Source organism: Myotis yumanensis, unplaced genomic scaffold (genome assembly GCF_028538775.1).
Source record: "Myotis yumanensis isolate MYYU_CA2020_CCGP unplaced genomic scaffold, mMyoYum1.0.hap1 SCAF_2, whole genome shotgun sequence".
Lineage (NCBI taxonomy): Eukaryota > Metazoa > Chordata > Mammalia > Chiroptera > Vespertilionidae > Myotis > Myotis yumanensis.
The window spans coordinates 87,943,297-88,087,475 of NW_027223753.1; the positions used below are offsets into that span (position 1 = coordinate 87,943,297).

Below are 144,179 nucleotides of genomic sequence, written 5' to 3' on the forward strand. Positions count from 1 at the left end.
AAAACTGAATATTCAGCGTCCCAGCAACTGTTTTAATAAAGTGGTAAGGATATGTCATGACAAGCATATTTATTGCTTGTTGATAAACTATATCCAGGGACAATTTCTACTTTTGAACTGTACTTTTAGCATAAACTACTACATTTTCCCAAGGCCAAACATCAAAATTGCTTTTTTGTCAATAATGATAATTATCTGGTTCTAGTTTCTGGATTTCACGCTGCTGGATTTAGAACATCATCCTATAATAAGGTAGCAATTTATTTGACAGTTTCTATATTTTGCATCCTTTAATCTACAAACTAATGGTGGATATTACCCTCCATAAATTGAACTGATTTGGAAATGGTGTGGAACACTCAGTCAGGTTTAATGGCTAGACCCAAACGGAGTTCCATTTCTCAGGTATTTCTTGGACACACTTTAATGCAGTACCCCAGATAAGTCTTTTTTGAGATCATTAAAAGTATCAAAGACAAGTACACGATCTCACTTATATATAGAATCCAATGAACAAAATAAATTGACAAACAAAATAGGTCCAGAGGCATGGATGCATGGCACAGACTGACAGATCTCACAGGGAAGCTAGGGGTGGTGAAAGCCGGGGGTGGGGCAGGAACTGGGTGGAGAGGAGCAATTGGGGGAAAATGGGGGACATTTGTAATACTCTCAACAATAGATTTTTTAAATGTCAACTTGATTAAACCAAGAGGTGTCAATGGAAGATTTTATAATAACTTTTATATATAATGAAATCCTATAACACAGCTCAGAAAATAAATATTAATCAATGTTAACCAAATGGCTCTGCAATATAAGCAGCAAAAAATCATGTCTAGGTTTACCCCATACTCCTAGACAAGGTCATATAGTTCCTTCCTGGTAGAACTACTCTCTGAAAAAGATGGCGAGCTCTATCATTGCCAATAGGTATGTAGCTCTAGCGAAGCTCTAGTTCCAGGAAGTACATGAGAGCACTAGTTGAGGAGAGAATCTTAAAAATGCCTGGCGGCACCGGCACCATGAAAGCTGCTAATGGGTCAGGCTATGTTGAGTTCAGGTGACAACCTTAGGAACACCACTTGCCTCCAAGACCTTTAAGGCCTTGAGGAGCAACCCAACAGACCACTGGGATTTTTAGCTTTTTTAATTGAAAACTTCTGTTTGTTCCATGGTGAACGGGTGAAGAAAAAGATCAGAAGCAAGGTAAAGAAAAAAAGGATAAAAGAGGAGGAAAGGAAAAACTAAAGGGGGAGACCCATTATTTTCAGTACTAAATTATATATAAGTTAATAGAATTTATTCATTTTACAGTGTTGCTTCATTTAATCTGCACATCACCTTCATAGGGTATTGATATAACCTTCATGTTATGAATAAGGAAATTGAAAGCCAAAGAGATTAAAAAAAAAACAAAACACAAAAAAACTTGCCAGATGTCACATAGCTCATAAGAGTCAATATGGGCTTTTTATAAGTTTGTGGGTTTTTACATACAGTGCCCTTACTATGTGCCCTACCCACTCTATATGACCAGGTATTTGTTTGCTTTTTGCCCCACAGATTTTCTGTGTGAGTAGGATAGCAATTATCTTCTGGGAGGTATATCTGTTTAGATTAGTGCTCTAGAAAAGTTGAATTGTCAGCAAATGAGTTTCAGAAATGCAGTACCCATTGGAGTGGCTATTGTTTGAGCAGTTCTAAATATCTAAACCTAATTTTTAATCTTTTTTGTTTAGCAAGGTCTGACACTCTCTGCCCATATCCTTCAACTCAAATTTCCCTAGCTTAGCCTTGCTGGTGATATACTAAATGGCTCACCAAAAAAAGTCATATCCTCGTCCAAGATATTTATTACTTCTTTAAAGTATGCCCTAATCATTATGCATCTCCTCTTCTAAGCTTCTAGCATAACTTTCTCACACTCGTGTTAATACAATTTATTCACTTTTACTAAAGATGGGATCCATAAGCTAAACAATGAAGAAAAATAAAGAAAGCAAAGAATAAAAGAAGGAAGGGAGGGGAAAAAAGAGAAAATAAGTAAAAGAGAAGAGAAAGAAACTAAGAAAAGATAAAGGAAGAGACAAAGGATAAAAGAAGCAAGAAGAGGGAGAAAGGGAGGAAGACAGGATGGAGGGAAGGAGTAGAGAAAGGAGAAAAGCAGGGGTAGGAGAGGAGGTGGCGGGTGAAAGGGAACTCAAATCTCCTGAATGATATTAGATTGTTTTCCCACCTATAAATCTTTTTATTTTTTAATCACAGAATTTTTAGAAATTGAATTTTAAATATCAAATCTAATTATTTACTAGACACAAGTAGAAAATTCATCAAAATCATAAAATTAGTGATAGATTTGAGACTACTCTTTTCATTATCCCCATTATAGCCATAATATAGGCTGTTTTCTCAGAAATAAATTGAATATATTTAACATATATCCAAGGTTTGTGTTCAGATGTTTTGCTTAACTTCTTAAGCATAATAAAATGCATTACTTAATAAGGTTGCTTAAGAAACTATATTGTTTTATTCAGCAGTATCAGTAGAACTTCTGGTGATACTCTAAAAAAATAGAACTACTTCAAGTTTAATCAGCGGGAATATCTTTTTGTGGAAGTAAAACTTTTGTCCCTGGAATTCTGAGTGAACTTACAGACACAGAAAGCCAATTCCTTAAGACTCACAGGTGTTTACTGGGACGCCTGTAGAAGACCTTCAGGATTCCCTTTGTTTTCCTAAATTCTAAAATGCAATAGAAAATAAGAACTATGGTGATTATATACTTAAAGTGAGCAAAGTGACATCATGTAATACTTTAAATTATTTGATGCTTTTTAGAAATAGTATTTATATAAACTATTTCTAGGACTAGAATGGAGAGAAAATCAGATTATTGCAAGATGCATGACCTTAAAATGAAAAGTGAATGATAGTTGTAGAGTCTGTTCATGTTTCATGCTTACTTTATAATTAAGATAAACTTCAAACAGAAGCTTTAGAACAACACACACACACACACACACACACACACACACCCCTACCCGTGACATAAACTACTGCATTCCACTGTCATAAAAAATGTAAAGCTTAGTTGTCCCAAGGGCAAGTAGAATGAGCTTCTCAGCTACTCATCTGGGTTTCAGTATGGCATCTTGACAAGTGGATAATCTTCAGTACACAAAACAACTCCACAAGTAAAAACCAGTTCAAAGACACCCTTTGCAGAAAATCAGTTCTTTATTTTGACACAACATTATTTAAGCCCTGGATTAGAATCCCTAAATTTGTGAAAGATATTCCAGTAAACTGTTTCTACTCTTTTTTCCTGGGATTTCTTTCTTTAGGTGCTCTAATTAAATTAATTACATTTTTAAAATATCTGTCATGATTTTGAAATGTTACTGTTTTTCTTTCTTGCAATATTAAACAACATAATCATATTTTAAAGGTAATAGGAATGTATGAATATTGATTGAACAGAAAAGATGTTGCTACTGTGCCCATGTTTAACTATTTTTAGTAAAATATTTAAATAGCTCCAACTGAAGTCATAGTAGCACATCAAAGATGATTATAGCTTTGTTGGGCTATTATAGACTGTCTTTCATCACACTGAATTCAATTTTTGTTCAGTTTTCTTCCTGCTCAATATGTCTTTCTATTCTGCTTAAAATACAGATCTATTTTTTTCATTTATATGTAATTTTAGCTTTCTTAATTGATCTAAAATATTGCTTACTTCAAAATTGAAGTGTTTTTATTCTTTAAAATATTTTATTCATGTGTATATGATTTTGTATTTTCTAATGTGTCAGAATGATACATAATAAAGAAACTAATATTAATGCCAGGTGACCATTTTTTTAAATTTAATGTGTCAAGTAGTAAAATTAATTATAACTATAATTAGTAGTTAGGAGATATACAAAACAAAAATATCTAAAATATGACATCAAAAACATAAAGCATAGCAAGGGAGAGTAAAAATGTAGTGATTTTAGAATACATTAAACTTAAAAACCTATCAGCTTAAAAAAATATATATATATATACCATATATTAAAACACAGTTTATATATAAAACTCAAATTATATATATATATATATATATATATATATATATATATATATATATAATATATATATATATCATGGTAAACCAAAAACCTATAAAATATACACAAAAGATAAAGAAAAAGGAACACAAACATAACACTAAAGAAAACCTGCAAACCACAAGGAAAGAGACCAAAAGAAGAAAAGAACAGAGAAGAACTACAAAAAAATAAAATAAAACAACAATTAACAAGTGTATAACTACATGTCTATCAATAATTATTTTAAATGTAAAAGAATTAACTCTGCAATCAAAAAACATAGAATTAGCTGAATGGATAAAAGCCAACCCATTATATGCGCTGCCTACAAGAAACTAACTCACTTCAGAACAAAAGACACACACAAAGTGAAAGTGAAGGAATGCAAAAAGATATTCCATGCAAATAAAAATGAAAAGAAAGTCTGGGTACCAATACTCATTACAAACAATATAGACTTTAAGACAAAGACTGTAAAAAGAGACAAGAAAAGCATCCATATTTACACACCCAAAATAGGCGTTCCTAAGTATATAAAGCAAATATTAAGGACATAAAGGGAAAAACTGAGATTATTATAATAGTAGGGAACTTTAATATCCTACTTATATTAATGGATAGATCAGTAAAAAAAAAAAAAAAAGCAGTAAGAAAACATTAGTCTTAAATGGCACATTAAAGAAGATTACCTTAATAGATATAATAGATCATTCCATCCCCAAAACTGCAGAATACATGTATTTTTCAAAGGAACATAGAACATTCTCTAGGATAGATCACATCTTAGGCCACAAAACACACCTCAGTAAATTCAAGATTGAATTCTTATCAAGTATATCTTCTGTCCACAACAGTCTAAAACAAGAAATCAATTACAAGAAAACTGGAAAAACACAAACACGTGGAGAATACAGTAAATAATATGCTACTAAACAACCAATGGTCAACTATTAAAGAGAAAAATTGAAAGATATCTTAAGACAAATGAAAATAGAAACATAGCTCTTTAAAATCTATGGGATGCAACAAAAACAGGTATCAGATAATATTCACATAAATACAGGCCTTCTTAAGAAACAAGAAAAATCCCAAATAAACAATCTATACCTAAAAGAACTACAAAAAGAAAAATAAACAAAATCCAAAATGAATAAAAGAAAGGAAATATTAAAGATCAGAGCAGAAATAAATAAAACGAAGACTAAAAAAACAATTTTTAAAAATCAGTGAAACTAAGAGTTGATTATTTGAAGAGAAAAATAAAATTAATAAACCTTTAGTCAAACACGTCAATGCGGGGGGAAAAAGAGAGACCCAAATTAAAAAATCAGAAATGAAAAAGATGTTATAAATAGCACCACAGAAATACAGAGGGCAATAAAAGAATATTATAAATACCAATATGCCAACCAATTGGTCCACCTAGAAAAAATGTATAAATTTCTGGAAACATAACTTTCCAAGACTAAATTGGGAAGAAATAGAAAATCTACGCAGATCAATTACTAACAATGAAATTGAATCAGCAATCAAAAAATTGCAACAAATAAAAGTCCAGGGCCAGACAGCTTCACAGGGAATCCTTCTAAAAATAGTTTACCCTGATAATAAAAACAGCATTGCCCTGATAACAAAAACAGGCAAAAACACAACAACTAAAAAAGAGAAAATTACAGGCCAACATCCCTGATAAAAATATCTGTAAATATTCTCAACAAAATATTAGCAAACCAAATTCAACAGCACATGAAAGGATCATACACTATAATAAAATGGATGTATTCCAGGGATAAAAGGATGGTTTAATATACATACTAGTAAGTCCATCAACATGCTACACCACACTAATAAAACTAAAAATCATGACCTTCTCAATAAATGCAGAAAATTTTTTGACAAGATTCAATATCCATTTATGATAAAAACTCTCAACAAAGTGGCTAAAGAGGGAACATACCTCAGCATAATAAAGGCTATAAACTACAAACCCATTGCTAACATTATACTCAATGGTGGAAAGCTGAAAATTTTTCCTCTAAAATACACGAATGGCCCAACCATTCTGTGTGGCTCAGTGTTTGAGCATTGACCTCTGAACCAGGAGGTCAGGGTTTGACTCCTGGTCAGGGCACATGCAGGAGTTGCTGGCTTAATCACCAGTAGAGGGCTTGCAGGAGGCAGCCAATCAATGATTCTCATCATTGATGTTTCCCTCCCTCCCTTCCTCTCTGAAATCAATAAAAATATATTAAAATATAAAATAAAAGACAAGGATGCCTCCCTCACCACTTTTATTCAGCATAGTATAGAAAAGAAATAAAAAGCATCCAAGATGAAAAGGAAGAAATAAATTGTCACTATATCCAGATGACGTGATACTATATAGAGAAAATCCTAAAGATGCCAACAAAAATCTACAAAAACTAATAAATAGCTCAGCTGGCCTGGCTCAATGTTTGAGCATCAACCTATGAACCAGGAGATCACATTCAATTCCCAGTCAGGTCATACGCCTGGATTGCAGACTCACTCCCCAGTAGGGGGCGTGCAGGAGGCAGCCAATCAATGATTCTATTTCATCATTAATGCTTCTATCTCACTCTCCCTCTCTTTTCCTCTCTGAAATCAATAAAAAAAATATATTTTTTAAAACACTAATAAATAAATTCAGTAAAGTTTCATGATACAAAATGAATTTACAGAAATCTTTTGCATTTTTGTACAGTAATAATCAACTATCAGAGAGAGACATTGAGAAAATAATTCCATTTATAATTGCATCAAAAAGAATAAGTTAATCAAAAAGGTGGAAGATCTGTACTCTGAATACTATAAGACATTGATAAAAGAAATTGAGGATGGCACAAATAAATGAAAGGGCATACTGTGTTTGTGGATTGGAAGAATTAATGTTCTTAAAATGCCCATTTACTACCCAAAGCAACCTATAGATTCAATACAATCCCTATCAAAATACCAATGACATTTTTCACAGAATTAGAACAAATAATTCTAAAATTTATATAGAACCAGTAAAGACTCTGAACACCCAAAGAAATCTTGAGAAAGGGCAAAATGGGAGGTATCACTTTCCCTGGTTTCAAATCATGTACAAATCATATACAAAAATAAACTCAAAATGGATTAAAAACTTAAACCATAAAAATCATAAGAGAAAACATAAGCAGTAGACTCCTTGATATTAGTCTCCATAATATTTTTGGATATGTTTAACACAGGCAATGACAACAAAAGTAAAAATAAATAAATGAGAGTACATCAAACTAAAAATTTTTTACAGTGAAGAAAACCATCAATAAAATGAAAGCCAACTTACTTAATGAGAAAAGATATTTGCCAATCATATAGCTGGTAAGAAATTAACATACAAATTATATTTTTTTAAAAAAACTCATGCAACTCAACATAAAGAAAAACAATCCAATTAAAAAATGGACAGAGGACCTCAATAGTCATTTCTCCAGATAAGGCAGAAAGATGAACAACAGACATGAAAAGACCCTCAACATCACTAATCATCAGAGAAATGCAAATCAAAACTGCAGTAAAATACCACCTCACCCTGTCAAAAGCAAGGAGGTAGAGAAAAGGGGATCCTCATACATTGTTGGTGAGAATGTAAAGCCACTATGAAAAACAGTATGGAGATTACAAAAAAATAAAAATAGAACTAACATATGATCCAGCAATTCTACTTCTGAGTATTTATTCAAAGAAACTTAATTGGAAAAGATATGTGCACCCCTAAGTTCATTGCAATATGATTTACAATAGTCAAGATATGCAAGCAATCTAGGTGTTGATCAATTCTAGTAGACGCTTGAATATAGAAGTTGTGGTACAGGAATACTCGTGCACTGTTGTTTGATTTGAAAATTGGTGTATCCACTACGGAAAACAGTATGAACGTTCATCAAAAAATTAAAAATAGAACTATGTTATGAACCAGCAACACCACTTCTGGGTGTATACTTGAAGAAATCCAAAACACTAATTCAAAAAGATTTATGCAGCCCTATGTTTATTGCAGCATTATTTACAATAGCCAAGATATGGAAGCAACCCAAGTGCCCATCAATAGACAATTGAATAAAGATAGGGTACATATATGTAATAGAATATTATTCAGAGAAAGACAAATGCCATATGATTTCACGTCTATGTGGAATCTTAAAAACAAAAAACAAGGAAACAATGAATAAACAAAACAAAACAGAGAGCAAACCGATGGTTGTCAGAGGGGATGTGGATGGTGAGATGGGTGAGAAAGGTGAAGGGAAATAAAAGGTATGAACTTTCAGTTATCAAATAAGTAAGTCATGAGGGATACAGTTAATAATATCATAACTTTGTATGGTTACAGATGGTTACTAGACTTATCATAGTGATCATATCATAAGGTATATAAAGTCAAACCACAATATTGTACACTTGAAACTAATATAATGTGTGTGTGTCAATTATACTTTAATAAAAATTAAAACAGAAATTAAAAAAAAATATTTTAAAGAGCTGTCAACTTTTCTTGGCCTAGCTAACTCTTTGCTCAGATGTTGAAACTTAGCTCAGGAGTCAACTCCTACAGGAAGCTCCCCATATACCCCAAGTGCAAGCTGTTTCCTTTCTATTTGTCCCCATAAGATCTTCAAACCTAACATATTGCCTAGTACATAGTCAGCATTCAATAAATGTTTGCTGTTGAACTGTTTATTAATAATCCTAAAATTGGTACCTGAGGTAACATTTATTTTCTAGGTAACCAGTAATGTGCTAAGCAACTGTTGTGAATAATTTTCTTTTATCCAGAGGGCCTCGATATGAGTTTTCCAGACCAACAACAGGTCAACATTGCCTGAGATCTTGATAGAAATGTAAATTCTTGGGTCCTACCTCAGATCTAATAAATCAGGAACTCTGGGGCTGGGTCCCTGTAGTCTGTGTTTTAATAAGCCTTCCGGGTGATTCTGATGCCTGCTAAAGTTTTAGAAATACTTCTCTAAGTAGAAATGTGTGTTTTGTTACATAAAAAGAATTGTTTTCTAAAAATAAATCATGTTAAATGAAAAATGTCCCCTCTAAAAGAATAAAAACAATCCCGATGGTCTTCTAATTTTAGTCTGCAGGCTCCTTTCTATGAGAAGAGAGAAAAATGGCTGTTAACTGGTACTGCTGCTTGTTTTCACTGTAGTTTGTTAATGAAAGTTATTGGGTTGTGTGCCCACCACCCAAAGTCAAGTCTTTCATCACTATATATTTGACTCCCTTTGCCCTTTACTATTTAATTAAAAAATAAAAATGAGTTATTGGAACAAACTTGTAAATCATTATACAGTAAGAACTTGTTTAAATTAGTGTTTCTAAAATCCATTATAAATTTGTTGTCCATATAAATAGTCAAAACGGTGTCATGACACAATTATATACTTGGTACTTGGTACAAATCCTAAATTTACTGACACTGTCACAAGCAATTTAGCAGTCAGCACTGCAATCCCTAAGTGGTGTTGCACAGTATAAGCATTAAAATATCACAATTGTTTTCTATTTTTGCTAATGGTGACTACAAACCTACATTGCTACATTTTCCTCCTAAACAGTATGAGAAGCTTTAGAAGACCAAATTGTCAACTTCATATCATTAGTTATGAATAAACTTCTTTGAAAAGGGATTGGGTGTGAAGAATTATGTATTGGTGTATAGCAAACCATCCTAAAACTTTTTAGCTTAAAGCAAGACTAATATAATAAATAAAATAAAAGCATTTATTTTTGCTCACAAATCAGCCAATTTGAGTAGGGCTCAGAATGCCTGACTTTTCTCTGCTCCACACAATGAAAGCTTGGAAATTGCACGAGGGCTGATGTACATACTTCCAAGGAGGCTCCTCTCATGGCTGGTAAATTGCTGTTAACTCTCAACTCGTTCAGCCAGGGGCCTCTATTCCTTTTCATATAGATCCCTCCGCAAGGCTGCTTGGGTTTCCACATGGCTTTGCAGTTGTGGTCCAAGAGCAAGGATTCCAAGGGACAGGAAGCAAAGCTAATTATCTGCCAAAGTCTTGGTCAGAAAACCACCACCTCTTCATTTTCACTATGTACTGCTAGTCAGGAAGTCACAGAACCTACCTAGATTCAAGGGAAGGACACAGACCCCCACTTCTTGATGGGAGGAATCTCGAAGAATTTGTGGCTATCTTCAGCATGCCACGAATTATTTATTCACTTAAATATAGTATAGGTTTTGAGCTAATTATATTTCAAAACTTCTTTGGATTTATGTTTTTTCTTTCAGGTTCTTTATAAAAGTTGTCCTACTTTGAAGTTAAATCAGAGTGAAAAGAAGAAAAAATAGATAAACTATATGCAAGAATAAAAAGTATGGAGAAAAAATTCAATACCAGTACCACCTACTAGGTCCATAACTGAATTAACAGTAAATAACAAATTCACAGCGAGTCACCAGGAAAATTTATTCCTGTAAGGTCTAACTGAATACGATGTATCATGAGGCAAGCAGTTCTAATTCTTAGCATTCTGTTGTCTTACTGAAAGTGTGTGGATGTCTAAACACAGCTAATCTCAACTCAAAATAAAGAGGGAAATGTGTACCCTCTTTGCCTAAATTTCTATACTTACTCTATACTAGATGTTTATTTTTTATTAAATCATCCAGAAAAAAATTTTTCTTAATTCTCTACTCCACATAATCTTTGGAGTACGAAATAGTTTAGGGAAACATTTTAGATGAACTCTAAGTGTTACCACATATACTAGATGTAGGGTAAGAACAGGACAGTAAAAGAGCAATTTAAGGGGCTGATTCCTTCTTCACTTAGAAAAAATCAAAACATATGAAGATAAGAAATATTTGAGATAAAAACATACCATCCTATGTTGTCATGGGCTTGCAATTAATTGTGTAGAGCAATTAAGAAATATTCTTAAATCAGAGGCAAAAGTTTACACGCCAAACATAAGGTGGGCTTTCCAGTTGTTTTGTTACTGATTTGCAAATCCATTGGTAATGCCTTGACTTAACATAGAGATTGGCCATGAGGTGGCAAATCATTCATTAAATTTCATAAACAAACAAAGTCTAAGAGAAGTCAGCAATTTCTAGGAGTAAATAAATGAAAAGAAAATGCACTACTGATACATCCATAATTTTACAAGGTAGTACTTAAGAGATATGCATTATTTTAAACTATTACATTGTTGAGTGGTAATTAATTTGAAGTAAAGAAACGTTTATTGGAGTCATGGTACATATGCTTCAGATGTAGTCAGCTGCTTCCCTCTTCTGGCCAAAGGTAAAGTTTGATTTTTATACTGAATCTGAGCAGGATTGTCTTCATACTCAGCTCTAAAATGAGGTCTTTTACAATGAAAGTTTGCTATACTTTCAATCACTAAGATAAAAGCAATATAATTCAGAAATCATACGTTAAAATATCTAGGAATTCTTTTGTAGGAAAGTCCACTGAGCTTTTCATTTGTAAGATTTTCTGTAGTGTATACATGATTTAAACATTTGCCAGTCTTCAGGCTAAGAAAAAAGGGGTTTCATTGTACTGAGGTCACTGGGGGTTAATATATTTTGATTGTCAACTAAAATTATTCATAGATAGTGGAATGAGCACTGGTGATTCTTACAGGGAAGAATGAGAAATTACAAAGATAAACTCCAGAGATTTCTACCATAGGTTATAGAATGAAATGCAATTTCTCTTCATGATCTTGCTAACACTTGCAAGTATTATGAAAAAAAGGCTACAAGATTAAATTATGAGATTTATTAGCTCAAAAATATTTTTCTTATTAGGAATAATTTAAATCTCCCTGTACATCTGTCTATTCTGGACAAAAATATTTTACTGAACATTTCAAGAGAAAATAAACTTTCACAAAAAGGTTTTTATAAAGTGTTCTTTGCCTAATGTATGTAATTATAAATCTGTATGCAAAATATCCATCTTTGTTGATAAATGCCATTCAATATTTCATTCTAAGGAATAAAGCCTAGGATAATAAATTCTATTAAAATTAAGATTTGTGGACATGTGCTGTGAAATATTAAACATAAAAAGCAATTAAAGGAACTAAACTTACTGATTTGAGAATATATGAATACAAATAATAACTGAAATTAAAATGCCTCTGTTTCATATTTACTTTTTAAAAATTAAGTTAAAAACTCTCAGAATGAGCAAATGAATTATTAAAAATCAAGAAAGATGAACTTGCACTAGTATTCAAGGAATACTTGGTAAATAATAATTTTGTCTTCTTCATTTTGACAATCATATTCATTTATTTTTAAACTAGAGGCCTGTTGCACGAAGAGACCCTGGGACCCAGGCCTTCGCTCTGGCTGGGATCCAGCTGGAGCCACCCCGGAGCCGTCAGGCTTCGCTGGTCTGCAGGCCCCGGGGCCGTGAGGCCTCGCTGCTCTGCTGATCCCAGGGCCGTGAGGCCTGGCTGCTCTGGCTGCTCTGCCTGGCACCAGGGCCATGTGGTCTTGCCGCTCCACCAATCCCGGGGCCATGAGGCCTCGCTGCTCCGCCTGGCGCTGGGGCTGTGATGCCTCACTGCTCCACCAATCCCGGGGCCGTGAGTCCTGGCTGCTCTGGCTGCTCTGCCTGGCGCCAGGGCCATGTGGTCTCACTGCTCCACCAATCCCGGGGCTGTGAGGCCTCGCTGCTCCACCTGGCGCCAGGGTGTGAGGCCTCGCTGCTCTGGCCCCAGGCCGTCAGATTTCGCTCCACCGGTTTTGCATATCTTGCTGATTAGCCTATGGGAGGCATAGCGAAGGTACAGTCAATTACCATGTTTGTCTATTATTAGGTAACATTAAAGGATATTTGTGATTGTGGGCATGATGTTCTTACTCCTGACTTTAATGGAATGGCCATTAATAATAATTAATGATAGTAATTTCTGATTTGAGACATTCTTTATAATATTAAGAAAGAATTTATGCAAGTTACTAGGATTTTTTATGAATAAGTAGTTTTTCACATTTACCTGTTGACAGATGAAATTATATAAACAGATGTCCAATTATTAACCACCCCTGAATTCCAGGAATAAACCCTTAGTCACATGTCATTGTTGGTTTTAGTGCTAGTATGTACTTATATTTTATTTAGCATTTTTATCTCTATAAAGAAGTTTAACCTATATTTTTTCTTTGTGAAATTTTTGTCAAGTGGCAAGATTTTGCTAACTTTATAATAGAAATAGAGATGTTTCCTATATTTTCGTATCCTCCAGAACATTTCTTAACAGATGGAAATAATGTTTCCTCAAAGAATTTTTTAAGTTGCCTATGTAGTCAACCTTAACTTAGTGTCCTTTTTAAATGTAATTATTTTTTTAAAAAAATTTTAAACATTTTTATTGTTGAAAGTATTTAATGTAACTCTTTAAATTTAAAAAAATCTTAAAATCTTATTAATCATTCAAAAGTTTCCTCTCTTTTTCTTTACTCAGTAAATACTATATTTCCTTGACGATCATTTGATTTATTAAAACATTTTACTAATACACATAAAACATTTTAGACCTCTCCATGAGAGATGCTCTTGGAAACCTACCCAATCTCTATTGTTTCCTCTCCTTTACTAATATTTAATCTCCCAGCCTCCTTTGCAATTAGCTGTGCAAAATATCCCCAGTCAATGAAAAGACAGTAGGTAAGTTATTTACTTTCACTTTCTCCCTTCTTCATTCTTGGACTGCAGGTGCAACCCCTGGCAGTGTACCAGCAATCTTGTGACCGTGAGGGTGATAGCCACAGAGAAAGAATAGGAAAATAGGAAGTTATAACTAATCCTGGTGCTTTTTTTTCTTTCAGTATTATTAAATATAATTGACATGCAGTGCTGTATAAGTTTATGGTGTACAAAATAATCACTCTATATTGAAAAGCAATTACCACAATAAGTTCAGTTAGCATCCTTCATCTCATATAGACTTTTAAAGAAGAAAAAAAATTTTTTTAATATATTTTATTAATTTTTTACAGAGAGAAGGGAGAGAGATAGTTAGAAACATTGATCAGCTGCCTCCTGCACTCCCCCAACTGGGGATGTGCCCGCAACCAAGGTACATGCCCTTGACTGGAATCGAACCGGGGACCCTTCAGTCTGCAGGCCAACACTCTATCCACTGAGCCAAACAGGTCAGAGCAAGAAAAAAAACTTTGTTTTACTTTGTGATGAGAACTTTCCTCTTAGCAACTTTTAGTATATAATATAGAGCATTATATTTATCCTCTTGTGGCTTACAACCAGAGTACTTATTTATCTCAACAAGGTGTTTGTACCTTTTGACTACCTTCATCCAATTTCCACACTCTTATCCCCCACCTCTGGTAACCACAAATCTTATCTCCTTTTTAATAAGTGACATCATACAGTATTTGTCTTTCTTATCTGACTTCACTTAGCATAATGTCCTCAGGTCCATTCATGTTGTCAGAAATGGCAGGATTTCCTTTTTATGGCTGAGTAATATTCCATTGCATACAGTGTATATATACCATGAAGTCCTGGTGCTTGATGGTAGTGTTGAGTTGTCATTCTAGCTCTGTACTGCTTACTTCTAAAAGTCTTGGATAAATTAAAAATGATTCTTACTTATTTAAGCCAATATACTAAACATAATTATTTGCATCAAAACTTTCCTAAATGGTACACTCTCTTCCTGTAGCTCAGAACTTTTGTGCAGTATGTATACTATGCCTCACATTGCTGTAAGCAATTTATGTTTATCACATAAACTCTTACACTCTCCTGTGAAGTAGGCAACGCTACTATTCTAATAAAGTGAAAGAAGGAATAGAGATAGCTACTAGTTCACAGTGATAAAATTTAAGTGCAGGAAATGTTCAAATCCCAAAGTCTTAACAATTTTGTAGATAAAACAGTCAGCACAATATTGGTCCAGAGTAAGTACTCAAAAAATGAAGTTGTTGGAGATGTTGTTGGTAATCATTATTATTAGATGTACTAGAGGCCCAGTGCACAAATTGGTGCACAGGTGGGGTCCGGCTGGCCCATCCCGATTGGAGCCAATAGGGCCAGGCCAGCCGGGGGGAGGGGATGTGAAAGGTTGGTCAGCTGGCCCCAACCCCTGGTATGACTCCTGGTCAAACTCCCAGTCAAGGGGACAATTTGCATTTTAGCCTTTTATTATATAGGACTAGAGGCCCAACGCACAAAGATTCATGCAAGATAATCTAATATTCATGCAGATAATATCCCCTCATTTTTACTGGCTGCCGGCACTGGTTTCCCTCTGGCACCCAGGACCCGAGCCTTTGCTCTGGCTGCCGCCTCCCACCTTCGCTCTGGGCCGGCCACCGCCATCTTTTTCGCATTAATTTGCATATTTCCTCCTTATTGGCTGTAGGCGCTGCCATCTTTGTCATGAAGTGAGGGTCAATGTGCATATTCCATCTTAATTAGATAGGATACTTACACAAATTTACATATTCTGGTTTTCCTGTTAGCCTTGCTAGAGGTTTATCTTGTAATTGGATAGTTTAGAAAAGTTGTTTTTGGAATATTTTTATCAATTCAACTTTTTCTATTTTGTAATTAATAATTTTTCCCATCACATTTTAAATTCCTGCTATGTCTTTTAAGTTATTTTTGTGTCTTTATCTGGTTTCAAATTTATCTTAAATATATTATACTAGAGGCCCGGTGCACAAAAATTTGTGCTCTGGGGGAGAGGGGGTCCCTCAGCCCTGCCTGTGCCCTCTCGCAGTCTGGGACCCCTCAGGAGATAATGACCTGCTGGCTTAGGCCTGCTCCTGGGTGGCAGAGGGCAGGCCCAATTCCTAGGTGCAGCCCCTGGTCAGGCTCAGAGCAGGGCCGATTGGGGAGTTGGGGCGCCGCCCCCTGTCATGCACAGAGCAGGGCGGATGGGGAGGTTGCGATGCCACCCCTAGTCACGCTCAGGGTAGGGCCGATTGGGGGGTTGGGGCACCGCCCTCTGTCACACTCAAGGCAGGGTCGATAGGGAAGTTGCGGCGCCACCCCCTGCCACGCACAGAGCAGGGCCGATCAGGGGGTTGGGGCACTGCCCCCGTCACACACAGAGCAGGGCCCATCAGGGGTTTTGGGAGCTCCCCCCTGTCATGCACAGAGCAGGGCCGATCAGGGGGTTGGGGAGCTGCCCCCTGTCACACACAGAGTAGGGCCAATAGGGGAGCTGGGGCACCGCCCCCTGTCACATACAGAGCAGGGCCCGTGGGGGGGGGGGGGTAGTTGAGGTGCCACACCCTGTCACACTCAGGGCAGGGCCGATGGGGAGGTATGGCTCTACCCCGTCTCACATAGAGCAGGGCCCGTGGGGGGGTTGGGGCGCCGCCACTGTCACACACAGAGCCGCAGGGCAATCGGGGCTGGGGAGCCGCCCTCTATCACCCACAGAGCAGAGCTGATCAGGGGGTTGGGGCGCCGCCCCCTGTCACTCACAGAGCCGCAGGGCAATCAGGGCATTTGGGCGCTGCCTCCTGTCACGCTGATCCCGGTGCCAGGAGGCCTCGAGGCTCCACTGATCCCGCCAGGCAGGGTCACAGATCCGGGTCCCAGACCGCAGACAGCCTTGCCTGCTGCCGCCCGCCTTCAGTATGCAAATTAGCTGCCATCTTGTTGCTTCAGGGTGGGGGTCCCCACTGGGGTGCCTGGCCAGTCTGGGTGAGGGGCTGAGGGCCGTTTTCAGGCTGGCGGGCGACTGGAGCTCCAAACCTCTCCTTTTTTTCTTTTTTTTTTTCTGGCCTTTATTTACCTTCTATGGCTGTCACTGGAGCTGAGAGCCAGCTTTCTCTCTGAGGCTCGGCTGAAAGCAGGTTTCTGGCCTTTGTTTTCTGTATTCGAAACAATGTTGCGACTCCAGCTCTGAGATCCCGGCTGACTGACAGGAGGTTTCTGGGGTTTTGTTTATCTTCTGTAAATGTTACTATGTTTCCAACTGAAGCTCAGAGGCTTGTTTCCAACTGAAGCTCAGGGAACGTTGGAGTCCACAGCAAGCAAGCCTCCTGTTAGCTTCCAGCTGCATGGCTGCCGGCCGCCATCTTGGCTGACAGTTAATTTGCATAAGGATATGCTGATTAGCCAATGGGAAGGGTAGCGGTCATACGCCAATTACCATGTTTCTCTTTTATTAGTGTAGATAATGAATCTAGTAAGAAAATTACATTTTCTTCTAAAACTATAGTTTAGATATCAGTGTTGACATTAAATTATCATTTTTTTCTTTTAGACTTAATATGTAACTAGAATTAAAATAAAGTTGATTTTTAAATAATCAAGTTGAAGTGTTTCATGGAATTAAATCTTTGTTACTAATTTTTATTTTAACCATTATCATAAAATATTTATTCTTTTGATAATCTACTAGTATTAAGATATTTTTCTCTGGTCTTATCAATTTTTATGAATTCTCAAAGGGCATAAAAAGAAGTACATTTACTTTTGTTGGCTATAGAGTTCCTTATGTATCTATTAAATTAAATTTAATAATATTCCCTTGATACTTGATATATTCACTTGACCACAGAGACTTGGAGAAGTAGTTAAAATCTGACTAAAAATGTTTCCATCATTCACTCCTAATATTTTAATAGTTTTACTTTGTATATTTTGATCATAGATTATTCAGTACATTAAAATAAATATTATTTTTACCATCATTGTGAATTGTTTTGGCCTTTGTCTGATTTTAATGTTTCAACCTTGATTTCTTTTTTGTTTTATTTTGTTTCATTTTCCTGATTCAATTTGAGTCTTTGTATGTTTTCAATGCATTCATTTTTGTTGTGGTAAATATTACATTTTGTCTTACTTTTGTCTTCTGGTTCTGTTTTCCATTTTTATGCTTCTTTTGCTCTTTATTTGCTATTTTATTTTCTACTTAGAAAGTATCTGCCTGCTATTTCTTTGAAAATATTTTTTGTAATTTTTAATTCAGCTAGTTATTATATTTGAGATTTTAAAAAACATTTTAGCTTATGTTTCTCTAAATGTCAGAGCTAGAAGTGATTTTAAAAAATCTCTTTGAGTCTTCCTATTTGAAAAGTCTTCTTTCCACTTCTTGCAATTGTTATAAGTCCAGGTTTTCATTACAACAATATCCCTTTTGATACTTACATATATCTTTTAAAAATAAATTTTACACCTTTCACTAGCTTACATTTTTTATAATATTAAATAGCTTTAAATACACTGACTATTTTTATATTATGATTATCCCACTGATTTCTTAAATTTTATCATGTACTTAATGACCATCTGTACATCTTCTTTGGAGAAATGTTAAACAGCTAAAACCTTTGCACATTGTTTAATTGGATTACATTTTTGTTATTGTTATTAAAGTTCTTCATATATTTTGTGTACTAAACCCTTATCAAATATATGATTTACAAATATTTTCTGCTATTCTTCAGATTGTCTTTTCTCTTTCTTGATGTATTTAAAATAAGTTCATAAAATTCCTCAGTCAAATATGAGCAAACAAAATGCAGCAGCATTTAAAGAAGATTACATACCATGACCAAATAGAATTTCTCCTAAAAATGCAAGGTTGGTTAAACATATGAAAATCAATCATTGTGATATACTATTTTCACAGAATAAAGGGGAAAGAGAACTTTATCATCTCAATAAATGCATAAAAAGTATTTGACAAAATGCAATGTCTTCTCATGGTTAAAAAAACACTCAACAGATTACGAATAGAAGGAAATTTGTGGATTACTCATTGCTAGTGTACACAATTGCAAGTGATACTTGTATATTGAACTGTATCCTGCAGGTTGTTAATCTCACTTACTATATCTAATAGTTTTCCATGGATTTTTTTATAATTTTCTATATTTTTTATCATGTCATCTGGGAATAAAAATAATTTTACTTCTTCCTTTCCCATCTGGATATCTTATATTTCTTTTTCTTGACATATTTCTTTGGCTAATATTTTCAATACAATGTTGAGTAGAAGTAGTGAGACTGAACATCCTTGTTTTGTTCCTGATATAAGGGGAAAACTTCTTAGTCTTTGGCTATTAAGTATAATGTTAGCTCTGGAGTTTTTGTAGATACATTTTATCTTGTTATAAAAAGACAGATAATCCAATATAGTATATTGTTTTGACTTTTTTTTATATGTTGAGCCAACCATGCATAATTTCCATTTAGTCGTGATATATAATCCTTTCTATATGCTCATATTTTATTGAGGAGTTGTCTGAATTATTTCAAACACATCAAGGTTGTGTATAGTGTCTAAGTCATAGTGACCAAAGATTTGGTTCACATCCTGAACCTGTCACTTAAATACTGTGAAACCTTTGATCTCATTTTCTCTACGCCTGACTTCTCTCATCTGTAAAGTGGGAGCAATAACAGTACATGTAGCATAGAGATGTCATAAGAAAAAACAAATTACATTTCAAAGCATTTAAATAAGGTTCAGAATATGATTAATGATAAATACCACATTATTGCTCTTTTCCTACCTAAAAGCCAATAGAATTTGTTTTATCATAGTGGTGTAACATTTTGACCTATTCTGTTGACAAGTATGGCTCCTTATACTAATTTTGCCTATAACATCACACATATTTTTAAATTGCACACACACACATTGCATACACATGCTTTTCTCTAGCTAAATAGTCATTGTTTATCATATTTCTCTTTGTTTCTTTATTATATTTGTGTTACTCTCTTTCAACAATTCAAAGATTAAAATGCTGCTTTCACATCTACGTCCTCCACAGATAATCTCTCCTCATTTTTACTGCTGCATTCTGAGAAAGGTCTTATATGTATTCAATTATCTGCTATTGCATATCTACAGGATCATTGTTGTGCTTGCCTGACTCTAATATTATTTTTAAACTGTTCTTATATATTTAGTTCTGTACAAACTCTTTATTAGCTTTTTCATTAGCTTTTTATTGCGTTTTATTCTCAACCTAGCCTCATCTTATTCTTGCAATTCCTGATTCTTCCTTAGTAAAATTCTTTATTGTAAAATACTTTTATTTGCTTAGTTCCATGTTATTTTCTCAACAAAAGTAAAGTATAAGAAACAATTATTTACATTTTACTGATGAAAAATTAAGTAATTGAAGTTGGTCACTAATCTAAGGCAAGAACCTTCATCTTTTCAACTTTTAAATAAAAGTATTTTTTCACTTGAGCTTTCCAGGTGTTGGACTCCTTTAAAACTTCCTTTAGAGTCCCAGCAATATAACATTTAGTGTAATTAAACTGTTGAGAGAACGACTATAGTACTATTTTACTAATAGGCCTGAAAGGAGAACTATAACAATGCCCAAGAATATGGGAGAGTTCAACATTCTTTTCAAAATAACTGATTCGTAGTAATAAGGAAAATCAACAAAGATATTAAAAAGTTTATCAGCACTGTCAATAAACTTGACATAAGTGACATCCGCACCAAAATTGTTGAATATACATTCTTTCCAAGTGTACTTCGAAAATTTATCAAGATGGTTCATATTTTAGGTCATAAAGCAGGTCACAAATAATTATTAAAATCATACAAAAAATGTTATCTCATCATAGTAGAATTAAAAATATAAACCAGTACACAAAAGACATCTAGAAATATTTGGAAAGTAAATTACATAATTATAAATAACTCATGATCCAAAGAAGAAATCATATGGGAAAACCTTGAGATATTTTTTGACTAAATTAGCATAGAAAACACAACACATCAAAATGTATCTGCAACAAAACATAACTTGCAGGGAAGTTCAAAGCATTAAATACTTATAAAAGAATAAAAATCTCAAAATAATAATTTAAGATTCTACTTTTAAAATTTAGAAAAGGAAAACAAAAGGAAAAATTAAAATAAAATTAAACAGAACCAAATAAATAGTAAATTTTGAAAAAACAGAAATAAGACGGACATAACAACAGGTCCTACAGACATTAAAACAGTAATTAAATATTATGAATAAGTCTATGCTACAAAATTTCACAACTAAAATGCTGTGGAAAATTCCTTTAAAAATGCAAACTACCAAAGCTTCCTCAAGAATAAATAACAGGAATCTTCCTATCTATAATAATAAAAGTGTAATATGCTAATTAGACTAGATGTCCTTCCAGATGACCTTCCAGACAAAGCTGTGGCAGCAGGGGCTGAGGCAGAGGCAGTTCGGGGCAATCAGGCAGGCAGGCGAGTGGTTAGGGGCAATGAGGTAGGCAGAGTGGTTAGGGGTGATCAGGCAGGCAGGAGGGCGAGCAGTTAGGAGCTAGCAGTCCCAGATTGCGAAAGGGTGCAGGCAGGCTTAGGGACCCCCCCCCCCCCAGTGTACAAATTTCATGCACCGGGCCTCTGGTCCTATATAATAAAAGCCTAATATGCTAAGTGTCCAGTCATCTGGTTGTCCATTCAACCCATCCTATATAATAAAGAGGTAATATGCAAATTGACCATCACTCCAACACACAAGATGACTGCCCCCATGTGGTCAAAGATGGCCACCTCCATGTGAACACAAGATTGCCGGCAGGGGAGGGCAATTGGGGTGACCAGGCCTTCAGGGGAGGGCAGTTAGGGGTGACCAGCCAGCAGAGGAGGACAGTGGGGGGCAACCAGGCCTGCAGGGGAGGGCAGCTGGGGGGGACAAGGCCTACATGGGAGGGCAGTTGGGGGGGACCAGGCCTGCAGGGGAGGGCAGTTGGGGGGGACCAGGCTAGCAGGGGAGGGCAGTTAGGGGCAATCGGGCTGGCAGGAGAGCAGTTAGGCATCAATCAGGTTGGCAGGGGAGTGGTTAGGGGGTGATCAGGCTGGCAGGCAGGTGAGCGGTTGGGAGCCTGCAGTCCTGGATTATAAGAGGGATGTCCAACTGCCCGTTTAGGCCCGATCCTGGTGGGATCCCAGATTGAAGAGGGTGCAGGCTGGGCTGAGGGACACGGACACCCCCCAGTGCAGGAATTTTGTGCACTGGGCCTCTAGTCAAAGCATAATATGCTAATGATATGCTAAGGCTGCTCAACTGCTCGCTATGATGTGCAATGACCACCAAGGGGCAGACACTTCGACTGGTAAGTTAGCTTGCTGCTGGCCAACCTCCTGTGTCCTTCCCTAGCCTTGATCGTGCACCAGTTGGGTTCATCAGCCTGGTCTGTGCCCTCTCACAATCCAGGACCACTCAGGGATATTGGAGAGCCGATTTCAGTCCAATTCCGCAGGCCAGGCAGAGGGACTCCACTGGTGCACGAATTTATGCACCAGGCCTCTAGTAGACTATAAAGTAAAACACATTACCAGAGATAAAAAGGTTGATAAATATTTTTAGTGTACCAATTCACCAGGAAGATATAATAAGTATGAATACTAATAGTGTAACCTCTATATATGTAAAGTTAAAGTTGTCAACTCCTCAGTGATAGTGAGAGATTTTAAGATAACTGTCTATAAAATCAGTGAAGGTATAGAAGATATGATTGTACAATAGCAACCTTAAGCTAATGGCTACCTAGGACTGTACTCCAAAGCTGGACATTCTTTGCAGGTCATACATGCAATGGAACACTGTGACCAGGTGTTAGGCCACAAAGCTAGTTTCCACAAATCTTAAAGAATTTGTATCATAGCAAAGTCCTGATGACAATAAAATTATATTAATATTTGGTACTAAAAAGAACTAAGGAAACAACACTTGTTTGGAAATTATAATACTCTTCTAAACAATTTATATGTCAAAGAAAAATTCATAATAAAATTAGAAAATATTTAAGATTTAAAAATGGAAAAATCTACAATAAAAACTTATGGGGTGTAGTTACTAAAGCATTAATTAGTGGAAAATTTATGGCATTAAACACTACAATATGAAAAGGACTACAGAATAAGCCCAAGTTATGTAGAAAGCACATGATTAATGATACAGAAAATATACTATAGAAGAGATAAAAGTTGGTTCTTCATAAAAACTCATAAACAAACCATTAGCAAGAATAGTCATGATAAAAGATTTTTTAAATTCTATTAAGAATAAAAAAAAGGAATGTAACTTTAGAAACTGCATAAGTGAAACAGATAATAAAATAATATTATGAATAATTTTATGCCAGGTAGTGTGAAAATTAGCTGAAATGGGTAGATTTTTTAAAATCACAATTTACCAACTAAAAAAGAAAAATATATATGAATAGTCTTATTACCATTAAGGAAAATAATGTATATTTAAAACACTTCCCACAAATAAAACACCAGACCCTGGTGGCTTCTACCAAATAGTCAAAGAAAAAGCAAATTTAATACCGCACAAACTCATTCACATTCACACGCATAAAAAAAAAGTTACTGGTTGATTAAAAGTCAGTGTGAAAGACAGCAGCATGAAAACTTTTAAAAGATAATATAGGAAAGTATCTTTATTACCTGCAGTATTAAATATTTCTTAAATAAGACACAAAAAGTACAATATACAAGAAAAAATATTGATAATTTTGGCTATACTAAATTTGAAAGTGTCTGATGATTAAAAGTTACCATAGAGTACAGATATAAGCTCCAAGCTAGGAGAAGATATTTGTAAAACATACAACTAGAAAGAGCTTATGTTGAGAATATACAAAGAACTCCTATAAATCAAGAAGAAAAGGACAACACAATATAAAAGATTTGGACAGGTATTTTAAAGATGTTTGTTTGCTAAAAAAATGTTTAACCTCATTAGTAATCTGAGAAATAAAAATGAACCATAATACAATATTGTTTTATACCCCTGGATTGAAGAATAATCTGTTAAATTCAGACAACATAATGTTGGCAGAATGTAAAGCAACAAAAACTCCCACATCCTATTGAAAGGCATGTAAATTGGTACAGCCACTGTGGCAAACAGTTTGACATTACCTAAAAGTTTGGACATGTGCCCACCCAGTGATTCAGCAATTCAACTAGTCAGTATATACTTGAGAAAAACTCTTGCATGTACATACCAGAATTTGTATACAAGCATAGTCATAGCAGCATTACTCATACAATAACTTAAAAACCTAAAATGAGTATAAATATCAATCAAGACTATTATGAAAAAATAATTTTATATTCATACAATGCAATATTATGCAGCAGTGAAAATAAATTAACTACAGCTATTTACATCAACATAGAAGAATATCAAAAACATAACATTGAACAAACTAAACAAGTTAGGTAAAATTATATACAATTTGTTTTCATTATATAATTGTCATAAACAATTAGAACAAATAATATATATTTTCACAAAAATAGGAAAACTATATGGAAAAAGCCAGGGAAAAATGTACATGAAAACCTTGTTCTTGTTACCATTAGGAGAAAAGGAGAGGTTGGGAGAAGAATAAAATCAATGAGGATCATAACAAGAATATCAGGGCACTATTTTCATTCTTGACCTGGAAAATAGATTCACGATGGTTCTCTTCATTATTATTCTTTACACTATGAATTAATTTGTATGTATTTTTGTGTATATTGTAAATTTAACAATAAAGTAAGAAGTTCCAGAAACAAAGAAACAGCAAACAGACCATCTAATCTCAGAGGGAAGGCAGGGGAGAGGGGAGGGGGGTAAGAGATCAACCAAAGGACTTGTATGCATGCATATCAGCATAACCAATGGACACAGACACTGGGGTGGTGGGGGTTTGTCCTAGGGGGTGGGAGTGGCCAGGGAGGTGTCAATCAGGGAAAAAAGAAACATATGTAATATGTTAAACAATTAAGAAAGAAGAAGAAGAAGGAGGAGGAGGAGGAGGAGGAGGAGGAGAAGAAGAAGAAGAAGAAGAAGAAGAAGAAGAAGAAGAAGAAGAAGAAGAAGAAGAAGAAGAAGAAAAGTAAAGAGCCAAGAAGAGAAAACACATTTTGAGTAAGAAAAAAGAGTCTTGCCCAATCAGACATTAAACCTTTTATAAAATTACTAGAGGCCCAATGCACGAAATTCATGCAAGAGTAGACCTTCCTTCCCCTGGCTGCCGGCACTGGCTTCCCTCTGGTACCCAGGATCCAGGCTTCCCTCACAGCCCTGGCTTTGTTCTGAAGGTCGTCTGGTAGGACGCCCAGTCTAATTAGCATATTACTCTTTTATTATTGTAGATAGCATTAAATGGTGTAAGAACAGGATAGGAATAGACAAATAAACCAAAGGAACAGGTTTACCTAGGAATAAAGCAGAGCCTAGGAACACTCTTGCGTATGGGTGGGAATTTGTTACATGTTAGAGGAGCATTACAAGTTCTGGGGAAAGGATTCACTAATTGGAGGTGAGACGATAACTATAGAATAATAATGGTTATTCTTACTCTGAATAACCTATGTTATGTCCTGCAGAGCAGGAAGATGAGCGGGTGCCACTTTCTAACCCCTCCTCAAGTACATTAGAGGGAAAGTCCAGGGCAGGTTCTCTGGAACTTACCTCACTTGTCAGTAAAATGGGGATGATACAATGGTAGCACTTGCCTTATAGCCCCGTTAAGATTAAATATTAGCATAATCCATTTCAAGTGGTAATTTGAAGATGTCTAATGATTAAAAGCTACCATAGAGTAAAGCTATCAGCTCAATAAATGGCTAGTTTCCAAAAATTTCTAATTTTAAGTTTCTGAAGTTAAAGAATTAATGTGATGAAGGGGAGAGAAGGTCTTTTAGATGTGTTTTCTGTTCTTGGCTTCTTACTTTTGTGTTAACATTTTTTATTGTTAAATTTACAATGCACACAAAAATACATAAAAATTAATTTATAGTGTAAAGAATAATAATGAAAAGAGCCATCATGAATCTATTTTCCAGGTCAATAAATGGCTAGCATTAGTCATTTGCATGAAGGCTCAATAAATGGCTAGTTTCCAAAATTTTCTAACTTTAAGTTTCTGAAGTTAAAGAATTAACGTGATGAAGAGAAAAACGGGTTTTTGAAAATCATTGTTACTTTTCTATCTCACTCAACAGACTTTGAATTGCTTGAGAGTAGCAATTATGCTTTTTCAAGTTCATATATTCAGTACGTAACAGAACTTGCCATATAATGGATGCTTAATAAATATATGTGTTGCATTGATTCGAATTAAGAAAGGAAGGGAAGTAACATTGCTATAAAAAGGGAGAGAGTCAATGTGGCTGCCAGAAAATGCCACAGCTTTCACCACTGTGTGGAGAAAAACAAAGCAGTGTTTTAAAGGCCAAATTTAATGGATTCCCAAGGTTATGCTACTGTGAAATTATTCTCTGTGAAACAGGAATTAGAATCAGTCAATCCAAAATGTAAAATAGCATGGAAGATAAGGTGATAAAACATAGAATACTTTAAATGAATAGTCCAATGAGCCAAACACCAGGGAGAACTTAAATCAGAATGTAACTTTATATGAGCAGAGCAAGGAGCAACTACCAATACCGACAAGTAAATTGGACAAAAAAAAAGAGCAGTACAGCAATTATGTGGTAATATGCTATCTCATAGCAAACCTAATCACCAAAGAAATACCTGTAGACTAATGCACCAACACAATTCCTTTGTGGGATATTTAGAGATATATATTTGTAATTAAAATAATTCAAATCACCAGAAAGCAAAATGGATGAAAAAAATGTATATTGTCCATCTTCAAAGAATAATTTTTGTGTTAAATTATTCATGTTATAGGAGACTAAAGATCATGACTGCTTAATTCTTTAGGTTAATAGTCACTGGTTTGAGGTTTCATCAACATAAAATGGACATAGAAGAAACATATGACTTAATTGCTATCATTATTTCTAAAAATACTGAAGAAAACATATTTTGTTTTGAAATCTAAATCAGTAATATTGTTTCAGGTGGCATTAAAACGTTTCATAATTTTTCATTAAAAATGTGTTGTAATTATACTACATATAACATTTTATAGCAAATTTTTTGAAATACTTTGTCTTCCTTTATAAATATATAGCTAAGAGGTTTAAATGGCAGGAGAATTATAAGGAAATACTCTTTATCCTCTAAAAAAGTACATTTTCAATTTCATAACCAAGAAGTGAATGCAAAAAGCTCTGTTCCTCTTTGCTTTTTTTTATCATTCCAGCAATGATTGACTGTATATCAAAAGTAGATCTTCCAAGCTATTACATTTCACCATCTGGTTAACCTTATCAGTAAAGCACTAGAAAATAAACCTCCCACATTAGAATTTCATCCACTCTGAAGAGTTATCTTGATCATAAAGACTTGCCCCAAACTGAGATAAATTATTATGGAGACCAGAACTGGGGCTACCTTAACTGTGCGATTGAATTCAGCTAGAACTGCACCCATCACAAACCCTAATGTGTGATGCCACTGGGAGTGGGGCCTGTGCATAACAGATGATGCCAGTCATTCAGCTCATGTTTACCCAACACAGCATAATCATCTACCACGTATCCAGATACAATGACATTTAGAATTTTCGTTTTTTTAACAGTGATTATGCTTGACCCACGGGGCATCTCAATGCTCTATCACACCTTTTATACACTTCTCCAATGTTTCTGGACCAAATCAGATTTCATGCAAAAAGTATCATGATCCTAAAATTACGATGAAACTGATTCCCCATAAGTAACAGCAAAAACTCATAAAAATGGTAGGATTGAACTCAGAGTTAAGATGAGTACCCAAATCATTATCTACACTACAGTTCTAGGAAATACATGTTTCGACCTGAAGAATTTTTTTAAATGGTCCCAGCTTTTACTGGAATTAAATGGAAGCTAGCACCTGAGATTCCTTTTTCATCCTTGCCCCATAAGTGTAGGAAAGAAGGGGGATGTACAAGTGAGAAGTGGCACAAAGAAATTATTTGTGATCTAAAACATTCTGGAATTAATACACAAGAAGGAAAGGTGCAAATGTGCTAAATACTCGTGTTGTTTACTTTGGTGAATGTAATTATTGTGGGTGTGGTTATAATTTTTCATAATTCAAAAACTACCTTACCATTTCTCCACCCACAATAAAAAATTACTTGGTGTTTGCCCATAAGAGTATTCCATGGAACTCCTATCACAGTTTTTCCTGTCATTCCCATAGAATGCCAAGAACTTCCAAAGTGCATTACCATGCAAATGTCTTGGGTGACTTTACTACACATTTATATTGCAAGGTAATCAATAAATTATTATTTCAATATTTATTGGAATCTCAGAATAAAAAGGAAGATAGATTACGCAAATTCATCTTCTGTGATTAATGGATGTTCCAGCAGAAGGCATACACTGATGGAGTAGGTCAGTATGCAGACTATATTACTGAATATTTCAGCCCGGGTTATAAATATAGTATCTGTTTCTCTTAGGGACTGTCACACTGAGTGCAGTATAAAAGGCAATAAATTTCAACAGATTAATTAACTCTTTGGTTACTGGGGCTGTGTGTCACCTATCCTGGCACCTAATAAAAATTCCTTTAATGCCAAGACATAAAGAAGGGCCTCTTTGGAAATGAGTTATTAACAGCATTTCGTGAATAGATGGAGAAATTGTAGCCGAGCCATTTAAGTGTCATAAAGTGCAGCAAAGGCTGCTGGAGGCCTCTGAGGGACGCCAGGCAATACCATAACAATCAAATCTGAGATGGAAGAGGGATTGAGCTGTCCACTCAGAATTTTTATATTGTCAAAGAGCAGCGAGGAAATAATGTGATCAAGAAGTGAATTAACCTTGTGTGTGAAAGAAAGGGGATGATCTGATGGAAAAGGCAGTAAAGTAAAAATCACTCCATAATGCCTGCATTGCAGGCGAGTCATGAGGGGCTCCTAATGTCTGCAGGCTGTCAGAGGACGGACGCAGACCTCTAAGCACCATAAACCCATTACCTGCATTAGCCTGTAATTGGAATACATTTATTCATGCTTTCGTAGTTCTTCAGGGCCGGCATCTTGTATACCCACAGAGCATTAATTCCTATACGTGTTCTATCTTTGCGGACTCCTGCAAACAGCTAGATCGTCTTGGCGGGAATTAACATTCAGCAAGGAAAGAGGAAAGTATTCTGTGTGTGGTACAAGATTCATATCTACCTTCCATTTCATACTATGTTTTAATTTAGTACCTTGACTGCTTGTCCTCAAATATTTCTGGCTGCCTTCTGATAAATATCTAGCTCTCATAATTTTATGTTTCAGGACAAGAGTTCCAGCAAGCAGAAAATAATAAACATCAAATACTAACCAATTGTTTTTTACTAATGTTCAGAAAGCTATCATCCAAAATGTAAATTTCACTGTGTTACTTCAGGCTTCATCTCAATATATAACAGTTTTTATAAAGTTCTACACATAACCCAAGACATATGTAGAAATAATAATAAAATTTAAATCAATAATTTTTTCCTGAAGGCAGCACCTTTAGCCTAGGTTACGTAGTAGAACCCAAACCAGCAAATACTATAACGTAGGTACCTGGTACACAGATTACCTACCATGTACGAGGCACTGCTCTAAATGCTTTGCCTATGTTAACTTGGGTCACCTTGATGACAACCCTATGAGGTGAGTAGTTGTATTACTAACTTCATTTTATAAATTAGGGAAGTGGAGGTTATGTAAATTCCTCAAGGTCACACAGCTAATTTGAAACCCCAACAATCTAAGAGTCTGGATTTTTAACCACTTCGCAAAACTGTCTCACCAAAAAGTGGACATCCTTTGTATATTCCAATAAATAATTAATTCTAAAATTACATTTGGATGTGCATAAATGTGTGTGTTGTTCTTGGGAATTCTACACCTTCATCTTCGTTTCTTCATCTACACCTCCTACTTCGTTTCTCCTGCATTATCAATCATTTCCTTTTTTAAGGGAAAGTTCCCATTAGCATATAGTTGTGCTTCAGGCTTTAGTGTCTTCTGGCTTTAGCCTCATTCTGCTTGACCCAACCTAGCCTGGTAGCTATCCTTGCCTCTTCATGGCAAACTTCTCTAGGGAGCTGTGTTTGCTGTCTTTACTTGCTCACCTCACTCTTCAGCCTCTTGTGATTCAGCCTCCTTCTGCACCACTCCACAGAACAGCCGTGCCAAACCCAGAGGCCACTTTCATGTCTTCATTTTGATCAACCTTTTGGCAAACAAGACACAATTAACCATTCCTTCCTTCTTAAAAACACCGCCTTTATGGCTTCCAGGACAGCACTCTGCCCTCCCTCCTACCCCTACCTACCTGGGTTTTCCTTGGCTGGCTCTCTTGTACCAGCTCTGAGATGCTGAGGTTCTTCAGAATGTGGCGCCAGCCTCATTTTGCTGCCTCTCCCCCATGGCCACATAGTCAAATCAGTACTCCACATATCCAAACCATCTCTTTGCTATGTTTACATTTTCATTTCCTCTTTTTACTCCAGATGTAAATGTCCAACTGTTCCCTGACTTCTTGATTTTGTCTTATAGACATCTTAGATTTAATACATACGAAATGGAACTTTTAATCTTCCCATACCACACACACACACACAGAAAACAAACAAATAAACAAACAAGGGATACCTACATTTCCATATGCTTAAGCCAGAAATGTAGGTATCCTATCCAAAGTCCCTGCTCTTTCCATCTCATTTGCCAGATATTGGTGTAAGGACAATATGTTACCCAGTTCTGGCCACCAAGAGTGAGGGAAAGATTTTCAGTATCTAAAAAGATGCCGAGGAGGAAATGCCAATTGTATTCAATATCAAGTTATAAGAAAACAATGAGTTTTTACCAATACTCTATTCCAACTCCCTCATATACAAATCTGTTAATTAAGCACATATAGTCATTGAATATCCCCTATACAGCAAGCACTGTATCAGACGGTGAGGATTAAACATATGACATGGTCATTGGTTTCTAAGAGCTCACAGCCCAGTAAAAGAGTAGGGTGGTGGGGAGAAGCACAAAACTGCAAACACACTGTGATTACTGTGCTAATAGAAGCAAACAGAAGTGAGTATAAGAGTTGCAGTGCCTCAAGAGGGAGAACTGTTAATCTACTTACCAAACAGGAGAATGGTGAAGGATTTTTAAGATGCTACTTCTCACAGTCATAGAACTTGAGAGTGGCAGAACCTTGGTTCAAATTCAGATCTTTAGATTTCTAGGTAGTATTTATTTTGCTACACTGTCCCCTCACAATTTGATCAAAGATCATCAATATGTGCTCGCTTCGGCAGCACATATACTAAAATTGGAACGATACAAAGAATATTAGCATGGCCCCTGCGCAAGAATGACACGCAAATTCGTGAAGCATTCCATATTTTAAATAAATAAATAAATAAATAAATAAAAAGATCATCAATACTATAGCTATTGTATATATGTACAGGAATGAGATTTACTTTCAAGCATGCCTTGCTAAAAATTGCTTACTTCACAGAATGAATAAAGGCCTTTTAAACAGCTCTACCAAAAGCATTCAACACTCATGAACATGCACAGTATGATATACATATGCATGTATATGTAGTTTAACATAGAAGTTAATAGATATGCGCAGCTAGTGATAAGTGTTATCTCAAAACAAGTCCAATTCACTTTATTTACAATCACTTTGGTGCTGAAAAGCTTATAAACTAACCAACTGTCAGACTATGTTGTTACAAAACTCTTATCCCAGCAGGGTACTTAGATTGGAAGCAAGAATGAATGTTTTCATTATTGCCATCTCTCTTATTTAACAGAATGTGTTTCAGAGGGATCACTTTGCTTAAAGCAGGTAATTCAATACAAAACTGAGTTGGCTACTTAAATTGTCCAAATAGCCTATCCTCTCCAAATGTGTGCAAAGCAATAAAAACCTCCCATGTTACTTGTGATAAGAGGTAAAGTACTCCAGCATGCCAAATGTCAATTCCCAACAGATAGCCAAAGAAAAAATTTAGCATTGTAATAGATAATCCTTACTCTTTCCAGTAACTGAAAATACTGAGGGAATACATTGCTTTTAAATGGATAGCAACACTCTACTCAGTCTTAGAACCAATAGCAATAATAATGGATAATAATTAGTGAATAATGCCACCCACACCACATTAATGAGAAGATGCAGCTTGTGTACAACTTTTGGTATTTTCAAAGCTCTTATCAAGAATGATTGTTAATATAAGAGGAAAATGCCATTTATAAAAAACAGAGTGGCCTTTAAGATCCTGGGCCCATTATTTTTTAAAGTGATGTGCAGGACGTCTCCCCAGAGTCAGGTATTCACAGAGGTTATGCTCAGCAGCACACCCTTAGAAATAGAGCTGGTAGCTAATGTTTAAGTGTATTGTGACACCAGATATGCTCATTCCCCAGTCCCTCTGCTCTTTATGCTTCCACAGATGTGAATGGAACTTCTGCTTTCTAATAAGCCTGAAAATACCATTTTATTCCATTACTTTGAACAAACATAAGACAAAAAATGGGAGGAAAAAAGGTAAGAAAGAACACCGTCTTCTTTATCAAAGCATGTTAAAACAGAATAAACCAAATGCTACAATTTTTCTCCAAGCTATGTTGGTCTTCAGCCTCCCCCCGCCCCTCCTGATTAATCTAATAGAATATTGCTACAAGATATCTTAAGTAATTTTCTTTTTCCATGTTACCTCTATCACAGATCATTTTAAATGTAAATGAATAAAAAATAGCCATTCTATTTCTAGAAGAATTTACTTTGCTGTTAAGACCTAAGTGACATTAAAATAATCACATACAGCCCAGCTGGCATGGCTCAGCGATTGAGCATCAAACCAGAAACCAAGAGGTCACCGGTTCGATTCTGGTCAGGGCATATGCCCAGGTTGCAGGCTCAGTCCTTAGCAGGGGTTATGCAGGAGGCAGCTGATTGATGATTCTCTCTCATCATTGATGTTTCTATCTCTCCTTCCCTCTTCCTTCCTCTCTAAAATCAATAAAAAAAAATTTTTCAACAATAATTATTTTTTCCCTTTATTTTTATTTTTAAAACAATAATTATTATGATAATCATATACAATATAAACAAAAGAATCCTATATAATAAAAGGGTAATATGCAAATTGACCTTAACTGCAGAACGACTGGGAATGGCTGGTCACTATGACACACACTGACCACCAGGGGGCAGATGCTTAATGCAGGAGCTGTCCCCTGGTGGCCAGTGCGCTCCCACAGGGGGAGCTCTGCTCAGCCACAAGCCAGGCTGATGGCTGCCAGCACAGTGGTGGTGGCGGGAGCCTCTCCTGCCTCCTCAGCAGCACTAAGGATGTCCGACTGCAGTTTAGGTCTGCTCCCTGCTGGTGAGTGGACATCCCCCAAGGGCTGCCGGGCTGCCAGAGGGATGTCTGACTGCCAGCTTGGGCCCGATCCCTCAGGGAGCGGGCCTAAGGCAGCAGGTGGACATCCTCTGAGGTGTCCCAGACTTCAAGAGGGCATAGGCTGGGCTGAGGGACCCCCCCCCCCCAGTGCACAAATTTTTGTGCACCGGGCCTACTATATGCTTCCACATGTGTGTGTGTAAAACTTTTGGCCCAATCCCTGGCCTGCGGGGATTGGGCCAAAACTGGCAATCCAACATCCCCTGAGAGGTCCCAGATTGCAAAAGGGTGCAGGCCAGGTTAAGGGACCCCACCGGCACATGAATCCATGCACCGGGCCTCTAGTATGTAAATAAAATATATCATGATAACTTTCATACAATAAAGAAAACTATGGGGACTCAGCCATTACTAACACCAGTGACTCAAAAAAAGTGACCTAATACTTTTCTAGGGTTATTAATTATCATTATAGTTTTTTAGACTGCTTTTATGGCTCCTGGACTGTGAGTGGGCGCAGGCCAGGCTGAGGGACCTCCCCACCCCAAGTGCACAAATTTCGTGCACTGGGCCTCTAGTAGTAAAATAAAACAAGCAAATCGATTTTTTTAGTGGGCAAAATATTTGAGCAGATACTGATAGCCAGCAAGGAAGCAAGCTCTTCAGTCCAAAAACTGCAAGGAACTGGATTCTGCTAGCAACTTGAATGAGCTTGAAGAAAGATCCCAAGCTTCAGACAATAGTCCTTGCCAACATTTTGATTTCAGCCTTGAAAAATCCTGAGCAGAAATCCCAGCCAACCCAAACCTAGACATCTGATCTACAAAACTGTGAGCTGACACAAGGGTCTTGTTTCAAGCTGTTAAGTGTACAGTAATTTGTTTAGCTGTAATAGAGAACTAATATATATGGTAAAGCTATGATGAAAGAAGTATTGTAGAAATGTTAATATTCATCTCACAACAAGTTGTACAATGGGTTAAGTCAGGATTAGCAGATGTTGTTGGTGTCTTGGCTTCCCCATTCTAGTACGCAACCATAGCCCTGAGGGGGAAAAGCAGCCCCTGATAGCTGGGAGCTGCCCTGGCATTATCTACCTGGCCATGGTGTCCTGTTGAACATAAACAATTTCATGGAACACCACCTCAGACAAGACCACTCATGACCAGGATAGATCAGGACAAAAACAAGACCACTCAGTAATTGTGTCTGAAGTAAGACAGAAACAAGAACATTGTCGAAACTCCAAAAAATGGCCAAACATGCCCCTGTCTAGCTAATGGGAGTGACAGCTACTTCCTTACCAATTACAAGTTTATCTTCTCTTTGTTCCTCCTTCCTTATGAAGATAATAACCAGTCAGAGAGAACTGTTTCCTGGCAACAGACACATTTCTGTTGGATTTCTGGGAGAAGTGCCCACTTCCTGGAACCCTCCCCCAAATCACCTGACTGATGGCCCAAATTCTATAAGTCCTTTCTAATACTCCCTTTCTGAGATGCCTCCCAGGTCCCACCTAATATGCATTCTCCCTCATTGCAATAGTCAGTAGCAGAGTGTTTTCATCCTCAAGCACGTTACTGCTGGCCCTTGCTTGGAGAACACTGACAGTATCTTACTTACTCCCTGCTGAGTGCTTTCTCTTGGCTTTGCCTGTTGGCATGGGGAGGACTGAAGTGACCACTGAGGCGTTACAGACCTAAAGAAAAGTCCTCATCCAATAGGAAGGAGTTGGAAGAAAGTATCCAAGTTTCCTCACTTCTTGAGGAAAATAACTTGGAGCTGTGTATTATACTGTCCCTCAGCAGTCCCCAGCGGGAAGGAGGCTCAGTTGACCGAAGTGGTAACCTGCTTGATATCACAGCCTTTATTGGTTTCCTTCCCTCCGACAGCTCGCTCCCACTTCCCTACCAGTATTTCCAGGATCCACCTTGCAAACAAACAACTTTTATGCAAACCCTTGTCTTGGAACTGCTTCTGGGGAAACACAGCCTAACACAGTGGTAAGATTGGTGTCCAGATGTCCAGTCAAGGGCAAGTGTACTGTAGTAACAGAATAATGCCCCTTCCCCAGCATACTCATGTCCTAATCTTTGTGACCTGTGAATAAATTATGTCACATGGCAAAGGGGAATTAAGGTTGCAGATAGCATTAAGGCTGCTAATTAACTGACCTTAAAACGGGGAGATTATTCTGCATTATCTGGGTGGACTCAATGCAATCACAAGGAGGTAGAAGAGTCAGTGTCTGCGTGATCTGTCAGTGTGAGACAACTGACCTCTGCTGGCTTAGATGGTGGCAGGAGACCGTAACACCAGGAATGTGGGTAACCTCTAGCACAGGGGTGGGAACGTCCAGCCTGTGGGCCATATGAGGCCGGAGCAATCATTTGATCTGCCCTGCCAAGGCATCAGGGGTGAGTTAATTGTTTGACCAAAGACAGCAGGCTAATTTTTAAGGTGATAATTTTGTATGGCTCATGAATTATGTTATAAATATCCAACTAGCCCTTGGCAGAAAAGAGGTTTCCCACCCTGCTCTGGATGCTGGAAAAGACAAGAATATAAATTCTCCCCTATAGTCTCCAGGAAGAAATTCAGCCCTTTGACAGTTTGAATTTAGTCCAATGAGACTCATTTTGAACCTCCAGAGAAAAACCAAAAAAAAATTGTCTTTTAAGCCACTAAGTCTGTGGTAACATGTTACAACAACAACAGGAAGCTAATCCAGCCACCTGTACACAAGATGGACCCAACTGTACTAACAGTAAGTACAAGAGGAAGAAATAGAAGTAACAGATAATGAGAGTTTGATTGACAAAAATAAAGTGAGGGGAAATACTGTTTAGTGAAAGAAACTGAGGTCAGGTTTAGGATAATCTCAAGGTTATATTACTACATCCATGTCTAGTGAGCAACTTGAAATATGAAACTAAAGCATAGGTGGGTGGAGAACTGTACAGGAATAAACATAGAAAACATAATATGTGGCCTAAAGTTGAATGTATGCAAAAGATCAGGGATACAAAGATTGAAATATGTTTATTCTGAGGCCAGAGTAGGTCAAGAACAAGTGAGGAAGGAGAACTGAAGGTACAGTATTATAGAAGTCAGTTTCAAAATGAAGCTGGTTGCAGCCATGAAATAAAGAACAGCCTTCAGAAAAGGTTATGTAGGTTGAACAGTTAGTACCATATACCCTTCAAGAATTGCACTACCATAGAGGACAGTAGGAGGAAGACGTTTACCTTGAGCAAAACAGGAGTTACTCAATGTTCCACTCACTTGCACCTACAGCCCTGGTAGCAGTCTCAATTACTACCCAACCCCAAGCTGGCCACAGATTTTAGCCTCCTTTAAATTCACCTGAAATAATTCACCTGCACAAAGGCATTAATGAGCAATGCAGATTTACCAAAGCTTCTCAGGAATCTGGAGTGGTAGAATTGCAACTTAGATACTTAATGGATAACTAATTAACTCCAATGAGATACCTGTGTTGTCCCTACAGCCTCTTCTAAGCCAACCTAACCTAATCATTCTCTTTTCTCTCTCCTTCCTCCATGCAGCTTTGATCCCTGCTCCTGGATTTTCTGTATTACTTTAAACTCCATTCCCCTCCAAATGTGCCATCAAAATTCATCAAAATGCTCTAGAACTGCACTGTCTAATGAGCTAGGCAATAGTGCCACGTGCTTTTGGGTACCTGCAATGTGGCTCCTCAGAACTGAATAGCACTGGAAGTTACCATTCACACTGGATTTTTAAAACTTTATGTAAAATAAATTGTAATTTATTATAATTAATATAATTATTTATATTATATAATATAAATTTATATATATAAATCTTTAATATAATTAATAAAGGTCAATGGTATTTCTAAAATAAAAAATAAATAAATAAATTGTAAAATAGCTCATTAATAACTTTTTTATTGCATTTTGACATGATAATCTTTTGTCTATATTGAGTTAAATAAAATATATGACTAAAATTCATTTTACTTGTTCCATTTCACCTTCTTAATGTAGCTAGCAGGAATTTTTAAACTGCATATGTAGTGTACATTATATTCCTATTGACAGCATAGTTCTAAGAAGTGAAAGGAACTTCGTGTTAAGAAGACTAATACTGAGTAGCATTCCACTGTATACATGCACCACATTCTTTATCCAGTCATCTATTGAAGGACACTTCAGTTGTTTCCATGTGTTGGCCACCGTGAATAATGCTGCAATGAACATAGGGGTGTTTATATCTTTGTGAATAAATGTTTTCAAATTTTGGGGGTAGATAGCCATAAGAAAAAAATTAAATACTGCCATTTGCGACAAAAGGAGACCAATACTCCATAGAAAGCATTTTAGTAATAATTTTCCAAGAGACTTACCAAATTCCTTCTTACAAACAAACAAACAAAAAGATTCTCAAAGAGATTCTCAAACCAGATGCTAAATGGCTTAAATACTTCTCCCTGTCATTACAAATGCTACCTCTTTTGTAGAATTTTCCGGACACAAATTATAGTGCTGGGAAAGAAAGAGAGTGGGGGCTGGTGTCCAAGTGGCCCAGCTCTGTGAATCTCTGTGCATTTGGGAGAGAGCAGAGCAGAGACTGTAGCCTGGAAGTCAACCAGTCTACAAGGGAGTTGAATCTATAGCCACAGCCCCATTAGCACTGTCTACCGCTCCCATCACATCCTGTAGCTAATTATCTTATCATTAACACCAATCACATTATAATTACTTGTGTAAATAATTGTCTCCACCACAAGAGTGTGAGCTTGGTGAGGGCAAGATCCATATCTGCCTTATTCATTGACATCTCCTCAGTGCCCAGTAGCAGGTATAGCAAGTGAAAATTGAATTAATTAGATTTTCTGTTCACTTCATCCTAACCCACATATCTACCAATGAACTGCCTAACTTGAAAATGCTGTCTAAGTTATTTTTTATGACAGAAATAGAAAGAGGCAGCTGGTGATAATAATATGTAAATGAAATGAATGAAGTGTAATGATAGTAAATCATATTAATAAAAATAATAGCTAACATTTACCGAAGGCTCATCAGATGATAAGCATTGTGCTAACCATTTAATCCTTTTTCACTGAACCATCACAACAACCAGCCAGTTCAGTACTGTTATCATCCCCATTTTACACACAGGGAGGCTGAGACTTAGAAGATTGAAGTAATTTGCTCAAAGACATCCAACAAGGAAGTAGTGGTGTAAGGATTTAAATTTAGTCTTACTCTAGAACCTAACTCTTATTACTATGAAAGATGATTGCCCAGGACATAAGAATGTGAGAAACATGGAAAAGGCATCCAAAAGTGTCCGCCTACTGGAAGGCAGGAGCATTTATGCATAGGTGCCCATCCCCCACTGGTGGATCACTGCCTGGAGATGTTCACTTCTCCAAACCATCTAAGCAGCAGCTGTGTGTGCGCGCGCACGCGCGCACGCGCGCGCGCGTGTGTGTGTGTGTGCGCGCGCAAGTACATGCATGTGTATGAGAGATGGGGTGCAATGAGCTCTTCAGGCTTCTGCAGCATCACTAAAGCAGAAAACAAAAACACATAATGCAAGCTTGAGACAATACACTGCAGCAGGAAGTGACTGGGTGAGATTGAGAAGATTCAGTCTCTAAAGAGGATTTAATATCCAAGGTTTAATAGAATAAGCTAGAGATCTGACTGCTGCCACCTGTCCTGAGGCTGTAGTTGATAGCTACCTTCTCATTCATCCACCATCCATTATATATTTATCCCACCCTTGGTCAGCACTACAACTGATTGATAGCCTATTGGGGTGACTAAGACAATGGCCTTGTTAGGCCATTGTTGCTGCAAATGCCTTTTCACCAATTCGAGCATGGAAACACCAAGAGACACTCCAGTGAATCCACTAGCTTTGTAGACATACATTCCCCTTGTCCCCACTAGGTGGAGCAGCATTCATAATACTCAGGGTCTACTATGAAGCAGGTCCTGCTAAGTACCCAGGTTTCTTCTCCATCTTCTTGGCCACTAGTGTGAGGCATCTAAATGATCAAGTGGTACATATATTCATTGACTTCTATTATAGTCCATAGTAGAAGAGTTTTTTCCAAGATTTTCTCTAATTAGTAGAGAAATGAGAAGCACAAATTCTGCAATTGAGTCACTGGGAAGCATTGTGAGAGAGATCAATATTATTTCCACTTCTTGGCTCCCAAATTCATGTATTCTAGTTATTGGAAGCACAAGACCATATCTGTCAGCCTAGGTTTCTTTGCCTATAAATATTCAGACAATGACCTCTCAACCCTATTGGTGTATTGCTCCTGAGGAGACTTAATGTTCCCTAGACCATGCCATTGTCCTATTAGGCCAGCTGCCTCCAGATGATGCAATGTATAGTAGGACCAGTAGATCCCATGATCATGTGTCCATTGTCACACATCCTTTACCATAAAGTGGGTCTCAGTCAGAGGCAATATGTCAAAAAGTAAGTATTTGGAAGTTTATCAGACTGAAGTGCTGGCAGAGGCATTATGAACAGGACAGAGTCATATCAAGAGTGGTGTCAATTACACAAAGACAAATCACTGCTCTCTCCAGGAAAAAAAAGGGCTTTTATGTAATCAAGCAAGTGGCTTGCTCCTCCTTTTTTTGGATTTACCATCAATCTTTGCTGCTGACAGGCTGGAATTCTAAGAGGCAGTAGTTGCACCAGCTTTAGTAAGCAGGAGCGTTAGCTGCTTGGCCAGGCATATGCCCCTCCTTAACCTCATGGTTTTTCCATATAAGAGCATATCAGGCAAGCACTGAAGCTGCTGAGAACAAAGGCTAACACACATTGGACAAGTCATCCTGTCTACTTGCTTACTGAGTGCCTCCCCTGCAGTAGGGCTTTACATAGGGCATAAAATGAGACACAAAGATTCAGGACCTTGTGCCCACTCCTTAGGTATATCCACATGCCTCTTCCCCAGAACTCCTTGTATCCAATCTGCCAATTTTATACCTACTTGTCCCCTGACCAAAGATAGACACTATTCAGGAAGGAGAGGTGAGGCCATTTCTCAGTCTATACTAAGTGAATATCAAGTGTCCACAGTTCTGTGCACTGGGGGCATTTCTCCCTAATGTCTTTTTAGAACCACCCCTGAATGGGGCAGCAGTAGAGCAGTAATTCATTTTCAGCGCACACCAAGGTATTCAACAACTGATCTTTGAATAAAGGTCCATGTTGTAGTGGTTGTTGTTTTCTCTTTCATTAATTAGTCACAGGGAAGGCCCTCCTGAGGCCATAGGTGTGACCTGAGGGAGAGGCATTGGTGCAATACAAGTAGGTAATATGAGAGTCTAGCCCACTCTCTCACCTAATCTATTTTGCCGTCTAAACTTGCTCAGGCCTAGTCCTTAATGCACCATTTTCCTCTTACAGCAGATTGCTGCTGCACCTGTCTGTCTTTGTGACTCAATGGATCTGAATTTCACAACAGCTAGATCATGATGAGCACCTGCAATTTCATAACCACTGGATGTCCAATGGTCAGCACCCAGTCTCTAGTAGACCCCAGAAGCATCACAGGAGCTTAAAGTTGAGCAGTTCTCAGCTACAAAAAGTGGAAGCCGGTCTTCTAATCTGCCAGTATTCACTGTAATTCTTCTATTGGGGTGTCCAGAGTTCCATTCAACAATATCCACCACAGATTCCTCGACCCATTGAATCTACTGGGTCACACAAATCCAGTGGCAGAGTAAGCTGACAATCCAGTACAGCCTAAATCTTGCTCTGGGCCCCACTGTGCTGAAAGTTAAGTCACCTAATGAATGGAATGAAGCAGTGTGGTATATGTGGCTCCGAAATTAAGGGCCATCAAGTGCTGGATCTCTCTTTTTTGCAATAGGAGCTACAAAGTGCAGTAGCTTTTCCTTCACTAAAGGATGTAACCAATGCTTCTGTGCCCACATGACATCCTTTCAGTAAATCTATGATTTAAGCCATAGTCTGGAGAACTGTTTTGTGGACACTCTGATCCACTTTTTACTGATAGTGTTTCAGCTCAAGCAGGCACTGCAAGTCTTTCTGCTTCCTGTCTTATGGTCTTCTTTGATACTACAGATGTCCTTTAGAAAGTACATTCAGGAAGTTTGAGTAACAGGCGCTGTGGAGAAATGTTTCAAACTCTAGTCCTTCAGGCTTTCAGTTCCTGAGGGTTTTACATAGGGCATATGTAATGAGCAGCTTCCTCCATATGAACCCTAATATGCCTTTGGGTTTTCTCTCTCTCCCTCTCCTTTTTGTTTACCTTCTGCTTCCTGGATGACTTTCCAAACAAACTACCTGCACACAACTTCTTGCCTCAAATTCTCATTTCAGGTAAAACCAAAAGAGGATGCCACAGACTCTCTCAAATCATTAGATGCCCCTAACTTTAGCAGGTTCTAAATCCTTATAGGTTTTATCTCTCCCTCTGTGGCACATGGGTATCTTTCTAGAGTATCCAGAACTTGTCTCTTTTTCTCTAGGTCAAATTAGTATGATGTCAATAATACAGAGGAGTTCATGACAAGAAAGAGTCCTACAGGACTCAATGTTAAAAGAGTAGGAAGATTGTCCTAGCCCTAGGAAAAAGACAGTGAATGCCTACTGAAGTCATTTTCACAAAGGATAAAATTGTTCTGCTTTTGTTCTGCTTTACCAAACATTTGCCAGCTCAACAACTACATAACATGTATGAAATGCTATTTTTATCTATTTTAGTAAAAATACAACAACTGGCACAATCACAGCTGCTATTGGAGCCACAACTTGTACAAAGTCTACCAACATACACCATTTTCCACCTAATTTTCCCAAGGGCTAAAAAGGTGAATTGAATGAGTATTTGATGGAGGTCATCATCTGTACATTTTTAAAGTCTTTGCTGGTAGTGCAATCTGCGTTTCTTCCTAGGATGCAAATGCTTCCAATGTACAGTCTTGGCCCAGGGAAAAGAGATGATTTCAGGAACTTCAACTTGGCCCTTCCTACCATAAGCACTTTTATCACAGATGAGAGAGGGCTCTATGAGTTGCTAAGCATGTCAATACCAATTATACCTCAGGGAATCCATAGACCTATTGGACATGTTATGAAACAGATTTGGGGCAGAACTCCTTTTATCACCTGGCCTCCATTTTGAATGCTTCATATCATTCAATATCCATTTAGTCCTTGTATCAAACAGCCCTTGAATCTGGTAATTCATGTTGCATACTAGTATGCTTGTCCATGGGTAAATGGCTTTTGGTACCTTAGGGGATATATTGGGAACTCATTGTAGATAACTCATGGTGGCATTGCAAGATTCTTCCTCAAAGGTCAGGGTATGAGGTTACTTTTGTTAAGGCAATTAGTGTCAGCCTTCTGCTCACTAGTTCTTTTGTTTGCTTTCATGGTTATTCAAGGCAAACAATATTCTTAAGATACACATCTGTCTCACCCTTAGGAACACTTTGATTATAAGCCTGTGAACCAAGGCAACATGGTTGCCACTCTGGCTTTGCTGTTATTTTGGTAATTACATCCACCTTGCTTCTATTGGCCAAATGACGTCACTGGGCTTCTGCTCCTCTAGAATTATATCACCCATGTTGTCCCTATTGGTTATTAGGGATCCTACATCCATGCATCTTCTACTTTAGCCTTGTTTTACAGAGGACACTAAGCTTCTCAGAGATGCCAACATCCTTCTCACCAGTGTATTCTGTGTTGCCTTATTGAAGGCAGCAGTGTCCACCAAGCCTTCCCAGGGAACATGGGCAGGTGTTGGGTTCTTTGTTCTCACATAACAAATTCATTCTAAAAGCACCATCTCCCTGGGGCTTCTGATTCCTTCTTCAATATTATCAAGGTCATTTCACTATCCCTGCTTCATTTACGGTAGGCTTTCTGCATTCAAGCTTCAAGGAACTGTCTCAGCAGGGCAATGGGACTAGCTATAGGTGTCCTCACCCCCAAGTGAGCCATAGAGATTGCTCCTATATCATTAAATCCTCCCTTTTCCAGCCTGATATTCTGTTCCCTTTTCCTCTCTCCCCAAGTCCAATGGATTCACTCCTGGATTCTGGCATGTGGTCTCATAGTTGTTGTTAGTTGTTACCAGCTAGATTTAGTGATACTTCTCGTGACACAGCTATTTCCTCCCCAAAGTGGGCTGCACTTCCCCACTCAGGCTATATTGAGAGCTGACCCTAATTTTTGGTCTGGAGACAATAATTGGAGGTTGGAGCAGACCTTGAGGACAATCATGATCTTGTCAGGCACCTGTCTCTGATGAAGCTTTTTCATGGTGTTCAGGTGAGGGAAAGTTGTTCTCCTGATCAAAGGGAAAGGATTGCTTCTATCATCCCAAGGGGCTCAAGGGGATTTAGAGGTTCATGGTTCCTAGTATTGCCCACACAGTTGTCCCCTTCCTAGAGCTCATGGTCCTTTTCTTTCCCTATCAGGGCCCTGACTTTAGCATAGAGATCTCCAAGGGTATACATTTAATCATCATTGCAGCCCTGCTACCCTTATAATTAAATCCTGAAGTGATGTTTAGCAGTCTTTCCTGAGGCTTCAAGAGATGAAGGTCTCTTTAAATTCTGATATGGAGGCTTTCTAGCCCCTGCATTGAGTCCTGAGTTGATAGCTGGCTGATCAGGAAAGTTTAAAAGAAAAAATAGCCAGCTAATTTCCTCATTCTTGTAAGTACCATTGCCCCTTTCCCATTCACATGTCAGAACTACCATGCAGATTGTTTCATGTTCATCTTCTGGCCACCACAGGTAAAAGCCTTAGCCAATCTTGATGCCATAGCACACCAGTAAGTATTCCTGCTGTCATCTGAGTGAGGAGTGACCTACTTCGAGACCGGGGAGGCTGCATTGAGGCTTTCTTCTTACATCAACTTTAGTGACATGGTTTTTCCACAAATGCAAACTTAAGACAATTACTTCAGTGAAATTAGATCATTTGGGTGGTGATCCTAGTGAGAAAAATGGGAAGAAAATATAAAAGATGTAAGAGTGTATTATTAAAGTTGTTGCTGTGGGCAACCAGCACTCAGTTTCACCAGGACCACTTCACAAGCCCACCAATGGCCTTACAAAATTGTCTTGCTAAGGAAAATTAGCCCTTGGAAGGCGAGGTGAATTTTCACAGATGAGCTATTAGCAGTTTTCCTGTTTAATTATGCTTTTAGAGATCAGCATATTAGCAATTCTATAGATTGGATTACTGCCTTGTTGAATGTCTTTGTTTATTTTGGTTGACTCTGCTTGGACTACCCTTTCTTCCCCTCTGTTCCCCATACCAAACCCTCAGCATCATTTAGGTTCTGCCTTCTAAAGGAAGCTTTCATAATCCACTCCAGTCAACATTTTACTACTTCTAATTTCCATTCTGCTGTCTTAACACTCATTTGGCACTTAGTCATAGTCATTCATGAAGTATTTACTGAGTGGAGGCTATGCCCCAAGCACTCTGTTCTTGATGATGGTAGTATAGCTGTGAATAAATGAGAGAAAATTCCTGTTCTGTGGAACAAAATTGCAGCAGCACAAAAGATGTGGGGGAGCCCTAGCTGGTTTGGCTCAGTGGATAGAGTGTTGGCCTTCGGACCAAAGGGTCCTAGGTTCCATTCCAGTCAAGGGCATGTATTTGGTTGCAGGTTCCTTGGGCCCTGACCCTGGTCGAGGCTCATGCAGGAGGTTACCAATTGATGTGTTTCTCTCACATCAATGTTTCTCTCTGTCTTTACCTCTCTCTTCCACTCTCCCTAAAAATCAATGAAAAGATATCCTCCAGTGAGGATTAACAACAACAAAAGGTGTTGGAGAGACTGGCAATAAATATACAGGAAGTGATCAAAACTGCTATGAAGACAAGTAAAGTGGGGTGAGGACACTTGCAGGGGTTAACTTTCCTAGAGAAGGAAGTCATGGAAGAACTGTCTGATCAGTTACCTTTGAGCACTGGCCCGAAGAAAATGAGGAAGTATGTGTTGTGGACATCGGGGAGGGCAGCATTCCATGCAGAAGGAACAGTAAGTCCTGAGCACTGATGCTTAATATGCTTGGAGAGGGTTGGATGGCTTTTGAAGAGTAGCTGTGGATGTGGTCGATCCACATCAAGTTCTTTCTTAGAAGCCACAATAAGGGTTTTGAACTTTAATCTGAGTAATACCATAAACCATAAAAGGTCTTTCAGCAGAAAAATGTATATTTGGTCACAGATTCTGAAAGGATCATTCCAGCTGCTGAATGGATTTGGATATAGAGAAATAAAGGGAAGTAGAAAGACCTGTTAGGTTACTGCAATCATGCATGCCTGAGTGGATGGTACCTTATGACACCTCTTGTAATGTAAATTGTTTTGTACCAACATTTACTTTTTTGTCATGTGTATCCATAACTCCTTGAGGGCAGGGAGCTCATACTTTTAAATGATGGATCGTGTATATGACCTATATACATGTCTATTTAATACAGCTCAATAAATTATTTAAATACCTAAGAGTAGTATTACATCCACATTATTTGGTAACAGTATGGGATCACTGAAAGCCTTTGTCACTTACTATTTCTTTAAGAAATTTTTATTCTCCAAACCTCAATTTCAATATTATAACATGCTTATAACACCTACCTAACCTAGTCTGTTTAGGTGGCAGGAATGACACCAGGCATTAGACCACCGGGATCAGACCAAACCTGGGTTCAGCAACCTCAGTACTCCAGTTCCGGTTAGGAAAGAATTCAGAGCCAAGACTCAACTATAAGAGAACATTTATTTATAAAATCACAGAGGTGGAAGAAGTAACTCGTAAATGAAATGAGCTTAGGAAACAAGTTATAGAAGCAGAGTTTGGGAATGAGGAAGCTAATGGTAACAAGCCTGGGGGTGGGGGGAGGGGAGGGAAAGACATGGATGGGCATGCTCCTAGAGGGAGAGCTCACTGGATCCTCCATCCTAAGGGTTTCAAGAGTGGAGATTTTAGGGGAGGTCCCAGGGGAAGATCTTAATAGAATAACCATCAGCTCTCCAAGTGTGTCCTTTCAGGGTCTAGGTCTCCACCGATTGATTGGTGGCACCAGGGCAGGGGGTCATTATCCAATGCAGGTCCTGAGGTCAACCTTGGTGTCCCTTGTCTGGTTTTGCTGCTTTTCTGGGACTAGAGCTGAATACAACTGAGGCCTAGATGTTATCCCTAGGGAGGAAAGGTCAGGGGGTCCAAACCAAATGACCAGCGATATGCTAGGGAAGGAAAGGTCACCCTGGCGGGGGAGGTCCTACCCAATAATTGTCCTTTGCTAGGCACCTGGGATTTTTGCCCTGGTGACCTTCTGAACCTGCCCTGGTGGCCTTCTGAATCTGGCCCATTGTCCTTGCTCTGCTCCTGTCTGTCTAATTGCCTACTACAAGTCAATAAGGATTGAATGAAAATGCCTGGCCACACCCACCACTTACAATGGAAGATATCTGTGTTACTTCAACAGAAACCAAACCCCCAATACAAAACACACATGCTCTTTCTGTATAATGCCTGTGAGATTTTAAAAGCTTTACATAACTGACTGGATTCTAACATATATCAATCCAATTCATTCCTTTCTAGTTATCCAAAGCATGCACTTAAAAATGTTCCAGCTCTGTCCTAGCAGTCTTTGCCTTCGGTATCATTTTAGTGTTAACTAAAAACAACTTATCACCTCTCCATCCCATCTTGGTTTTTCACATCATTACATCCCAGTAGTTGTGGATGTAGCCCTAAACCCGAGGTAGATGTTTAGGAGTTTGATAGATGGTCAAGCTATGGGATTTACATTCTGAGCCGTAAGGGACGCTGTCAAAGCTATGCTGGCAACACTTCTGTTGTGTTGCAAGGACCGGGTTGCGATAGCTCCAAGCTGAATTATAATGTCAGAGGCAACCCAAGTGTTACTTCAGTCCATTTACACCGGAAAGCAGGTGCAAGTCAGGTAAGAACAGGGAAGCAGAGAAAGGTACGTCGACTTTGCCTCATCTCATTAGGATCAAGTAGAGGAAAGAGGGAACCCCAAAGATTTCTAAATGCGCGTCATCTTTCTCCTCTTGGCCGCCTTCAGTGCAGGGCCATTGACTTGAGGTCTCCTCCCGCTTGGGCGCCCACGGGGCTGGAGAAGCCAGGGAGTCCCAGGCCCCTGCTAGCAGGAGGCTGCAGAAGCTGAGGCTTGCACCGAGGAACAAGCGGAGCACACTTGACCCCACTGGCGGTCGCCGCCCCTAGGCCATGTTTAGTGGGTAAAGAGCGCTGTCCTCGCACGGTAGGGCCCACCTCGGCTGTACGCTTCCCGCGCCCCGGAGGAGAAAGAGCATGCGCGAGAGGTAGCCCGGCGCGGCGGCCAGAGGCCAACCGGGAGGCGGGGCCGTGAGACTGCGCACGCGCGCCGAGACACATAGGCGGAAGTGGCGCGCGGGCGCCGGCACCGCGAGGACCTTTGCGTGGAGGCGGCAACCTGGCGGACAGGGCAAGATTAGTCCGAGAGGAGGAGAAGCCGGAGGTGATGGCGGCGGACGTGGGGAGGGGGAGACGCTCGTCTGGCTGGCGCCACCCAGTCTGGGGTCACCTGGAAGGCTCCGGAGGGGACGTGCCGCAGGGGCCTGTCGTCCTATTTGGGACCCGACCGCCCCGCCCCCCTGGCCCCCGAGAACCTCCCCTCATCCCTCAGGAACCTGCGGGGAGAGGCTCAGGCTGGCGTGTAGGGCGCGGGTCACTTTCTCCTGTGCAGACCGGAAACCCGCTGTCACGGTTTCTCGGGAGGAGCGCTGCTCTTGGCCCCATTCCGCCCTCCCTCCTGCCTGGTCCCTGGGTCGCCGGCCTGCTGCCACGCACAGGGGCCCCTGGAGAAAGACCGGTCCCCCGGGGTCCCAGCCTGCATCTTAGTTGGGAGCTTCTTCCGGGTTCCGCGCCAGGGAGGGTGCCCCCTGGCCTTTTGGTTTGCAGGGCAAGGTGATGGTTCCTGCAGGTTATTAAGTGCGGGTCTGCAGCCTCCCCTGGAAGCTACGCCGATCCTCCCGTCCCTGCAGCTCAGTTCTCTCCCCAACCGTTTTATTTTTCTTTTAAATGTGGAACGAAGGCCGGAAGATTTGGTGTGCTAAGAGGGCTTTGATTTTTTAGCGTTGGACATATTCAGGAGGATAGCAGATGTCGAGAATTGTTTGTTGGAAAAACTTTCTAAGTGAATTGAGGTAGTTTGTGACTTGGAAGAGAAAGAGATAGTAGCATTTGAAAATAATTTACATAAGTGTGTTTTATACTTAATATATATATGAAATATATGTGTATATATATATATATACACCCTAAGTTTAGCTTTATCGCTTGGAAAAGAAGAGTAACCTTCAAAAGGTACCACACGGTTTCTTAAACTTTGTATAATGAGGTGTGTACAAAGAATTGGATAGCATTTATTATTCTCTGTTTTATAATCATTCCCCATAGGTCATGATTAATATCTAGAATCCACTTAATCTAACTACAATAGTAAGATCCTTTTATTTGTAGTAATGAGTGTGACAAAATACAGAATCAAGCTTACTTCAGGTTACTTACACTGAAATGGCATAATTTCCTCATATTTTACCCTTTTGTTGTGGGAGACCTTTCAAAGGTTGGAAAAGACTGGATTAAGAAATTTACTGAAATACTTTTGACTGCAGTAGGTCATTGTAAATCAACATTATCACCAGTTACTTATAATTTTTTAAATTGACTATGTGCTAGAAATACTGCTTTTTTATTCGGTTTTAGCTGTTATTTGTGCCTTCAGGTAACTAAAATTAAATATCTGGGTTGTCTTTAGTAAGGCAGTGTGTTTTTTGTACTTAGTTTCAAGAGTTACTGTAAACTTATAAAGCAAAGCAAAATGTCGACCATTTAGTTTGAAATGTTAACCAGTGTTAACTTTATGCTTGATTTTTTTTTTTTCCTGCACCACAAGGACATTGGCCTAATTTCTTTAGATGTTGATTTGTAATGTCATTAATATCTGAAATGGAAAGGATATGACAAACATTTAAAATCACAATTATTGGGTTTCAGAGCTCACAGGGTCTTCCTTCATCAGTCACATGATCTGACCAATGATGTTCTGATTAATAAAACTGCATTCTAAATGCAAAGCTTTAAAAGGCAGGTTTTCTAATGCGGGTGCCTCAAGTAAGCAACAGAAGTGAATTTATCTTCATGTTCATTTTAGATGCTCTGTGGAAATTTTCAGTATGGATATTAATATTTTGGCACAAATGTCCAAGAAGTAACAGTGCTACAGGGATTTATGCGTGTCTGGTATAGGTCTGTGGCTCATAAGATTGCCAGTAGGTGAGTTGAAGTGACAAAGTATTAGAAAGAAGAAGAATACTATTGATATAGAATACTATGCAAAACAGAGTTTATTCTTATCTTATTAATCATTAATTATTGTATTATTTTTCCATACCATCAACTGTAGACCTACTTTAGCCCCACCATGTATAAATCCAAAGAAAATCGACAGTCATCTATGGAGCCTTCATGATATTTTTTTTTACATGCTAACAAAAAATTGTGTGTTTCTCAGCTTTTTGCAATCCCAAAGACTTTTTCCCAAAGACTTTTTTCTCTTGTTTTTAAACAGCTTTATTGAGGTATAATTGATATATATTTAAAAACAACCTGCACATTTAATATATACAATTTGATGAATTTGGATATATGCATATGCCTGTGATACTATCACCATAATCAAAGTAGTAAACATATCTATCACCTCCAAAAGTTTATTTCCCCTTCTGTGTGTTTATATGATTAAGAACGCTTGACGTGAGATCTACCCTTTTAACAAATGTTAAGTGCACAACATCTTGTTTTTAACTATAGGCACTATATTGTATAACAGATCTCTAGAATTTACTCATTTTGTTTAACTAAAACTTTACAACCATTGAACAACACCTCCCTAAAGACTTTTAAAATTATTTTCTCCAAAGAAAGAAAACTTTTTTTTTTTACCTAAGAGATGCTATTGCTAAAGTATATCCTCCTTTCTGTAGTTTCTGATAAATCTAGCTTTTTAAGTCACTTACAGTTGTTTGACTTTATTTTAAAATGTCATTAGCAAATATATTGTCTTAGTATATGAGAAGCATCAGTTGTTCTTTACTCTTCTGCAAATAAGAATTGACATTAATGTGAAGATGTCATGCGTAAACTGTCATGGGCTTTAAAAATTATATTCTACATATAAAAACATAAAGGTGTGTTTACTTCTTTGATGAAATAAATATGAGATTAGCTTTTGGAAATGAGAATGGTATATGTTTAATTTAATGACGTATTGGTCTTTATTAGGTGAAGATAAATTGGAGAGTCGACATGTTTTTGGTTGATTGGAAAATTGAATAGGGGAATTAATATATTAATATCCAGAGACTATGAGATTTATCTGTATAATTTTAAAGTGTGACTTGAAATATTATTTGGAGCATAGTACTTTATGATCCAAATGTTTTGCTTACATGGCCTATTTCCTTCTTTAGGACTTAGCTCAGCAAGCAAAAGAAAAACTGAACAAAGGAGAGGAAGCCAACAAAGATACCTTTGGAAAATCTGAATGTGGCAAAATAAGAACAATGGATCTCAAGTTCAACAACTCCAGGAAATATATTTCTATAACTGTCCCGTCCAAAACCCAAACAATGTCACCACATATCAAGTCAATAGATGACATTGTAGTGCTTGGCATAAATCTTAGCAGATTTAACAAACTTACTCAATTTTTCATATGCGTTGCTGGAGTTTTTGTATTTTACCTCATTTATGGATATTTACAGGTAAAAATTAGTTATTTGTTTATGGTAATTATAACAAGTATGGTCAATAAGAGCAATTAAGAGTTTTGTTCAAGATATTTTCCTTTATAAGTTACTGGTTTATTCACAAATTTGAAGTTTTCAGTATAGTAGTAGAAGAGGGCCTCTTAAAAGTAATTCTGCTTCAGCAGAGGTCACGGTTTCAGAATTCAATATTTTAAGAGGGAAAGAGAGCAAAGACATTCTTAAGAAATTAAAAGTATGAAAAAATTAAAATATTTAACAAAATATAGATAATGTAAGCATGTATTTGTTTTTAAAAGTGAATAATTCAAGTATTAATTGGTTTCTGGAACATAATTCTCCATTAAAATTTAATGATAGCACAAAAGCTGTATTCCAGTTCATTCTTCATTCTTGGACCTTAATAATAGCAGGTCAATTTTGAAAAAAAGCTTACATAGATGTTTTATATTTTTCCGAGGGTATCTCTTTGATTCTGTGATCATTGAATCCTTTTGTTTTTTTTGAAACACCTATTGTATTTTCATTCTTGTTAGTTTCTTTTTCTATTCTAACTTTGGCAGAACCTTATTTTTTTACCTGTGCCAAACATTTCTAACATTCCACAGTTTGTCTCACATTTGCATTGTGTTATGGCATAGGTGTATACATTTAACCAGCGGTAAATTCCTGACCTTCAAAGACTTGGGTTGGATGGGAGGATCTAGGCTAGTGTAAACAGAATTTTGAAATGGACTAATATTATTAATGGTCAGTTCATTAGTATTTTCAGCCATTACCAACTTTGCTTTTTATGCAACTCCCCAACATGAGAGAACCCTTTATAATTCAAGAAAAGGAGGGTGATGTGTTTTTTTCAAACACAGATATTTCTGGTATGCTGTAGTATTAATTACAGTGAGCTTAATCATTATACTCTGACATTGTCTTAAAGATAAAATATAAATAAAGGTGATTTGTGACTATTCCTTAGCTTATAAAAATGCTTTGAAGAGTATTAGTGTAAAACAAAAACATGAATTAAAATCTTAATTTTTATAATAACTGATTTTGCCACTACAAAATGCTATAAAAATTCAGATATCACAGTGAAGAACAATAAAAAATAGTAAATTTTATCAAATAAAAGCTAGAATTCTTGCTGAAAACATTTTTTTTTAAAAAAAATATCATTCTTACCAAATAACTTGGGAGCAAAGTTAGTCATTGCAAAGGAAAATGAATTAGAAATTTACTGTACAAATTTCATTATATATAAACGATCAGAGACTTTATAGCTAATGTGCAGTTTCTTTTAAAATTAGATAAATTGCTATAAATAGTTTGTAACACCATTATTGTGAAATTGGCATTGTTACTAAATGACACAATTGCATATCAAAATAGTTTAAAGAAAATGGTTGGAGTTTTGCACTGAAGTTAGCTATATATTTATATAATCTGAATGCCAAAATACTTAATAAAGCTATTTTCATGTTTTATAGTTCATAAACCAGAAAAATCCTAAATACTTTGCAGACTTACTTAACATGAAATCTAAATTTGAGGAATTATGCTGTATCCTAAATGTACAAAGTCTAGTTCAGAGTCTGTTTAGAAGCTATGTTTAGTTTTTCTTTGAAAGAAAATTTATACATAAATCTTATCTTTTTAAAATTTATTTAAAATACAGTTGAAACATATATTTGTGGGGGAAATCTGATATAGTAAAATAACTATTAGAACACCTCTTAATGACTTTTTAAGAATGTCTTTTAAAAAATTAATGCAAATAATACTTTATGGTACATCATTATGTTTAGGCAAAATAACCATTTCCTCACAAGAAGTTTTATATAATCTGTGGCACAAATATTCAAAAATTAACATTAAATTGATTTGAGCCCTAACTGGTTTGGCTCAGTGGATAGAGCGTCAGCCTGTGGACTCAAGGGTCCCAGGTTCGATTCCGGTCAAGGGCATATACCTTGGTTGCGGCCACATCCCCAGTAGGGGGTGTGCAAGAGGCATCTGATCGATGTTTCTCTCTCATCGATGTTTCTAACTCTCTATCCCTCTCCCTTCCTCTCTGTAAAAAAAATCAATAAAATATATTTAAATAAGTAAATAAATAAATAGATAAATTGATTTGAACTGATTATAGTTTTATAGAAAAACAGACCCGAGATAATAGACTTCTAATGAAATATGCTTTTTAAATAGTAAATGAGCTCTTGAATCAGGTACCTTCCTCACTTTGGGGGCAACTCTTCTAATTTTGGTCTTTTAAAAAAAGAGAAAGAAAAGGCCCTGGCCGGGTAGCTCAGTTGGTTAGAGCATTGTCCCAATATGCCAAGGTTGTGAGTTTGATCCCTGGTGAGGATTTGGAGTCAGGTTAGCCAATGAATGCATAAATAAGTGAAATAAGAAATCCGTGTTCTCTCTTTCCCTTCCTCTCTCTCACTGTAAAATCAATAAATTTAACAAGAGAAAGAGAGAAAAGCATACAATACTGTTACTTCATTGCTATCCCTAACCCTTTTAATTTTTCTCCTGGTTTTCATACCTCGACATCTAGTGTCAGTTCTTTGGAAAGGCCTCCTAACTTCTCTAGTTGTACCTCTGAGAAGTGTCGTGATTTGAGTGTTTTTTAATAAATGTGTTTATTGGAATTTATTGTGAGGAAATTGGTTCTTTGAACTTAACAGTATTCATGTATCTTTTGACAGGAATTAATATTTTCAGTGGAGGGTTTTAAGCCCTATGGCTGGTACCTTACATTAGTACAGTTTGCATTTTACTCCATATTTGGCCTAATAGAACTTCAGCTTATTCAGGACAAAAGAAGAAGGTATGTAGTTTGTTTTTATTTTTTGACAGTTAAGTTCACTAGTTGTAGTTAAATTTTGTTTTTTAGTCATTACAGAGTGTAATACATGAAATAAATGTAATAAAACATCTAATACCCAAGCATTTTTAGCAGTTTAATCAACTTATTAAAAATATTAAATATGATATTTTCATTATACATTGAAAAACGTAATCTCTAAGTATAAGTTATCAAATAAAAAATATAATTTAGGCTCAACATGTACATATATTTTGAAATGAGAAAGTATTCATATGTACATGTGTGTTTTTATAAATCTCACTGGCATAGGTGTGATTACTGAAAGATTTACAGTGCTACTACATCAAAGTGGTGAATTGAAATACCAATACCTGTTTTTATAGTGGTTTTTAAAATGTATAGTTAGGTTTTGTTTTGTGAGATATATTTCACTTAACATTGTCATACTTGTAATGTCCAGTGGCTGAAATTGCATTCTTAGACATCAGAGAAATTTCATCATATTCCTTTTCATCAAAACCAAAGGAGCTTGTTTGACAATATGGGTTGTTTGTTTGTTTGTTTTGTTTTTGTTAATCCTCACCTCAGGATATTTTTCCATTGATTTTTAGGGAGAGTGGAAGAGAGAAGAAAAGACAGAGAGAAACATTGATGTGAGAGAAACACATCGATTGGTTGCCTCCTGCAGGAGCCCCACCAGGGCCCGGGCCAGGGAGGAGCCTGGGCCCAGGCCAGGGAGGAGCCTGCAACCAAGGTACATGCCCTTAACCGGGAGCCCAGGATCCTTTGGTCCACAGGCCGATGCTCTATCCACTGAGCCAAACCGGCTAGGGCTGACAATATGTTTTAAATGGGCCATCTGGATTGTGGAAACATCTCCATATATTTTAATGGCATATAGAACAATATACAATAAAACCTTGCCTCTGATTATAATTAGAAGGTGGTAAGGAAATTGAATATGTTTTTGGTAAGTGTGGTTATTCTAACATATCAGAGCCTAATATGTAAATATTTCACATATATATTAGGCAGTTTAAAATGTAATAAGGCACTCTGATACTGTACTCATTGATACAAATGTTTAATCTTTCAGTGAAAATAGAAAATTTTCACAGCTTTTTTCTTTCATAAATGTTTTTGATATTTATATGGAGATAACTATAAAATTTTAAATATTTTAATTTGTATCTTCAGTATTTCCTCATGGGTCTAATTTTACCTCTCAATCTCTCTATATTGCCAATAAATTATTATAGCAGTGATATTAAAAATGTTTGAATGAGGTTAACTTCTTCACTATTTTCATGCTCTGAAACTCTAAGATTTAGCCATAGGTGATAGAATAGAAAATAATTAAATACATATGTCAAGACTAATACATAAGGAACCCTCATGATTGATTACCTATTGTAAACTGCTGGACTACTGTTGCTTCTAAAGTAAAAGAATCTAATACTGTCTCTATTAAATGAAAAACGACAAAGAAACTGCATCTCCTCAATGTTAAATTTTAAAAAGGTACACCTCCTTCTCAGCTACCCAAATGAGATGGAGAGTGAGCCCAAAGCCATGTTTATCCCAACCATTAAACCACATGATCATACATACTTAAAGGTAACGTCATTTGTTTGATTTAAACAAAGTGAAGGGATTTGATAGAATCGATGTATAATAAATACAATTATGAATTGAAACCTTTTTATTCTACAGCCCATGAACTTTTTATAAAAAGTCTTTGGAAGTCTGTTACAGTGAAAGTACACCTAATCTCATATTTCTGAATTCATTTCTGAGAATAATTCATCTCTGAATTTATTTAGCACGTTAAGCACCATGTCAGTCACTGGTGACTGACACTATACTTTCCATCCAAACCACGTCAGTCACTGTTGACTGACGATATACAGTTTAAAATCGTATATTCTTCTATTAATAAATTTTAAATAATTTGGAGATCTTAAAAGATCTTAAATATTACTTGTTACCAAAAAAAAAAACTTAATGAATATTATTAAAACACAGTATACACAAAAATGGTTGTCCTGTGCAGGTTTCACAGAATGTTATAACTTGTTTTGTCAACTTTCTGGCAATATCTAATCCAAATCATGCTGCATTATCTTCGTAGCATTTTTTACAATATCTTCTAACTTTAGACACTCTTCCAGTTTTTTGTTGGAGTTTGTGATGAGATATTTGAGGTATATTTACAGTACTGCTACTTGGAATTTCTTCATCCCGACAATTTGTTAGATGGACAGCTAATTTCTTCCGAAATTCTGTGATACTCATATTCTTCTTGCTAATAATTTTAAATAAGATATGAGCATTGAGAACAGCAATATTTAATAGGAGCTCAAAGGCTAGCTTTTTATACCATTTCATGGGTTTTCGTAATTTGATCAGATACATCAACTGCTGCTTTTCCTGCATTATAATCCACAACAATTTTTGGTTTCAAGTAGTGACCTGATCTATTTTCAACATTCACCATCTCTGATGTATGTTTTATTGAAAGAAGTAAGATGTTCCGCTTATCTTTCCATTTTAAACTGGTTATTCCTTTTTTATTCTCTTTTGCTATAATTTCTCCCCGTTTTAGTTTCTTTGACGTTACTTCATGAGGATTTCCCCATCGACTTGAACATAATGTTCCTACTAAATGAGTATTATTATCAAGTAATTTATATTCTAAATCTAAACTCGTGTACTAGTTGTCTGTGTACAACATGTGTCCCTTATTGAATACATCTCTACAAAGAGACATTGCAACATTAGTTGGTGCCATATTTTCTTTTTCTAAACTTTTCCCTGCATATACACGAAAAGCATACGTGTACCCAGATCCGCAGGACAACTTAAATAATTTAATACCATATTTGTGGTGTTTTTGTTTTAAATATTGCCTAAATATTATGCGGCCATGAAATGGAATCAAAGATTCATTGATACATATAGCTTCAGATGGATCATACTATTTTTCGAAATTTATTTCCATGTTATCTATTAGTTGTTTTATTTTGCATAAACGATTGGAAACATCTGTCTCCCTATTGTCTGAAAAATGCAGCATTCATAATAATATTTCAAATCTATTTCTTGACATTTTTTTCGGGAAAGTTTGCATATATGCAGGATCATAGGACCAATATAAATGTAAAGGTGGTAGTCTAGTCCCATCCATAGAATCAACCCAAAAAACTTTTCATTTCATTTTTGTTTGTCACAGTCTACCTACAGAAACGCTGCAAGTTTTCAACCCCTAGTTTTTGCGACACATACAAGTTTGTTTGGCGACATCCTCAAACAATTCATTAGGCACAAACAGTTCATAAGAATTCTCTACTGTTGCACATGACTTTACATTCAAGTCTTCAATCCTAAAGCCAGACAGATAGGTGAAAGGCATAATTCTTGGTTGATTACCTCTCAGATCATGCCGTTCTTCAAAATCCTCATCCTCATCCTCTGATGACGAAAAAAGAACGACTCTACGACGTTTTTTAGGAAAACTAGTTTCACTTGAATCACTTTTACATGCTGCTGCTACTGACATTGTCACTGTTATGGATAAAGAAAAATTTTTTAAACTGCACTGGAACACAAACCACAGACAGCTGACTGAAGAGAAATCATTTCTAAAAGAATACAGAGTACAGATTGCGATAAATACAAGAAATATATCTGAAAATATACATGCAGTCTTATCGAACCTTACACAGATCTCCGGCCGCCAGCATATCAGTGAAATCGGATATCGCGGGCTAAATGGAAAGGAAGACAAAACAGGCGTGGCGCTTAACGTGTTAAGTGGCACTGCTCTATAGACCTTTGCTTAGTTTTTATCTTTATTTTTATGAATACCAGTGTACTTGAAAGAATAGAGGATTTGGAGTCAGAAAACAGGGCTTTGAGTCTTGCACTGCCTCTAATCAGCTCTGTCAAGAGCTCAGGGAAGTTTCTTAACTTTTCTCTGTTTCATTTTGAGAATCAAATGTGGTACATGTGTGGTGAAGCATATGGTAAAGTATAATACCCTAAATATACCACTTCTTATTTTGCAACAAAGATTACCTTGCAACTTTATTACTTTAAGTTACAATTTCCCACCATATCTAAGGAAGTATGCAATTACGATGTTAAATAAAAACAGAAACAAGGAGAATCCCACAGGCAAGATGATGAACTCGAATTTCCTCATTTACCAATGAGAAAACAGACCTACAGGGATGCTGGGATTTTCATGAGTTCATATAGCAAGTTGCTCTTAGAATTGGGCCTTTTGAATTTAGGTTTTTTGAGTTTCAGGCTGGGTTTTTTTTCTACCTGTTCTGTGCTGCTTTTCTAGTCATTCCTTGTGATTTTTCTGGCTGGAATTTTTTATTTTCTGGCCATTATTTGACTAACGTGATGTCTATCCTTACCGAGAGAAGCAGAGCTGTCCTGCTTCCCTGATGGTATGCACTGGGGATTAAACCCCACGAACAGAGTAAAAATCAGTGTTCATGTACACTGATGCATACGGGCATGCTAAATTATTTCCATGTGGACTTTAAATGTTGACCACTGTATTAGTAGTTAAGTAGGAAAAGGCCTCAAAATTGAAATCTAAGTGGAAATGATGCATTCTAATTGAATTTCTCCAGTAAATTATTTTGCCTTACATCTAGCCATATTAAAATATGAAAGAATTTTGTTCCCTTGATTTAAACATGAACACAAATCCCAAAATAGAAACTAGATCTAAGGAGGCAGCATAATGTAATTATGTGAACAGTGCTTCCTGTGTTAGTCACACCAATGTACAAGAGTATTATTTTAGACCATTAAATATCTACTCAAAGTGAGCATATGGTCACAGTGATAGCTCAAAATTCTGAAGATGCCAAATTAAGAATTTTCTTTAGAAAATCCAGATAGAATTCAAGGTAGAAGATTTGAGAACATAACAAGAGAGATTCCTCATCAGAAAGTTGGTTGTTTTAACATTTTACAACATACAGACAGAAATAAATCATAAGTTATTATAGTAATAAATAGTATGTCCAGAGTTTTAAACATGTAATTTTTTTAGAGAAATTCTGCTCGGGTTACTCTAGCAGAATGGGTGGATGTACTTTTCCTAATGCTAGATGGAAACATTAAGAAACAGAACAATTTAGAAGTTATAAATTAATTAAGGTGCCTTTTACTATTATAAAGGCCAAAATTTATTTTTTTTCTAAATTTAGTCAAGATAGTTTTTATACCTTATACCTACAGTAAGAATGTAAGTGGCTCTCTAATATACCACTTTTTCACACAGTTGGGAGTTCTCAATTAAGATTGATTAAATAAGGGCGAATCATTATTTTTAGTGATATTCTTTTATATAATAAACAATGTTATAACTTAACCAATATTTCTAAAAGTACTAAACAGAAATAAAAAGAGTAAGTAGACATTTACACATTGTAAACACATTATCTAACAAGTATGAATTGGATCCCAAAATGAAGATTTTAAAAATTGTCTTTTACAGAATACCAGGAAAAACCTACATGATAATAGCTTTTCTTACTGTGGGTACTATGGGGTTATCAAATACTTCCTTGGGCTACCTGAATTATCCAACCCAAGTCATCTTCAAGTGCTGCAAGTTGATTCCTGTAATGCTAGGAGGAGTTTTTATTCAAGGTATAGTAATGATGTATTTTCATCCTGTTTGAAACTAGTAGGCTATGTTATAGCATCTAGCATTAGGAAAAATATTAAACTTTGGTCAATTTAATAAACATTCTAGATATAACAATTCTGAGTGATATCACAAAATAAGGTATTATAAAAATACTAAAACTTGTGATCTGCCTTAGTATCTGAAATCAATAATTTGGACTTAGAATAAAAGTAGTACTTTGTTTTATTCTTTTAGTCTGGAGTCTACTTACATTTCAAGAAATACTATATTCACATATTAAAAGTATAGCTCAGAAGCACCTAAGTACCTGGAAAGCTCCTTTTTTTCAATTCTTCCAGTCCTGTACTCTTCAGGCCTCTGTCTCTACCTCCTTATACAAATGGGCTGTTCTCATGTTGAAGTAAAGCTTAACCGAAGCAGAACTGCTGTTTTACCAATTCTGCTGGCTTCTTGATTTCCTAGAGCCCCAATCAAGTTACAAGCTCTTTGGAAATAGCAGTAAAAAAGGAGGCAATCAAAGCAAGAAGCAGCAGAACAAGTTGTTCATATCACTGTCATGAGGAATGCTCATGTGTTGATAATCAAGTGTTTCTGTGTCACCAAGTGTTTCTGTATCACCAACATCCTTATACAACCTGACTTCATTTTATCCATTAGATGTCTTCCCAAAAATCCCCTTTAATGAAAGCATGTCTGTCAACTACTTTGCATATAATTTCAGGATAACTATTCACACAGGAAAAAACAATGATCTCAGTCCCTATTAAAAACCACATTTAATGTCATAACTAACTGAGCATGTATGATATTTCCTTACATTCCTTCCAAGAAGTTACTACATGGTTTTGTTATTTAAATGTGGCTATATTAAAATAAGTTAATACTCACTTACCTAGTAGTTATTTGATTATGGTATTTGTAAACTTAAACAGTTATATAGCCTGAATAATTACTCTGGTTACTTTGTAAATTTGTAAACTAGAAGAAAATTCATAGCTGTATATTATACATAAGGAAAAGGAGGCATTAATTTTCATAAACGTTTTAAATGTTCATATTTACTCACTACCATAACAGATAATATAGACTTTGATATCTAAAACATCAGTGCTCGCTGATCATATAATTTTCAGAAGATCTGTGGCTCTCTCATGCCTTGACCTCAGTGTTCTTCATATATGTTTGACATTAGATAGAAAAAGACTCCTGACCTCCTTGATTAAACACATAGATCTAAAACTATGCTGAGTGGGTCTTTCCATTCTGAAGTTGACTTACATTTCTATCACACAGGCAAGCGTTACAATGTTGCAGATGTGTCTGCTGCGGTGTGTATGAGCCTTGGCCTGATATGGTTTACACTTGCTGACAGCACAATTGCACCCAATTTCAACCTGACAGGTAAGGAATTTTTTTGTCTTCCTAGATTTTGTAGGCAGTTCGGTTTACAGTAAAAATTTTTACAACTTCATAAGGATTTTAAATGATGGTGTGACATCTATAAGTCTCATATCTAACATAAAGCTTTCAGACTTTCCAAATAAGATGTAGTAAAAATATTACAACTCTGGAAATATAGCAATTGTTTTTAGTACAAATGTATTCTGATGTGACAGAAAGTTGTTTGCTCAGTCAAAATCTTCTGTTATCAAGTATAGTACATGGTAGACCAATTTCTTATGGCTGAATTGGAAATACACACATGAATTATAGGAGAATTACAGTAATTTTTTTATTCTCATTTTTTTAGGTTGAAACTTACACATTTATTTGTCATTGTTTTAGCTAAAGAGAGAAGGGTATGCTGTGTTTAAGTATTAATCTGGGTGATATAAATATGGTCATAACCTTAACACGCTTAAAGTTTCCACAGTAGTGTGCCATGTGGAATTTTGTAAATTAATTTTAGATTTTTTTTCCTGAATAGAATAGGTATTATAATATGTTTAGAAATAAATAAAAAAAATGTGTTAGAATCTTGTTTTCATTCTAACGATTTTATGGAGAAACTCTTTATATATACTTATTGTCATTCTTAACTATTTAGTTTTACTCATAAAATTATTTTAGTATCATCCCATTTCCCCATCTCTTAACCTGATAAAAATTGTATTTAAAATATGTAAGTCTTCAAAGAAACTCTGAGAGAACAGAAAAAGAATGTATATTACATATGTATTACATATAGTACAAAGTATAGTAAGTAAAATTATTTGTGAGGAAAAAGTATTACATAATGAAGAAAATAATTTACATCAGCTTCATTATTCTTACCTGTTGTTAGTCAACCTTTCTTACTAATCTGTTTAATCAGGCTAAGTTAAGGGATTTAAATTTAACCAGTTCAGCTTCTTAGAGCTGTCTGTTAAGAACCAGAAGATGTGGTAGAGCCTCTTATATCTGTTCTTTCACCTTGGATCATTCGGTGCAAGTGGTCCTTACTTCATTGAGTTTCACTCAAAGAAAACTTATTGTTGCAGGTGTTTCTCACATAGTTTAGATTTTTCAAAAACATTTCATTTTCATATCTGCAAATCTAAAAGGAAGAGTGTATTTGAAAACTGAGAAAATTGACTCTTACTTGAGGAAAAGGCAGTTTTAGACAAGGCACAGAACTTGCTATCAGTGACATGCCTTCACATTCTGGTCTGTACACTTAGAAATATAACCATGGCTAAAGTGCCACCTCCCTTTGCGCTTTTCTTATCCAGAGGCAATGGTGATAGTGTGCCTCACACGCAGGTGGTGAGAGGACAGAATGAGATGATGAAGTAATGGGTGTGAGAGTATGTACCCTGGTGGAATGGGGTGATGGTGGTGATGATAATTATGGAAAGAGGTGGTTTGTAACTTCTCACTATAACTGAAGTGCTAACTCTATCTGAGTTACATGGAAATACTTGTTAGGAGAATTAGAACCTAACCCTATTTTATAATCTACTAGAGGCCCGGTGCACGAAATTCATGCATGGGTAGGGTCCCTAGGCCTGGCCGGAGATCAGGGCCAATCTGTGGGGCGACCAGCGGGGCGATCAGGGGTACCCGCCTTGGCTGGCCTGGTACCACCTGCTTGCCGGCCTTGCCCCCTGCCACCGCTGCCGCCAATCGCCTTCCTCTGCGGGGCGACCGAGGGATCCATGCTGGCACACACCTTGGCTGGCCTGGGGCCTACAAGCTGGGGGCAGCTCCTGCATTGAGCATCTGCTCCCTGGTGGTCAATACATGTCATAGTGACCGGTCGTTCCACCGTTCATTCCGCAGTTTGGAAGATTTGCATATTAGGCTTTTATTATATAGGACTAGAGGCCAGGTGCACAAAAATTTGTGCACTCGGGGGGAAGAGGGGGTCCCTCATCCCGGCCTGTGCCCTCTCACAGTCTGGGACCCCTCGGGAGATAACGACCTGCTGGCTTAAGCCTGCTCCCGGGTGGTAGAGGGCAGGCCCAATCCCTAGGTGCAGCCCCTGGTCGGGCTCAGAGCAGGGCTGATTGGGGAGTTGGGGCACCGCCCCCTGTCACACTCAAGGCAGGGTCGATGGGGAGGTTGCGGCGCCACCCCCTGTCACGCACAGAGCAGAGCCAATCGGGGGTTGGGGCGCTGCCCCCTGTCACGCACAGAGCAGGGTCGATCAGGGGGTTGGGGAGCTCCCCCCGTCACGCACAGAGCATGGCCGATCAGGGGGTTGGGGAGCTCTCCCTTGTCACGCACAGAGCAGGGCCCATCGGGGGTTGAGGAGCGCCCCCCTGTCACTCACAGAGTAGGGCCGATAGGGGAGTTGGGGCACCGCCCCCTGTCACACACAGAGCAGGGCGGATCAGGGGGTTGGGGCGCCACACCCTGTCACACTCAGGGCAGGGCCGATGGGGAGGTTATGGTTCTACCCCATCACACACAGAGCAGGGCCCGTGGGGGGCAGTTGGGGCGCCGCCCTCTATTACCCACAGAGCAGGGCCGATCAGGGGGTTGGGGCGCCGCCACTGTCACACTCAGGGCAGGGCCGATGGGGAGGTTATGGCTCTACCCCGTCACACACAAAGCAGGGCCCGTGGGGGTGGGGGGGTTGGGGCGCCGCACCCTGTCACACACAGAGCTGCAGGGCGATCAGGGGGTTGGGGAGCTCCCCGCTATCAGGTACAGAGCAGGGCTGATCAGGGGGTTGGGGCGCCTTCCCCTGTCACGAACAGAGCAGGGCAGATAGAGAGGTTGTGGCCCCACCCTCTGTCACACACAGAGCCACAGGGCGATCAGGGGGTTTGGGCGCTTCCCCCTGTCACGCTGATCCTGGAGCCGGGAGGCATATTACCCTTTTACTATATAGGATAGAGGCCTGGTGCACGGGTGGGGGCTGGCTGGTTTTCCCTGAAGGGTGTCCTGGATCAGGGTGGGGGTCCCCACTGGGGTGCCTGGCCAGCCTGGATGAGAGGATGATGGCTGTTTGTAACTGGTCACAACCCCTTCAGGGTGGGGGTCCCCACTGGGGTGCCTGGCCAGTCTGGGTGAGGGGCTGAGGGCTGTTTTCAGGCTGGCGGGTGACTGAAGCTCCCAACTGCTCCTTTTTTTCTTTTTTTTTATTCTGGGCCAGCTTTAGCTCTAAGGCTTGGCTCCAGCTCTTAGGCCTTGGCTGCTGAAAGCAGGTATCTGGTTTCTTTGGGTTCTATAATCAAAACACTATTTCAACTCCAGCTCTGAGATCCCAGCTGGCTGAAAGCAGGTTACTGGGGTTTTGTTTAGCTTCTGTATTTGTAACAATGTTTCAAACTGCAAGTTCAGAGGCCGGCAGCGGCCGGCGGGGAACATTGGAGTCCTCCTTCACTGAAGCAAGCAAACCTCATGTTCGCTTCAAGCTGCCTGGCTGCCGGCCGCCATCTTGGCTGGCAGTTAATTTGCATATCACCCTGATTAGCCAATGGGAAGGGTAGCGGAGTGACACCAATTTGCATGTTTCTCTTTTATTAGTGTAGATAATAATAAAAGCGTAATATGCAAATCAACCAGACAACCAAACAGAAGAACCACCATCCAGAGGACCTTCCGGACGACCACACTGTGACACCCACTGGCGCCCGGCCAGCCAAGGCAGGTGCAATAAAATTGGTCGGGAAACCTCGCCATCGCCCCACGATTGCCCCAAAGAGGGAGGCCCAGGCCACCCTCTGCAGGGTGATCGGTGCGGGGGCTCCATGATCAATCGCACCAAAAAAGGAGGCCTCATCCACCCTCTGTGTGGCAATCAGTCGCAGAGCCCTGGCTGGGTGGGAAAGGCCTCCCTCTGCTGGGTGATCAATCGTGGAGCCCTGCGATCGATCACCTCAAAGAGGGAGGCCCAAGCTACCAGGCCGGCAGCACTGTAGCGGGTAGGTGGGGCCTCCCTCTGTGCAGCGATCGGTCTGGGGCCCCGAAATTGATTTCCCCACAGAGGGAGGCCCAGGCCACCAGCCAGCGATCCTGTGGCGAGTGTGTGGGGCCAGCCAGTGATCACCCTGCAGAGGGAGGTCCAGGCTAGCCAAGTGATCGCACCTCACGCCTGTGCTCGCAGAGGGAGGTGACCGGTGGCGGGGGAGGGAGGGGCAGCACCACACAGATGGCAAGCAGTGGCAGCAGCAGGGGCGGGGCCAGCTGCCAGCAGCCCGGGGAAGGAAAGCCCCGATAGACCCTGATCATCGGCCAGGCCTAGGGAACCCACCTGAGGGGTCCCGAATTGCTAGAGGATGCAGGCTGGGCTGAGGAACACCACCCCCCCCTTCACGAATTTCATGCACTGGGCCTCTAGTTAATAATAGTTGAGCATTTATCATAAGCCCTGATCTATAAGAGTATATTATCTAAAGGAGATTAATTAACTATTAAAATGGTTAAGATAGACATAAATAAAACTTAGAATGTATAAAGGGGTATGTCAGACTTATTCAATAAATATCCACCTTTAGGATGCAATTCAGTTATTTTCTTTTTATTTCTTTTTTAATTTATCTTTATTGTTGGAAGTGTTACAGATGTCTCCCTTTTTTCCCATTGACACCTTCTAGCCCCCGCTTCCTGCCCCCATAAATCAAGTATTTTCATAAAATTATTTCAGCTTTTTATAATGGCCAGTGTGGCTCTGTTGGTTGGGCATTGTCCTGTGCACCGAAAATTTGCCAGTTCGATTCCCAGTAGGAGGTTTGTAGGAGGCAGCCCATTGATGTTCCTCTCTCACATCGATGTTTTTCTCTCTTCCTCTCCCTCTCTCTCCCCCTTTCTCCCTCTCTCCCTTTTTCCCTCCCTCCCTCCCTTCCACTCATTCTAAAAACCAATGGAAAAAATATCCTCAGGTGAGGATTAACAACAATGGAAAAAACAGTTGAGTTTGAAGAAAGAATTGTTTCTGTAAAAACTAAGTTAATTGAAACAATTTGGTTGACAAGTTAATAAAATCAGTGTTGAATTACATTTGGATGGAATAACTATAAAAATTGGGGATATCATATAAATATGAAAGGATTCTGTACCCTAATTGTTTCAGAAGTTCCTGAGTTTTTGGTGTACTTTTTTTTAAATTCCAGGGTTCATGATATTTGATAGATAGATAGATAGATAGATAGATAGATAGATAGATAGATAGATGATAGATACATAGATACTATTTAATCAGAACAACTTGGAAATCATAGAGAGTTGTTTTATGAGTGTGGTTTAAACAAAAGAGAAAGTGCAGATTTAGTACCTCTATTGAAAGGAAGGGCCTTCACAACTGTATGCATGTTTGTGTTTTAAATTAAACATTTTAATAATTTTGTTTTTTAATGATTTCCCTCTCCATCTGACTAACCACCAATCCCAGTAAATCTAGGAATTTCTTCTGTATTTGTTTAATACAGTATTCCTTTCAAACATAAAATCTAGTTTAAACACAGAACTATTATTTGACATGAGAGTGAAGCACAGTAATGGTGACAGCATTAATGCAGTTTCTTAGTGGTAGCTACTTTTTTTTATTAACATCACCTATGTGACTTATGTGCCTGTTACAACTGGTTGTGGATAAAACTGCTCAGCTTTATGAAACAAATGTGAATAAGATCTACTTTTATTTCTTAGCTCAATTGCATCTCTGAAAACTCTTGATTCTCATTCATATGCTTAAATAAGGAGGTTGTGTTTTTTTTGTGCCTTCTTGAAGGTGTGATCCTTATTTCCCTGGCACTATGTGCTGATGCTGTTATTGGAAATGTTCAAGAGAAGGCTATGAAACTGCATAACGCCTCTAACTCAGAAATGGTAAATATTCTAGTGTTTTTTTTCTTCACAACACACAGACTAAAAATGGTGATATATTTAACTTTATGAAATAGTTATGGTATTGAAGACTGGCGTTGCGTTTTAAAACTGGTTTATCGTTGCCCTAGCTGGTTTGGCTCAGTGAATAGAACATCGGCCTTCAGGTTTAATTCTGGTGAAGGGCACATGCCTGGGTTGCAGCCTCCATCTCCAATAGGGGGCTTGCAGGAGACGGCCAATCAATGACTCTCTCTCATCATTGATGTTTCTATCTCTCGCTCTCCTTTCTTCTCTGAAATCAATAAAAATATATGTTTTAAAAAACTAGTTTATCATTATTTTCATAAAAGTAATGCATTCAAACATAGGAAAGTAAAAAATAAAAATGCTACTATCACTGCTAATAGCTAATGATATGGTATTTGATAAATTTTTCCTCAATGATTTATACTTTTTACATATTAAAAAGATCCTTTGATCATTTTTCTCCTATCTTTGTATTTGGTATTATTTTCCATTTAGAAGTTTGTAATTTTTATGTGGTCAGGTTTACCTTTTCCTCGTGGCTTCTGGCTATATATTATGATTGAAACAGGCTTTCCTAACACTAAGATTTAAGAATTTTACTCATGTTGCCTATTTTATGATTTCCTTTTTTAAATATATATATATATATGTGTGTGTGTGTGTGTATATATATATGTGTGTGTGTGTGTGTGTATATATATATATGTGTGTGTGTATATATATATATATAGTGATTGATTTCAGAGAGAGGAAGGGAGAGGGAGAGAAAGATAGAACCATCAATGATGAGAGAGAATCCATTGATTGGCTGCCTCCTGCACGCTCTCAACTGGGGATAGAGCCCACAACCCGGGCATATGCCCTTCACCGGAATCAAACCTGGGACCCTTCAGTCCACAGGCCAATGCTCTATCCACTGAGCCAGACCAACTAGGACTATGATTTCCTTTTTTATTAAATCTTTGATCCACCCAAAACTTTAAAAATTTTCTTCCATATGGTTGTTCACTCATCCCAACATCATGTACTGAATAATCCACTTTTTTAGCTTACTTTAAGTGCCTTCTTTATTATTTCATATTCTAACTTAGCATCCAGAATTATATTCTTTTATATTTATTTCTGCACCAGAACCATATGATGACAGTAGTTTTATCCAACATTTACCATCTATTAGGACTAGCCACCATTGTTCCTTTTGTTTTTCAGAATATTACTACCAATAGTTATTCTTGGGTATTCATGTCCCCAAATAAAGTAGAAGTGTCATTGTTATTATGATTGGTATGGCATTGAATTATAAATTAAATTAGGGAGAATGGAATCTGTGCCCTTAATTCTTTCAATCCAAGTATTATGGTATGAGTTTCCTTTTCAAGGTTTTTTTAATGTCCCTTAGATTCTAAAGTTTTCTTCATATAAGTCTAACATATTTCTTTTGAAGTTAATGTTAGATGTTTCATCTTTTTGCCATTGTTACTGCAAATAATGCCTTTTCTTCCAATGTATCTTCTAACTGGTCGGTATTTGTATATAGGAAAGTTATGGTGTGTGTGTTTACATTCATTTTATAGCCATCCAACTTGCTAGAGAGACAGAGCAGACTGCATAAAGGAGTTACAGGACTGGCCTTTCCTGTTTCTTTGTCAGTATAGTGGGATGCGCTAAGTCTCTAGGAACATAGGAACTTTAATCTTGTCATCATTTCCTTGATCATCATCATCACTAGTCCTAGATAAGGTCAAGAAAAAATAATTAAGAAAGTGTAAGTAATCAGAAAGTTAATGTAGTACAGTGGTTATGACCATAGGCTCTGGTCTAAGATGGCTTCAGTTCATATCCTATTTTTCCTAGCCCTCTTGTTTGGGGAAGATGGCAATATATGTTTTAGTTTCTTCATCTATAAATTGGGAAATGATGATTAAAAGTACTCATGTCATAGGTTGGTTGTGAGAAATAAATGTAATAATTGATATAGGGCATTAGTAGTACATAACAGTTACTTAAGTTTGTTTCTGTTTCGGCTTATGATGAGTGTAATACACTGGGATAGAAAGCTTGGTAGGAAAATTGAGAAATTAAGCAATAAATATGGTATACTGCTTATTTTTGTTATATTTTAATGTCTTTCCAAACTTAACGTTTGGGTTTTTCATGTTAATAAGTAGCTATAAAGATTTTTTGTTGTGTTTGTGTATGTTTTTAGAATCCCAACATTCAAATCTGGTTTGACTTTAGTAAAATTAAACCAGTCAAAAAATGAATAATTATGGAACTGTTGTAGGCTGCAGGAAAGGCACCAGGTGTTAGGCCAGTGGGGTCAGGCTGGACCTGGGTTCAGCAACCTTGGTACTTGGGGTCTGTCTAGACAAAGACCCAAACTGTAAGAGAACATCTATATATAAAAGGCTAATATGCTAAGTGTCCGACCATTCGACCGGTAGCTATGACACACACTGACCAGCAGGGGGAAGACGCTCAGTGCACAGGCATGGAAACATGGAACAGACTGATGAATCTCAGAGAGAAGGGGGGAGGCGAAGGGTGGGAAGAGATTAACCAAAGATCTTATATGCATACTAGAGGCCTGGTGCACGGATTCATGCACAGGTGGGATCCCTCATCCTGGCCTGTGGGGATCGGGCTGAATCCATGCACTGGGCCTCTGACATCCCCCGAGGGGTCCTGAATTGCAAGAGGGTGCAGGCCAGGTCGAGGGACCCCACCAGCACACGCATCCCTGCACCGGGCCTCTAGTTTATTTATAAAGTCACAGAGGTAGAAGAATTAATTTGTAAAAGAAATAGACTTAGGAAACAAGTTATAAAGGTAAAGGAAGGGCCCTTGGAGCTTGTAATGAAAAAGGTAATGGTAACATGCCTGGGGGGAGAGTGAGGGAAGGGAAAAGCTCACTGGGTCCTCGTTGCTAAAGGATTTAGGGGAGGTCCCAGGAGAAGATCTCATAGAATATTCAGCAGCTTTCCAAGTGGGTCCTTTCAGAGTCTAGGTCTCCACTAATTGATTGGTGTGCACACAGGCAGGGGGTTTATTAGTCAATGCAGCCGGTTGGTCCTGAGGTCAGCCGGGTGTCCCTTGACTGGTTTTGCTGCTTTTCTGGGCCAGGAGCTGAAATACAATTGAGGCCTGGATGTTGTCTCTAGGAAGAAAGGTCAGGAAATCCAACTGAAAGGTCACCCTGGGGGTGAGGGCCCCCCCTATAGTTGTCCTTTTCTGGGCACCTGGCGCTTTCCACCCCAGTGACCTTCTGTACCTGGCCCATCATCCTTGCTCTGCTCCTGTCTGTCTAACTGCCTGCCACAGAACCATATATGAAAGGGTTAGAACTGCTGTGTTATATTGCACATAAAATAAAGCGTAGACTTTTAAAGAGGATCAGCCATTATTTCCAGAAAGTTAAGCCATATTGAAACAATGATGTTACTTTAAAAATGGTTTGTTCTACAAATTTAATTTAATAAATTAATTGAGCCACATGTTGAAAATCCTTCATTTTCTACCTTTGGTTTAATATCACTTTTTTTCCATTTTATTTTTGTCTACTCTAGGTTTTGTATTCGTATTCAATTGGTTTTGTGTACATTTTATTGGGATTGACATGCACTAGTGGATTAGGCCCTGCAGTAACATTTTGTTCAAAGGTAAACACTAATCACATTTTAAAAAATAAACATCTTTCATTAAATAGTTTCCTCTGTATATCTGATTCCCCTTGTTCAAAATACTATTTTTAATGTAATTTGGTAACTCCTTTATATATAGATCAAAAATTATTTCAGAATTGAAATGATTTATACTTAAATTTGTTTTATCCTTGCTCTACCCTATAATATAATGTTTAAGCTATTAATGATGTAGAAGTTGTGGATTTTAAATTTCATCATTATTTTTCCATTAAATCAAAACTAAATAAGATTCTTTGCTTGATTGCATTGTTTGAATGGCTTATTATTGCTCAAGAAGTTGATGAAAGTGTGGTTTTATTTCATTTGTAATACCTCAGGGTTTGTTTTGCATTTTTCTCACAGGCTTTTTTATATGTTGCAGAATCTAATGCGAACCTATGGTTATGCTTTTCTTTTTTCCCTCACTGGATATTTTGGAATTTCCTTTGTCCTGGCTTTGATTAAAAATTTCGGTGCACTTCTTGCTGTAACAGGTAGGAATAATATACCTGCTTAGATTATAAAATAAGCATTTAAATTTTCTCTGATGCTCTTTTTCAAAAGACTAGTACCTAATCTTCATTAAAAAGAGAATTGTCATATATTTCCAATTCCTGGGCTTATGGTATGTTTTTTTAATTCTAAAGAAAATGATGTTTAATCTTAATTTCTTATCTGAAGGTTTAATTTTAAAGTCAAACATATGCATTTATCGAAATATTAACCTTTAAATACATTAAAATAAGGTTTTATTAAAAAGTATAATGGATGAATGTCTGCATAGAAACATAGTAGCTTTATACACTATATTACTGAAAATTTCAGTTTTGTTGAAGTTAAAGTATGACAGATCTGTTTTGGACAAAGCTTTTTGGACACTTGCCAGGACATCAACCAAATGAGCTTTTCTTTTCACTAGCAATTATTAGGCACCTGCTCTGTGCGGGGACTTTGCTTCCACTTTAGAGGCATGGAATTTGTATTTGTTCTGCTGCGGAGGAGTGAGGAAAACAGATGAGGGGCTACAGGTGAGAACTGAAGAGGGCAACAGATGGCTCCCACTACTACCTTGAATTGTTTGCCACATGAACAGTACAGATGATGAGTGCTCTTGGCGTCTCCCATGTGGAGAGAGCCCTGACGCCAGGATTGCAAGAAGTAGAAGAGCTCTGGCTTACGTGTCAGAGAAGGTGGAGCCCGGTCCCAGCTCTGATGCAGGTTAATGACTTGTGACCTGGAGAGCGAGTCTCTCCTCTTCTGTGGGCTTCATTTCTCTTTTGTGTAGTAATTGATTGAACTCGATTTATTTCCAGCAGAGATCTGTAGAATTGTAATTCATAATGCATATATATATATATATGTATATTAGTCAATTTATCCAATTTTAATTTTCTATGGTTCTAGAGAAATACGTATTTTAATACCACAGAGTTAAACAAATGAACAAATACCTCTGTCTTTGTAAGAGTATATTTGCTTTCTAACTTTTCTCTTTATTTGCTCTGATATGACTCTCCTTTTTAAAATTTACATCCCTAATGATAGAGGGATTTGGCTGTAGAATAGACCATATTACTAATCATTCAATTCATCTCATGCTGTCAAGAAAGATTGCAAATTCATATACTTAGCTTGGGTTCCAATTTTGCTTGTAAGATAGTAATTGTTTTAAACAGTTACTTATATCAATTGGTATGCATTGATTGAACCCTGATGTTCGTATAAAGAAATGTGAGCCCTAGATGGCTTGGCTCAGTGGTTAGAGTTGGCCCCCAGACCAAAGGGTCTCAGGTTCCATTCCCAGTCAAGGGCACATGCGTTGGTTTGTTGCAGGTTTCCCAGAGCTGTGCAGGAGGCAGCCAATATTGCATCTTTGCCACGTGGATGTTTGTCTCTCCCCCCCCCCCCGCCCCCCCCCCCGCCCCAGAAATTAATGGGAAAATAAAATATCCTCGAGTTAGAATTTTAAAAAAGAAAGAAAAGAATTGTGAGATGCAGTCCTGGTCTTGAAGGTTTAGGCCGGTCTATTTCTAGCTTGTTAAAAGAAATCCAGAAGTGGCGATAATAATTATAGTTAATGCACACATAGCCCTTACTTTGCACCAGTCACTATTTTATCTTAATCTTTGCTCTTACCCCATGCGGTATACTGCCTCTTGAGCTGGTGTGGTGTCTCCATGCTCATCAGGAATCCAGGCTTCTTCTATGTATTCTGCCATCTTATTCCTCATTCCAGTCAATGAGATGGAGAGAAGATGAAATACACATTTCTCTTTATGGAAACTTCCTATAAATCACACTCCTAGAGATAGCACTTTTTCTCACATTTTCATTGGCCAAAATCTAATCACATGATCACACCTAGTTGTAGGAGAGGCTGAAAGTTATGCCCATTTAAAAAAAGTGGGAGAGGGGTCCGTTTACTAAAGTAAAAGAAAAGACAGATTTGGGAATCAGGCTCTGATACATATTTCCAAAACAGTATCTTCATTTGGTATTCATTCATTCATGCATTGGACAATAAGTACCAGGAATTATAGAGTCTGGGAATATAAGGATGAATGAGACAAGGAATTAAGTAAAGTACACAGTCTAATGGGAAGATAGCAACTGATAATGAAAAGTAAGGGAAAAGCTGTAATGGAGATATATGCAGTTGCTTATATCTACCTGGATAGGACTAAGGAGGAAGGTTTCGGGGCTTGCAACAGACTTAATTTGAAGTAATAACTTCAAGGATAAGTAAAAGTTAATACAGATAAAGAGGATTGTAAGGATTACTCATCAGCTTAATCAGAGATGACCGCTATTAAGATATTAGATTGCTACTTTTAAAGACTAACCCCTAATCATATCTTCTTTGGGAAAGCTTTGCGTTCCTCCCAAACTAAGTCTCTCTAAGGAAGAGTTGGAGAACATCCGGCCCGAGGGCCATATAAGGCCAGCAAAATCATTTGGTCTGGCCCTGCCAAGGCATTAGGGGTGAGTTAATTAAATGTTTGAGCAAATATAGCAAGCTAATTTTTAAGTTGATAATTTTGTTTGGCCCTTGAATGATGTTATAAATATCCAAATGGCCCTTGGCAGAAAAAGGTCCCCACCCTGAATATGCCTCCATCATGTCATGGCCTCCATGTATTTACTAGATGGCCTCAAGTATTTACTACCGGTGTGCTTTAACATTTATCTATAATATTTAATGTCTGTACCCTTACTAGACTATAAATTTCATAGTAGCAGCAACAGTTAGTTTTTATTTGCTTTTTTTTAACTTTATTTTTTTTTAATATGTTTTCATTGATTTCAGAGAAGAAGGGAGGAAAGAGAGATAGAAACATCAGTAATGAGGAAGAATCATTGATTGGCTGCCTCCTGTATGCTTCCTCCTGGGGATCAATTGAGCCTGCAACCTGAGCATATGCTCTGACCGGAAATCGAACCGTGACTTCCTGGTTTTTAGGTCACCACTCAACCATTGAGCCACACGGGCTGGGCTGTTTGCTTTTTGCTTTCCATTGTTTCCTTGTGCCTCATAAAGATCCTAGCACATAGTAGGCTTTGTAAATACGTGTTGAATGAATGATTTCCAAAATTATTTCCAGGACAATAGGCACATTCTAAACCAACCTTTCTTCCTACAGTGACAACAGGAAGAAAAGCCATGACCATTGTACTTTCATTTATATTCTTTGCTAAGCCATTCACATTTCAGTAAGTATGTTTACTTCAACAAGTTTCTCAGCTTTTAGATACTTTGTTCCACATTTTCTCTGAAACAGCCTTAATTCTTTATAAAGCATATTTTTTATCTCTCTCCCTAATTTATTGATGTCTTCTGTTTCAGAAGTTTATGTAATTATTTTGAAGAAATCATTTTATACACTTAAATTCTCTAACCAGAGTCCCAGGGCAAATGTGATCCTGTTTGCAATATAAATGAATATAAGCTACGTGTTGAGATTGAGGGATTCATTCCCCCTTGTCCTAGTGCAAATATATAAAATACATATATATATAAAATTTTTTTTTAATTATTGGTTTGTTTCCCTGCTTTTTCCCGCAAAGGAGTGAGGTAGAGAAGAATTCTATCTGTTGTGCCCTAATGATTTAGTTTGTGGCTTTTTGTGAAAGCCTTTATTGTTTTCTGTACTGTCAAGATGTGTTTGAAATTAGCATCATTTAAAGCAGTGATGCTAGCAATTCCTAATCAGTCAGATCTAATCTGGTCTAAAGAATCACCTTGATTAGGAATTGAGAAGATTCGAACCTAGAAATTATCAATGTATAAAATTAAAGGTAACTACAAAATAAATTTCCATCCATATATTTTGTTTTCTATAAATTGATTACTCTTTCTACATGTGGAAGTATACATTATGGTAATCTTTGCCAATTCATCTTTCTGTGGATGTTTCCCTTTTTATCTCCATATTTTCTACCCACCTGGGATAACTAGTTGTATTCCCAAGATGGCCATTGGCAGATTTACGAATCCAGGGCTTTTAAGTGTACTCTTAAGACTTCTGGTGGGAATTGGACTTTGAATTTTCTATTATCCAAAAATTCAAATGAACTATATTTAGTAGTTTGTAAAATACCTTAATTCTATATATACACTTAACATACTAGTAAAATATGAAATTCTAATCTGATCTAAAACTATCTTTGTTTTAACACTTATTGCAGGTTTCCCATTTCTTTTATTTTATTTCATGGTTTTTGTGAGTTTATCACCAAATTCTGTGGTGAATAATAATTGTTATCTTAATATTAAACTTTTTTTTAATATATATTTTTTCTCTTAGGTACATATGGTCTGGTTTGTTAGTTGTCCTTGGTATATTTCTCAATGTTTACAGCAAAAATATGGATAAAATAAAACTACCATCGATATATGATCTGATAAACAAAACAGTGGAAGTGAAAAAATCAAGGACGTTGGCACAAACTGTGTAGCGATGATGCCTGCTGTTTCATATAGAATTCTAAGGACCAGTCGTCAATTAATTCACTTGCCAAAGGGATTATTATAAAAACCAAAGGAACTGACAGCATTTGTGACTGGATTACATATGAAGTCAGCCCTTTTCCTCAGAGCAATTTTTGACTGTTTGGCTTCTGAAGCAATCAAGATAGCAGCATCTGTCACACCTTAGGATAATGTGTCAATATAAAGGACTGTAATTATGAGCAGTTTGTTGAGAATTTCACTGGAAATGGACCATGGTGTAAGACTAATTAGATATCATTATGGCATATCAGAGAAACTGATATGTAATAGACTGTTTTGTCTTCATTCCATTTTGGTGGTATTTAAATTGATTCTCTGTTATAAGAGTGAACTGATGATTTAAAGTCTAGTGATAATAACTTCATTATAAATGAAAATTATTCTGTGATTATTTTATTAAAGAATGTGTTGATAGAATTTTGTTATAAAGAGGGAAGTAAAGATTGAAGTAAAGCTTTACATAAACTTTAAAACTTAGGGCTTTCTCTGATAACTTAAAAATATTCCTTAGAGAAAATATGCTTTAATTTTTCTGTGAAATATAACCAGTATAGTAAAAGGAGACAATATACTGCACCCTATAAGTATATCTCACAAGAAAAACTTGCTACTATTCATCAAAGAGGTGCTAAAAGATTTAATCATTAGGATTCTTTAACTGAAGGCAAAATAATTGATGTCTTAAATTATTATAAAATAATAAAATTGTCATCATTTTTCTTATATAATTGAATTTGGAATTTATTTTGTCAGGTTGCAGATGTAATAAGGTAACCTTAAGAAATACAAATAGATACAGCAAATTTGTACAGTTTGTTGCTTGCACGGTTTTCGTCTAAACTCATAAGATTTTTGCCCTTATGTTTTAGCAGTGAGTTTTTGGAATTGCTTCCACTATACTTTTTAAAATGCTACTAACCTTCATTTTCAGTGTAAGTAATGTTGATTAAAACAGTATCTCTGCTATTGGTGATATTACTTGTATTTTGTCAGTATAAAATACTTGGAATATTTAATCTCAATTCTTAAAATTCTATTGTATGATGATGGTGACTTTAACCTGTTATGTGCTTTTGTACAACAGAGCTCGTGGTAATTTAAGAATCTAGCATAAGGAATTTGGACTGATTTTTATTTGTTATATGTTAAAATACTGTGGGTGTTTTATTTCGAAGTGGTAATCAGTTTTAAGTTTCTATATTTCAAAATGAAAGGAATCTTAATTTCTATTTTATAATGCTGCCTTAAACTCTAAGACAATAAGAATTTGTGCTTCAAGAAAAAGTTATTTTTCCAAGTCCTTGATAAAATAGTATAATTTTAACTTAATATGGGCACCATTTTACCTCCATGCTTTTCTATTTTTTTACCACTGTTTGCCTATGAGAAACTCATCACATCCCCCAATTTTAAACTGTTTAGCACTGTTTAAAAAATCAGTTTTCCAGCCTAACCCTTTATACTCCATTTCCTTTTTCTACCTGCCATCAGATGGAGATAAACTTTATCTCACTTATTTGTATCCATGGAGTTGTATTAATGAATAGTCTGAAGTATAGAATAATTTCTAGAGCAGTGGTTCTCAACCTTGACTGCACATTAGAATCACCTGGGAATCTTTTTAAAATCCTGATTTCTGGGCCTCATCCTCCAGAAATTCTGTTTCTTTGTTATGGGGAGGGGCCACAACATTAGTAACAAAGAAACAGAATTTCCGGAGGATGAGGCCCAGAAATCAGGATTTTAAAAAGATTCCCAGGTGATTCTAATGTGCAGCCAAGGTTGAGAACCACTGTTCTAGAGTAAAGGAAATCAACGTTTGTATATTTGTGCCAGATTTTGTTATATGATCTTTGATTAATATTATCTCATGTCATCCCAACAACCAAATAATAATAAGGGAATTAAAAATAATAATTGAAATTGTTAATGTTTAAGTGTTTGGTAGGTGTCAGGCACTATTGTAAGTGCTTTATATGTAATAACTTATTTAATCCTCACAACATGTCCATGAGGGTAAGTATTTTCCTCCTCTTATAGATGAGGAAGCTGTGGCCCCAGGGAGTGAGTGACATTCCTCGCCTTACCTAGCTGCAAAGGGCCAGAACTGTCTGTCAAGCACTCTGGTTCCAGAGTCCATGCTCTTAATCACTATGTTGCCTCTCTCAGTAGATGTGATTATTCATGTTCAAATTTTTGCAAATACAGAAATTGAAGATGAGTTCACAATTACATAACTGTTATGGGATATTTCTATCCATTGAACCCCACTATGAACATTTAAGAAACCCAAAGTAACATTAAGTGATGAGGTGTCTCTCAATAAAGAATTTGAGACATACTTCAATGAATAAGCAAGGAGGTTTTGCTTGGAACATTTGTTAAATGCAGAGAAATATGTGTGTCTTAAGCAGTATTAGATATAAATTGTTTCGTCAGCTATGTTCACATTAATTGTGTATCATACAGTAGGCACTCAATAAATATCTCATACAGGACTAAGAACATCAAAGAATATCATTAGATCAAAAAAGATAATTGGATAAATGACATTGTGAATTTTGCCATATTATGTCCCCTTCTTTGGCATATTCAGTCAACAAAATACATAGCAGAAGAATCTGGCTAACTCTTGTGGATCACTGTATTAAGATTGGACCTAGAGGTGATCCAGAGCCCTCAGTAAGGCCATGTTGTGTAATAAAGAATCTGGCTGACCTTTGTCCCTGTTCTCTGGAAGGGAGCTTTTAATCCTTGGAGTTTCCCAAGTGTTGGGAGTGTCTTTGTTATTTATGGTGGGCCCTTAGATAATGACAGGGTGGAGACTGATTGTGGTAGAAAGACTAACCTTGTGACTATAGGTTGGGGTTTTGAACCACATTATATCAGCCCAACCTGTTGGGGGGCAGGTAGGGGAGAAGGTGTTTGGAGATTGAGTTCAATCATGTGGCCAATGATACAGTCAATCATGGCTGTGTAGTGAGACCCCAATAAAAACCCTGGACACCAACTCTTGGGAGAGCTCCACTGCTTGGAAATACACATCGATATGACAGGACAATGATTCATCCTGAAAACATGGAAGCTTAGTGTTTGTTACTCTCCCAAATCTTGCCCCATCGGTCTCTTGTCAGGTCCCAATTTTTATTCTTTATAATAAAATAATGGAAATTATAGTGCTTCCCTGAGTTCTCTGAGTTGTTCTAGCAAACAGTCAAACCTGAGGAGATAGTGGGAACCCCTTGAATTTGTAACCAGTTGGTAACAGGTGTGAATAGCCTAGGAACCTCAGAGATTGCAGCTGGTGTCTCAAGTGAGGGCAGTTTTGCGGAACTTGATCTAACTCCAGATAGATAGAAGTTCACTGCAGGCTTTATGCTCAGCAAATGTTTTTAAATAATTATTAGTATTCTCTGGACTATAAATCTCTTAATTTTCTCAAGTGATTTCTCTTAAATCCACTTTACATTCTAGATTCTGCCTTGGTCAAAAAGAATTTTAGTAAGATTTGACTAGGATAATGGACCATTAATATGGCTTAGCATAATGAAAATATTTGTGCATTTCACCCTCGCTGGTTTGGCTAAAGGGTCCCAAGTTCGATTCCAGTCAAGGACACATACCTTGGTTACAGGCTCCTCCCTGGCGCAGGCCCTGGTCAGGGTGCGTGCAGGAGGCAACCAATTGATGTGTATCTCTCACATCAATGTTTCTCTCTGTCTTTCTTTCTGTCTTCCACTCTCTAAAAAAATCAGTGGAAAAATATCCTCGGGTGAGGATTAACAAAAAATAATATATGCATTTCCATATCACATTTGCTCTGTAAACTACAGTTATCAAATTATCAGTCTATTATCAAATTATATTATAAAATTATCATAATATTGCTCAGAATCTTTGTGTGCTGCCTTCCTAATGAAGCACATGACAATTTTTCCTAATATGTTTGAGCAAAATTTTCATATATTCACTTATTCTTATCATGTCCATATTGAATGTCCTTGTACTTACCCACTGAGCCAACCGTCTTAACCTTTTTAACAAATTGTGTAGCATCACTAACTTGACTGCTCTATTTTTATTTAACATTGTTTATTCCTCCAGGCCAAAATGAGCTAGGCATTATATGAGATGCTGAGCATGCAGAAAAGAATCTATAACCTTCACTCAAGGCATACCCATTCTACAGAAAATTGCTGTGATATCTATTTAAAAATATATTATTATCCCCAGCCAGAGTGGCTTAGTTGGTTGAGCATCATCCTATGCACGGAAAGGCCAGTTCAGTTCTGGCCAGGGCACATGCCTGAGTTGCACGTTTTAACCCTGGTTGTGCACATAAGGAAGGCAACTGATCGATGTTTCTCTCCTCTCCTTCCTCTTTCTAAGTGTGTCCTCGGATGAGATTAAAAAAATAAAAAAAATACATGTAGGTTATCTCATTAACATTAAGTTTTCAAAATAATAATTCCCCACAGTGGTAGTGCTTCTGAAATTTTAATGTGCATGTGAATCACCTGAAGATCTTAAAAAGGAGGATTTTAATTCAGTAGGATTGGCATGGGGCCTGATATTTTGCTCCAACAAGAAACTGATGCTACATCAGTTTGGTCCATGGACTACACTTAAGTCTCAAGGTCTTAGAGAATAAACTCCAGAAGTTTTCAGAACCAGGACATCTTGAATTATTTGGATAATGTTCTCCTGATTTTCTTCCATTTCCTAACTTCCCATTCTGTGTAACCTAATCTGATTTAAGAGACTTTCACAGTCCCTTTGTCCAAATGCAGCAGAGTTGCTTGCATAAGTGAAAAGATTTCTTGAGTCATTGTAAGTGTATAAAGGATTTAATATTCATTACTTTCTCTATAAATGTTACTTTTTAAAATCTCCACGAAAGTAAGATAAAACCCATAATTTCCCACCAGTCATGGTCTGTTGTTTTAATTTCATGGCATGTAGTTAGAGTACTTCTTGTGCTATTCTGCAGTGACATTATGAAGAAAAGGTTTGCTTCAGTGGTTCACCACTGCTTCAGAAGGAACTGGATTCCAGCGGGTTCGGGAAGTAGGACTTAACACTTAAGGGATTCTTCTGAGACTTTAATCACAAAATGTGTTTTATTAATATCTTAATCCTGTGATACCCCCAACATTTCTAAAATATAATTAGATCATTTCAATCAGTGTAATACAATGGATAAGACTTACATAGATAAAACAAGTAAAGAAATGTGGATAATTTTTCATGATGACGATAAAAATGAGACCTTGGAGTCTGATTATCTACATCTCATTGCAGGACTCATCTTCCATTTTCTCCTAATGCCAGGTGCATTGAAAGGAACAAAAGCAATCAGGTATATAGTGTGTTTCATTTCTGACTCAACAGAATATGAGCACTTGAAAATGGATTTTTATGTTCTGATAAGGTTTATTAATATGTACCTTAATTGTGTCCCCGCCCCCAACTGCCCTCCCCTGCTGGCCTGATTGCTTTTGTTCCTTTCAATGCACCTGGCATTAGGAGAAAAGCAGGGGAGGGCAGTTAGGGGCGACCAGGCTGGCAGGGGAGGGGCAGTTGTGGGTGATCAGGCCAGCAGGGGAGGGCAGTTAGGGGCAACCAGGCCAGCAGGGGAGAGCAGTTGGGGTGATCAGGCTGGCAGGGGAGTGGTTAGGGGGTGAACAGGCTGGCAGGCAGGGGAGCGGTTGGGAGCCAGCAGTTCTGGATTGTGAGGGGGATTTCCCAGATTGGAGAGGGTGCAGGTTGGGGTGATTTAATTAACAATTCTCTGATTACCATCCCAATCCATATAAATAATAGCTTGCTGGCTGTTAATTCAATTTATTTTTAAAATACTGGTTTATTTACCAATTTAAATTAGTAAAACTTCAAATTTAAGCAGTAACATTTGTAATGTTTAACAATTTAAGTATAGATTTAAAATCCTTTGGAAGGAAAATTAACATAGAAATAGAAAATAAAATTCAGTCATTACAATAAGCTTACATTTCATATCATGATTAATTAGATAAGATTGTTTTTAATATAATTGAGATTGGAAGACTTTACTTCACCTGAAAGTATTGATTATTTGAGATGATACCAATTCAAATATCTTGTAAGATTCCTCAATTTTGCTGTTGTCTAGTTCACAGTGAAGAAAGCATCACTTGTACAAAACCCAGTGAAATTTGAAAGGCAGAAATCATTTCTATTGAGCAGACATGGAACAGGCCTCAGCCAGACAAATGACATGCCTAAGGTTCACGTGTAGGAAGTGGCAGAATGGACCTGAATCCAGTTCCATTGACTCCGGATCCTAATGCCTGTCTAATAGCCTGCCATTCCTGAACCTCTACCCTTTCCAACTTCATTACCACCTTAGGATGGCATCCTCTCCAATTTTTCTTTGTCCTCCCAAAGAATGAATGCTGCTTTCCTTCTCTGGACCACTTACATTGGGCAAAACTTTACCATGGAAGGGCTTTTGTGGGCAATCCTGTTGGTGTATTTATTAACCCATCTCAGAATACCGACTTCCTCAATCAGGCTTTAGGAGGGATTCACAGACAGAGGTGAAAGAGCAAGGGATTTTCTGCCTGGTGTCTCTGATCAGCCAATCCACCTATGCATCAGCGCAATAGCCCTGTTTTACAGGTAGGCTTTAGGGCAGTTTATCAGCAGGTAATGGAAATCAATCATAAGGAGAAGTGTTTAGGGACAAAGGGGTGGGGAGTAGAATCAAAGGACTGATCACAATCTGAATTTTGTGAACCAAGAATTGCTGAACAAAGAGCCAAGGCAAGTGTGGTCAGAGCTGAGAAGACATCAGTGGAAATAGGACACATGGCAGAAGATTAATTACCAGGGGGGAAATAGAGAATGTAGCCTCCAAGGTCAGAGGTGAACCAAATGGAATCTGACTTGCTAAACTATGGTCCATTAGCCTCCCCCAGCAGGAAATCAAAATGGGACTAAACCTAGAGCTGGTGTCAAGATTAAAGGTAATTAACAATGGGAATTTCAAAAATATGGCATGTAAGAGCGAGATCAAAAGTTATACTTAATGATTTCAAGTGACTCTTCTATGTTAGATGGAGGTATTGTTACCGTCATAAGAAAGAGAATAGAAAATTGGGAATCAATACTCCTGAATTATTGTCAGTAATATGATGAGATTTAGTATAAATTGCTTGATTTTACTAACTTTACCCACAATATTGAAAAAAAGATGATTAAAACTTCACCACAGAATTGAAGTTTTTTGTAATAGTTTTGTTAAATGGCATATAATTTGAAATTATAATATTGAGAACTCATATGATCCTCAGCTTCTCTAAGCATGCAACTTAAATAATATTATGATTTCACTATATCTTCCAAATAGACATAAATATTCAAATGAGGTGGCTATAATGTCAGAAAGCTTCATTGTAAGTGCATGAACACAGACTTTTTCTAGAGAGCAGAGATGATCATAAACAATTCAGCTCCATTTTAAAATGACATTGACACAAGTCCACTAAAATTAATAGTCCCATCTGAACTGATTTTTTAGAAAGGTTAATAATAATAAGCCATGACCCACATGACCTCTCCACTGAAAGTATGAATTATTAGTGATTGTAATAAGTAATGGAAAAATAGTGAGCTTTGATTTTTCTGTAGTTGTTTTTTTCTGATGACATCCATTGACCGAAATGTCACTTTGCTTCATTCCTTCAACAAATATGTATTGAGCAATTTGCAAGGCTCTTAGAATATATAGACCAATGAAAGACTGAGAAATTGCCACAGATTGGAGGAGACAGAACAACTAAATGCATCATGGTATTCTGGTATTTTGGATTGAATCCTGGGATAGGAAAAGAACAATAGTGGAAAATTTGGTGAAATCTGAATAAACTCTGTAGTTTAGTTAAGAGCATGATATCAATGTTAATATCTGAGTTTAAAAAATGTTTGATATATTTGATATGTTAATACTCAAGGAAGCTGGATGAAGTGTATATGGGAGCTATTTGTATTTTTACTACTCTAATGTAAATCTAAAATTAATTCAAAATAGAATTTTTTAAAATAAGAGGGTTTATTAATAAAAAGGATATCACCAAGAACGTAAAACTGGGAGCCACGAAGTAGGAAAAGAAAATTACCACACAAAACCAAAAAAGAGCTCATATCTAGAATATGAAACTTGAGACATTTTACAAGAGGATGGCCAAATGTTCATAAACATATGAAAAAGTACTCAATGTCATTAGTCACCAGTGAAATATAAATTTAACCTCAAGTGAAAGTCCACTACAAACTTATCAGAAAGGCTACAATTAAAGATATCTAAATATACAAAAAAAAAGTTGTAGATCCATCCCCAGTCAGGGCACAAGGACACATACCTAGGTTTCAGGTTCGATTTCCTGGTTAGGACCAGTATGGGAGGCAATTATCTCTCTCTCTCTCTCTCTCTCTCTCTCTCTCTCTCTCTCTCTCTTTCTCTCCTCAATAAACATATCCTTGGGTGAGGGTTAAAAAAAATAAAAGAATATTTGGAGCAGCATCACTAATAAAATAGAAACAGACTGGGAGATAGAACAGACTAACAGCATTCAGAGGGGAGGGAGTAAAGGGGCTGGGGACAGTTAGAAGGGAGCAAAGGGGGAATAAATGGTGATGGAAGGAGACTTCACTTGGGGTGGTGAACAAAATATATAGATGATTTATTATATAATTATACCCCAAAACCTATATAATTTTATTAACCAATGTCACCCCAATAAATACAATTTTTTTAAAAAGAAAATTTACTAGAGCTATCTATCCTATCTAATAAAAGACAAAAAGGGTAATTGACCGTACCTTCACTACACTTCCCATAGGCTGATCAGTGTGATATGCAAATTAACCACCAACAAAGATGGCGGCTAATTTGCATATGTAGGCACCAAGCAATGGAGCGAAGCTGGCTGGCCCCAGGCAGGAGCAGCAAGCGAAGGCCGGCGTGGCAAGCGAAGAGCAAAGAGGGAAGCCCCTTGCCTGCCGCGCCGGCCTCGTCCATGCCCCCGGGGCCAGAGCGGCCAGCGAAAAGCAAAGCCCGCCATGCTGGCCCCTCCCGGCGAAGAGCAAAGGCCTGGGTTCTGGGTGCTGGAGGAAAACTGGTGCCAGCAGCCAGGGGAAGTGGCCCCCGAGGGGCCCCAGACTGGGAGAGGGCACAGGCCGGGCTGAGGGACCCACCGAGTGCACAAATTTTTGTGTACCGGGCCTCTAGTATATATATAAGCCTAAGTGATCATTATGACTGAATGACCAGTCGACCAGTCACTATGATGCACACTGACCACCAGGGGGCAGACGCTCAATGCAGGAGCTGCCCCCTGGTGGTCAGTGTGCTCCCACAGCCAACCTCCCATGGCCCACCAACCTCCCACAGCTCATCCCCCCAGCCAGTCGGACCCCCATAAGCCCCAATTGGGGGGCCAGCCAGCCAACCTCCCAGTTTCCCTCCCCATGGCAAGCCACCCCCTGATAGGCCTCAATCGCCAGCCAGGCCAAGGGACCCCACCTATGCACAAATTCATGCACCGGGCCTTTAGTAGGACAATAATTGCCAATGTGTGCTGCCTTAAAAATAAGTCATTCCTTATCTCTTACTGAAGTCACTTCCAGGTGAGGAGATTTTAAATGAACCAAAACCTATCTTCTAATTAGTATTGTTCTCATAAAGTATTAATAAAAAAATAAATAAATAAAAATAAAAAGTCCTCAATTTCTTGATACTGGAAACAGAAGAGTAGGAAGTCTTTTAAAAAAAGAAAAAAAGTTGTTAACCTCATAAATTGATAAACTCAGAGAAACGTTTCTCTAGTAAAATACTGTACAACCACTATCTGCTGACCTGATTTATCCCAAGCATTTGCTCAAATCTCATTTATATTTTATTAGTGACTTACTTTAAAATAAACAAAAAGTTAGGCTTCAGGAGAAGGTAACTTGGAGTCAAGGAAGAAAGATTTAAGAGCCAAGTCATAGCTGGCCTCATATATGATTGTCTCATGGAGTTTCCTGTGTCCTCCATGCTTGTCTAGTGGACTTTCCATCATAATTATCCATTCAAATGGAACACCTGAGGCCGAGTGCAGCCAGGGCATGCATATTCATTACCAATATTTGAGGAAATGCCATGTCACACCCCCACAAGGGCAGCCTTATGGAAAATAAACATGTCCTCACCCTTCAAATTGAATTACCTGCAGCCCATGGCATTTTGGGACTGTAACATTTAACACAATTCCTAAGCTCAGAACTTCCCTCTTCAAAATAGCTTTAACTTAATTGTTTGGTATAATTCCATTTTCACATTTGCCAAAGCAAAAGTCCCATTTGTTCTGAACCCATCATGGCAAGACATGTCTCATAAGCTATATTCCCCAAAGCTCCTCTGTCCACAGAACCTATAGATAGATCTCTACTTAAAGGTATGAGGACAGAGAAGTATCCAAAGGAAAAGGCAGTTGGAGGAATTTTAGTATTAAATAGAACTACAGAAAGATTCACTCTATTGTCAAGTAGAGTTGTAGATTCAGATATATGTATATAAATGATAGATAGATAGATATAGATATACTAAAGGCCCAATGCACAAAGATTCATGCAAGAATGGGCCTTCTTTTCCCCAGCTGCCTGCGCTGCCTTCACTCCGGTCCAGGGCCACCTTTCTGCCTTTGTTCAAACCCAGAGCGCATTTCTTCCTTCCCACGCTACCCAGAGGCCTGGAGCGGCTGGAGCTGTGCAGAACATGGGTGTCCCACCCTGCCCCTGGCTGCTCCACGCCTGCGTATGCAAATTAACCCGCCATATTTGTTGGGTTAATTTGCATACTCACTCCTGATTGTCTGGTGGGCATCATGAAGGTATGGTCAATTTGCATCTTTCTCTTTTATTAGTGTAGATGGTATACACACTTTAACAGCTGATAGCTCAATTTTGAAAATGAAATGATGAAATTTATTTTAATAAATACTGCCTTTATAATTATACATATATACGTATATATTCAATTGGCAAATATCAGAATTCTTTTAACTTACACACCCTGAACAAATATGTATTAGAAATATGGGCATGAAATTAATGAGCCCACAATGTCTCATCTTGAAGTGTATTAAAAAAGCATCTCGGTACAACATAAAATTTCAAGTAAAACAACTATTGACATTTAATCATTGCATGCCAAAAAATAAAGAATATAAGTACAAAAGAATATAAACTGTATGACTGCATTTATACAAAGTTCCAAAGGAAAAAAAGGGCAAAGCAAAGCTATAATGTTTAGAGATGCATTAAATGAATGTAACTTGCCTACCTCCATATGTGTGTTTCTTTAAACACTCTTGTAAAGATATATATTCAGTCCCAGATACTTTTTCATCACATGCTGCATTTAGTGTTTTCATTTAGAAAACAGATCTAAAACACTAGTCATATCATTCTTCTGTTGGTAATCTAAATATAAAATCCTGCCAGTATTGCATCCATTAAAACAGTCTAGGAAATTAAGCACTAATTCCCTCTTTAAATGGCCATTTCTGTTTTTTATTTTCTAATTATCACTGTAATGAAGTGGCCAGTATTATGGTAGGAAGCGATTTCAAAGGCAGCCCTTCTTCTTATGAATCATACACTTTATTTCCCCCCTAATGTGAGTCTGCCCCAGTTACATAAAATGCATGTGCAAACTCCATATCTGCTGAACGAAGACAGTTCTGGAATAGCAAGTCGTACTTTCAGCTCAGAGAGCTCACCAGCGTTTCACTGGAGGAAGGCCATGTATTTTCCCTGTTAGATCATTTCTGATCACCCTGATCTGTTCCTCTCAGCAGTTGATTTTCACTATCTTAAAACACTGCTATAGCATTAACACATCTGATAAGAACAACTTGTATCAAAAAAAAAGTACAGTGGGGCCTTGACTTACGAGTGTCCCGACTAAAGTTTTTCGAGATACGAGCCGTCTCTCGGCCGATTTTTTGCTTTGAGTTGCGAGCTAAAATTCGGGTTACGAGCCAGCTTCAGATACCCCACCGCTAGTTTGTGCAGCAAACGTCACAGTGAATGCCACAACATCAGCCCAGCATCACGTGTCTCACTCGTTCACTGTTGATTTGACATACGAGTAATTTGAGTTATGAGCTACGTCACGGAACGAATTAAACTCGTAAGTCAAGGCCCCACTGTATACCCATTTTAATAGCTGATAGCTCAATTTTGAAAATGAGATGTATTTTAATAAACACTGCCTTTATAATTATTCAAAGTGTGTATATGACAAAACTACAAAACACTGTGAAAGTATTCATTTTTGTTAAGCTATCGGTCTGCTCATGCTCTCCCATACCATTGGTCATGCCATTCTCTCAGCTTCTCACATGACTCCTCTTTTTGTTCCCCATACTTATAAAAGCGAGACCTAGCAAAAGTTATTTTCCTTCAGAATCAAAAGGGGATTTCTTTTTTAACTTGGATCATAGCCCATATGATTTTTCTATGTCCCTTAAGTTTACTTTGCATCAAATGACTGCAATGTGGTCAAGCAAAGGTCAGGGCTTCTTGCCTGTGGACTGCATGTGGTAACATTGAGTCCTGCTTTCAGCTGCTGTATTATGCTGGTGTCCTGATCATTTACTCCAAGACAAACAGTGATACTCATGCACTAGCAATTTTAAATGGGAACAGCATCTAGAAATGGGTTGTTAAGGTATCTATTTGAAAATGAGCAGTGCTGAGGTCTACAGTTTGAACTCTTGACTGGGTTTTGTTCTGATAGAAAAATACAGAAAATGATAATACTAACCACTGCAATTGTATTACCTAGACTATATATTGGATGTATTGGATGATTTTATCATTGTCATATGTAAGAAAGGAATAACCTTTTCTAAAACAAATTTTTATAAATATGTTTTTATTGATTTGAGAAAGAGAGGGTAAGGAAGGAGAGAAAAAAAAAATTGGTTGGCTGCCTCCTTCATGCTCCCTACTGGGGATCAAGACAGAAACCTGGGCTTGGGAATCAAACCAGTGACCTCTCGGTGCACAGGATGACACTCAACCAGCTGAGCCACACTGGCCAGTGTACGAGTGGCCTTTTACTAAGCTCTTACACTACCGCTGGTTGCACTTGGTAGTAAAGAGAATTCAGTATCTTTCACAGGCATTTCTGGGTCTATCTGGACTCTCATTTATTTCCCAAGGGTGGATCTTCCTCCTATAGCTTTAGTTGACCAGTGATCTATTCACTGCAAGTTAATGAAAGAAGAAAATACAACCTGGTCCTTGAAAAACACTACAGCTAACTAAAAAAAATCCAATCTGTGAACATTTCCTAACTATGCAAACTAACTTACATTTAATGAGATGCTTTTTTTTCATTTTAAGGAAACAGGGATCTGCCTTAAAAGGTGATGAAATATTTGCTACAAAATAGACACGGACAACAGTGTGCTGATTGCCAGGGGAGGGGGCAGGATGGAGGGGGGAGGGTACAGTGGTGATTGCCAAGAGATGGGAGGGAGAAGGGGATAAATGGTGATGGAGGGAGACCTGATTTGGGGTAGCTGAACACACAATACAGTGTATAGATCAGTGGTCGGCAAACTGCGGCTTGAGAGCCACATGCGGCTCTTTGGCCCCTTGAGTGTGGCTCTTCCACAAAATACTGATTTCTGCGCATGGGCCACGAAGTTTCAATCGCACTATACGTGCACGCCCACACGTGGTATTTTGTGGAAGAGCCACACTCAAGAGGCCAAAGAGCCGCATGTGGCTCGCGAGCCACAGTTTGCTGACCACTGGGCTATACTAACTGAACTTGAGGTTAAATTCTAATTTTGTGATTTTGTAAAAAAATTTATTAACAAGACTTAAATATTATTTCAGTGATAAACATAGTCAACTCCTTTTGAGATGTCCAAAAGTCAAATAGGACAATAGAGCAAAATAACTTTTTAATGAAGCATATGGTTCCATTTGCATAATAGAAGGACAAATACAAATACTCTTTTCATGTATTTATGACATCTTGATTATCAACTAATTAGTCTTGGTAAATTTTTCTTTCTTTATGAACTTCTTAGCATTATTATCTCTATTTTCGTACAACCACCATTCTTAGAAAAGAAAAACTCAAAGGAAAGGCTTAAGTATCAACTTGTTCTTGGGAAATTACATAAAGATTTTAAGCTTAAGTATAAAAAGAATACTTTTTAGGGGGTGTTTTGGCTCCTTTATCAATAATTAGTTTCCCATAAATGTGTGTGTTTATTTCTGGGTTCTCAATTCTGTTTCATTGGTCTGTGTGTCTATTTTTCTGTCAATACAATACTGTTTTGATTATTGTACCATTGCAATAATCTGAAGTTAGGATGTGTGATACCTCTGGCTTTGTTCTTTTCTCTCAGGATTGCTTTGGCTATTCAGGGTCTTTTGTGGTTCCATACAAATTTGATGATTTTTTTTGTTCTATTTCTTTGAAATTGGCATTGGGATTTTTATGGGGATTGCATCAAGAAGATACTTCTATATAGAGTGGTACTTTGTCAATGTTGGCTGCCATGTTCTTTATCACTAATATCAGGTGAAACATAAGGCCCTGCCTGGGTGGCCCAATTAATTGGAGCATCATCCCATACACCAATAGTCTGCGGGTTCCATTCCTGGTCAGGGCACCTACCTAGGTTGTGGGTTCCATCCCTGGTCCGGGCACATATGGGAGGCAACTGATCAATGTTTCTCTCCCACATTAATATTTCTCACTCTTCCTCCTCTCTCTCTCCCAAATCAATAAACAGCCTTGGGAAAGGATTTTTTAAAAATAGTATGGCAACAGATTGGGGAAAATAGGATAGTTTCCCAAAGTTCCACTCTCACAATGTAGATATTTATAATTTAGCATTTAGCTTTTAGATTAAGGGGCAAAGGTCTCCATCAGTGGCCAGGAAAATAGCCAGGAAAGTCCAAAGAACTGGGAGATGTAAGGTGAATACTGGATTTCTTTCCACCCCTAGCCCGTATCCCTCCCTCTTATCCCCTAATGCTAAGAATCACTAATCTGATTTTGTGCATTTATCTTCCTTTAAATAGCCAGGGAATTTAGGTGCTCCTCTCTCAAGTCACTGAGATAGCCCTTGCTAAGAGCCAGAACTCTTAAATTGTCTATTTGCAGCTCCCAATGTTCTTCTACTCTTACTACACAGAAAAAAAACAACAACAACAATTGTTAAAGCTTGAACTTAAGAAGAATAGATTCAAAAAACAGAGAGAGGATCATGTTTTCATGGCAAAAAATAAACAGTAGATGAAAATACTTGATATAGATATTTATAATTAATATATAAAAACAAGCACATAAAGAGCATATGAAAACATGGGATTATATGTTCATATATTTGGATAAATGACCATGAGAGGAAAACTGCCTCACCTAAATTCTTCAACTCACAAGGAGTTTGTTTAAACCAACACAAAATAAAGTAATATTTTAAACACATTTGGAATTTTATTGCTGGTTTTCTGAAAATATATGCTACATCTTGATGCTTAGAGAACCTGAGCCAACTTTTATTATATAGTATGTTTGATTTTTATTCTATAGTTATAACAATGCAGAAAATAAAATTTAAGCAACCTTTTTACCCTATTCTAACATATTTAGCAAAATCTTGAGATTGTAATGAAACCTGCAGATCTACAATTAACCAAACACAATGTAAAGAAAAATTTAAAAACTTAGTGTCAGCCCTTCAATTTTGTTATTCTCCTTCAATATTTTGTGTTCAACTGCTGTTGTATGGCAGAGTGCCTTTCAAATAACAGATACGTAATAAACAGTTGCTAAATAATATGAAATAAAGAATGATTGAATGCATGAATGCATGTTGACAAAATTATGATTAATTGGATAAATACCTGGCAAAATTATAATCCCTATGTTTTGAGAAAATAAAGTGTACCTTACGTTTTGTAAAACCTGCATTTGACATTCCAGACTACTATACTGTCAATTTATGAGACTCAGGATTCTCATGATCAAAAGTGTTAAAAAAGACTAAAGAAGATATTATGAGTTTAAGGACTACATACTAAAAAGATATTCAGTATACTAAGAAGGAAATTCAACAGAGTGTTTACATGGCACCATTTTTAAGATTTCATAAAATGTTAGCTTTTTTACCAATCCCATCGAAGTACCTAAATCTTGCTATCTTAGGCATCTTGTATTCATAATCTGTACACCTTATAGTAACACTACAAGGAATACACTGATATTTTTACTATACAGATGAGGAGGAAGCTATCAGAGGACTTAAGTTACCCCATGGTCGGCAAACTGCAGCTCTCGAGCCACATGCGGCTCTTTGGCCCCTTGAGTGTGGCTCTTCCTAAGCCTTGGGAGTACCCTAATTAAGCTAATAATAATGTACCTACCTATATAGTTTAAGTTTAAAAAATTTGGCTCTCAAAAGAAATTTCAATCATTGTACTGTTGATATTTGGCTCTGTTGACTAATGAGTTTGCCGACCACTGGTATAGATGATGTGTTATAGAATTGTATTGTATACCTGAAACCTGTATAATTTTGTTAAGCACTGTCACTGCAATAAATTTAACAAAAATAGAATTTTGATGCAAAACTATAGTAACAGGAAATAGTTCAGTGGTTGCCATGAGTTGAGGGGGAAGGGAAGGATGAATAAATGAAGCATAAAGGAAACTATTCTGTGAGAAATAGTGATGGTGGATACATATCATTTTAATATGTTCTGTCAAAACCCATAGAACTATACATCACAAAGAGTGAGCCTTAATGTAAACTACAGACTATAGGTAATAATAATGTATCAGTATTGGAACATTAGTTATAACAAATGTACCACACTAATGAAAGATGTTAATAATAGGGAAACTATGTGTGTGTATGGGAGGGGGCAGTGGAGTGTGTGTGTATGGAATGCTTTGTATTATATGCACAATTATTCTGTAAATCTAAAACCTAAAACTAGGATGGACCTGGAGAGCATTATGCTAAGTGAAATAAGCCAGTTGGAGAAAGATAAATATCATATGATCTCACTCATTTGTGGAATATAATGAACAACATATACTGATGAACAAAAATAGAGCCACAGAAAAAAAAATAATTTAGAATATAATAGAAGTAATCCTGTTATTTGCAGATTTTTAATATTTCCTTACAACTTTTGTGATATTATACTATGTTAGTACAGCTTTGATATTATTATATTTAAAATTGTTCTTCTTGAAATATTAATGTTTATTGCATGTAAAAAATAAAATAAAAGATAAAAAATACAGTAAAAAAATAAATAAGAATAAAACCTAAAACTATACTAAAACATAAAATTTATTCTTCTTCTTTTTTTTCCTATAAAAGAAGGGAATGAAGAATTATTCTGGTAGACAAGAAATAGCCTAATCTCTTACTCAAGATCTCGGAGAAAATCCACAACCCCAGCCTTGTTCTGGTGTGAGTTACATATAAAATTAAAAGCTTTGCAAATATGAACAGACTAAAAAGAATTACAACTTTTTGAAGTTATACAATTCCTATGTTTATCTAAACTATATCAGAAAAATAAAGCAGAAGAGAAAACCATTACTTATTCATTAAGGTGTTTTACCAAACAAGGTTAGATGTTCTAATTTAAAAAGATTTGCTTGCTCTTTGAGAAAAATTGAAAGAAAGAATGGGGAAATACAAAAACAATTTTAAATGTTAAAACTATATAACATTTGCTGAATAAATCTGTAATGACAAGAACATAAAAGGCAGAGAGCTAACAACCCAGCACTAAGAGGTTGGACAGAGAAGTGTGAGTAAGTGAAGATGATTGACAGCAAAGGGAGCACAGCAGGCTGCAGGTAGTCGCTGCCCATGAAACCTGGATTTCAGTGAGGACTCAGTTGTAGAGGAAGGTGGGGGAGGCCTTGGAGTTTGGGTTTTGCCCTTTGAGAGTTAAGAAGCCATTGCAGGGCTTTCAGCTACAATAACATGGTCCAGCCTGTGCCTGGGGACACAGCTGAAGGGGGAGGGACTGGTGAAGAGAGGTATTAGAATAATGCAGATTAGACTTTCTGAGGCTGTGATGAGGGGATACAGAGGAGGGGAAGACATTGAGAGACATAAAGCAGGCAAAACCTTGAGACTGAGTGAACACCTGAAGTTGAAGAGGGAGGAAAAAGGCTTGGAAATGACTCCCAGGTGCCACGTAGGACATAGAGAATACGGGAGGAGCACTGGGAGGTGCGGAGCAGGGCGCAGGGAAAGCAATGAACTCCACTTGGGGCATGTTGACACTTAGTTTAGTGTGGGTCATCCAGGCAGAATGGCCCAATAAGAGGAACTGGCATCTATGATTTTGCATGTCAAAATGATCTGTACCAAGGGTGAAGTCATCGGTCTACAGAAGGTAGCAGACACTGAATGCATGAGATCACCTAGAAGACATCATATATGCTGAGAAGAAAAGATGCCCAAGGACAGAACTCTGGGAAACACCAGCATCTAATGGGCAAGCAGAGGAGGTGCCCCCGCAAGGGGTCTAAAAGGAACTGGAAAGAAAGAGAAAAGCAGGAGGCTGGTGTCATGGGGGCAGGAGAAAAGAACAGCTATGCTCTAGTGAAAATGTAACCCAGTGTTGTTTTTTTCTTCCTCATTTCTAGAGTGTTTTAAAAAGTCATAAAAGAAAATTGTGGGCCATATATCTTCTAACTTTGAAATATGAAAAATATAGCTGAGTAAAGTCAATCTAATGATAATTGATTGCCAAGCGAGAATGAATTTTTAAATTGTTATACTCAGCCTGATCTGTATGGGTCAGTGGTTAAGTGTCACCCTATGAACCAGGAGGTCACACTTTGATTCCCAGTCAGGGCACATGCCCAGGTTGCCGGCTTGATCCCCAGTAGGGGGTGTGCAGGAGGCAGTGGATCAATGATTCTCTCTCATCACTGATGTTTCTATCTCTTTCCTTCTCCCTTCCTCTGAAGTCAATAAAAAAAAAACAAACTTGTTGTATTCAGCTAAGCACTAGAGTTCAAGAGAAGAAATACTGCTGGCATCTGTTAATGTGATTAACCACACCGTCATGGCTTGTACATTTGTGAACTTCTAAGAGAAAAAGCAAAGCAATACAATGTGCACTGGCCTTAGAGTCAAAAGACTTGAGTTTTAATATGACTCCTGTCACTTATCAGCTGTGGCTAATTCATTTCACCTCTTCCACATCCAAGAGGAAGATAGCAAATTCAGGAAATTAAATACATGGAGTATATAACTTGTACAATCCATTTAATATTTCTAAACTCTTATGTACTTCCAAATACTAAAATATTTGATGGCATTCTGGAGATTAGCTAATCTATATAAATATAAAAAGAGGTAATATGCAAATTAGGCCAGGACACCTTAACGCAGGGGTCCTCAAACTTTTTAAACAGGGGGCCAGTTCACTGTCCCTCAGACCCTTGGAGGGCCAGACTATAGTTTAAAAAAAAACTATGAACAAATTCCTATGCACACTGCACATATCTTATTTTGAAGTAAAAAAACAAAACGGAAACAAATACAATATTTGTATTTGCATGTGGCCCACGGGCCGAGTTTGAGGACCCCTGCCGTAATGGGTCACAACTGAACAGGAGGAGGTTGCATGCACAGGTGAGGCCCAGAGCAGAGATGGAGACAGAGAGAGGGGGGCCTGCCCAAGCCAGCACGGCAGCTGGGGTGGCCCCAGAGCGGACACAAGCAGGGGGCCCGGGGGACGCTGCGAGTCAGGCGCGGGTCTCGGCCCCCCTCAGCGCTGGCCTAGCCTGACTCCGCAGCGGCTGGCACTGCATGAGTCAAAGGAGTCCCGGCTCCCAGGGGTGTGTTTCCGCGTGAGATTTCAATCACGTGCTGGGCCTCTAGTATTTTATAACACTTGCTTAGAGGCACACAGGTACCCCTAGATTGAAGAAGTTTCTCCTTCCTCTGTGAAGTTTTTAGTGCAAACACATGTAGAGGTCAACTGGCTGAGAATGACTTAATTATGCTGATTTTAAACGCAAAAATTGGTGTGCATTTTTACATCTCAGTTACATCTAAAAATTTGAGATGAGATTTCTCTAAAACATTATCTATGAGTTTTTTGGGTTATTTTTTTATCACACAGTTTACTTGATGTACTATATAACAAAAGCCCAGTGACCGAAACAGCAGAACTACCAGAAGGACCAGAGACCAGAATGACCAAGCACCCTCACCCTGGCTGGTCCCTCCCACCCAGAAGGGACCCTCACCCCAATTGGGGTATTGCCGGCCTGCAAACCCCCCACAGCCCCTCGCCTCGGCTGGTCCCACCCCCCGCAGCAGGGACCTCAACCCCGATCAGGGTGTGGCTGGCTGGCAAACACTCTGTGGCCCCTTGCCCCAGTCAGCCCCACCCTCCAGCAGGGATCCCCCACCCCAAACCAAGGCCCCCATCATGGCAGGAAGGCCAGCTCCCACCAGTGCACCAGGCCTCTATCCTATATAATAAAAGGGTAATATGCAAGTTGACCGTAACGGTGAATGACCAGAATGACTGCTCAACCAGTCACTATGAGGTACACTGACCACCACCTATTGCCCCCTTTCCCTGGCCTGCAGGCTCCAATTGCCTGATGGCAAACAGTGAATCAGGGGTGGGTGGCAGGGGATTCGGGTGGCACCATGCCAAGGGCCCCACCCCACCAGTCTCCCCACACACAGAGGGCAACTGGCAGTGGGGGCAGGGCCAGCAAGTGGGCGAAAATGGCCGAACTCTCAGTCCCTTCCCCCAGCCATCAGGCTCTGATTGCCCGATGGTGAACAGGGAACTGGGGTGGGTGGCCGTGGGGGGTGGGGCCAGTGAGCAGGTGGAATGGCCCACCTTTCTGTTCCTCCCCCTGGCCGGCAGGCTCCGATCACCTGGTGGCAAATGGGAAACTGAGGTTGGGAGGTGGTGGGGGGAGGGGAGGTGGCCGACTGCAGGCAGCCAGGGAATATGGCCCAGATCGCAGGCCAAGCCTAGGGACTGCTCCTGTGCATGAATTTCATGTGCTGGGCCTCTGGTATATATATAATAGGAATGTAAAGGTCCTCCTCTCCCCCACCTATCTCAGTCTATTAATATCTCACTGCAGCTGGGCAGGGACCTCTCCATATATCCTAGCCTAGCTATAATAATAAAAGCATAATATGCTAATTAGACCAGACAACCAAACTACCTTCCGGACATCATTCCAGATGAAGCTGCCATGGCAGGGGCCAAGGCAGAGGCAGTTATGGGCAATCAGGCAGGCAGGCCAGCAGTTAAGGGTGATCAGGCAGGCTGGCAGAGTAGTTAGGGGTGATCAGGCAGGTGAGCAGTTAGGGGTGATCAGGCAGGCGAGCAGTTAGGGATAATCAGGCAGGCAGGTGTGGAGCTAGGTCTAATCAGGTAGGCATGTGAGTGGTTAGAGGTGATGAGGGAGGCAGGCAGAGTGGTTAGGAGCAATCAGGCAGGCATGCAGGTGAACGGTTAGGAGCCAGCAGGCCCGGATTGCAAGAGTGTGCAGGCCAGGCTGAGGGAACTCCACCCCACCCCTCCCTCCCGTGCACAAATTTCATGCACCGGGCCTCTAGTGTAATAAATAATAGTGGATGCTAAAAGCCTCCTGTAACAGCAAGTGGAGTTGTACATAACACACTGTCCTCTCTTAATTACCACAGCAGGAAAGCCTGGCATCCCATTTATTACCTTAGTCATTTTGAGGAAAAATAAAAAAATTTAATTAAGTTTCTAGAAATTCTTGGAGCTGAAAACAAAATGCATATCCTTTGACACATTAAACTGAAATATTGCTTGTCTTTATTTTGTTTTATTTTTAAACTAGAGGCCCGGTGCACAAAAATTTGTGCTCTGGGCCCCCCCCCCCCCCCCCCCCAGCCCGGCCTGTGCCCTCTCGCAGTCTGGGAACCCTCGGGAGATAACGACCTGCTGGCTTAGGCCTGCTTCTGGGTGGCAGAGGGCAGGCCCAATCCCTAGGTGTAGCCCCTGGTCAGGCTCAGAGCAGGGTTGATTGGGGAGTTGGGACGCCTCCCCGTCATGCAGAGAGGAGGGCGGATCAGGAGGTTGCGATGCCATCCTCAGTCACGCTCAGGCTAGGGCTGATTGGGGGGTTGGGGCACCGCCCCCTGTCACACTTAAGGCAGGCTCAATGGGGAGGTTGGGGCGCCACCCCCTGTCACGCACAGAGCAGGGTGGATCAGGGGGTTGGGGTGCTGCACCCTGTCACACTCAGGGCAGGGCCAATGGGGAGGTTATGGCTCTACCCTGTCACACACAGAGCAAGGCCCATGGAGGGGGGTTGGGGCGCCACCCTCTATCACCCACAGAGCAGGGCCAATCAGGGGGTTGGGGCACCGCCACTGTCACACTCGGGGCAGGGCTGATGGAGAGGTTATGGCTCTACCCTGTCACACACAGAGCAGGGCCGATCAGGGGGTTGGTGTGCTACACCCTGTCAAACGCAGAGCCGCAGGGCAATCAGGGGATTGGGGAGCTCCCCCCTATCAGGCACAGAGCAGGGCAGATAGGGAGGTTGTGGACCTGCCCCCTGTCACACACAGAGCCGCAGGGTGATCAGGGGATTGGGGAGCTCCCCCCGTCACACACAGAGCTGCAGGGAGATCAGGGGGTTTGGGCACTGCCCCCGTCACGCTGATCCGGGTGCCGGGAGCCTCGCTGCTCCACTGATCCCGGTGCCGGGAGGCATATTACCCTTTTACTATATAGAATAGAGGCCTGGTGCATCTGTGGGGGCTGGCTGGTTTGCCCTGAAGGGTTTCCTGGATCAGGGTGGGGGTCCCCACTGGGGTGCTTGGCCAGTCTGGGTGAGGGGCTGAGGGCTGTTTTCCTGAAGTGAGTGACTGAAGCTTCCAACCGCTCCTTGTTTTCTTTTCTTTTTTTTTATTCTGGGCCAGCATTAACTCTGAGGCCTCATTGCTGAAAACATCGATACAATGTTGCTAAAGCCCGGCTGAATGAAAGCCGGTTTCTGGAGTTTTGTTTAGCTTCTTATTTGCAACATAGTACATAGTTGCTTAGAGTTGTAGCTCAGAGGCCAGCAGCGCATGTGGGGAACGTTGGAGTCTGCAGTCACTGAAGCAAGCAAGCCTCATGTTCGCTTCCAGCTGCCTGGCTGCCAGCCGCCGCCATCTTGGCTGACAGTTAATTTGCATAAGGATATGCTGATTAGCCAATGGGAAGGATAGCGGTCATACGCTAATTACCATGTTTGTCTTTTATTAGTGTAGATAGGTTTATTAACCGTTTGAGTCCCAAGCAGCGCAATCGCGCTGCTTGGTATTTCTCGACATAAAATAAAACAAGCGCTGTCACGCTGTTTGGGTCTTTTCGTACTCATTTAGAGAAAGCACGGTTGCGCTATTTGGGATTCTTTGACAGTGTTTTTTCAATACCCCCTGGGACTCAAATGAATCGTATGTTTTCTCAACATAAAATCTCAGCAGCGCAATCGCGCTGCTTGGGACTCAAATGGTTAAGGCATCACTTACATACAGTAAAATAATGCAACAGTTCTGTAAATGTTGAGAAATACATAGTACAGTACTGCAAGACATAGTTACATTATCCCAAAAATTCCCTTACCCCCAAAATTTCCTCATGTCCTTTACAGTCAACCTCTCTTCCCCACCAGCTCTTAGTAACCAATGGTATGTTTTCTGTATCTATGGATTTATCTTTTCAAGAATGTCATTTAAAATGGAATCAAAGAGCCTTTTGATTCTGGCTTCTTTCAGTTAAACTAATGCATTTGAAATTAACCTCTATTTTGGCATGTGTCAGCAAGCTATCCCTTTTCATTGCTGAGTAGTATCCATTGTATGTTTGTACCAGAGCTTAGCATTCCACTTGCTGATGGATGTTTGGGTTATTTCTAATTTTGGTGATTATAAATAAAGCCACTATAAATATTTCTGTACAGGTTTTTATGTGAACATAAGTTTTATTTCTCTTGAGTAAATAAAATCCTGAAAGTGGGCTCTTTGTGTTATATGGTAAGTGTATGTTTAACTTTATAAGACACTTTCAAACTATTTTCCAAAATGGCATTCCCATCAGCAATGTATGAGAGTTACAACTATTCTGATTCCTCACCAACACTGAATATTATAAAAATTTTACATTTCAGCCATTCGAGTGTGTAAAGTATCTCATTGTGTTTTTAATATGCACTTTCCTTATGATGTTGAGTATCTTTTCATGTGCTAATTTGGCATCTGTATAGCTATTTTGGTATAGTGTCTGTTAAAATCTTTTGCTCACTTTTTTATTGACTGTCTCCTTATTACTGTGTTTTAGGAGGGTTTTTTTAATATTATGGGTATGCATTCTTTATCAGATACATATCTTGTAAATATTTTCTCCACAATGTTCTCAACAATGTTCTTCAACGTGCAAAAATATTTAATTTTGATGAAGTCTAATTTATTATTTTTTTCTTTTGTTGATCATGCTTTTGGTCATTTCCAATGATACTTTGCCTTACCCAAAACCTAGAAAAATTTTCTCTAGAAGTTTTATAATTTCAGGTTTTATATTTAGGTCTAGTGATCTTTTTTGAGATAATGTTTGCATTTAATGTGAGGTATAGGTAAAAGTTCATTGTTTCATGTATAGATTTTCAATTCTTCCAGCATCATTTACTGGAAAAAAGTTACTTTTTTCATTAAACCGTATTTGTATCTTTTTTTCAAAAATCAATTATCTATATACTAGAGACCCGGTACATGAAATTTGTGCACTCAGTGGGGGGGGGAGGGGGAGGTCCTTCAGCCCAGCCTATGCCCTCTCGCAGTCTGGAAGCCCTTGGGGGATCTCCAACTGGTGGCTTAGGCCCATTCTCCTCAGGGGAATGGGCCTAAGCCAGCAGTCAGACATCCTTAGTGCTGCCGTGGAGGTGGGAGAGGCTCCTGCCACTGCTGCTGAGCTTGCCAGCCATGAGCCCAGCTTCTGGCTGAGTGGCGCTCCCCCTGTGGGAGCGCACTGACCACAAGGTGGAAGCTCCTGCACTGAGTGTCTTCCGCCGGTGGTCAGTGCATGTCATAGCAACCAGTCATTCCGCCATCAGGCCGAAATTGGCTCTCTGACATCCCCTGAAAGGTCCTGGATTGTGAGAGGGCGCAGACCAAGCTGAGGGACCCCACCAGTACACGATCAGGGCCAGGAAGGAACACGGGAGGTTGGCCAGGTAGGGAGGGATTGCAGGAGGCTCCAGGGCATGTCTAGCCCATCTTGCTCAGTCCCAATTGGCTGGACCCCAGCAGCAAGCTAACCTACCGGTCAGAGCATCTTCCCCCTGGTGGTCAGTACACATCATAGCAACTGTTCAACTGGTTGACTGTCTGCCCCTTAGTGGTCAGTGCATGTCATAGCGAGCGGTTAAGCGGCCTTAGCATATCATTAGCATATTATGCTTTGATTTGTTGAATGGCCTACCGGACATTTGTAACTTTAAAAGGTAGTGTGAGTGCTACAACTTTGTTCTGCTTTTTAAAAATTGTTTAGTATAATTAATTCCTTTGTATTTCAAATGGGATTTGCAACACACATCAATTTGAGAGATTTGACAGTTTAAATATATTGAATTTTCTACATATCTCAATTTACTTAGATCTTTGTTGATTTCTTCCATCAGTATTTTGTAGCTCTCAGCATATATACCTTGTACATGTTATTAGACTTATACCCAAGTATTTCATGTTTGCAATGTGAAAAGACTGAGAAGTGGTAATAAATTATACTTCTAAAAAGTTCAATTTTCAATTGTTTATTGCTGAAATATAGAAATACAATTGATTTTTAATACATTTTAATTACAAATTTCCCCTGGACTATATTCTAAAACAGTAGTCCTAAACCTAGCTGAACTTCAGAATCACCTTTGGGACACTACACACAGTTTCCTAAAACTTTCCTGCTAAGGGTTCTTATTCTATAGTTCTGGGACAGTCCTAAATCTATGTTTAAAAATTTTCCCTAGGTAATTATGACCTTGGTGAGATTTGAGAACACCATAAATCATTTGTGGATGTAAATCTTCAAAGATAAGAAAGATATGACAAAAATATAATCCATTTCCCATACTGAGACTACTAACCTACACTTATTGGGCATTTTCAATTGTATCAACAGTGATAGATTTGCAGTACTATGTCTGTTCTGAAACTTAACTGCTTCTTTTTAACCAATGACATGCATTTGTTGGAAATTGTGCCAAATTACTAACTAGAGTTAGAAACTCATTAAAATTCAGCCTATGGCCATGCCTGGCCAGATTAGCACAATATTGCTAACTAGTTGAGCAAACTAAAATTGCTTTTGTAGAGGAAGCAAATGAGAGGTCACTGGCTTAAAAAGCAATAAAATTGTGGTTAAATTCCAGAGTGGTTTGCCAACATAACAATGGTGGTCAATGGACTTTTGAATGCAGGACTACACAATAACATCTAAGTAGTTTTGCCAAGAGGGTGGGAATGGACTTATTACTAGGGTATTGTGGTATCTTTTTAGAAGAACTCAAGAGCAGAAATTATAAACTGGCTTCCCAGGGGATTGAAAGAAGGACAAAAATGCCACTAGGATCCCAGAAAGTTCCTCTGGTTCCTCCTGTCCCCATGCCTTCTGCAAAACCATATTTTTCCACTGACAAGCTCTGGGCAAGACAAAAATAACAACAGAAAGCTTTTAAACATCACGCCTGTTATTCTCCCTGAAGAAACAAACCTGAACAGGGTTCCTTCAGCTCTCCTTCTACTGCTGATTCCCACATCTATCTGCTTTATGCCACCCCTTCATTAAACCTCCCCTCCACCTCTGTGTGTCCCAGCCTAGACTACTGTCCACTGCTTTAATTAGAATGCGACTTTAATCTCCAAAGAAACAGGTCAGTGTTGCTGATTCTATATAATAAAAGCCTAATATGCAAATTGTCCCCTCGACCACCAGGGGGCAGATGCTCTGACCAGTAGGTTAGCTTGTTGCTGGTGTCCGGCTGATTGGACTGGGCAAGACAGGGCCAGACACGTTCTGGAGTCCTCTTGCGGTCCCTCCCACAGTCCTTCCCTGGCCATCGGCCCCAATCAGCCCCAATCGCTGGCCAGGTGGAGGGACCCCACCCATGCACGAATTCATGCACTGGACCTCTAGTATCATTAAAATGCATTTGTAGTTTATAAAAGATACCTGGCATAAAAATTTATGTGACAAAAAATATTTGTATATAAATACATAAGACAGTAAAAGAAGAAAGTACCTTAGTAAGAGTTTTAATAACCTCCATTGTGATCTAGGTCCTCTTAGAGTTCAAGTTGATGAATGTTGTAGACTGAATTTTGACCCCACAGAATTCAGATGTTGAAGCCCTAATCCCAGTGTGACTGCATTTCAGAAGACAGAACCTAAAAGAAAGTAGTTAAATTTAAATGATAGAAAAAATGGTGGCTGAATAGGCAGTTCCTCCCAGGGCCAGACTGGAAACACAACTAATTTGGAGAACATTCACCTGGAATTACCAACTGAGGTCCAGCTGAGGAGGAGACTTAGAGCAAGGAAGGACAGGAAATGCCTGGACACCACTAGGAAGGGTGAGGTCTTGAGAGGAGCTGAGCCAGCTCCAGGGAGGCAAGCCAGCAGGCTGAGAGAGAGGAAGGAGCTCCCGGCTATGGGAGGGCCTGTACCCTCTGAAGATAGAGGCTGGGCACCCAGGCTGGGCTCCCCGGCACAGAGCACCAGAGTCCAGACCAGCAGCACCCAGCTGTGAAAGGCAGCAGGGTGCTGGCTCTAATGGAGTCTGGAGCCAATAGACGAGAGCTGGTCAGGGAGAAAGCCGCAGTTTTGTTTTGTTTTAATTTTTAAATCCAGAGCACAGGAGTTTTCATTTGAAGCCATTCACCGGAGGTTTTGGTGCAGGGAGGGATTCGTGGGCTTGAGGTGCCTAAGGAGAGATGGGGTGGGAAGCATTGAGGGGAGATGTGGGAAAGCAGCAGCCAAAAGCAGCAGCCAGGAGTATTTGGTCATATGCCTCCAAACCTAAATGGCCATTTTTCCTGAGAGGAGCTAGCCACTCCCAGTAGCTGCAGGGCAGGAAAAAAAAAAAAGAAACAATCCTGCCCTTGGTGATACAACCTGCCCTGCCTCAGGAGTCCTTCCTGCCACACCCTGATTTTTTACCTTTTCAGAGGAAACAAAAGCAGGGGCCAAGCCTACAGGTTTGAACAGTCTCAAGAGCCTCAGTAACTGGTTTGTGGGAGGGTCTATCCATTCCACTATCCTGGGAACCAGACTAGTACTTTCCCCACATGGGAGAGCTGATAAAAACTCCAGGTTTCCAGCCAACACCATTGGTCTCCATACAAGGATCTCTGTTCAGCCGAGGGCAGAGTAATAATTCCTGCCACTCCTGGAGGAGTAGCTCTGGGACAGGGAAACACACCCACCATATTCCCTGAAAGCTACACAGCTACTCCCCTGACTAAAAAAAAAAAAAAGCCCTGTCAATAACAGAGTTTTGAGTGATTAAGATTGACAGCTGGCTAGCAGGCAAAAGTGGGCAGAGGCGGAGCCCAGGGAACAAGGGAAGTTTGCTGACTCTGCCCTGGGCCCCATGCTGATAACAAACTTACTTTAAAGGCCAGATTGGCCCCTCCTGCTTGCAGCCAAGTCCTGAGGAAACAGACAAAAATGGTGGGTCACTTGGACAAGCAGGAAAGCCAAAGGAGGGCAGCCTCTGTCAGTGGTTAGCACCTAAGTACTCACAGGAAGGCCAGAACTGTCAGACAGAAGAGTAGGATCCAAAGTGATACGGGATTTTGGGACTGGAACACACGGTGTTCCCCTGGGCAGGATGGTTCCCTGGATTCTTTGTCTGTCTGAGTCGAAGAATGAATCCACAGATGGGAGTGAAAGGGCGAGGGCTAGGCCCTCCATCTTGCCCCAGGGTAAGGGCTACGTCCTCCATCTTACCTTGGCCACGTGCTTGGCAAGGAGCTTCTTCCCAGAAGTCTTAGACTCTGCTAGCCACACCCAGGAACAAGACACCGACTTGCGCCTGGCCAATCAGCAGAGCACAGTCCTTTCTCCTCCCCTTACTCCAACCCCCCCTATAAAACCCGTCTCTACACGGGGTTCTGTCTCTCGGCCACTTGGCTTGCCGTTGTGTCGGTGAGTGTGGTGGATGGGGAGCTCAAGCTAGCTTGAAATATAAAGGACTCTTTGCTTTTGCATCGGACTGCTGGCTCCCTGTTGGTTTCTTGGGGATCCTGAAATCTGGGCATAACAGGAGGTGGTATAGCAAAGGCGGAAATTTATTGAAGAAAAAGCACAGACTCCCATGTAGGGAAAGGGAAAGAATCTCAAAGCACAGACTCCCATGTGGGGAGGGGGAAAGAGTCCCACCAAGTTCCTGTTTCCATGGTTTCTAAAGACTGAAAGTCCCTGTGTCCTGATATCCCCTCTGATTGGTCAATATTCCCTTTTGAATTGGTTACTATAGTAACTCCTGAGCTCAAAGGTTAAATCTCACATGGCCCTCCTCCCTCATTGTCCTATTCCCTCTGGGCTTTTTCATCCATCTTTATTTTGTAAATATAGACCTTTTGTTACTCCCAGTTCCCTTATCTTATGTAAAGGTAAGTTCTCCCACTCTCCCTTGTCTTATGGAAATGTACCTTCTCCCAGCTCTGTAGCCCTGTGTGTTTTCCATGGGGCCTCTTAATTTCTAAAATTTCCTAAACATGCCTATATCCCCCTAAAATTCCTATTTCAAAGGGAAGATCCCATGGGGGATTAATCTCTGCTGAAATGAATGCCACTTCACTTTTTTCTCTTTTCTCTTCCCTTAACTTTTAAAATATATTTTCTCTTTCTTCCCTTTTTAAATTTATCTTCATCTATCTGCTTTTTAAATTTCTTATTACTCTAGTCTCTGTTGTTTTGTTCATATATCTAATTTTCCTCTTCCCTTTTCCTACTCAATTTTTTCTTTTTTTCGTTACTCATTTTTTTCTCTTTTCTTTTTGTCCTGCTTTCTTATTTTTTTTCCTTTTCATATTTTAGGTCTATCTGCTTTCTACTCTCTTTTCCTTTTGAAATTTTCTTTTCCATTTCATTTCTTCCTCCTTTATTTTAAACCATTTTCTTTCCCCTACTCCACTAATTTTTATTCTTATTTCTTTATTTTAGCTCTGCATATACATATTGCTTTCCCCCCTTTTGTTGTCTTTGTTTGTGCTTTGGGGTTTTTTGTTGTTGTTGTTTTGTTTTCTCTTCATTTTTTGTTTGTTCCTTTGTTTAATCCTCACCTGAGGATATTTTTTCCATTGATTTTTACTGAGAGGGAAAGACAGAGAGAAATATTGATGTGATAGAAACACATTTATTGATTGCCTCTTGCACAAACCCCAGCCAGGGCCAGGGCCAGGAAGGAGCCTGCAACTGAGGTACGTGCCTTTGACCGGAATCAAACCTAGGACCCTTTGGTTCACAGGCCGGCACTCTATCAACTGAGCCAAAATGGTTAGGTTCTCTTTGTATATTTTTCTTTCTTTTTTTCTATCATTCTATCATATTTTTCCTAATTTTATCTTCTCTGGTGGTTGCTTTTTTTGGTGCTGTAGGGGTCTTGAGCATGTTTTTGTTTAGTTTCTTTTGTTGTGCTATATTTTGTTCTGTTTGGTCAGCACCTACACAACAACTCACACAATGTGGTCGGGGTGAGCCACATAGCCAGCTAGCCTGAGAGGAGATTCCATCCGTGAATGGGACAATAACATTCAAGACCAAACAACATCAGGAAAGTCAAAATAACAAAATTAAAGGACTTTCCTAAAGCACCCATCTTAGGAGATCTAAGAGACTGCACCACTGGGTCCCACAAAACACCTACTACATAAGACCACCTCATAAAGTCTGAGAGGCCTAGCAAGTTGATCTAATACATAGAAACAAAAACAAAGGGACAGAAAAATGGGGAGACAAAGAAACAATCCCAAATGAAAGAAAAGGAGGAATCACCAGAAAATAAACTAAATGAAATGGAGATAAACAATTCGTCAGATAAAGTAATGGTAATAAAGGTGCTCAAACAATTCAGTGAGAATTACAAGCAACTTAATGCAAATTACAAGAGACTTAATGAAAGCCACACCAACATGAAAAGACAGCTTGAAATAATAAATAAAAAACAATTGGAAATAAATGACATAGAGTCTAAAAAAACAATACAAAAGATCAATAAAACCAAGAATTGGTTCTTTGAAAAGATAAACAATATTGATAAACCTCTAGCCAGACTCATAAAAAGACAAAGAGAGAGGACCCAGATAAAAAAAAATCAGAAATGAAAGTGGTGAAGTAACAACTGATCCCGCAGAAATACAAAGAATCATAAAAAAATACTATGAATAACTATATTACAACAAACTGGACAACCTGGACAAAATGTACATATTCCTAGAAAAATGCAATCTTCCAAAACTCAATCAGGATGTATCAGAAAACCTGAATAGGTAGATAACTACTGATAAAATTGAAGTAGCAATCAAAAAATTCCCAGCAAACAAAAGTTCCAGACAGCTTCATAGGAGAGTTTTACCAAAAATTCAAAAAACAACTAACACCTATACTCTTCAAACTATTCCAAAAAATTCAAGAGGAAGAAACACTTCCAAGGTCTTTTTATGAGGCCAGCATTACCTCAATTCCAAAACCAGATAAAGACATGCTGCTTTAAGGGTAAAACCAGAATCCTTTACTGTGATTTACTGGGTCTTCCTTCACCCCGGCCCTGACCGTACCTCTCCATCCTCATAGCTTACTGTCCTGGCACCACATCCCGTTCCAGTCAAACTGAGACATGTGACTAGCTCTCCCTCCTGTTTCCTGTTTGCCGTCACCAAATGATTCCATCTGCCTGAAATGTTCTTCCTCTCCTTCTTCATGTAGTTAATTCTTTCTGGTCTTAAGATTCCTCTTAGCCATGAATACTGTTTCCTTCTTGTCTCTCCCTCACTGTGCAATGAAGCCATTCTCTGAGGTCAACAGCAGGCCGTGCTCAGCTCTGGCATGGCACTGACATTCTACAACACAATCTCTCCTGGGTTGTTTAACTTTTAACTTTAGGTAAGAGGCCAGATCTTTTATTTTTGTGCCCCCCTCATCTTAGAACAATGAGTGAAAGAGTAAATGTTTATTAAATGAATACCCAACATTGTGCCTTTGTTCATATGATTCCTCTTCTCCCTAAATCCCCCCTTTCATTTGCCCACCCATCCCAATCTTTTTCTTCTCCCTAAATGCCACTTAAGCCCCATTCCTCTATGAAACCCTTTTCCCCGTCTGTTTTCTGAAAGCATGTGATCCGTTCCTTTGTTTATTTTGTGAATGTCTTATGGACCCAAACCCTACTAGAAGACCTTCTAGGTAAGAATGAAATCTTGATTACTTCTTCACAGTCTGATGCTTGAACACATAGAAGGTTCTTAGTACATTTTGATTGATTTGCCTGAATGGGGAATAAAACACTCTAGAAATAGGGTAGAGGGTCAATTCCTTCAAAAGAATAATGATCTGTACAAGGCTATGGAACCTTTTTAAAATAAAATAATTCCCTTTATTTAATACAGGCACTATTATCATCATTATTTTTTATCATTATTTGCCAAATAAAACACATCTATCCTGAAGCCAAGAAAAGCAATAAGAATAGTGACATGCTTTGAGTGCTTTTATTAGTCAGAACACTGGTCTGTTACATGCTCAAGTCTTTAATATGCATGAAACAATATTCTCTGATGCAACAAATGATTAAAGAAATATATTAAAGCATTCATTCTGAATGAAAATGGACAAGGTAATTCCCAAGGCTCAGAGCAACTACAGGAAAAATATAAGCTGGAGTACTCATTTCTCCCCAGAGAAATTCTACAGAGATTGCTTTCAATTTTGGGTTTTAAATCTAAGAAGTTGTGGCATAAAGAGTTGAAAAATAAGGTTTTTGGTTTGTTCACATGCAAGCTCTGGTTGAATTTTTAATATTTGAGGAGTTTTTTTAGGGGATGAGGGGGAAATTTTTTTCTTTTTTCTCTTATGAGGACCACTCATTGGCAATTTCATCAGAGGACCTATCTGTTGTCAAAGTGCCAGCAGCCTTCTACTCGCCATTCTACACTACTAGCTCTTGACCTTTCTGAACCTCCGCTTTTATCTTTCAGATAGGAACAAGAACATTTTCTTTGCTTATCCCAAATTGCTGTGGTGTGGAGTATGGCTGAGAGATTGAATAAAATAAGTTAGAAATCTCCAAAGCAAATGAAAAGATAAGGCATTAAAAGTCACGTCTCCTTACAGTTTGGGCTGTCCCAAACTGAATTTACATTAAACCATGAGACTAGCACCAAATATGCTTAATGCAGGCTTAAATCAGAACATGCTTTGCTTATCTGCTGGGAGAAGAGTTATTCTTGGGCTAGTCAGCACACTTGACAGGGAATATAGTCCTGAATTGTCCTCTTCTTTTAGCCAACCAATCAGCAAATATATATTGATTAACTGGTATTCACAGGCAAGTAGGATGGACACTGTATAGAGTTTCCACAGTATTCCCAATCATAAAACATATCTGAAGACATATGGCATATACATATGTTAAGTTAATTAAGAATCAGCCCAATATAGTTGAGTGTGGGACTGGGGTGGGGGAGGTTATCAGACACCAGGAGAGATAGTGTACTAGTCTGCTAGGGCTGCTCTAACAAAGATCACTCAGACTAAACAATAGGCAGCTTAGTGCGGCGTTGGTGGTATAGTGGTGAGCATAGCTGCCTTCCAATAGGCAGCTTAAACAATAGAAATTTTCTCATGGTTCTGGAGGCTGAAAATCAGAGATCAAAGTGTGAGCAGGGTAAGTTTCTTCTGAGGCCTCTCTTCTTGGCTTGTAGACGTCACCTCCTCTATGGTCATCCCTCTATGTGTGTCTGTGCCCTAATCTTCTCTTCTTATAAGGACACCTGAATTATTGGATTAGGACCCACCTTCATGAACTCATTTTAACTTAATGACCTATTTAAAGTTCCTAACTCCAAACACAGCCACTTTCTGAGGTGCTGGGAATTTTGGGGGAACACAATTCATCCCATAAGAGATATAATTCAGGTACTTAGAGAAAAAGAAGGGAAGGCATTCCAGACAGAGGGAAACTTCAGACACGGAAAGGTGCATGGGCGGGCTGGGACAGGGAGTAATCCAACATTTTGTAACTCACATCAGTAATGTGCTTCACAGTCACCAGAATACTTTTTTTTAATTGTCACAACAGTCTTAAGAGAGATTATTCTTTAAAAACTAGAAAACTGATATTTAAGCGGCCTGCATCTCACCTAGTTCCTCAAACTTTGCGTACTTGAGGGACCTGATTCCACAGCAGATTCTTCACTGGGTGTGAGGTTAGGATGGAGAATCAGCATTTCTAACAAGCTTAAGTGATGTTGAGGCTGCTGGTCTGTAAGCACATGCTGAGTAGCAAGAGTGCAGGGGACAGGAGAGCAGAGTAGTAGAAGGCTATGTTTTAAAAGACTAGGACAGGAACAGGTTATGAGTTTGAACTTGATTCTGTGCTATTCAAATTGCTATCTGTGATCTTGAGTTAGATTAGGTATAACCTTGCAAAATTCAAACTAGTGATAGTTTCCCAATTCATAGAAAAACAAATGAATCAATTAGGTGGGGTTTTCTCAATTAAAAATTTTACTGTCTAAAATTTTCTTTAAAAGTTTAACATTTAACTAAAATGAAAATACAAAGAGCAAGAAATATCCAGGAAAAAAAAAAACAAAAACAAAAAAAGCTGGAGGTAACCAATCATGCGTAGTATGACATGTTAAGAAAGACGTTCTCATGTCAGTGATTTTTATATTATGCACAACAGAAAATCTTCCCCCTACCAATATTGCTCTCAGTGTAATTATTGGAATTAAGTCTATCCTTACTCTACAGTGCTTTTCAGACAGCACCTAGACTTCCAGATGAATAAGCTGGAAATGATTCTGTAGGAAAAAGAGGACCACTGAGGGTTATTAACCAGGGTCAGTTTGATGAAAGCAGTGTGTGGGGAGGCTGGAAATAAATCTCAAACTCCTCAGACTGGTAATGGCTCTTTCTGTTGAACCTCTAGTCAGTCAGTCATTTATCATTCAACACATAGGGCCGGGTATTTGCTCCTGTGCAAGTCACTGTCCTGGGCGGGCACTTGGGTGGTGTCTGGCAAAGCATAGTCTCTGTGTTGAAGAACTGTAGGAGGAAGAAGAGACAACTGTAAATAACTGTAACCAGGAGATAGGCATAGACCGCAGCCAGTCAAGAGGATCAGAAAAGACATTTGAATGGGAAGATTGTGACAGATGGAAATTGGAGGGAGGTGACAGTATGGTAATCATATAGTATCATCTAAGCCTGAAACTGTGGTAGTGAAAGAGGACACCATTGACAAGTACTCCAGGAGAATAAGCATAAGATGGCCATGCTAGGTTTGGGGGAAGAAATGAGACCTCTGGGCAGGGCAGAGAATAAGGCAGTGATGGCGAACCTTTTGAGCTCGGCGTGTCAGCATTTTGAAAAACCCTAACTTGACTCTGGTGCCATGTCACATATAGAAATTTTTTGATATTTGCAACCATAGTAAAACAAAGACTTATATTTTTGATATTTATTTTATATATTTAAATGCCATTTAACAAAGAAAAATAAACCAAAAAAATGAGTTCACGTGTCACCTCTGACACACCATCACTGGAATAGGGAATAGACCAACCAGACTAGGACGTTATTCAGGTGACCTGGCCCCAGCTACCTCTGGACCTCATCTTCTACACCTCAGTCTCCACTCTCACTACTGTCCCCAGACACACCAAACAAGCTCTTCTCAGAGTCCTGGCACTTGTGTTTCTCAGATGTTCACATGGACAATGCCTTCATTTCATTCATGTCCAAATAAAAATCTTTCCCATGTCCTTCTGAGTATGATGGTGTGTCACTGAAAGGGAGTGGTGTGGTCTGATGAAAGCCTAACAGGATCTCTGTGACTACTGTGTGGGGCAAAGTGGAAGCAGAGATCCAGAGAAGAAAACAATGCAGTTGTCCAGGTAAGAAATCAGAGATTTACTCTGGGAAGATTGATGTAGCAGAAATGAAAACAGACCAGTTGGGAGGACTGGCTCACTTAGACATGAGGGATTGACACCTGAATTAGGATTGTGAAGATAACAATGGGCAAATAAGGGGTAGCAGTGACAGCATTAGGGTCTGATTGTACATGGGAGAAAAGCAAAGAGGAGAGTCTAAAATGTCACCAAGATAACACCCTTCATCCTGTGTTCCTGAGACATGCTCCTCAGAAGGACATTTCTAGCTGTTGGCCAATCCATTAGGAAGCATGAGAGTCACCGCACACAGGAGGAAATTCATGGTTGTGAGAAGTCAGCTGTACAAAAACCTCCTTGATTTGCCTTTATAAGTCTATTTGACAATGGAACTTTTTAAAAACAAATTAAAATCTATGAACATCCTGTTAGAGCCAGATTTTACCAGCTAGCTAGAACTAATACATTTCCACCAATTTTGCAGGCCATAATGATTAGTAGCTTGAAATCAACCATTGTGGGACTCTTTATACCAGAAATCAGCAAAGTACTACCTACCTATTTTTGTACAGCTCTGAGGTCAGAACAGTTCTTATATTTTTAAATAGTTGAAAAATTTAGAAGATAGCTTGAAGAAGTAGCTGAGAAAAAAAGATCACTTGTGGGGATAATTGAGTTGACTGCAGTCTAACAGGAAACTATTTGTGGAAATAAGTGATAAAGTTCATATCTGTATCTGGACCCGCAGAATAAAGGCTGTCCCAGTGGCCTGGCCCACGTCACAAATTTAAATCTAAGGTCAATCTGCATTAACGGAAACACCTGTCGATGAAACCTAATACACACCAATCACAATCCTCCAACTCAGCTTTGGCTCTCTTACCTGCCCTGGAAAATGGGGTCTGCTAGCCTTCTCAGGAAATCCCCACCCTCCTAGCCAATCAGGCCTTGCTTTTTGTGTTGCCTCTTCTTCTTTTTTTAAAAAAATAGTTTATTGATTTTTAGAGAGAGAGGAAAGAAGAAGAGAGAACATCGATGTGAGAGGGTAACACTGATCAGCTGCCTCCTGCACACTCCCTATTGGAAGCTGAACCCGCCACCTGGGCATGTGCCCCGACCGGGAATCAAACCAGCAACCTCTCAGTGCATGGGACATGCCCAACAACTGAGCCACACCCACCAGGGTGTGTTGCCTCTTCTAATGCTCTGTAAAACTGGCTCTTACCCCAAATCTCCCTGGAAGAGTGCTCCGCTGCGTGGGAGGCACTGTACTCCTCCACTCCAAGGGCTGTTTCCCCTTGGACACGGACATCAAACTCACCACTAAATTGTTTAAATTGTCATTTTACAGAAGTATCTTGAAGAAGCAAGAGAGATGAGACAAATAATGGAACGAAGCCTCAGTGACAGTGGAAACAAATCAACATGAATGGTGGTGGGATTAATTTTGGAAAGCAAACACTTCTGAGACAGGACGGAGAGAAGAAAGGAAAAGAAATATAAACAAAACTGGAGGTGGAGGAGGTTGGAGTTAAGAATATCCACACAATCTCAAAGAAAGGAGAAGTGAGGTGATTCTTAGAGAGGGCAGGGGTGAGAGTGACCTTGGAGGCCAAAGTGAATGGAGAGAGTGGAACAGCGCAGAGCTCGAAGGGGATTTATGCCCCCCCTTATAGACGATGCCATCCCTTCTAGGATGCAAGCCTGGTGCTCAGCCAAGCGGGCAGCATTTGAGTATCACTATCTGAAGAACCCTCCTCTCTGCAGGAAGGAGGAGGGACAGAAAGCAACAAATGCTTGTTCATTGATTTTCACAAATTCATCAAAATGAAGCCTTTAGGCTGAGTAAACCAATCAGTCCCTCAGTGACAGGCACCAGGCTGGGCTCCGAACCTACAGATAGAAATGCACACCGTCTCCACCCTCAGGAAGCTTCCAATCTAGAAAAAACATCTGAGCCCAGGCATTCCCTCAGGTCTTCAGTGCTTTGCCATGGAATTCTGTGCACTGTCGGTAAAAGCTGTAAGCACAACAGAGCCCACAGGAGCAGCATTTGTAAATCACTGGGTGGCAAAGCTGGGCATCTCGGAACAGGGACCACCTAGACCAGTGATGGCGAACCTTTTGAGCTCGGCGTGTTAGCATTTTGAAAAACCCTAACTTAACTCTGGTGCCATGTCACATATAGAAATTTTTTGATATTTGCAACCATAGAAAAACAAAGACATATTTTTGATATTTATTTTATATATTTAAATGCCATTTAACAAAGAAAAATCAACCAAAAAAATGAGTTTGCATGTCACCTCTGACACGCGTGTCATAGGTTCGCCATCACTGACCTAGGCTGTATTTTTATTAGATATTAAATAATGGCAAGTTAAATTTTTTGATTTTTTTAAATACACCATTTGCATAAAGAATCATATCTCTGCTACACCAACTCTCTCCACTGTAAATTATTTCTCTGTGTGCTTCCTCACTGTACAGGAGAAGGATTAAACTAAAAATAGCCCGAAAAGTGAATCATGAACTAAGACTGACTATAAAGTGCCTATGATCTAAACAAATATATTTATGTACCTGGGCCATTGATTACATATTAAAATAAATGGAGATATGTCCAGATATATCCTTTTCCTAAAAATACCTGGCAAATAAAAGAATCACAAACATAAAGCTTTAAGTGTGCATTAAAAGAGAATTAAAAATATTTACAACCTTAGTCTGTAATGACAAATTCCAGTTAATCCAAGACCCACTCAGGTTTTTTTCTCAATGAGAAAACAAATATGTTACATTTTTTTTTTAAATATATTTTATTGATTTTTTACAGAGAGGAAGGGAGAGAGATAGATAGTTAGAAACATCGATGGAGGAGAAACATCGACCAGCTGCCTCCTGCACATCTCCCACTGGGGATGTGCCCGCAACCCAGGTACATGCCCTTGACCGGAATCGAACCCGGGACCTTTCAGTCCGCAGGCTGACGCTCTATCCACTGAGCCAAACCGGTTTTGGCTACATATTTTTTAAGAAGACAGTTTTAGACACACTATAACACAGAGGGGGAAACCCTGGTTTTCATGCACCCATTGAGTATATAATCTAAACTGTTATATGTTCAAGTAGCAACCCTTCTGGGTCCTCCCAGGCTAACATAAAACAGTATAAGTTAAATGCTGGTGCAATAACAAAATTGCTTTTCATGGTCAGAGGTGAAGTCCCTCTGGGGTACTATTGCTAGTGACTTTAGAATTGTATTTGCCGAGGTAGAAAGGTATAGCTTAGGTTTACAAATGCTTTTACATCAGGGTAAACAATATTAATAGTAACAATTAATAGTAACAATTACAATGACAATGATGATGGTGGTGATGACAACTCCAGAAATGACAAGTACTCAGCATTCTTGGCTCTATTAAGAGGCAGGTCCTCTGTGTTTGTGGTTTTACCAAAAGATCTATCACCTAGTTTGGTCATTGCCTTGTCAGTTACCACACAGACACACACACACACACACACACACACACACACACAGAAACAAATGAGCTCCCCACACTTCATTCATGTCAGAACTCAACAGCTTGAGTAGCACAAATATTCTGCAGTCACTCATGAAAAGAAATTTTTAATAATAAATATCTAACAATTAATGGGCTGGTAGCTGCAATTGTCTTCAGGGCATACTATCTAATTTCCTTGCAATGTTTCATATCCTTACTTTTCACGCTGCAACAGTCTATCATTAAAACCAAATGCAGGTTTCTATCACTTTTATTTATTTTTCAAATCAACTTATAAATCAGTGCCAGGCCTTGTTACAGATGAGTTCCAATAAATTATCGGCTGTGGACAAATTCTGAATGTTAAACACTTCCTTCCCCTCCCGCCCCCTTGGTCTCTCTCTGCCTGTCTCTCTCTCTCTCTCTGTTGTTTTTCCCTCCTGCTCTGAAAGGAGGCTTCTGCATGGCCCTCCAGGCCTGCATACCTCACGGGCTGGGCTTTGGGTCCAAGTGAAAGAGCCCTCAGTACTTAATCCTGTGCTATTAAAATAATGCAAAAGACATTTATTTTCAGAAAAAAAAAATATATTTATGTAGGATACAAGAGTCATTTTACAGTCCTTGGGAGATTTACCTTTCTGAGTTTCAGAAGTGCAGGCCTCTTGTTAGAGGCGTGTTCCATCCTCTCCTCAGCCTGAGACTGAAACCTAAGGTCTATTTCTCACAGATGTCAGTCTGTTAAGCAGCCCACCTACCTTTTCCAAGCAGCCCTGTCGCCCCCAAAATGCCCTTTGGGATGCTGTGACAGGCTCCTGCCAAGTCTCCCTGGGAGGATCCAGCACAGATCTGGGCCTCCACTCTCACTGACATGGGTCTGCAGGACACACAGGACACACGAGACACCCTGCCTATAGGGCGAGGGAACAACATTTCTACAGTCCGCTCCGACAGCCTGTGCTACCACCTGCTCACTCTCAACCATGCACACAGTCGTAAGGTGCATCTGAAATACTCACATCTCAGCTGGAAACCAAGAAAAGTGCTTTAAGATCCTTAAAACAGCAAGAGCCTCTCATGGAAGCCACTGTTAAAGTTGTGCACTTGATGGCACTGTAAGTAGATAGTACAATGCACTCCACCGTACTACATAACTTTGCCATAATTCTGACTGCGGATCCATTTTATAGCAGCTAAGACTGCGTTTGTAATGCCTCTTTGATATTGTTCATTTGACAAATGCAGGAAAGCTCTCTGAAATGTCATTTGTAAAAATGTGATATTTCAGTTAGTTCCTGGAATGGACTTCTAATGATCCTCAAGTTTTAGCAAGTTCTTCCTTCTGGAAACGTATAGCAGCTAGATGGTTGCTATGTGTAACCCAGGTGCCACACCTGACCAGGTAACAGGAGAGGGAGGTCCCCTGCCTTTGTCGGGGCCTGGTGAGCTCAGAAGGAGGTGCTATGCAATTCCAGGCACAGGGCATTCACGTCAGGGCACAGGCCCTTGCACGGGTCACAGACAGAGCAGCCGCCGAGTTTCCTGTTACCGTCTTGACCTACTAATTTTCATTGAGTCCATGCTCATGATGAATGTCTAAGGAAAGGACCAAAGGCCAAGAGCCCAGCCTGCAGCACCTCTTGGAGAAACAGGAGTCAAATGTTTATCTTAGCTCCAGAGATGGAAGGCAATGATGTTTTATTAACTAACCCACTGCACATCCAAAAATAGAACCAGGGAGAAAAAAAATTATATATATATATATACATATATATATATATATATATATACACACATACACACACACACACACACATATAAAAGACAAAGATGCTAATTGACCGTACCTTTGCTATGCCCATCAGCCAATCGAAGAGTATGCAAATTAACCCAATAAAGATGGCCGTTAAATTTGCATACTGCAGGTGGGGCAGGCAGTGCAAGACACTGCCCGTGGAATCTGGGACTCTGATCTGTGACCCGGGGAGGCAGGGCAGGCAGCACCAGAAGCCGCCCACAGGGTCCTGGCCTCCAATCTGTGACCGGGGAGGCAGGGCAGGCAGCAGCAGACACCACCCGCGGGTCCGGGCCTCTGATCCGTGACCCGGGAGGTGGGGCAGGCAGAGCCAGATGCTGCCCCCTCTGATCTGTGACCTGGGGAGACTGCAAGAGGGCACAGGCCAGGCTGAGGGACCCCCCCGAGTGCACAAATTTTTGTGTACCAGGCCTCTAGTATATATATATATATATATATATATATATATATATATATATATGTATTTTTTTTAGTTCAAGCAAACAAAGAGATCTTGTGGGTTTCTCTCCCCAAAGTGCATGACTTCCTTAACAGGACAGAGGAGCCCAGCATGCCCAATGACAGTTCAATACAGGATGGACTTATTGAATTGTTTGCATGGGCCAGTTCTCCCTCACCTGTGCAGGAACCCCTGAAAGGTGGTTGGGCTTTGCCACCTCGAGAACTCTGCGCTGTTCGAAAGGGGTTGCTAGAGCAGAAACCGGCACCCTTGCTTGGCCAGTCCATCTGCATGCACCACGATCGGTGGAGTAAAGAGCCCAGTAGCACTGTGGGACGATGGTCACTGTGTTCAGGGAGTTGCGCCTTTCATTTTGCAGCAATCTGCCTTCATCCACCTTACTAAAAATACAGTATTTTTCATACTTTTGCCATTTATGTAGTTAAGTGAATAAACTTTCATCTTGCTTTGAGTTTGCAAAGGCAGGATTGGGAACCTGACATCGGACTACCCTGACATCCTGAGCTGAGGGCTGTGAAACCGGAAATGAGCCTAAAGGGTGGTCATTGTTATTAAACACTCAGTGAGTCAGTCCTGGCTTTGTTAAGATCGAGAAGCCCTAACTGGGAACTTAGGAGGAGTGATGAAGGTGCTCTAAATTGAGCTAGGTTTAGTGGTAGAAAAAAAAGTTATTTACTCTAAAATGATTCTCAAACATTCTGCTACATATGCTCAATTCCATTCCAGAAGACTGGCTTCTAGTGCATAGACTTTATTCAGGAAAAACAAAACAACAACCAAAAACCCTCTAAACGCTCCAGATCCCTCCAGCTCACTTCTGGTGAAGCAACACCAATAGTGGAGGCAACCTGAAACCATGATGCCATTAACACAACCACAAAAGGACTGTTCTCCAATACTTGGTATCATCCAATACTAAGGTCACGTGTCAGTCCCCTGGTTGTGCAGACCCTTCTCTGCAGTGTCTTCACAGACCAGCAGCATGGGCATCACCTGGGAGCTGGGCGCCAAGGCCGATCCCAGGCCCTACCTCCAGCCAGCTGAATCAGCGCCTGCGTGTTCACAGCATTCCCGGTGACTTGGAAGCTATTCAATTATTTATCCACCTGTGCAGTGAAAGGCACTTTCCCCACGACTGTCCTTTTTTGTAAGTTCCACTGCTACACATGCGCGTGCACACACACACACACACACACACACACTAATAACTACTGTTACTGGTTTGGTTTTGCTTTCCAATGTTTCATTTTGCACGTAAAAACAAATGCAAAGATATGCACATTTCCCACCTTTTCCCACAGTTAGCTGATATTTTACTCATTTACAAATATTGCATTTTTTTACTTAGTAAAGTTATTTTTAAAGAATTGAATGCTTTTCTTTCCATGTTTTCTCACTGTTCTCCACTCATTTTTCTTCACTTTACACATATTTGTCAACATTGATGGCCAGTTGCTGTGAGGCATTTGCGCTCTTTCACCGTAATTACCCACATCATGCGGTTGCAAGATGAGCACTTAAGCTGATGGCATTACCCATGACTTTCTTTTAACATGAAATCAGAAAAGCCAATACAGGAACTGAGCCTCTCCCACTGAACCTTGCTTAATCTCAAAAGAGCTTTAAGGGACAATTACAATAAAAAGATTATTCTCTGCATTTCCAGCCTGCACAGAAGGACAGTTGGAGATTGCTTTATCTCGTGTACATGTATGTAACTCATGTCGATGTGTGATGATCACACATCTAGGATTTTCCACCCTCTGACCTTTTCCCCATGACATCACTCCCATTGGAATCGCCTACCCTTAAACACCCCCACCTATTGAAATTCTTCCCAGACGTCAAAACTCAACTCTGATACTACCTTTCCAGAGCCTTTCCCGACCACCCCTGCCAGAAGCGCTTCCTCTGTCTCCCGATGTTTTCTTCCTTTGAGCACCACCTTTCTGACCGTTCACATATTCTGCCTAATTGCTTGTGAACAGAGCATTCCCTTTACTGAACTGTGGGCTTCTTGAAGTTGGAAACTGTTGAAAATCTTGTGTCCAATTTTGCGCCTACTATATTACAGAATATAGCATAAGTTCTTGATAAATATTTGTAAAGTGAATGGGTGAAACTATGTAAGCACCATAAGCATATCGTCCTGTGTGAGGTTCTGTGTTACCTATTTCTCTCTGGCACTCACGTCTGTTCTAACCCTCTGCAGTCAGACCATGACCCTCAGTTCTGAGAGCAGCAACCCTAACTCAGAAATTGCTCCAATGTTAGGTTGTTAACCAAATTAATATTTTGCATATATAGAAAACCACTTTTCCACTTTTCTTTATTTTAAAGATTACTATTTCATTTTTCACTAATATATCTGTGAGCCAGAGACTCTTACACGATCTCTTTTTAAAAGAGATTTGAAACTGCAATGATGTTTGATTCCTACAGAACTTATGGTAGGCCATTAGGCAGACAAGAGCAGAGCGAGAATGATGGGCCAGGTGCAGACGGTCACCAGGGTGGAAAGCCGCAGGTGCCTAGCCATGGGCAAACTGGGAAAACAAGGATCTCACCCCCAAAGTATCCTTTCCTCCCCCAGCATATAGATGGTAATGCAGTTTAGACCCCTTGGCCTTCATGTTGCTGGTCATGGGGTCTGGGCCTTCCCTGACCTTTGCTCTCCTAGCATGTCGCTGGTCATGTGGAGGAAGGTCAAGGGCTGAAGAGTGGCCTCATGTAACTCCCATGCGGGTCCTTGCACTACCACTCCCTTAATCATTAACTCATAGGGGTAACATCTTGGCCTCAGTTGTTTTTCAGCTCCAGGCCTAGAAAAGCAGCAAAACCAGACCAAGCAATGCCATGGCTAGCATCAGGACCAGATGCAATGACCAGTGACTCCCTCCTCTAGGGCTGACCAATCAGTGGAAACCACAACCCTGAGGGGAAACACCTAGAGCTGATGAATATTTTATTGAGATCCTCCCCTAGAACCTCCCCTGAAATCCCCACCTTTGTAGGCTAGCTAAAAGCCTTCAAGATAAAGAACCCAAATCTTCTCTCTCTCTCTCTCTCTCTCTCTCTCTCTCTCTCTCTCTCCTCTCGTTCTCGCCTTGCCCACCCCTTCTCCCTTGCCTCTATCTTTCTCCTAAGCTCCAACTTCTTTTGTTTCTGTAATTTGTTTCCTGAGCCCATTTGCTCTACAGCTCACTTCTTCTAACTCTGTGACTTTCTAAACAAACTTGCTCTTATCATTTGAGTCTTGATTCTGAATTCTTTCCTAGTCAGAACTCAAGTATTGAGGTTGCTGAACCCAGGTCCAGTCTGACTCCAGTGGCCTAACACCTGGTACCTTTCTTCCGCCAGCAAATCCCAAAATATTACAGATATGTGGAAAGTGTAAGTATGTAACTCCTTAAGTTCTCCAATCTAAGATTCAATAATCCTTTAATATGCTTGAACATATTTGACATTCTTAAGTCAGAGATAGACCACATTTGAGAAAATTCCTAAAAATACATACAACATTGGATTCAGCATCACTATGTGTTTGTAGATGACATGAATAAATATGTACAAAATAAAGGTTAACAAAAAGTGCTTCAACAACAACTTCATTGTCTGTATAGCATAGGACACATTTACGTTATATTATCCTAGAGATACCTTCAAAATGGGGAGTGAAGATTATATACACTATAATTTGGAATTTTTAGGTATCTCAGGGCCATTCTAGATAGGGTTTTTATAATAAAATCTTAATATTTCAATGTCCTGTCTACAGGGAAAAAACAAACAAACAATCATGGATGCCATCACACACCTCAGCAGGAACAATGAACTTCCCTGCTATCTCCCCCCACCCCCTAAAAAGCAATTTAATGCACCACTGGAGATTGCCTATTAATTGGACTAGAAATAAAGTAGCCTATGAGTTGGCCAGGGAAAATCCAGGATGTGTGTGTGTGTGTGTACATATATATGTATGGATGTATATAATAATTCACCCATAAAGTAAACAAGCAACACTAGTACGTCATTTTCTAATTACAGGGCTGTTTCATAAACTGTAAATGCTAACATGGGAGAGGTAAATCATAGCAATTTAATTAATAAAACAATTTAGACACTTAAACCCATATGTGCACCCCTAGGGGCACCACATCAATAATAGAGGCTTGCAGGCATATTTTAGAGATTTTATGCAATCATTTGCAGATCTTGTAGTCAATAATTGTTTCAAACTGCATTAACTCTTCTCTCACCATACACAAAAAATGAATTTTTATTTGTTAAATGTTCTTTTCTGTTCCAATGGTCTCGTAGCGTTGCTAGGAGTAGAGGAGCCCAGAGTTTCTTTCCCTGAATTAGCAGGACAGGAGATGAGAGGAACCCCCTGTCCAACAAAACAGCAAAATGTGGGGAGTGAGATTTCTAAAAGGCAGGAGCAGGATTCTCCCCTTTTCCTTCCATTTAAAGGGAGATTAGGAGATAAAAAATGTCAGAGGATGGAAATTCAGCACTTGAATTTTCATATTTTAGATCTTCTTTCTCTTTAACCTTTTAAAATTATGTCTATAGAACTGGCATATATTGCTGGGGGAATGTAGAATAGTGAAGTAGCTTTGGGAAATGGTTCAGTAGCTTTGTAAAAAGTTAAATATAAATTTACCATCTGACCTGCAATTTCACTCTTAGGAATTTCTCATTTTCTAAGATAACTGGAAATATATGTCCTTCAAAAAATTTGTACACGGATATTCAGTGACATTATTCTTAACAGCCAATAAGTGAATACAACCCAAATGGCCATTAATTGATGAATGGATTAACAAAATGTATATAGCCATACAAAGGAATATTGCCCAGCAATACAAAGGAACAAAATACTGACACATACTCCAACATGTTAAAAAAACAAGTTAACGGACAGGAGCCAGACACACAAGAGTACATATTGCATGATTCCACTTTTACGAAATGTCCAGAAAATACCAATTCAAAGAGACAGAAGGTAGGTTAGTGGTGCCGGGAGCTGGCATAGGAACTGGGGTGTACTGGGAGCAAGCATGAGGGATCTTAGGGTGATGGAAATGTCCTAAAACTGTTTTGTGGTGATGGTTACATAATTTACCCAGTAGATTTACTATAAATTATTTAATTGTGCACATTGGTGACAGTTTTAGTATATAATTATTCTTCAATAAAGTTGTTTAAAATTTGTGCCCATAATTTTTTCATGTTTCTTATCAATCCTGAAAAACAAAAAGGGATTATATAGAAAGATATTAGTGGATTGTAAAGTGTTTTGTGGCTGAATAACACTAAGCCTAAGCAAATGCAGTCTTTTTGTAGCTGTGGTCATCATTGTCAATTTGTATACACTCAGATCCCCTGACCAACAAGTGTTCTTTTCACTCTTGCAATTCCCATCAGAGAGAAAATAAACTATTTTCAGTGAGCACTTACTAAGTGTTATGCACACTATATGGTATTAACTTCTTAATCAATGTAATAATTCTTATGCAACACTTTAGTGTTCCCATTTACACACGAGCCAGTTGAGGCAAAGAAAAGCTGAATCGTTTCCCCAAGTTTGGCAGGAAGTGCAGAGCTGGGATTGGAACACAGGCGGCTGCAGGCTGCACTCAGATCTGCCTCTGTCACTGATTCCTCCCTGAGGGCTGAGTTCTCTCTTCTGGAATCTAACGGTGTCCTCAGCTATTCGTGGGCAGCTTTAAAGGAAGCAAGTGTGACTGAATGAGGCTTGCCCAAGAGATGGTGTGGACGTGCACAGGCAAATTGTCAGTAGTGGCTGCCTCGGGCGTCACTCTGAAGGACAAGAGTGGGTGACTCTAAACTTTCTTCCTAAGACTCCTCATTGCTTGATCTATTATAATTAGCATATATTATTTTTGTAATTAAAAATGTCAACTAGAAATACTTTTCCCCCCCAAGAACAGTAAAAGTAAGTAAAAATGCTGTAGGCATGCATCAGTGTTTCTGGCTATGATTGTTTCCAAATTTACCCAGTTTACCATCTTCAGCAAGAAAACTGAACAACTGTTTCAGTCACGTGACCTATTACTCTGAAAGATCACCAAAGCCTAAGAGAAAGCAGGCCGTGAACAAAAGAGAAAGAATTTACTAGAAATGTGAAATCCGGTCTATGGTGTGAGTCCTGCGTCCCCCAGTCGTGGCTGCTCGCTGGCAGGAGGCTGGGTGCTGGGCAGAGCTCTATACACAGCTGTGCTGTGGCTATGGACGATTTCTTTAAAAGTCAGGAAAGGTCTTCTGAAAATTCTGGCAAATCTGTATTTTAGTATGCATAAGGCAGGTTCCAATGTACAAATACATTGCAAATGTGTTCCAAACATTTACTTATCATATGCATGGAATGTCTTTTAATCTATTGTAATAACATAAAATAGTAGGTTAGTTGTCCACAGAGGCTACATGAACTGACACAGAGAAGAAACATACTGATCATGAAAAATGGTGGGGAAAAGTGCTATTGCAATGTCAGTAACTAAAGAAAACAGAATTTTTTAAATTAATAATTATTTTAAGAATTAAATTAAAGGCTGCCAATTGAGGATCATGTCATGACCTGGACCTGCTCTATACTGAGGTGTAATCAGAATGTTTTGTTATCACACCATCCTTATAATTTTCTTATTCCTCGAATGTACTGAATCTTCTCTTCCCCTCTCAGTCACCCGCAATCACTTACCCCTAAACTCTATATCCATCTGTCTATCCATACATCCATACATCCATATATCTGTCCTTGCCTTACTAACCTCACTTGGTTTCTGTTACAGTATGGACAACATAATTAACCATTTTAGAGTGTTTTTACAAGCACCCCAATATATCTCACCCTCTTGTCCTTCTCCTCTACCCTACACAGTATAGGCACTTAATAAATATTATGACTGACTGACTTCCACCTCCTTGTTGGAGAACTGCATTGATTCAATCCATTAAAACATGCTGAAGTCTAATGTCAACTGAGCTTGCTCCAAAATCCTCCCATTCGACCCCAGATAACTTACACTGACTTTCCAGTGGGAGTATGCTACTATACTCAACGCTGTCTACCATTGAAAAATACCAACCACAGGTCCCATTCTAGACCAATTATTAAACCAGAAATACATTGAGATCAGGACCAAGGCATAGCATATCTAAAAGCTTCCCAGAGGCTTTCCTCAAAGTACCGAAGCCCTCATCCCATTACTCCCTTCCTCACTCTGTGTAGTGAGAGGAGCAAGATCAGTGGGTTCTCCTGTGTTCTCAAGATGATGGAAGATATCAGTATATAGTTCTTCAATTTCCCTCCTTACTAGAATATCTTTTAAGAGCAGGGGTAGGCAACCTTTTTCTATCAAGGGCCAGATAGAAAACATTTTAGGCTTTCAGGACAAGAAGCAATATCTGCAACTCTTCCAGCATCTGCTATCACGGTGAAATGTTTTACATTTTAAAATCCACTGTTAGCTTGTGAACCATACAAAACCAGGCAGCAGCCGTAGTTGGCCAACCCCTGTTTTAGAGTCACGGATTATCTCCTAGCTGACAAGTCTTGGCACTGTTTTGAATGTTTCATATACCTTGATCTTTTTACAGCCCTTAACACGATTCATCTTTCTTTCCTTTTTAAAGCTTGACTTTCGTGTCATTAAGCCAACTTAGTTACCTTTCCTCCATCCCGTTCTTTCTCTGTCCCATCCACCAGTTCCTCATTGTGCATGTTTGTATGCAAGCCTGTGTGTATGTTTGTGTGTGTGTGTGTGTGTGTGTGTGTGTGTGTGTTGTATCATGTACATCCCAAGCTGATGGCCCAAGCTGCTTGTATGGCCATGTTGTCAGTCCAGCTGCAGATATACTTCTGAGTGGTAGCTCCCCCTGAAGCCTGACAATGTTGGCCCCAACTGCGGCTCTCATAGAATGCTCTGGCCAAACTGTGCTGCTCCTGCAAAGTAGGAAGAACAGCTCTGTCTCCATCTGCACTGCGCACAGCAACTAAGGCTGCCTGACCAGGGTTTGCAACTCTGACTAATTGAAACCCAAGGCCATGGCAGTGCAATTATAACTGGGAGAACAGCAGTGGCATCTCGTGTTTCCACAGGACCCCATGCTGCAAGAGTTTATGTTCTTATCAAGGTCAGTTGAATGAACAAAACTTATTTCCTGACGTGGAAAAATTGACATAAAATGTGTACTGAGAATATTTGTCAGTTGCTCAATATATTCAAATCCATATTCAAATGCTATCTCTGCCTCCAATAGTTAGTAGCAGGGACAGCTGTGCAGGGGAAACTGCTCTTCCAGCTGGGAGCTGAGCCTGGGAAGGGACTCCAGCCTGATTTTGAAACTACTAAGCATTCTAATGAAGTTGACTTGATTTACATTTTAACAATATCACACAAATGTACTACATGGCACTTTTCCAATAACCACTTCAACATCATTCATTTTGACACCTCCCATTGTTATGAAAGGCAGAATGAATAAAGCAGCATTCTGTGATGGGGTGCATGGGGAGGGGAGCTGAGTTTCATGTGATTTTCAAATCAGCTAGCCCAAGCACACCCTTTTGTGATATGCAAGGTTCTCATGACTGAAATTCCATGACTACCTTGACCTTCACATCAACTTGAGCCCTGAGTTCTTCTGCCCACCTGCAGCTAACAATTAACACTCAGTTTCTGACTGATCCATTCTGGGAGCCTAGTGTACCATACTTCCCCCACTACCTCAGCCACCATCAGTCTTGGGTAAAGGTAATGCTTCAGGATACAGTAGTCCCCCTTTATCTGTGGTTTTGATGCCATTTATATATATAAAAGGCTGTGTCCATCCTTCCAATCGGTAGCTATGATGCACATTCACCACCAGGGGACAGATGCTCAATACAGGAGCTGCCACTGGACATTTAAAAATAAATGGCACCACAGACCTGGCGCTGACAAACAGTCAGCTTCCCCCCAGTGGGGCACAGGCCCCACCCCCACCCCCAAGTGACACCCCACCAAATTGTAGCCAATGCTGCCAAGACCCCATGGCATAAAATGTGGCCCACAGCCCAGCCCAGCCCAGAAATGGTCGCTGTGGGCACCAGGTAATGTCACGTAGCAATGCCCTGCTTCCTCTCCCTAGCAACTAGCCTCCTTGGAGTTTCTTTAGCCCAGGAGCCCGACTTGCTTTATAGCCAGGTGCAAACATTTTACAGTTTAACCAAATGTTTGTGAAGCGTTTTCTGTGCCTCATCTCATTTGATCCTCACAGAAGTCCTGGAGTAGAGAGATAAGAGACTCAGTAGAATCCTATTTTTTCTTTTCATTAGCAAGACACGAATAGAGATATTACTAGTAAAATATTTCTTCTAATTAATTTCCTTTCAATGTGCATGAGTCTGTGCACCAGGACACTAGTTATATTAATAATAGAAAAGAAGCAAAAGGGAGGCCAGACATTGTAAGCATGGTCATTTGGGCAGCTTCATTAGGAAGCTGCAACTTTACATTCCCCAAGGAACCACTGGTCCATTCCCTGCAGATCACTAACAAAGGGGAGATGGGTGCATGGGCAGTGAAATTGGGGTGACATAGCGAAGGTGCCTGTCAGTCAAACCTGGGAACAGAGATCGTTGGTAAGAAAGGGTGGGGCCACTACAAGCCCGCAAAAATTTGAAAATACATAATCCCCCAAACAAAAGAGTGTACTGTCTTGGTTCTTGGCTGTCTTGTGTGACTCTTGCATTCAGCCATATTCCTTCCATAGCCATATATGGCCCCCCACATGCAATGGACTGATGAACTGCATCAGGGAGCACAAGTTAAGCTGGCCTGATGCTGGGTTAGACTGTGCAGACAAGGAATGGAAACTCTGGGCAACAGCTTTAATCCTAGCTCTACTGAAGACACAGCTGGACTTCATCCTTGGCGGGATGAAGAGAAATGGGACCTGGGAAACTCAGGGGTGTGATTCCACAGAAATAAAGCTTTCTACAATATCCCATTCTCCTGTGCACATCTCAGAAAATTCCTTCTCTTGTGACATTAAAAGAAACCCACTTCCCCCAGCAACAGATGGGGACAGGGAGTGCCCCCCAACAATAACAGTTACACTTTCCACTCTCAGTGACCCATGGTCAAAGAAGGTCTGAAAATATTAAATGGAAAACTCCAGAAGTAAGCAATTCATAAGTTTAAAATAGTGCACCATTCTGAGTAGCAAAACCATTTCACCCTGCCCAGAACGGGAATCACCAGTTGTTCAGTATCTCCACACTTTATATACAACCCGCCCATTAGTCACTTACCAGCCTTCTCATTTATCAGGTCAACTGTCATGGTTGTTGTCACAGTGCTTGTGTTCAAGCAACCCTTATTTTATTTAATAGTGATCCCAAATAGCAAGAGTATTGATACTGGCAATTCACATATCTCAAAGAGAAGCTGAAAATTGCATATATGTTTGTAAAAAACACAACACATATAGAGTTCAGTACTCTCCGTGGTTTTAGGCACCCACTGGGAGGGTCTTGGAAGGTATCCCTAAGGATAAGGAGGGACTAATGTACTTACTTTCCTCTAATGAAATTACCTGATGAAGGCTTCTTGCTTCTTATTTTGGAGCCTGATCAGAAAAAAAAAAGATGAAGAACCAATTTTACTTTCCTATTGGCAATACCCAAAGCAGTTAAAACATGGCCCCTAGAAGGTTTGATCATAAATGTTCCCAAAGTTTGGTTTCCCTAAAAGCAACACTCTTGACACAGATGGTGTTTGTGCTAAACTGTGCTGACAGGGAGGCCCTCCTGTTTCTTTTCTAGCCTCTCTCCAGCTCTAGAGGAAGAGGTGGGCATTGCCTTGGGAGATATCCATTTGGTGTTCCTAAGGTTTAAAATGTCAAAAGCCAAGGCCAATGTTGCCCTGGGCACCCTGGACAAAAGAGGGTGCCTGTTGAGAGCCACGAACACCTGCATGCACAGACGAGGATTAACTTTTGACTTGGCACATCCTTTCCCTTCACAAAGTTGGAAATGGAATGTCTGTGCAGTGACTCCTTGTTGATTGCTGGAACATTATCCCAGCACTGAAAGGGACCAAGGCCAGGTCACCTAGTTAGCCCTCATGCGGTGTGACAATCCCTCTAGATCAGTGGTTCTCAACCTTCCTAATGCCGCGACCCTTTAATACAGTTCCTCATGTTGTGGTGACCCCCAACCATAAAATTATTTTCGTTACTACTTCATAACTGTAATTTTGCTACTGTTATGAATCGTAATGTAAATATCTGATATGCAGGATGTATTTTCATTGTTACAAATTGAACATAATTAAAGCATAGTGATTAATCACAAAAACAATATGTAATTATATATATGTTTTTCCGATGGTCTTAGGCGACCCCTGTGAAAGGGTCGTTTGACCCCCAAAGGGGTCGCGACCCACAGATTGAGAACCGCTGCTCTAGATTATCTTCAGTTAGTGGTCATTCAACTTCTGCTTTGGTACCTCCAGCAATGAGAAAATCCCTGCCATGTGCAGTATCATTCAGATTGTTGATAGCACCATCTTTCTTTACAGTAGGGGGAAAAGGAGGATATTTGTCTTTCATTTAGACTTCCTGTTATAAGAGTCTAGGAACCTACGTTCATATTTTGAAATCCCACAACATCGATGGGTGACTTTTAGCAAGTTTATTTTTCATCTTTTTAAAAAACTTAAAACTTAATTGACTATCTCATTGGTTCAATAATTCTTTCAACAAATATTTGCATTCCCTATTTATTTCATTTATTCAATAATTCTTTAAATAAATATTCAATGAATCCATAATATGTGACAGGCACACGCCTTAATACTGAAGATATATGTGTAAACAAAACAGACAAAATTCTTTCCCTCATGAAACTAGCATTCTGTTGGGGAGGGGAATTAGAGAAAAAAAATAAAAGAGTGAATTATATAGTATGTTAGATGATAGAACTATGGAAGTAGGAAAAGAGACTAAGAAATAGTAAATTAATATTTAAGCAAATATTTAAAGAGAGAGTAAGCCATAAGGATATCTGAAGAAAGAGTGCTCCATGCAAGGGGAATGGCAACTGCAAAGGCCTTGAGGTTGGAGGGTGCCAGGCAGGATCCAGGAATAATAATAAGGCCACTGTGGCAGGAGCAGAATGAGTGAGGATGAATGAAGACAAGATATAAAATAACGAAGCAGTTGGATTCTGGATATATTTTGAAGGTAGAGCCAATTGACTTTGCTGATGGCTCAGATGTGGGAAGTATTAGTTATCTATTATTTCATAAAAATTTAGCCCAAAACTTAGTGGATTAAACTGCTAAATATTTAATAATATCGCACAGTCTTTGTGGTCAGGAATTTGAAAGCAGCTTAGTAGGAAAGTTTCGGCTCAGGATCTCTCACTTGATTGCAGTCAGGATGTTGTCATCATTATGATTATCTGAAGGCTTGGTTAGGGCTAAATGATCTTCTAAGCTGGCTCACTGACATGGCTTCAGCAGGAGGCCTCAGTTCCTTACACAGGGGCATCTCAGAGGCTGCTTGAATGTCTTTATGACATAAACAGTAACTTCTCCTAGTGTTATAAACTGAATGTTTGTCTCCTCCCCTCCAAAAAAGTCTATATGTTCAAGCCCCAACCTCCAATGTGACTGTGGATAGAGCCTTTATGGATATAATTAAAGTTAAATGTAGTAGTAAGGGTGGGGCCCAGATCCAATGGGATTAGTGTCCTTATAAGTAGACAACCAGACAGCTTGCTCTCTCTCTCTGCCACCTTCCCTCCCCACACATGAGAAGGCAGCTGTCTGAAAGTCAGGATGAGAGTTCTCACCAGAAATCAAGCCTGCTACTCTTTGGTCTGGGACTTCTAGACTCTAGTACTGTGAGAAAACAACTTTCTGTTATTTAAGCAACCCAGAGAATGCTATTTTTTATGGTAACCTGAGCAGACTATATATCCAGAGAGAGAAAAGAGAGAAAAAGGAGGAAGCCACAGGGCCTTTTATGATCTATTTTTCAAACTTGCACACCTTTGCTTCATTTTATTTTGTTTATTAGAAGCAAGTAAGTCTAGCTCACACTCCAGGGGAAGAGAATTAGTCTCCACCATTTGAAGAGAGGAGTAACAAAGAATTAGTGTGTATATTTTAAAACCACCTTATAAGGTATAAAAGAAATAGAGGCAACAAAAATCATGCCAAGATTTCTGGACTCAGTAACAGAAAAAAACAACAAAAAAATAGACAGCATTCATGGAAATGTGTGTAACAGTTGAACAGGAATATCAGGAGTTTAAGTTTGGGAAATTGAGTTGCTTATACACATATAAATGAAAATGTCAAAAAGGTAGTTAAATATGTGAATTTGAGTCATATGAGTGGTTTGTGCTAGAAATATAAATTTGGAAGTTGTCAGCATATATATTGCATTTGACAGTTAGTAGAGGGAAGAGGAAGGGAAGGGAGAGGAGGGGAGGGGAGAGGATAAGAGGTCTAAGGCCTGAGCCTCCAGGATATTTCTACATTAAGGGAAAGAAGTATGAGGGGGAACCAGGAAGAGTTGTGTAAAGAAAAACCCAGAAGAGGAGCATTTTGGAAGCTGAGTGACGAAAGTGTTTCAAGGGATAGGGAGTGATCAACTTTATCAAATGCTACAGATGATGTACTATAAAGACTGAAAATTGGCCTTTGGATTTAGTAACGTGGAGGTCACTGGCAACCTTGATGAGAACGGTATCAGTAGGACATTAAGAGGAAGACCTGATTGCATTTAATTTAAGAGATAATGAGAAGAGAGGAATTACTGAGATGATATAAACTATCTGGGACATGTTTCTTCACTCTACTGAGATTTCTTCATAGAGTCACTGATGGTCTCCTATTTGACAAACTCAGGGTCTTTTTTGAGTGTTTTATACACTATAATCTTTTTGCATCCCTTTGACATCATTGATTATCCTTTTCTTCTTAATCCCTGACTACTATGTCATTACATCATCTTGGCTACCCCACCTCTATCCTATTCCTTCTCTATCCCATTCACCAGTGTGTTCTTGTGCATGTATGTGTATGTGTATGTGTGTGGTGTGTGTTTGTGCATGCATGTATATCTAGTCCCTTGTGCTTCCTGAGCTGCTTCTGTGACCATGCTCTCTGTTGAGTTTGAGAGGCATTTATTTCCTTAACACAATCACAGCTTGACTGTTCCTCCTTTGAAGAGTTGTAATGGGAAACAGAGAAATGGGATAGTTAGTGGGACAGAAAAGGAGGCCTGTGCGGAGTTTTTATCAGATAGGAGAAACACTGAATATTTGAATATTGATGCAGAGCATAGAGGATTGATGCAGTAGAGAAAAGTGCAGAAGAGGGAAAGGGAATATCCATGGTTACGCTGAATGTACTAAATGAGATTAGATTAGCCTCCATTTAAGTCCCATGTGTTAGATATTATTTGAAATACTTTAGATATATTACCCCATTATATGCTACCTGCAGTCCAATAAAGCATTATTGTACTCGTGGTACAGATGCAGAATCTGAAGCAAGACAGATAAGTAACGTGCACGGTGTCACTCAGAGAGCAAATAGTAGAGCTGATGCTCATTTCTGCCCGGCCGCAAAGACTCTGCGCGGCACCTGACACAAAGTAGGTACAAAGAGTATCCTTTTTTTGCTTTTTTAATTTTTTATCTTTTGTCTTTTTTAATTCTCTTATCTTTCCTTCCTAGGTAGCTATTAGAGTGCACAGAATAAATGCTCAATAAGTGTTTGCTGAATGAAATTTTCTTAAATGAAGATGAAAATTTATGATAGAATGAGTAAAAATATGGAGCTGCTTTTGATTCAGTCCATGAAGAACACCCTGCTAGTAAAGAGTTCCCCCAAAATTTTATCTGTCTTTTATGAAATCTAATAATTAATCATTTATCATTTAATTTTTTAACTTAAATGACTCTTTAATGTATATTTTTATACTCAACAGCCATGTAATTCAACTTTTAGGATAAAATTTCTAACAATTGGACAGCAAATAATTATTTTTTAGAGTCATTGGACATTAGGGAATCTGCTTGGCTTAATAGTAGGAATAAAATTTAATACCATCTGAGGATTACCCATTTTTAAAGAAAATACATTCAAAAACTATCCTTAGCACCAAAACTCACTCTAAGATCATGATTTGCTGCCTATCAATGAAGTATTTCATAGTTTCTGTGGTGCCTCAGGGATGTGGTTATGAAAATGAATTATAATCTGTGTTCCTATGAAGAGGAGGTCTGGCTATTTCATCTTTCTAGGGTTCTGAATTCTGAATCAATGGGGTCCTGAGTCAATGTCAGAGAAAGTTTTATTAGGAAACAAAGACATGAAACGAAAGCAGCCTAGGGGTGCAGTTTAAAGGTTGCCACCTGCACTCTGAGCGGCTTAGTGAACCCAGAGAACAGCACTTCCTCCAAGAATGCAGCCTTGGCCTTGCAGGTGTGGGAAGGTTTTGTGTCAAGCGTGTCCTAGTCCATCTGTGCTGCTATAACAAAACACCATAAACTGGGCAGCTTAAAAGCAGTAGAGGCTGGAAGTCAAGATCAGGGTGCCAGCAGGGTCAGATTCTAGCGAGAGCTGCAGCTTGCTGGCCTCATTGTGTCCTCACACATTGGAAATGGGCAAGAGAGCTCTCCTTTATTAGGGCACTAATCCCAATGGAGGGCCCTCATGACCAAATGTCCCCACAGAAGCCCCACCTCCTAATATCACCTTCACTGTTTAGCTTTCAACAGCTGAATTTTGGAGGGACACAAACATTAAATCTATAGCAACACATTCTCTGTAGTCGCTGGAATCAAATAGCAAAGACTTCTGTGGCATCTCATTTGAGCCCTGCATAGCAATATAATTCCTATGTCAATAGTTATGCATTTTACCATAATGTGGTCTGTAAGCACCATCCATTCTAACAAGCCTGATACATTCAACAATAATTGCCATTCTGGAAAAATTTCCCCTTCTTAGTTTCAACCAAAGGCAACTATTTTAAGAAAGTCTGAGCCAAATTAGTTGAACTGCTTTTGAGTTCTATATGAGAGTGGGGGTCATGGGGACTACACTCTTCCTTTATTAAAAAAAAAAGACAGTGTCCAGCATTATTCATTTCTTTTTATCTATCCTATATAATAAAGATATGCTAATTAGATCAAACAGCGGAACGACCATCCCGATGCCCTTCTGGAGGCAGCCAGGGCTGCAAGGGCCGAGCCCCTTGTGTGAATTTCATGCATCGGGCCTCTAGTGGTGTTATAAGGTTGTAGCACACTTAATTGCATTTAACTTTTTTTTACTTAGCTTTGTAAGTTCACTTTAAAAAATATTTTAAATATACGCTAAGCTGTTCAATAAAGCTAATTTTTAATGATATTCAAGAGATTTTTCCTTGGGTTCCCTAGTCGATGCCAATGCTCCTCAATGAGGAAGGAAAAATCAATTCAATTATCAAAGTGCAGTTAATTGCTTTCAAGATTAGGGTGATTCAAAGAGCAGCAAGGTATTTGTCTGTGCTCAGCAGTTTTGGCTAAGGAGAGTCTCCTAAGCACACTGGGAAGAGAAATTTAAAATTCTTACATTCTTCCCAGCTTTCTCACTTCTTACATTCGTCCCAGCATATCCACACCTGCCATTAACAGAGCCAATGGCAGGAGCTTTTGCCCCTACAGCCACAGCATAGGGTACTATTTTCAACTAGTATGATCTGTTTCCTCTCTCCAAAGGCTTTGGTGCTTGGCACTCCAACTATTTGCATGTTTAGCCAAAATAGTTTCTTGGACATGCCTGGAATAAAGAAAGAAAAAAAAGTCTTTTATGCTAAGGATTCTCCCACCCCATGTACCAGTATTCATTGATGCCTAAAACTCTCTTACCAGTGTCCCTTGAGATTGGTTAATTTTTGCAGTTTCTATCATGTTGGAAGAGCATTCTAGAAGCTATTAATATGAAGATGAGTAATATTTGACTCCTACTCTTCGGCAGTTTATAATCCAGGGGGGAGTAAAGACAAGAGCACAAATCATTTTATTCCCAGGGGTAAAATGCAGTGTAGCCCCAGGGAAGTCTGCCCCAGGGAGGTTCGGTGCAGAGCTACAGCCTGCGCTGAGTAGAGGACAACAGACATCGCCCAGGGATGGAACTGTATTCTTGGTGGAGGTAGCCATGTGAGCAAAGACAAAGACATGAAGCAGCTTGGTGGTGCAGGAAACCCCGTTCAGTAGTATTAGGGCCTGAGCTATAAGTCAGAGAGGGGTGGGGGGATGAAGCAAGAGGAGGCTCTTATGCTAAGTATGGACATTGATCCTGCAGGCAATGAGAGACCACTGAAGGTTCTAAATGGGGATGTGACATGGCAAGTGTAGAATGTGTTTTAAATTGTAATATCTTTCTATGTTTAAAAACATGATATATGCATCATAGAAAAGTAGGAAATCACACAAAATTATAAAAACAAAATAATTATGTGTAGTCTTACTACCCAGAGACAACCAGCATCATCATTGTGCTGTTTTTTTCCTAAAAAAAATATTTCTGATGTATACATATATTTTATGCAGATGTATATGTAAATTATACACACACACACACACACACACACACACACACACATTCCAACAGATGATCTATGTTAGAGAGAGAGCAGCCTTATTAAAAAGATGCTTCAACAAGCCCCTGAAGGGGAGAAGTAAGGCGTGGGCACTCCCCACTGTGGAAGAAGGAAGGGGATAAATATGCTAAAGGAGGACTGGGACAGAGCAGCCAAGCTCTACGTGGGAACAAAGAGTCAAAAAAAGATAAACTCCTGCCGGGCCAGTGTGGCTCAGTGGTTGAGTGTTGACCAAAAAACCAAGAGGTCATGGTTTGATTCCCAGTCAGGGCACATGCCTGGGGTGCTGGCTCCATCCCCAGTAGGGGGTTGCAGGAGGCAGCCAATTGATGATTCTCTCTCATCATTGATGTTTCTATCTCTCTCCCTCTCCCTTCCTCTCTCTCTAAAAAGCAATAAAAATATTTTTAAAAGAGAGAGAAAAAAAACTATTTGGCTGCATGGTATTTAACTGGGATTTATTAGATTGTTTGTTGTGTGATGTAAATCTACTCCCCTCTCTTGTTTAAATTTCTTGAGTAAATTCGATGTTGCTCATCCACTCATGCTTTTTTGTGTATACATGTATATATAGCTATATGCATAGCTCCCCACCTAGAATTCTTTACTTTGATTGTATCTCTATTGATTAGATAGTAGTATGTCTTTGAGTAAGCTTTTTTCAGAAAGACTAAGTGAACAATCATAGCTAATATTTAGTTAGCACTTACCATGTGCTAGATGATATTTTTTATCTGTATTAACTCATTTAATCCATACAACAACCCTAGGAATAAGTTACTATCATCATCTACTTTTTACAAATGAGAAAGTAGTAACACAGAGAAGTTAAGTAACTTGCCTAAAGCCCCACAGCTAACAAGTGGCCGAACTGGGATTTGAGCCCAGGCATTATATGATAAATCCCAATGCTTAGTCATTTAACTGCACTGTGTAATATAACTTTGAAGCCTTACATATCTGTGAAAACTTTTACTATTGCCATCACTTTTAAGCAATAAGAGGAGGTGTAAACAATTAAGATGTAAGCCGAAAAGTTATCATTGAATTTGTCAATTGGAAAGTCATTGAATGACAGAGCTATTTCCAGGGGAGCCAAAGAGATAGAAATCAGATTAAAGTGGGTTTTAGAGGCAACTACTAACAGGTGTATCCTATAGGTTCAAGGAAATGAGTATGTTTAGATATCTAAATCAATCTATATCTATCTAGTTATCCATCCAACCAACCATCCATTCATCTATCTACCTACCCATTTATCTAGCTATTTTGCTATTTATATGAATATGTATCTATGTACGTGTACATGTATGTACACGAGGGTGAGAGCATGTAGATGTAGCATGGCATGTAGGTGGCACCTCTCCTATACACAGATTAAGACAAGAAAGTTATATATAAAGTTACATATAAATGGGAGAACTTAGCATATTTATAGTCTGAAAGCACCATAAGAAAGATAAAGAGAAATGTAAATAGTTAAGCAGCTAAATTCCAGGGAAATCAGGAAGTAATGGAATCAAGAGCATAAATGGAGAAACTAGCCTTGAATAGAGAGGACTCCTCCAAGCCGGGAAAGAAATGGTAGAAATAGGCTCAGATGTGCTCTACATCTGGGCTCCCGGCTGGTGCCACTTTTGTTGAGAGTGAGAAGTATAGGGGGAATGGCAAACATTTAGAAGATGTTCTGAGAATAGGAGATGCTGTGACATAAAATAAGGAAAAGATGAGCAAGTTGTGTTGCAGGCTTAGTTGAGCCTGGAGACCAAGTATTTGGAGGAAATTTTTTTCAGGGAAGGTCTGCAGTTCTTGTTATCATCTTGATATTATTAAATATTATTATGTGTGAGGCATGGAACTAACTGCTCTTTAGGCAGCATCACATTCAACAACTTCATGAGGCAGGAGTTATTACCTCCATTTTAAAGGTTCAAGAAACTAAGGCATAGAGAGTATAAAGTAAACATACCCATCTCCACAGCTAGTAAAAGCATGACTGTGGGACTTTCTAGTACTATTCCCCCCAGTACCTGGAGAAAGCTGAACTCCAAACTTCTCAAACTCATAATAAGTTGAGGTTTACTGGATCTATTAGAAGAAATTGTGTTAGGAAGCATCGGCTGAAAACAAGGTGACATGCTGTGCAGTAACAGGGAATCTCACAAGTCTTTTCTAACAAGAGCTCAGGCTGAACTTGCATCTAAGGGGCTGAGTCTCAGATGAGAACAGGTACTAAAGCCACTACACAGAGGCATGTTTTCCAGCCTTACCAACCTGGCCTCAGCATACCGCACTAGCCTCTCTCAGCTCGACTGTTCTGCTCATCACTAGGTTTTAGCCAAGATGCTGGGAAACACCAACAGCTAAGGGCCCAATTTAAGAGGACAAGTAAATGTCATATTTAAAACTGATTTTCAGTCACTCACTTGAGCCATTTGCCATCTGGACAAGGTCATTAGGAAATTGTCTAATCTTGTTGCTCCTACAGGACCCGTGCCACATTCTTATTTTAGCATCTATCACATGCTCCTACAACTGTTGGTTTACATATAGTTCTCCTCGGTGCATGGAGGATAGAGAATCTTATGATTATATCCATGGGACCTATTAGAATATCTGCTAAATAGTAGGAAATCTGTAAGAATTAAAAATAAATAAAGTAATAAATAAGCAACTGTGGTTGCATGGGATAACAGGATATTTTAAAATGCAGTATATTGTATGCAGTAGCTTCAAATTTAATGTTGATGAAGAGGTATCAAGTAGAGACTCTAATAGGTTTGTAATAAATAAGAGTTAGTTCTTTATCCTAACATTTAAGGTTCTCCAAGATTTGAGCTCAAACTACCTTTTGTATTATATTTCCCTTGAAATAACAACCAGTAACTATTCACTAAGCCTTGCTTAAACCTCTACTTGTCCATATTCTTCTCACCACAGGGATCAACCTTCCTTTCTATATTTGTAATTTGAAATTTACCTAAGCTCCAAGCTCATCAGTCACCTCCTCAAAGCCTTGTAACATTGCTGTGCTTGGAATAAATCTCTCCTTTTTTCTATATTCACATAACCTTAACCTTTTGCACTTAGAAATCTCATTGTGATGTTTGCAAAGCATGGGGAAATATATGAATTTGGGCTCAGCAAATGGCTAATTTGGTGACTTTAAAAAGTTAGACTCACTGAGGCTCACAATATTCATCGTTGAAATAAAGAATAATAATACCTCCTCTGTCACTGTGAAAATTACAATATTGAATGTAAGTAAAAGGCTCTTTCTCTTCCTTCTTATAATTGTTTGTGTTTGGGTAAGCTTCTAGTCTACTAGACTCAAGTTTTTTAAAGGCAGAAGTACTCTTTATAAGTACTCTTTACAATATTCCAAAGATATAATACTCAATAAAATGAAAATGAATATGTAATCTATGTGTTATTTTAATGTAAATAGGTACTGTGAAGGTAATTAGAAAGGTTTTTTCCCCTTAGTTATGTTAGCTACTTTCTCCTGTAATCTTCATGACAAATTTTATATCAAAGCCCCTCTAAATAAACAAAAATTAGATCATGTTTAGTCATTAACTCTGAACTAGTGATGATTTTATTTATAAGATTTATGTTGTAGATATCCTCCAGTGTTGAGACAATTAACAGCTAGTTTCGTTAGTTATAAGCAATGAAAATTAACTCTACCTGGCTTTAGCAAGAAAAAGATATATATTAGAAAGGTTCCTTATAGTTTTCAGAATTAGAGAAAGAACTGAAAAATCAGGACAGAAATTTCAGTGACCAGAAATCATGGACGATACCTCAAGGCCATTGCCATTGGATGATCATCTTCAACCTTCCTCCAAGAACAGATCTCCAGTCAAGAATTTTCTTCTGGGGGAAAGAATTTGTTTGGGTTCAGTTGGATTTCACACCCATCCACAGGAGCGGAGGCTCATGATTGGTAGCCTTTCTGAGCCAAATACTAGGAAAGGCAAAGGACAGGTTAAAATAGAAAACAACTCACCAAGATATTGATGCTCTGTTTTTGTGAGTTTTTATGAATCCAACTGCACTTTTTAAATTACCACCTCCCAGCCCTAACCGGTTTGACTCAGTAGATAGAGCGTCGACCTGTGGACTGAAGGGTCCCGGGTTCGATTCCAGTCAAGGGCATGTACCTTGGTTGCGGGCACATCCCCGGTGGGGAGTGTGCAGGAGGCAGCTGATCAATGTTTCTTTCTCATCGATGTTTCTAACTCTCTATCCCTTTCGCTTCCTCTCTGTAAAAAATCAATAAAATATATTAATAAATAAATAAATAAATAAATTACCACCTCTCAATTTATGAGAATAAAAATGTGGAGAATTGTAGACTCCAAATATGGACTTTGTTCTAACTAATAAATAAAAAATGTTATTTAACTAAGGAAAAATACTTTAAAGCTCAAAACTATACCATACAGGTTATTGAAGGAGACAGTCATGCACAATTCACCTTATAAATACATTATTGTTTTTCTCTGCATTTGACCATTAGATTTATCATCTGTGGCACAAAGGTTTTGAGGTAAAGTCTATTCAGTGATAGGCAAATATTAATAAGAAATACTTCCTGTAAGATTCACTCATTCATTCATTTATTCATTCAACATGTGCTTATTGTGAGCATAGGAGCAGGAGCTGGGGATACAAAGATACATAAAACTGACATAAGGCCTGTTCTCACAGATCTTACAGACCAATAATATAGAGAAAACACTCATAATTGTGTGGTAAATATATAGGTACTAACAAGCACAAATCCTATGAAGAAAAAGTAAAGTTCCTATGAAAAACATGAGTAGAAAATTTACTTTATATTGAGTAATCAAAGAAGGAGCTTCTGAATAAGTGGGAAATAATGATAGTGATGGTAGAGATGAAGATGTGGATTCAGATACATTTTAGGAAATGGATTCTACAGGACTTCATACAATTTTATTGCAAATGAATGATTCTCAGGTTTTTGTCATGAGAAACTGGATAAATGGGGGTGTCATTAGCCAAGGTCACTGATCACTGGAGTAAGAGTAAACCTGGAGGAACTGTTAAGCGTTAAAGTTGTTAAATTTGGGGTGCTACATGGCATTAAATGGGAGATGTCATGCAAGCCACAGTGTATATAGATCTAAACATAAAAGGGTGTGGACTGAAGATATAAATTTGGATGTGTCATTGATAGGCATTAATTGAATTTATGGGCAAGGGTAAGATTGCTGTAAAAGAATGTGTAGAAGGAGATAAAGTGGGGTCTTTGGACTGAGCTCTGGGAAATTCCAACTGTAGTACTGGATAGAGGAAGAGAAACTCGGAGAAGGAATTGAGTAAGAGTATCAGAGACATATGTGGACAAAAGAACGTGGAATACAAAAGAAAATAAGAAGCAACATAAAGGATGCATATAAAGTACCGTGGAAATGTAGAGGGAAAAGATCATATTCATCATGGAACTAGCTGATTCCTATTTAAGAAAGGTGTGAAAGAGCAGTTGCATTCCAAAACAATTACTGTTTTTCTCTCCAGCCTTCCTGGGTAGGAACCAGCTCCACTGAAATCTAAACTTGTAATAACTTGCTTTTTCAGAGCACATTGGTGGCATTGTGAATCTTGGAAAACCATCAGATTTGACAATGCCTCTGGATGAGAGAGTTTCAGAAGTCTCTCCTTCTAACTTTTTTAGTTACATGATGATGAAAATCAAATTGACTTAGGAGGCAACTAGCAAAGTTACACTGTTTTTGTAAAAAGGTGTCTTTCCGCATTGGGCGTGGATGAGGCCCTCCTATCTTTTGGGTGGAGAACACAAAGTGCTATGAAGTTGTCTTAAAATTCAAAAGGCTATGGCCCCTGTGAAAAAGGAAGATGGTTTTTATTACCCATCCCAGTGGAGATGGCATGCAAGCTGGTATTTGAAGCATGGGTAGGCTGGGACGTGCAGACATGGGAATAAGAGAACAATAGGCAGAAGGTGTCATGTGCGAAAGTGTGTGGAAAGGCCGAGGATGATCACAGAGAAGAGAGAGTTACTCATGGCTAGAGAATCAATGGTCTGAATGGGGCAGAGTGAGATAAAGCATGAAGAGTGCTTTAGAGCCTCGTTATAAACAACATTAAATGCCATGCCAAGAGCTTTGCCACTGGGAAACAGTAGGAAAGAAGATACTCCTTTGGGGGGCTCGGGGGGAGAGGACTGTGTTCTTTAAATTGATCTGTATTTTGGCTTCTCTCTGTTGCTGCCTCTTGATATGGAGAGAAAGAGAGAGAAACAGTTCCCCAGGCAAAATACTGTCTGGGAATAATGCTCCCTGGTCAAAAATAGCTAGTGACAAAGGAGGAGGAAGGAGACCAGTAAAGTAGCACAGAGCTGGTGGAGGGGGAGCTGGTGTGCATAAAGAATTTCACTTGCTAAATTCCATGTTAATGACTGCAGGCCTAAGGCATTTTCTAGATGGGTGCCTATGACCTCTGGACTCAGAAGAGGAAGGAAAAACAAAACAAAACAGATTCTACAGGACTTCCATTTGCTTTTACTTCACTCTTCAAAGAAGGTATTTGCCTTTCATTACCAATATAACTTCTGTTCCCTTCCTAAGTCCTCAAGGAATGTTTTTTGAGTAAGTAAGTGGCAAAATTAAGTTGAGTTATAGAAAGATTACCTGAGCAGTGGATCTTAGGATAGATTGAAGGAAGGCATTACAGATCTGATGAGAGCTAATATAGAACTAAACTAGAGTGGGATAAAAGAAAGAGACTAATCTGAGAAAGATTGTAGAAATGGAAATGAAGCAAATTGCTGGCTAATTAGACATGGTAGCAAGAAGGAACAGTGAGTAGAGGGCCAACCCCAGTTTGCCAGAGACTCTTGCTATTTTAGCACTAACAGTCCCACTCCTGGAAAACCTTTCTATCCTGGACAAACCAGAATTGTTGGTCATACTTAGGAGGCTGTGATGGTTGTAAGATTTCAGTTCTGGGTAGCTCAGAGAATTATTATGTCTTTGAAAGAAATGGAAGGCACAGGAGGAAGGAGGGCTGGAGGAGAAAGATAACAAGCTAAGGATTTAAGAATGTTAAGTTCCAGGTTCCTGTGGGGCAGCTGGTCAGCTGAAGATAGCTGAAGTTCTGATATTAGGTAAATGTGCCAAGGGAGAAAATTTAGGGAGAACAATAAGAAGGAAAACAATGGGTCCTTGAATGCCACCATGTAGAAGCTGGAGGAAGAAATAGGAACTTGAGAGGGACAAGAAGAAGGAGCGCACAGTGGAACAGAAGGTTGAAGGAAAAAGAAAATAAAGAAGGATCTTCCAGCCAATTATTTTTCAATGTTCCACGATTTAAAAATATAATTTTTAAAAAATTACAAAATAAGAAAAGGTGTTTGGATTTTGTAACTAAGCTGTTATTGCTGACCTTGGTGGAGGAATTTTAGTGATATATCAAGACATTTCAAATAAACAGGCAGGAACAGGAAGACAGCACAAAGACTCTCAAGGAACTTGGTGATGGAAAAAATGATGATAATAAGCTAATAATTTACTATTTGATATTACATTAACTTTTAAAACACTAATGGACAATTACTAAGCCATCTTTTTTAGAAAAAGCACAATATAAAGTTATGAAATGTATGCCAGTAACTAGTTGTGAGACTTTTACCCATCTTCTCTTAGGTCTGTAAAGCAAATGGCTCATCTTAGATGATTTCTAAGGTTTTCCTCCAGCTCCCTTGGACCTCATTTCTAGAATTCAAGGCTATGAATCGAACAACTGTTTTCTGTGACACACAGTTGTGGTTTTGGAACTCCAGATATTTTCTCTGAATTATCTAAGGTAGCATTGTCCAACTGAACTCACTATCATGATGTAAATGTTTTATATCTGTGTTGTCCAACCATTAGCCAACGTGTGGCTATTGAGCATTTGAAATGCGTCTAGTGCAACTAATGAACTGAATTTTAAATTTTATTCAATTTTAATTAATTTAAATTTAAATAGTCACATATGGCTTGCATATGGCTCGAGGCTACTGTATTGAATAGTACCACTCTAAAGAATTATAATGAAATTCTTAAAAAGTTTCAAACCCAAATTAATTTAGAATAATCCTATACTATGTGCTGTATTTTGTTGATAGGAGGACTCTGAAACAGACAAGCCCTTGAGAACTTTAGCTGCCAAAACATTTTACTAAATGAATGCAGGTTAAAAGAAAGCCGTGTTGGCTGCTACTAAGGTAACTGTACTGACAGAGAATGAATTTCACTGCTGAAAAACATGCTTCTGAGAAGGTTATTTTCATTTTTATTCCTACCAAAAGTAGGAATAAATGTGTTAGGAGTTACTAGCTGGGTGGGAAGAAGCTTAGAAAGATGCTGAAAATAGATCATGACCTACTATATATAGTGTGTGCCTAACTTAGTCCTAATTGCTTAACTGATCACAGTGTAATAAAAGCTGTACACAAAACAGAGCTTATATCTAAATAAAAATGATTAAAAATAAAAAATTGTCTTCCTAAAAGTCTCTTCTTAGATCAGCCCTATTAGTTGTAACTGTTAATAAAAACTACGTGTTAAATTTCAGAAAAATCAGCTTTTTGTTCTC

General features: G+C 38.9%; 1 protein-coding gene and 1 non-coding gene across 2 annotated transcripts; both read left to right on the top strand.

Annotated features, from left to right (window-relative positions):
• Positions 1 to 31,322: 31,322 nt before the first annotated feature.
• LOC139004517 (U6 spliceosomal RNA) lies at positions 31,323 to 31,429 on the top strand. The gene has a single exon (XR_011470397.1). It is a non-coding gene; the product is annotated as a U6 spliceosomal RNA (small nuclear RNA).
• A 16,485-nt stretch (positions 31,430 to 47,914) lies between these two features.
• On the top strand, positions 47,915 to 76,782 carry SLC35B3 (solute carrier family 35 member B3). The gene is made up of 10 exons (XM_070405759.1): positions 47,915 to 48,008; positions 51,025 to 51,318; positions 54,030 to 54,151; positions 59,676 to 59,830; positions 61,125 to 61,232; positions 66,991 to 67,088; positions 70,682 to 70,774; positions 71,181 to 71,292; positions 74,440 to 74,509; positions 75,604 to 76,782. Exons 2-10 carry the CDS (start codon positions 51,118 to 51,120, stop codon positions 75,752 to 75,754), a joined length of 1,110 nt encoding a protein of 369 aa, XP_070261860.1. The 5' UTR covers positions 47,915 to 48,008; positions 51,025 to 51,117; the 3' UTR covers positions 75,755 to 76,782.
• Positions 76,783 to 144,179: the final 67,397 nt, after the last annotated feature.

Bases quoted from the DNA above. Each gene is read 5' to 3' on its own strand.
- SLC35B3 (XM_070405759.1), top strand. From the start codon at position 51,118: ATGGATCTCAAGTTCAACAACTCCAGGAAATATATTTCTATAACTGTC. The intron at 67,089-70,681 runs GTAAATATTCTA...TGTCTACTCTAG, and splicing joins ACGCCTCTAACTCAGAAATG to GTTTTGTATTCGTATTCAAT. The intron at 70,775-71,180 runs GTAAACACTAAT...TATATGTTGCAG, and splicing joins CAGTAACATTTTGTTCAAAG to AATCTAATGCGAACCTATGG.